Consider the following 144,179-nt stretch of genomic DNA (forward strand, 5'->3'; position numbering starts at 1 on the left):
GCGCCAGGAGGGGGAGTCTCGGTCCCGCTTATCTCCGGCTGTGCTAACTTCAGTCTGCCTGAGCTGGGGGAGGAGAGCGCGCAGCCAGGGCGAGAAAACTTCTCCACCTAGAAAGTTTCACCTTGTCGTGGGCGGGGCAGAGGCGGCAGGAAACGCGACCCCCGCGGGGCCAGGCGCGGCGCGGACGGCAGGAAGGGCGGGGGCCGATTTCCCTCTGGGTGGTGCCAATCCCCACCTCAGCGGTCCTCGGAACCCGCGGACTAGGCGGACGGACAGCGCGCGAGGCAGACGTACACGTGCTGGGGCGGGCAGGCGAGCGCCTCGGTCTGGTCGCCTGGCGGTGCCTCCGGCCCCAACGCGCCCGGGCCGCCACGGGCCGCGCGCGCCGATGCCCGGCTGAGTCACTGGCAGGGCAGCGCGCGTGTGGGAAGGGGCGGAGGGAGCGCGGCCGGCGAGCGGGCGGGCGGGGCGCTGGGCTCGGCCCGGCCGCAGGTGACCCGGAGGCCCTCGCCGCCCGCGGCGCCCGGAGCGCTTTGTGAGCAGATGCAGAGCCGAGTGGAGGGCGCGAGCCAGATGCGGGGCGACAGCTGACTTGCTGCGAGGAGGCGGGGAGGCGCGGAGCGCGCGGGTGGTCCTTGCGCCGCTGACTTCTCCACTGGTTCCTGGGCACCGCAAGGTAAAACTGCAGCCCCTTTCAAATCCCGCACCCCAGCCCTCGCCCCAGCGGTTCTGCTTTCTTTGTTCCCCTAAGAGACCTGACTGCTGTTCCAGGGGGAAAACCACGGAGGTGGGCTAGAGTTTACGGGCTTCGGAAACTGAAGAGACGTGGCCAGGGGAGGACGAAACTAGAATGGGGCTTGTCGTTTTAGGGTGTTGCCTCTGATGGCCACCTGTATGACTTAGGAGGGAGAGGGGCACTGGGACAGTGGGTAATGTATGACTGTTATGGCCCAGCAAGTTTTAAAGCTGGGATCTGACTCAGCCCTTACAAAAAGGATCCGGTCATCCTCGTCCCACCGTGATGCAGCCCGCAAGGTTTGAGCCTAGCTGTTTCCTTGTTCCCAGCCTTGCTTTATCTGTGTTATGCTGGGGTCCTTCCAAGGGGTAGGTGTTTCTGTGAAAGTCTGAATTCATTTCTGGCAATCACGCGGGGCTTGTGATCCATCAATTTTCCATCGTACCTTATCTCTTTCTGGGGCTTGTGGAGGACATCTATCTTATTAGGTGAAATAGATTATAACCAGAGGCTGGGCAATGTGGCCAGTCGTAGTGCTGACCCGATAATTAAAGCACCAGTGAAAGTACTTTCCCTGACTATTGTCAATGCAGAATTTACTCCCAAGTACGGTTTCCCATTCATATCTTTCATGTTTTAAAAGAGCCATTTGCTAATTTGGCAGTTGGAGAGGGCTCCAGTGGCTCACGCATGAATAGTTGCCCAGTGTATTTTACCTTATCACAGTTTTATGTTCAAAGGAGCCCTCGGGCAGAATGAAATATTGTCAACTCTCTTAGGCAAAATAATCAAGATACTTTAATTGCTATGTTAAGATGGTCCATGGATGTGAGAGGATTGTAAAAACTGACGTTGGAGGCAATATAGACTATCTGGACCCTCTCTTGAATTTTAAGAAGACTGTTCACATTCTGTAGCTTTGGGTGGAGGTTTATTCTGTCGCTTCCATCAGCCAGACACATGCACATTGCCATGCAAATAGATTCAGAAAAACATTATATCCCCTTACAGCTAAACTATTATAGCTGACTAATGAATTTTTTCTGCATGAAGATGATCTGAAAATGATGTACATCGTGTTTCTATGTGCTACAAGGACATAAATTGCATTTTTATGTAAATAGTGTAAGTGGTGCTTGGATTATTTACAGGTACATAGCTTTCCTTGCTTGTTTTAAGCTAATTGAGCTTTGTTTTGAACATGTAAACTTCCATAATGGAACATAAGTGAGGTACTTTGGTTCCTATCATTTGCAAGTCTGTGGTGTATTCAATGTTCATTCTTTTTAAACTGCTGAATAACAGAGGGAAAATTTACATCATTCATAAGAAATTTTTGTAGTACGAAAAATGTGTCTGATAGCCTATAAAATGTGCTGGTGTTTTAAAAATTCTATTCAGTTTTCAAACTTAATGGTGCATAAGCTATAGTTATTAACTTAAATATGTTTTGCTTTTAACATGATGGAATTTGTGGCATATAGAAGATGGTCTACCAACTACTGCTTTTTCAAAATTGCTTTGTTCTTGATACATGGCAATAGGGGTTTACATCAGATGTATACTACATGCTTTCAAAATTAGTGGATGGAGTTTATCTTCATGATAAAAATGTAGCAGATTAATCACAGCCAGTCAATATGAAAGCTCATAACTAATATTTTCACTACTTTTAAACCTATAATAGAGAAAAATGACCCTTTGCTAAGCAGGAGAAATACCCATATTTTATAAATTCCTTTTAAGACTATGTAAGTATATGCCTTGCATTAATCTTGAAGTCTTTAAAAAAATTTTGTCTTAATGAAGGCTAAACTAAGAAATACATTTCAAAACTCAATTTCCTTAGCTGTTGTGAAAATAGCGTTTGAAATAGCATTAGTCTAATTATCCTTCTGCAGAACTACATAATAGTCTCAAATACACTTTTTCTCAAATGTGGTCATCTCAAAACAAGGTGAATAACTCAGAGGGGCTAATATCCTCTAACTGGCTCATTTTCTCCAAGTGGCTGCACCAAGGACGTGATGACACCCCCATGGTGAGCACAGTTCCTCACACATTCGGATTACCTCCCATTTCTCTGTCCTCTTCCTACTCAACCTTTTCCTTTGGTTTGGTCAGAGCTGCTTTCAAGGTCTTCTGTGCCCCCATTTCTCCAGCCCAGTTTGCTGGTTTCTTCTTTAGGCATTAGGCTTAGTGATTCTCACCAGAGCCATCTACGCTTTCTTTTCCATGGTCTAAATCCCTAAGATTTCCTTGTTCTGCTGTGTTTATTCATGGGATACTCAATTTCCTCATTGTGCCCTCTTAAGGGGAGAAAATGTATATAGAAACTCAAGTGTCAGGAAGTGAGCCTTCTTTTCCTGGCTGGTATATGCTGAAACTAGTATTTTTGACACCAAGCCCTCAGGGCAGAGTTTCTTCATGGGTTTTGCTCAGTGCAAAATAAATAGTCACTTCTCAGTAATAGATGATAGATACACTGACTAATGTTAGTTCAGAATCACTTTGATGATGTGTTCTCAACTGACACTGAGCTGCTGCCAGATCCACATTTGCCCAAACGAAAATAGCTAGGACCTATAGGTTGAGTATCATATGTGCTAGGTACTACAGCATTTTCTTTAAAAGAAAAAAATGGAATCTGCCCTTGAGAAGTTTACAATCTAGATATACAGACAAACATCACATATAAAATGAACCCAAATTCATAATTATTAAGAGGACATCACACGAGAAACACTTTTGAAATCATCCTATTTGCTATGAAATAATAGAATTTTTTTTAAAAAATCAAAGATTGGAACTTGAAAACCTTAAGATTTTCAGGCTGCTTCTGCATACATCATCTTTCTGATACCAAAACAACCTTACAAGATAGGCAAGTCTGATAATATCTTAACATTCTCAGGTTATAGACAAGGAAACTGAGCTTGAGCCTACTCCATGCTATTTCAATAGCATCGTACCACTTCTCCCCAGCCATCAACTATTGGAAACATTTTCCACGGAGGTATAATTAGGGATGCTTAAGGTAGTGATAAATGATGAATATAACATATCTAGTCCCTGGAGTATTTATCACCTTCTCTTTCTCCAGTTCTTTTTTCTTTTCTCTTTTCTCCAGTTCCTTCTCCAGTTTTTTTTTTTTTCTTTTCTTTTCTTTTTTTGTTTGTAGTGAGACATACCAAGAAAAGGTTTCATTCATATGTGTGGGGCATTCTGCTCCTGTTATCAGATTAAGAGCCGTGAATAATTTTGTAATCTATCCTTCTATCAGAAAGCCCATTCTCAGATATCTTTTCAGCTGTGTTAAACAGTTTAGTATATTCCCCTTGGGATTTGTTTCAATAAAAACATCCAGTAAAATCTGACTACTTTGCTTTTCATGGGACAAAATGAAGAAAGTGCTTTTATAAGCTGTAAAACTTAATTGAGAGAAAAAATCACGTGTGGCATTTGTAGCAGGAGGTGTGAGAACAGTGAAATGAAAAACAGTTTACTTTGTAATCACATACCCAGGTACACATATTTCTCTCTGTGATTGCATAAATGTGTGCAAGTATGTTTATGTAGGTTACTCCCATTGATTTTACTCTCTGTAATAAATTATGTAGCTATAGGGCCCATAGGCAATTATATAATGGGCAATGAAAATGTATATCTCCTAATATAATGAAGGATAGCAATTATGAAACGTGTTTAGAGAATCACAAGTTATCGTGGAAGCGAGGTTCTTGTACTCCAAGAATGTGAATGAAAATTTAGTCATTCATTCAGGATAATTTTTTGACAACCTACCAGGCATAGTTCTAAAATCTGGCATTTCCACAGAGTATAAAACAGACAAAAATCTCTAACCTCATGACACTCTGTTCTATTGAGTTGGCAAACAAAGAAATACATAACTAAAATGTGTTGTATGTCAGGTGATGACAATAGCTTCAAGCATAATAAAATGGAAAAGAGAATAGGGACTGTCAAGGATAAGAGGGAGTGGGATGGTGGTTGAAAAAATCAGTAGTGAGGTCAGGGAAGGCTTGTCTTCAAAGGTGGGCTTTGGGCTAGAGCCTGAAGGAGATGAGGAAGTGAGCCAGGCGCATATCAGGAGCACTTCTCAGGAGTGCTATTCTCATCTTGTTTTTGCTGAAATTGTGGAGTTCACAGCTTGCACAACTGTCCATAGAGTCCCTGGTTTTGGAGAGAGATACCTGAACAGTGCCCCTGTTTTTGTAGGGAAATACCTGGACAGTGCCTGCCCTCATTAGCTACCATGTTAAAGATGAAGATACAGGAGTGGCCCCCATCTCTTGGTTTATGTGACATGGAAGAAGATCCAGATTTTTTTTTGCTATTATTATTTTTTTTTGGCACTCACCTGATCTCATCCCATACTCCATCCTCTATCAGAGATATTGCTCCATTCGGACAACTTTCCTTCTTATTTTCCACACTGTGAGCCTGGCGCAGTGGGATTTGTTGAGAGCGATACCCGTGGCTTTTTTTTCGCTGATCCCTTCCACAGTGTAAATGTAAAGACAGCAAGAGGCAGTTGCTGATGGTGTGCAGCTTCTGTCTGCTATGCACTTCTTTCTTTCCCCTTCACTCTCCTTCCTTTTCCTTTCCAGTATTAAGTCACTGCATTGGATTTTCTTCCTCTTTTCTTCCTTTTCCCTTATTCCCCTATTTATATCTGTATCAAGATTTGTAAACAGGTAATTTAAATGAGGAAAACTAACTGTTTCACTAGGGATTGACAAACTGCTTAGGAAAAGCATAGGGGCAGTCACAGCTGGGCGTGATGAGAGCTGCTGTGAGGCTCAGTGTGTGGCCTGGGCCCATGTGGTGGTATCTTTCAAATTTTCAAGAGAAGCTAGGACTCTCCCAGTGTTAAAATGTTGACTCAGTGTCTTTAAAACACCCTACAGCTTACAGTGGCAGAAAGTCTGCAAGCCAGATTGGGCTCCTGATGGTCCCAATTGCAGCAGCATGCGTGGCCCAAGAGCCCCAGGACTGCTTCTACAAAATATTTTATTTTCTAAAATTCTCAGAAAATTAACTGCAATTCTCTGGAAAATTAACTAAGCAAATTTTTTAAAACCAATATTTTATGTCAGTTCCTATTGGCACGTAGTTATTTTTCTAAACTCATCAGCCCACATACTTTACATCAAACTATGTACATTTCTAAACTAAAGGGTAATCTAGTTATGTCATTCTTAAACTGAAGTAGTCATTTTCTGAAACCTGAATGCATCATGGCTTTATGCATCAATTTCATTTCCAAGTTCTCTGATTCAGTATAAACTCCACCTTTTGGAATATTCTCTCTCTCTCTCTCTCTCTCTCTCTCTCTCTCTCTCTCTCTGTCTCTGGAAATGACTGAACTTCACCCGTTGTTATTAACCTACCATTGAAACTCAAAACATGTACTGCCCTGCTGGTTTCCAGTGCCCTTTAAAAGCAATCAGATCCGTGTTAAAATCTATTTTTCCAAAGGAATAAAAACTCACAGGTTGTGTGCTGACTTATTTCCTTTAATCCTAAAATCTCAGTGAAATGCCGAAGCTAGCAGCCCTCCAGAAGGCCACTGTGTTAGAAAGGAAGATTATGTACTGTATTTCTTCCTACTATTTTAAATGCAAATATAATAATATATCATGAAACAGTGCACATACAGTGCACATATTAAGATCAGTGACCTATTCCTGTTTTGAAATGGTCTCCTACTCCCTGATAGTTGGAATTCTGAGGCAGCACCTAGACTCTCAGGTCCAATTGGAAATTGTATGTTTTTTAAAAAAAGAATGACTTGGGGGAATAACTGTTCGATAAGACTGTGGAATATTTCTAATTTTTAATATTTTATTAAAAATGTAAAGAAAGGCATTCAAAGCTGAGACCTTTGAAATAGTATAGTCTTTGCAAGTTAGAGGAAAAGAGAAGTGGTAAATTTATTAGAGATAGGTTGCCTCCTTTGAGGCCTACTCATGTGGGAAAGGAAAACCCAGCCAAGTTTTAGTTCCATAAGACAATTCAACCTAGCTTTAAAAATAAGTTTTGGCTTTGCTTGGGACCAGAGTGTGTTTAGATCAGCATTTTAGCTATTAAATTTTAAAACTAGGGGTCTTTTAAGGGAAATTTAATCCTTGTGTTTTTGATTCACTAGATCTTAAATCATTACTCACAAACTGTATGTCCCTCTAAGCTCTTTGATGTCCAAGAAATCTTTAAAATTGTGTAAGGGCTTTTTGTTCCAGAAAAAAATAGGAAGTTGGTTTTTGCTAAGCGTCAGTAAACAGCATCCTCAAAAATCTGATTAGGTCTAAAATCCTGCAACCATGACAGTATGGATGTTTGAATGATGCAATGTGAAAATTGTAAGTACTTTTTAAAGTCCTTGTTTACCAGTGATATTCAGTTGTAATCCTTACTAACCCCAAGGAAATTATTTTGACGCATTTTCTCTCTGTTTTATAATACAAATACACAGCCCAAATATTTATGATTTTATTCTGGCACATAGTAGGTAATCAGTAAATATTTTGTAGAGAGCTAAATGAATGACTCTTTCTTCTGCCCAGAAACTTCTAGCTAATGTCAGTTCTTCTATTCAATATTGATATCCATCTGTCATACCTTGGAATGAGATCTATTCTGAGTCAGTGACCTCGTTCGACAAATTTTTAAAATAAGCCGTCTTACTAAATATATGACATTTATTGAAATTCATTTTGCACCATGAAGCAACTGCCTTGAACAGAGTGCTGAAAATAGGAAGGAATTTCTAGACTAATTTGATTAAATATTCAGTTGTTGCCATATGCTTTCTGGAAAAATTGATTTTTCCCCTTTTACTATTCCTATCATCCTTCCTCCCACCTTAACATGCTTACTGATTGAAAGCTATGCACAGAAAAAGGGCAGGTCGCTTGTACGTATAAGCAAGAGCAGCAAGTCCAAACAGGCTTAGAAAGCATAATGCTATAATCACAAGTTGTCATAATATAGGAGAAGGGAGAGAGGAATACTCAGCCATAAGAGTGGTGTTGGGTATTGCTCCAAATTACATGGATGACACATCTTTGAACTCTATTGTGTGGGGGGAAAACACCTTCTTGCTGTAGTTAGATTTCCTGTTTGTGAATGTGTATTTTCTGGTAACTAGACTTCCTATATGAATTCGACATAGCTTTAAGTGTATTTCAAATGACATGATTAAAGAGTGGCTGCTTTGGAGACAGCAGCTCCTTCTCTCATAAAGAAATAAACTATCATGCTAAAACATAGGCATTGAGATCTTTCTTGATACCATATAGTGAGTTTCTAATGACTCATCACATTTTATCCTCAGAAAACCTTTCCTGATGAAAAGCATGTTGTTTTAGTATCATATTTAGGGTGATGGAATTGGCAATTTCTTATATCTTGAGGGGGCAGGGGGGTAAAAGGAAAACTGTGTTAATATGGTCTTAAAATAGAGATTCTCTTAGGTTAACCTGAAGATTTACTAAATACATCATCATTACAGCTTGTTTTGACATGTAATTGTAGATAGCACTGTATCAGCAGTGACTTATTTATACAGCTTTGTTTAGACATGCCTAATTTTTATTTCATTGGTGAAACCAAACCATCAGTAATAAATCATATATCAGTGTTTTTGTACACATTCATATTTATATGACTTTTAAAACTCCAATGTAAAGGTCTCACAACTTGAAAAATGAATGACTACCTGAGTATTTGAACAGCTGGGAAAATGTAGTTCAATTTAAGAAAGATTTTTTGCGACAATTCTTATGCCATATATAGAAAGTAGATAATAAAGAGAAGGGCTGGAGGTTTAGGTGGGATATTGGATCAATGAGGCAAAGGAAGGGGAAAGGTGGGCAGGATATGCTGAAGGGTCATGGGCTTGAGTGTACCGTAAGTCATAAAGAGAGTGTACCATTAAGAATCAGGCTGCCTGAATTCTAAGTAGCAAAGGGGCAGGTCATAATGGGGAATAGGCCAGGCACAGTGGCTCACGCTTGTAATCCCAGCACTTTAGGAGGCCAAGGTGGATGGTTTGCTTGAGCTCAGGAGTTTGAGACCAGCCTGGGCAACATAGCAAAACCCCGCTCTTAAAAAAATACAAAAATTAGCTGGACATGGTGGTGCACACTTGTAGTCCCAGCTACTCAGAAGGCTGAGATAGGAGGATTACCTGAGCCCAGAAGGCCAAGGCTGCAGTAAGCTGAGATCATACCACTGCACTCCAGTCTGGGTGACAAAGAGAGACCCTGTCTGAGAAAAAGTGGGGGAGGGAGGGTGTGGAATACAGTAAAGCTCAAGGGAAAATGGTAGGGCCCAGGGTAAGCAAAGTCTAAATTTCTACCAACTTGTGTTACACATGATTTAATTCTGGGGAAAGATAGACTATCACCTACCCAGTCCTAAATTGGGCCTCTTAGTCTGTCCTCCCCTCAGTTACCAGGAAGAATAGCAGGGATATGTCACAGAAGTAGAAAAAGCTTTTATTCTGAGTGTCAGAGGCATGTGCTAAGCACTCTGTTATCTACTCCCAGGAACTCTAAATGAAATTCCATTTTCTCTGAGGAAATCAAAATATGAAAAGAAAACTCAGGCAAATTTATAAAGGTTTTACACCATTTTCATGACTGAAATGTTCTAGCATATCAGCTCATTATAATCTATAAATTCCTGTTGGGACCAAAAGTTATGGCCCTCAAACCTGTATTTGTAATTCTTTTCCACTGGGATATTGTCTCTGGGGATATATATTAGCTTTCCTTGAGGATATTGCGTTGAGACCATTTCTTTGGTCCTTGGCTATACAAAGTTCATTCTAGCATGGATGTAGAAATTGTATTTTTCTATTCTAAACATGAATTCAGACAATGATATAAAGATTCGAGGAAAGCTTCTATCAAGGCCTGCCTTCACTGCCTGTCTTTTTGCTCCTCTGAGGGTCTTAGGTGAGCCACTGTCATTCTTCAGACAGAATCCATTTGGCTCCAGCCAATGGCTACACTCTCCGAAGTGAGCCTGTGGTCTCACAACTCTCTGGTTAATACAAAGACAGCAAACCAATATGATTACTTAGGACCTAGGCAAACCTTTGGGCTCAAAATATTACCTTAGCTGTTGTTGTTTTTAATGAGCATCAAATAGTATGATATTTTAAGTTCTATTGAATTATGTAAAGAAGTAACAAAAGCAAAGATTGTCGACAAAAAAAAAAAAAAAAAGCTTCCTCCTAACAGAAATGAATATGCATTTTGGACTTTTCAAAAATTCCCTTTCTGTCTTGTCAAAATTAAGATATTTCTAAATTTTATTTCAGTCTCACTAACACATACTTGCATTATTGTTCATTGAAATCTGTACGTCAAGGCCCAGTGATTTTAAACATTCTTTTGGTCTTCAAAGAGCTTACCAAAAAAAATTGTTCTTTAAATCACCAGAAAAGTGCAGATAAAATCCCAGTTTCATTAATGACAATGAAAGGTGACAGCCCTTGAATCTATGTCATAAGTTGATTCATTACTTTCCAAATGTTATTAAAGATATTAGACAAATAACTTAAATTGGTATCCAGGATCAAGGTTCCTTCATAATCCCTAAATGGGTTTTAATTTTCAGAGTTAGATGATCGTTATATGTGATTCATTTCTTTAACATCTTTAGACTGTTGGCTTTATTGAAAAGAGAGGAGAGTATCTGTTTCAATGTGTTTTCTTTTCCCTGAAGTAATTCCTTGCAGAATTCAATAAAACTGGTTTTGAAATAAAAATAATCAAATGCTGGCATTTTCTCTTAATAAGGGCCCATAGACCTGATGAATTATATAAACATGACAAGGAATTTACCACTGAGTTCATAATTATGTAACCATTTAATGCCCAAGACTGCCTACTGACAGTGTAGACATTCAATGAGAATGGGCATTGTGCATTAGGGTAAGGGATGACCTGGAGTGAACTTTCACTCTTGTTTTGTTCTTTCCAATTTTGCCCAATTCATAGCACCTGCTTCTCTTAACCAGAAAGTCTGTTTGCACGTCTCCAGTCCCACTTTTCGCCATGCCCACTGCAGTGATTCCAAACTCTCACCATTTCTTAAGCTCCTGCATCTTTTGGGCTCCCCTTATTCTCAGTATAAGATCTTTCCTTATATTTTAGAGAGTAAACACAAGCCTAAGTGGTTTCCATGTCATCCATTATTACCTCTTTCTGTCTCAAAGGATGAAACAGTCTTTTCTACCTAAGTCTTGACCCTGTTCTTCCCCACACCTTTGAGCACCTCCTTCATGTATCTTACCCACCTTACAACTCTTCCCATCTTTAAAATCTCCCTCACCATTTTTCTTTTTTAAAAAAATTCTATTTTAGGCTCAGTGGTACATGTGAAGATTTGTACCATAGGTAAACTCATGTCACAGGGTTTATTTTGTCACCCAGGTATTAAGTCTAGTACCCAATAGTTATCTTTTCTGCTCTTCTCCATCTTCTGCCCCCTCAAATACACCCCAATGTCTCGTTTCTTTCTTTGTGTTCATAGGTTCTCATCATTTAGCTCCCACTTTGAAGTGAGAACATGCAGTGTTTGGTTTTCTGTTCCTTTGTTAGTTTGCTAAGGATAACAGCCTCCAGCTCCATCCATGTTTCTGCAAAAGACAGAATCTCATTCTTTTTTATGTCTGCATAGTATTCCATGGCTTCATTATTTTTCATTCACCTCTTACTCAACTTACTTATTCTTCTAGAAAGAAATAAAGCACACATGTCAGGCATCCTGATAGGATCTTGAATACACAATTTCCTTAAGTAGTCACTCCTGTTTCCATTTTATCCTTTAAATAAATAATTCTTTAAAATAAATGTCTAACTCAGTTTCTCTACTTTCTTCATTCCCATTCATTCTTAAGTCATTCAACTCAAGCAGTCTGTTCCACACGCCCAAGAAAGTGTCCTCATTCTAATCACCAGTGCCCTCCTCATGGCCATATCTGATGGACACTGGTTTTCATCCCTTTTGACCCCTCTGTAGAATTTGACACTATACATTTTATTTCTCCCTTCTTGAAAGTTCTCCTTTAGCTTACCTCTCCACATTTTCTTTGCCTACAATTTTTCTTTTTACCCTTTAGAACATAAAGTTTAGATTCTAGTCTTCTTTAAGGCTCCGTCTGAATTCCTCCTTTCTACTTACAGAACACATTCACAAGTGATCTCTCAGTGACTTCCAGTACACCGATGGACGAGTGGTTCACAAACCGCTCTCTCTCTCACTTCCTTTTTTTCTCTACACCACCACTTTCATGTTGTCAGCTACTTTAAAGACTCCTCCACTTAGATGACCAGAAGCTGCCTCAGTGTAGCTTCAGGGTTATTAACTCAACTAATTATCTTTACCCTCAAAGTCTCCTCTCCCTATTTTCCTTACCTTGGTTTATGATACCCAGAGAGACATTTTTTTTTAGCCATTCTTGGCTTTTCAGTCTCCTCTACAATCAAAATCCATATTGAATCATTCCCACATAATTTTTGTCACTTTAGTATCTGTGTAATCTAGTCCTTCCTTTCTTTCCATAATGCTTTGTTTCCATGAACTTTGTTCAGGAACATTCTTTCGTATATTAATTGATTCTGTTGTCCATTCATTCAATTAATGCTTACCAAGTGCCATGTAATGACACTATGCTAAGGGCTAAAAGTGGAGCTTACGCTCTGATGGGAGACACAGATAAATAAGTTACCGTATAGCATGATAAAGGCTAGATAAGGGGAAGATCGGTTTGATGTTCGAGCACATGGGAGAGTTCCTAATTCCTTACTAGAGGGTAAGAGAGGCATCAGAGAAGGCTTCCCAGAACTGTTCCCTAAGATGAGGCTTAAAGAGAGACGACAACTTATCCGTGTGAAGTTGAGGGCAAGAATATCCATAAAGAGGGATCCACATGTGCTGAAACCCAGAGTGGCTGAGCACATGGCTTGCTTCAAGAACTGAAGAGGGCAGAGTGGCCAGAGCCTAGATTTCTAATGGGGTGATGGCAAGAAGCAAGACTGGAGAGTAGGGCAGAAACAAATGATATGTGGCTTGTAAGCTCTGTCAAGGGGTTGACCTTTTTTTCAGCAAAGAAGTGACATAGTCAAATTGTCAGTTTAGAAAGATATCTCTGGTATACTAGGGGGAAGATGATCAGGCTGAGAACGGAGAGGGAAGACCAGCGAGGACGCTGTTGTAGTAATCCAGGTATGAAGTGACACTGCCCTGACCATGGGCATGGAAACCAATAAGGAGATGGACATGTTTAAAATACTCGTATGTGGGCATCAAGGGTGATGTCCTGGAAATATGGGACATGTTCAGCACTGAGGTAGGATACAGAGAGGGAGACCAGGTTTTGTGGGAGTAGATGAAGGTACCAGAAGGATATCCAACTGCTCCTTCTTGGTCTCTTGTCCCATCTGTCTTTGTCTTCTGGCCTATTAGCTTTGGTGGCACCAGCACTCAGTCCTCCTCTCTTCATTCTCTACACTCCTCTCTTCAGAGGTCCCATCCACTCTCATGGCTTTTCATGACGTCTACATGCTGACAACTTCTTAATTTAAATCTCTAGCCCAGACCTTTCTCCTTAACCCCGGGACTCAAACATCCAACTGCATGCCTGGCATCTCCACTTAGATGCCTAAAAAATATCTGTCAGGCTGGGCGCAATGGCTCTTGCTTGTAATCCCAGCGCTTTGGGAGGCTGAGGTGGGTGGATCACTTGAGGTCAGGAGTTCAAGACCAGCCTGGCCAACATGGTGAAACCCTGTCTCTACTAAAAATACAAAAATTAGCCGGGTGTGGTGATGCATGCCTGTAATCCCAGCTACTCAAGAGGCTGAGGCAGGAGAATCGCTTGAACTTGGGAGGCGGAGGTTGCAGTGAGCCAAAACCGCATCACTACACTCCAGCCTGGGCAACAGAGTGAGACTCCATGTCAAAAAATAAAAAATAAAAAAACCTCCATCATGGGCAAAACTACATTCCTGGTCTCCTCATATCCTACAAACATGCTTCACCAACCAGAGTCTGCATGTCAGTAACTGGCAAAGTCATTCTCTCTGTTAAAAAAGTCAAAATCCTTGGCATATTATTGACTCCTTTTTTTCTCACATGCCTCAGATCTGACTCCATCAGTAAATCAGGATGGAGTTTGATCTGAGGCATGTGACAAAATAGTTAGCTCTGTCTTCAAAATAGAACCGGAATTCGGCCACATCTCCCCACTCTCCCCTTCCTTCCTGGCCCAGGCCACCAGGTCCCCCTCCTGGAACACCACAGGAGCCTCCCAGCTGGCCTCACCACTCCACTGTTGCCCTGAACTGCCCCTCAGCCTCTAGCAGTCTTCTCTCCCACACGATCGAGGTGATTACATTCCAACATAATCCCCTCCTTGTTCAACACCCTGCAATGACTCCCCATTTCACTCCAATAAAAACCTGAATCTCCCAGGGGCCTGCACGGCCTTAGATGCTCTGCTTCTTCGTCCTGTCTGATCTCAGCTCCCGGTCACCAAAGTCTAGGCTTACCAGCCCCCTCGCTGTGCTTCAGACACACCACACACACTTAGGTCTTCCTTCTTGCCTCTGCCCAGAAATCTCTTTTCCCATCTCAGCTGGGAAAAGCCATCTTCCCAATTTCCAAACTACAAAGCTATCCCTGTACCTCTCCTCCAGGCAGTTCTGATGCCCCAACCTTACTTTTTGTTTTTCCCTGTAACACACATCAACTTCTAAAACACTACATCATCAACTTGTTATGGGTATTAATTGCTGCCCCCAGCTAAAATGTAAGTTCCACAAGAGCAGGGGTGTTGGGTTTTGTTTACTGATGTATCCCAAGCATCTGACGCATAGTAGGATCCCAGTAAATATTGGTCAAATTTGCTCTTAAATAGCTGTTGCATAGACAAAAGTGATATTGGAGAGATGGATTTCGGAATTCTCTGGAGACTCTTCAACAAAACATATCAGACTTTCTGTAATGTGGCCGCAGCCGAACCTTATACCTTCCTCCACTGTCAACCCGGCCCACCTGGCCTCTATACAAATTGCAACTTCCTGGGCAACCCTGCACCTTCTCCCCAGGTGCCTGTGTGCAAGTCCACTCCATCCAGACTGTCTGTCCCCTACCTCAGCTGCGCCTGAGCAGCTCCAACTTATCCTGCAAGACACAGCTCAAGTAGTATCCCTCTGAAATACTCCTTGGCCCCGCTTTCTGTCTGTGTGGTTAGCTCTTCTTCCCCGTGCTGCTCCACTGACATGCTCACACCTTTACACACAGCCTGGGAGTGTTGTGGGTGGAAGGTGGGGATTCCCAGTCAAGGGGCAACACCTGTATGGTTGGAAAAGTTATTTGTTTTCATTTCTTGCCCTCTGTTCTCTCTTCTGTTTCTCTCCTCTCCCATAAACACACATACCGCCTATATACACACAACCTGTCCTGAATTGCTTTTCCTTGAATTGATGAGTTACATAAATGCAATCCTGAGCACAGTTGTTTTCAGGTTGTCCTAATCTTTTTGCTTTATTGATTTTTCAAGGATCCAGAGTGTTTACTGAGTTTCAGAAATTGGATTCTGTACTTATTTTTCTGTACTATCCTAGTTTTACGAGAATCCATTTGCTCAGCATTCTCTATTCGTTTAAAAGTGTTTAAGATTTTTGTAAACTGTTTTGTTTTGTTCTTTATTTTCTGGTGACATATTGACCTCAACATAATGCTATTTATATGCTTTAATTCTTCTTCCAACACTGTTAGAATTGCATTATGTTCACCCAAGGAATCCACATCTGTACAAGATATGACCAGGTTTGGCTATTCCTTCACATTCACAGTATTCTCATGATTTCTAACAATTCTTGTCTACTTTGCCTAAATAAGAAAAGGTCATATACTGACAATTTTGATCGTGAAAAAGAGACCTTAGTTCATTTCAGTGTCAGAGTCTACTTGCAAACATTGATTTCCAGAAAAATTTCTCAGGTGTGAGCAAAATAAGCAAAATAATTTCAGACCTAAGAGAAAAATAGCATTACAAGGAACGCCCACCTCATTCAAAGGCTCTACGTTTTCAGGCAAGAGGGGCCCTGGCCTTTGGCACCCTCACACCTCTCCCCTTTGTCTCTCTGTCTCTGCGTGCTGATTTTTCTTTCTTTATGTGACAGCCACTATGAAAAGAATGGGGTTCACTCACCACCTGCATTCCTCCACAGCCATTTGATATCTGCTTTCGATAACAGCAAAGGAAACTGATCAGTCATATAAATTCAATCCTGAGCACAGTTCCTCGTTTGGAATTGTACCATGCTTAATGCCGAGGACATTTTCAAACAAGGAGGGAGGGAATGTCTGATTCATTCGTGAGTAATGTACCAGCTTCCTCTCCAACTTGTCTCCCTTCAGTGGTTCACATTCTGACTGTTCAGTCGGTTTATCCTTTCCAAACCCTGTAGTTGAATGCAACCGGCAAAGGTTGCTTGGCTTATCATTTTTTTTTTTTTAATATATAGACTTGGAAAGATGTTTCTCAAATGTGATTTGTGGATTTATGTTATTCAGTGTTCCTGGATTAATTGAACAAAAATTGGTAACACTACTACACAGTCTGAATCACAAAATTATGTCCATTCATTTGGCTGAAAAATATGAAAAAAAAAGTACTTGTATAGGTTTTCATGCATTTTAGCACTTTCTTTACATTGGGGAAGTTCAACCTTCACACTTTCAATGGCAATGAAACATTTTTGTTTGACCTAAAATTTATTAATGGGACAAAAGCCCATCTGTCAATTAGGGCTCTGAGAGTTCAACGTAATTTCTGAACAATATTTTTTACATTATGCACAATGGTGAAAACAAATGTCCATTTATTCTTCTTTCCCAGAAGTTGAGTACTTTCAACCATTCTTAAAAGGACAAAGATGTTTGCTGACAGAATATGAATTTATAAAGGATAATCTTGAGGATATAATGGCATTCTATTCTTTTTATCTTTACTCTTGCCATATCAGAGTTGGATAATGGTCTCAATCATATGTTACAACTAGAAAATGCACAATTGGCTTATTCTTTTTTTTTTTTTTCTTGAGATGGAGTCTGGCTCTTTCGTCCAGGCTGGAGTGCAGTGGCGCAACTTCGACTCACTGCAAGCTCCACCTCCCGGGTTCACGCCATTCTCCTGGCTCAGCCTCCCGAGTTGCTGGGACTACAGGCGTCCGCCACCACGTCCGCTAATTTTTTTTTTTTTTGTATTGTTAGTAGAGACGGGGTTTCACCATGTTAGCCAGGATGGTCTCAATCTCCTGACCTCGTGATCCGCCTGTCTCAGCCTCCCAAAGTGCTGGGATTACAGGCGTGAGCCACCGCGCCCGGCCTACAATTGGCTTTTTCTTATGCTAAGAGGCAGCAATTTTCAACTTTTTAAATGATTATAGGACTAAGAGGGGATGCAAAAGCTGATAAGAATCTGAATAAAAGCACTATCTGTCAAAGAAACAACATTTGTGTAATAACCAAGAAACTGTTTAGAGCACCCCCTGGAAACATTAATTATAACACATGCACATCATTCCTGTACGAAGCTTAACTTGTTTATCTCCTATAGCCACCTGTATTCGAATTTTTTAATAAGCTCATTTATTATAAATAAAGCATGTAAATCAACCTGGGAATACCTTTTCTGTTTCAGAAATTTCATGTAAATGACAGGCTGCCACATACAGAACAACTGTAGGGGGGAAAAAGTTTCTTTACTCCCTTTCATATAGTTATACCTTCATGTGACACTTAAAACCACCTGTCAGGAACTTTTAAAGCATGATTTAGCTGTACAGAAGCAAAGCCAAAAATGCTATGCAGTTTTGCAATACATATATGCCACAGAAACCTTAAAAAACATTCTAACCCAAAAGATAAATAGGTTTGGCCCAAATCTTTTTAATCTGAGTTTTGTGGGTAAAAAAGATTATTGTTCCCTTATTTTTCCCCATTTGCTGACAACTAGGATTGTCATATAAAATTCATTTATGGGACATACTTACACTAAACAAATTATCTGAAATTCAAATTTAACTCAGCATCCTATATCTTTACTTGCTAAATCTCAGTTGGGATATGGGCTTACTCTTTTTTTTTTTTTTTTTTTTTACCTGAGGCAGAGTCTGGCTCTGTCATCCAGGCTGGAGTACAGTGGTGTGATCACGGTTCACTGCAGCCTCAACCTCCTTGGCTCAAGTGATCCTCCCACCTCAGCCTCTGCAGTAGCTGGGACTATAGGCACATGCCACCATGCCTGGCTAATTTTTTTATTTTTTGTAGAGTTGGGGTTTGCCCAGGCTGGTCTCAAACTCCTGAACTCAAGCAATCGTCCGGCCTCAGCCTCCAGAAGTGTTGGGATTGCAGGCGTGAGTCACAATGCCCAGCCTGGGCTAACTCTTTTTTAAAGAGTTAAAATACTGGTTCCTATTTGTTTTTACTTCTTTAGTACGGGAGGCCGTTACTGTGGCCTCTGTCTTGGGGGGCAATTTTCGAAGGACTTCAAGAACTTGAACCGAGGTTAGAGGAAAACCACAAGATGGCTAAAGGGTGGGAAAAGAAGAAATAACACTATTTATACTGTGGATGAGAGGACTAAAGTGATGAAGCAGTCACCAGGTATTTGGAGTGGTCTCACCCAAGGGACTGTGCCAACTTCCTCATTTTTTGAGGGCAGGCAGAAACTGGCCGAAACACAAGTTAGGATAATAAGCATAGTAGCTACATTTATTAAATGCTAGGGTGTGCTGCATAACTGAATGCAGTTTCTCACAGTTTATCTCCAACTCTCATGGCCAACCCATGAGATGTATATGATTATCCCCATGTTTTGAATGTAAGAAACTGACACTCAAATCAGAAGGCATGTCAGCGAAAAAGGCCATATTCACATCCCATTTAAGTCTGTCGGACAGTAAAGCCCACACTCTCTCCACTACACTCCACCTTGTCTCCGGAATATTTTGGGGTGTTTAAATGTGATTATGCCAAAGAGCAGTTGAATGGGCTGAAAAACTCTGAAGATTCCTCCTGTCCCTTCTATTCACTGTTAGAAACCATTGTCAAGGTAGTGTCTGGCTACCATAGAAGGGATTTTTGACACAGCCTATTGTTTTATCTTTTTAAAGTCAATGTAGCGCTTTTGATTATCGTAACACTAACTGTAAGTCTTTAGGCATAAGAATCAAACATTCAGTCAAGCATGTTTACAAATTTGCTTTCAGCCCAGTAGATCTATCCACTTTTCCATTTAGGTTACAAATTTAGATTTCAGAGTTTATCCTGTTATCTTCAAATCCACGGACTGTACACTCTTTGAGGGAAGAAACTCTTAGTATCTAGTCAGATACATTGCATGCATTGGGTGCTCCCAAATACTTGATTAATATCTTATAATACAATGTAATATGATTCTTCATAAACAGTGAGTGTTTATAAACACAGTATTTTAAATGTCATCAGGAATCTTCTATTGGAATCTTAACTTTATTTTAATAGGCCTACTTTTAAAGTTAATAAACATAATATAAATGTGGACAGGGTCAAGATTTTTCCTTAGGATTTCACTCTGGCAAGTATTCCTGGAAATTTAGCCATGGCTGTTTTTATGACTGTAATTTCCTTAATATGGGGCTTCAGCCATATTCCATCATCATAAATCCCTTTCTTGCACTTAAAAGCAATGTTAAAATATTTTCCAGTTTCTGTATCTTAACTCTTTACTTAGATCCATTATTTCCATTTTGAGATTATCTTATGTAAATATTGTAGAAGATTTTGGAATTATATAATAAGAAAAAACTAGTATACCACCTCAGAAATCTTAACTAATAGATATGTTCCCAAATGCAAAGTGAAATATTTAAAATAATTATTCAAGTCCCAATTACTTGAATATTTTACATAAAGTTGGTTTTATGCACTTGACTTTGTGGTTAAACTCAAGTTTGTAATATTTTCTACTGGACATTGTTAGTTTAGGACTTTTTCAGGTGCAAGGAATAAAAAGAATCATTACTAAACTTATTTAAAAAAAAAGAAATAAGCAAGAAAAGAAGAAATTTTACTGGCTTCCCTTAGCTTAAGACATGGCTGGATATAGATGCTCAAACAATCACATCAGGAGTCTGCCTCCCTCCGTGTCTGGGCTCTCTGGCCTTTTGGGTCAGTTTCATGCTCAGGCTGGCTTTTTCCACATAGTGGCAAAGATGGGCATCAGACATCCCAAGATAAAATCATCTTTAGTGCTCATGCTCTCAGAAGGAAAGAGGCCCTCTCCCAGCATCCATATTAAATCCCCGAAGAGATTCTGTTTGGCCTTGCTTTGGCCACATACTCAGCCCTGACCAAGCTCCATGGCAAGAGAATAGAGTTCATTGAAAGGCCAGCCTGGTTTGCACACTCATTCTGTGTTGAAAGATGTAGATAGACCATGTGATTGACAGTCCCAGCAGATAGGAGAGGGAGAGTTTTCAAAAGAGTTGCCAGTATAAGAGACAGTGGATTCTGGGAAGGTGAAAAGAGGTATTTATTAAAATACTGTGCCTTTGGAATAAAAATCTTTTCCAAGAAATGCAAACAATTTAAAACAATTCAAATAAGCATCATGCATTTTAAAACAATTAGAAGTACACTCAGAATAACTGAATTGCTTGTTTAGATTTCAGCTAATATTTTCTCCTCTTTGAACCTTAGTTTTGTCATCTGGAAACACAGGATAATGCTTACCTTATAAGATAATCACGATTAGAAGAGATGATGGAACTGACCATATCTGTGTACTATAAGGTGCTATCTACATAGTTACAAATTATGACTGCTAAGAAAATTAATCCCTAAAGAAAGCAAAATTACCTGTGTCAAGGTTTAGAAAGTCTCTCTCTCAAGAAAAAAGTTATTCTATTGCCTCTGTTGGTTTTTTCCTGAGGAATCAGTGTTTGAATACACTATACATTTTTGTAGGCTCTGCAATGTTTTTATGATGAGGACAGTGATAGTGTTGACAGTTGCTCAATGAATACTTAGAGATTTAAATATATTGCTAGATTTCTGGGAAATGAAAAGACCAATGTAAGCTACTTGAATGAGAAAACTAGAGGTGGGCAGATGGTGGACAGATCAAGTCGCTGGTTTTAAAGGCAGGCTGAACTGATATTTGTAGCTGTTAATAACAGAGCCATCTTCTTTAAAGGAAGTACTCCTAAATATCAATAGTTTAGTGGCCAAGGTGCCATTGAGATGATCACTGCCAGGAAATGTTTTGCCAGTGATATTACCTTAACTTTCATCTGAAAAGAAATAAAGAAATGTTTTATAGGTGATTCACTTTCACCTGATATGTGCACATTTTAAGAGAATGAATTAGTCAGTCCGTTTGAATCATCTTTACATGTTCCTTTTAGCAAGGAACTCAAAGTTGGTTAAATGGCTAGCACTATTTCAGAAAGAAAAAATAACAGAAACAATGAAAAGACAGTCTATATTGAAAGCCTGATCCAGACACATCATGGGGGGATAAATGTATCAGGGCAAAAATATACGAAAAGTGAAAGTATTTCTGGAGTATTTCACTACCAATATAAATATTAAAATGCTCACACAGCCAGATCTGGCAAGTTATATAGACGAGGAAGTGAAAGCAATATATGTCAAGTCAATGGCATTGGTGTAAAATGTAGTCATAGGGGAATAATCTCAGAGTTGAAAATTATTAGAAATGGAAAATACTTTGAAGTTCTTTAGTTCCACCCAGGAGTATGCCATTAAATATTTAATAACCATCCCCCTACAGGCTTTAATAAGCCCTGATTTGTAGTGTTTGCCAATTTCTATGGTGTCAATATACCCCCCATGGCTTATTTCAGGCTACCAAGATGAAGTCACTGAAACACAAATTGGGAAGAGATACACATAGTAGGCTGTCATGAGCCAGCACACAGCTGGTTCAGCACTATAATTTTCAAATAAGTTGAGTAACTTGCTTGGGTCATACAAATAATTAGCTGCACTGCCACAACTAAAACTAGATCCTCTCCATTGTTTGACCTCAGAATTGTGAATGCATTATGAGGAAAGCACCATGATTGATTGGTTGGTAAGCCCACGTGACTTTCTGTCCTGGTTAAGTTGTCCTTTAAGGGCCTCTGTAGACATTTCCACATTGAGTTTAAACTATAATCTGTCTATCTCCACTACTGGCCTGAGAGCTCATTGACATTTCAAAAGTGTTTTATCTTTGTATCTTCAGCACTCTGTACAGTATCTGACACTTAGATGCTTGTAAGTGTTTGTTAGGGGCCGTGTACAAACAATAGAGAACATGCATTGACCTACTACGTGCCGTGCAGTGTTCTACATGCATTAACTCATTGAATCCTTAGAATAAGTCTCAAAAGTGAGGTAGGTGCTATAATCCTGCCCATATTTTAATAGAGGCTTAGACCTATTTGCCTAAGGTAACATAGACAGTGAATGGATTCAAACCCTAAAATCTGGCCCAGTGCCTGTGCACTTGGCCTCTCAGCTGTCACTCATTTAACTAGCAGTTATCATCTTAGTGCCCAGCTCAGCACCAAATACGTCTAAAAGGTCTCCCTCCTTTCCTTAGCAAGGACACAAAACATTTCCCAGAAAAGATCCGATCTGACCAACATACACCTTTGTTAATGGGGACGGGCCTTTATTAATGGGAATGATCAAGGAAATGGGGCATTTTCGGTGATTACATTTTCTCATTATCTGAGGTTTGAACAGAAACTTCTATTGTAATTAAAATTTCTATCGTCGACAATGGGCCCTAGTCCCATTGTTTTCTTTAATTTAAAAAGTTAACCTTTTTTTGATGTATTCACTTGAAAAATGGCATCACCATATGGTAACAGATAATGTAAAGAAGGTGTAGGAGACTAAGGTACTAACTCCAACTGTGTTCTGCAATGGTTTTTCTTTAAATAGAAAATATATTCTCCTTCCCCACTGATTTTCCATCTCATCAAATGAAATAACACAAAGCCGATTTCTACATGTGTACATTTTCTTGGATTCTTGTCCACAATACAGTGTGTGATTTATGTGTCAACCTTAAGATAGGAATCTTATTTTAAAAACGTAATTTAATACAATATCTCTTTTTTTTTTTTTTTTTTTTTGACGGAGTCTTGCTCTGTCACCAGGCTGGAGTGCAGTGGCGCAATCTCAACTCACTGCAACCTCAAACTCCCTGGACTGCCTCAGCCTCCCAAGTAGCTGGGATTACAGGCACACGCACCATGCCCAGTTAGTTTTTGTACTTTTAGTAGAGACAGGGTTTCACCATATTGACCAGGATGGTCGTGATCTTCTGACCACATGATCTGCCCACCTGTGCCTCCCAAAGTGCTAGGATTACAGATTATTTTGCAGCCTTCTTCAAAAAACCTAGACGAAAAAACGACATTCACACTTCACACTGCGTTAATGGGCATCAACTAACATGCAAATTGGTTATAATACTTTTCTCCCTTTTGGCAATAATAATTCATTTGTTTCCTTTCTTTCATTATCATTTCTACAGAAAATACAGCAATAAATTATTTATTAGGCTCAATTTTGTTAGATACACTGATACCATATTGATAAGTGCAGTTAACTTTTCACATAATATTTATTTTCCCCATTATGCTCTAGATGGTTTAGATATGTATTTGCCGTTTGGTTTACAGTTTGTATTTGCCCTCTAGTAGAACAATTTGTCCCTAATCCTTTTCTTCTATTCCTTGTTATTCCCTCTACCAGCACCAAAAATTTGCTAGTACATTGCAAAACAATGAGAATTACAGATAAAATAGCAAGCATTTATATGTACTCTTTATTGATCAAAGTGCTTTCAGAGATGAGATCTCTTTTTGATCCTTAAAATGGTCATGTGAGAATATCCGACCCTGGGACTCAGAGGTGGATGATTGCCTGGAGTCACACAGCTAGAGAGGGAAAGGGCTGGAATCAGAGGTCTGATTGTCTGACTTCTGTTCTAGTGCATGCTCCCGCCTCGCTTGGGAAGCTGCTTCGGTATAGTGAAGCACTTAAGAGCATGAATGGGTTCTCTTTAGGCAGACGTGGAATTGAAGCCTGGCTCTAACTGTGTGATTTTAGCAAGTTTGCTTATCTAGAAGAGAAGGATAATAATACTTCCTTCTTCACAGGGTGTTGATGAAGAGTAAATCAAAGGGTTTAGCAGAATGCCTCGCACATGGTAAGCACTCAGTATATGTTCTTGTTATTTTTATTATTACATGGCTTTGCCTTACTGAGGCTTCATCTTTTCCTCTGGTCCAACTACAGTTCTCTAGCTCTGCTTATCCCTTCATAGCCTGTACCCCCAATGACATGATTTTGGCTCACTACAATCTCCGCTTCCCGAGTTCAAGCAATTCTCCTGCCTCAGCCTCCCAAGTAGCTAGGATTACAGGCACCTACCACCACACCCAGCTAATTTTTTTGTAGTAAAGATGGGGTCTCACCGTGTTGGTCAGGCTGGGTTCAAACTCCTGACCTCAAGTGATCTGCCCATCTCAGCCTCCCAAAGTGCTAGGATTACAGGCATGAGCCACTGTGCCCAGCCAGGATTCTTCATTCTTTATCCTCCTTTGAGACTCAGTTCTAGCATCATTTCCAGTGGAGTTGGTCTCCCTTCCTCTGCATTCTGATAACCGTTAACCCACTGCCTCCATCAAGTGACTTGAGCTTCCCAGGGAAAGGCATCATGTCTTTGTAGACATCCAATAAATGTTGGTAGAAGAAAGGGGGGGTCCTGCCAATAATCATATGTCTTTCCCACGATTTAAGAATAAACTCCTTTTCACCCTGTTACTGCTTTCTGCTTGTCTTCCCTTTGACAAACATTCTACTTCTTCGTCACCCATTCCCTCAGTCTAACATCTGACACTGCTATAGAAACTACTGCCTTGAAGATCAACAAAGAGGTTCCATGTGGACCAACGTCCTCCTTCTTGAGACCCTCGCCTGGCTTTTGTGACACAGTGCAGTATTTGCTCTGTTGATGCCTCACTGACCTTAACCTTCCTTGACTCCTCCACAGATTTCTCTACTGTGCCTATCCCCGAAGATTTAGGTCATTTGCCTTCTCTTCTTTCATCTAGTCTGTTCATGAACAGACCCATTCTTGGTTTTAACCATCACCTCTATGCAGATAATGTGCAAAGTTTATTTCTAGTCCAAGTGGAATCTCTGTTACTCAGCCAATCAAGTTCTAAATTGTTATTCCTTCTAGTGCAGCAGTGGCAAATACCTGACACTCATGTGTCTCACTTAAGACAGATATTGTTTCATCCAAGACTGATCATGCCGCTTTCCCAGTTAAGGCAGGCTTCTCAGAATCCTTCTCATTTCCACCTCTGTTCTTTGGCACTAATGCTCTGTCTGCTCAGAGTTTTCATTCTTCACTTGTTCCAGGCACCTGTTTCCTGGTGAATAATGTAAAACCTAGTAGTCATAGGAGAACATGCACTCATTTCCCAGCAGCACATCCGACTCAATGTTGTTAAAACCAATCTACCATTCCCATATATTCAGCCTAACTTCCCAGTGTAGTCTATCCTAGTTTTTTAACTTGTTCTACTTTTCCAAGATAACTACTAATCATCTTTGTTTGTCTTTGCTTTCTGTTTTGCACTGTGTTTGATACATTAGGGTATCAAATCCTACTTACTCAAACATGTCCCTTATTCATTTCTTCTATCCTTGAGGCTACCATATTTGTTCTGGCCCCTGTTACCTCATTGTGGGATATAAAAATAGCCTGTCAACTGGTCTTTCCATTGCCAGGTTCTCTCTGTTCTAGGCCACCCTGACTCCAGATCAATCTTCCTAGAGTAAAACCTTCATTGTATCACTCTCTAGCTCAAAATTCCCTAATGATTATCGATCACCTCTTAAAGTCCCCAATTCTTAGACTATTAGTAGGGTAAAATTATTTTTGATTTGGAGTCAAAAAGTTTTGGATGCAAATTTTGTCTACTACCCTTAACCGTTACGTAACTTCGAATTTGTGGCTTAATTTTTATTCATCATCTATTCAGTATCTATTCGTTTAACACCTTCTGCATCTCAGGCTCTGTACCAGGTACTTGGGATACAATGATGAGCCAAACAAACTTTGTCCTTGCTCTCCTGGACCTCACAACATAGTGAATTTGTCTCTGTTTCTCACGATCATAATAATCCTAAGTACGGGCTGTGATTTTTTTCCCTTGATGCTTGTAGCTTTTGGTTTGTGCTATGCAGGGTACTGTAATGCCATGGACAGTGCCTCAATAATCAGCATATATGGGTTATCACTCAGCCACATTGCAGCTTCACTGAAGGGCAGCGGCTATGTCCCATTTCCCATAGTGCAAGCACAGAGCCCTGCACATACCGGCTGCTCAGCGATTTCTGATGTGGTTTTTGTAGATCTAGGGTTAGTCTTTGGCACAGTCATAATGCCTAGTATGTTTTTTAGAGGCTCCCCCTCTACTATCAGAATTATGCTATTTTTAAAAAGTCATACCTATTTAGTTTATACTCATTCTAAGGCCTCTCCTTTCCAACCTACTACCTTGCCTGTAATTATTATAAGGAGAACTCACAATGTTCATAACTTGTGCACCTTAAGTTTTAAAAACTGAATAACAAGCCCATTCATGTTTCCTCATAGAAATACTGTCTATATGCATACAATGAAATGTTAAAATAATGTACTTTTTACTAAATAGCTTTTTGACTTGGTAATGAACAATATGTTGTTTTTCCCGAGAAGTAGTTCTAGGACTTTAGTTCTGAAGATTATGTTTTATTTTATACATTTTCAGCCTGCTGTTTTTCAGTTCCCAGTGATCCTACATTAAACATTTGTCTGTCTAAAACAATAGGTTAACTGTAGCCAAATTATAATCAAACCATTCCTCTCCACACAAAATCCTATAAACAGCATGTGATCATATTGCTTCTAGAATTTATGATTGTTTTCTTCCAAAAGGAAGCTAAATTTAGCCTAGTAATTCTACATGCTCCCAAGAAAACAATGCCTGCTGTGATTTCTAGAATAAATGAATCCGAACCGCAGTTCCTTTACTTGACTAACAGAGAAACTTTAAATATCAACCTAGTCATTAGCCACAGTTATTAAACCACATTAAACAACCAGCAAGGGGTTAAGAAAGAAAGTTGCTATGTTTTTTCTTTCATTGCTGAATGAGTCTAACTTAGTTACTGTATCAGCCTTAATACAGAACATTGTTTGCATCTCAATGGTTCTCTAAAATTATTCGTTCATGGCTTGAGTTCTAAAATTAAGCTATGTGGAGTCATGTCCAACCGCACAATGCATCTTTATGTGAAACTGGCTAGAGTTTTTGTTTTCCTTCTATGTAAAAGTCCAGTTGGGAAGCTTTATTTCTGGTCATTTAAATGGTATAGGTCTTTCAGTTTTCTCTTCGTTTCTGACAACTGAACTGCTCTCGCCTTGAACCTGTTTTGGCAGATAAACCTCTCACAATGAAGGCCCCCGCTGTGCTTGTACCTGGCATCCTCGTGCTCCTGTTTACCTTGGTGCAGAGGAGCAATGGGGAGTGTAAAGAGGCACTAGCAAAGTCCGAGATGAATGTGAATATGAAGTATCAGCTTCCCAACTTCACCGCGGAAACAGCCATCCAGAATGTCATTCTACATGAGCATCACATTTTCCTCGGTGCCACCAACTACATTTATGTTTTAAATGAGGAAGACCTTCAGAAGGTTGCTGAGTACAAGACCGGGCCTGTGCTGGAACACCCAGATTGTTTCCCGTGTCAGGACTGCAGCAGCAAAGCCAATTTATCAGGAGGCGTTTGGAAAGATAACATCAACATGGCTCTGGTTGTCGACACCTACTATGATGATCAACTCATTAGCTGTGGCAGCGTCAACAGAGGGACCTGCCAGCGACATGTCTTTCCCCATAATCATACTGCTGACATACAGTCGGAGGTTCACTGCATATTCTCCCCACAGATAGAAGAGCCCAACCAGTGCCCTGACTGTGTGGTGAGCGCCCTGGGAGCCAAAGTCCTTTCATCTGTAAAGGACCGGTTCATCAACTTCTTTGTAGGCAATACCATAAATTCTTCTTATTTCCCACATCATCCGTTGCATTCGATATCAGTGAGAAGGCTAAAGGAAACGAAAGATGGTTTTATGTTTTTGACGGACCAGTCCTACATTGATGTTTTACCTGAGTTCAGAGATTCTTACCCCATTAAGTACATCCATGCTTTTGAAAGCAACAATTTTATTTACTTCTTGACGGTCCAAAGGGAAACTCTAAATGCTCAGACTTTTCACACAAGAATAATCAGGTTCTGTTCCTTAAACTCTGGATTGCACTCCTACATGGAAATGCCTCTAGAGTGTATTCTCACAGAAAAGAGAAAAAAGAGATCCACAAAGAAGGAAGTGTTTAATATCCTTCAGGCTGCATATGTCAGCAAGCCCGGGGCCCAGCTTGCTAGACAAATAGGAGCCAGCCTGAATGATGACATTCTCTTTGGGGTGTTCGCACAAAGCAAGCCAGATTCTGCCGAACCAATGGATCGATCTGCAATGTGTGCATTCCCTATCAAATATGTCAACGACTTCTTCAACAAGATCGTCAACAAAAACAATGTGAGATGTCTCCAGCATTTTTATGGACCCAATCATGAGCACTGTTTTAATAGGGTAAGTCACATCAGTCCCCACTTACATACTGTGAGGTGTAAATTAGAAATAAGTATCAGTCTCAAAATGAATATCCAGGACTTCTTTTGTGCTTGGTAAATGGTATTTATCCAAAATAGTTGCAGATTTTTTCCAAGAAAATTTAGAAATTGAATCTTCATTTACACCTAAAATGGTATCTTTAAAATGTAATATGGTAACTAAAAGAGAAAATATTTTTACAATTCAGATTTGTGTGCTCGTGACACTTCAGATTATATTAAAGTTATTTCCCATATAAGATTTTGTAGTTCTGATCAGATTTACGCAGATTTTATCACAACAGCAATTCCCATAAAACATAATTATTGACATTTCTATATAATCTCTGCAACATTTACAAGATGCTCAAGCTAATTTGTACACCTTAAATAATTGTTCCTTATGAGATTATATTCTCTCACTGATACACAAATGATTAATCTGTATTCTTGACATTATTTAAAGGAACTTAACTTTAAAAAATCTCTTCTGGGCTGGGCGCGGTGGCTCACGCCTGTAATCCCAGCACTTTGGGAGGCCGAGATGGGTGGATCACGAGGTCAGGAGATCGAGACCATCCTGGCTAACACGGTGAAACCCCATCTCTACTAAAAAAATACAAAAAACTAGCCGGGCAAGGTGGCGGGCGCCTGTAGTCCCAGCTACTCAGGAGGCTGAGGCGGGAGAATGGCGTGAACCCGGGAGGCGGAGCTTGCAGTGAGCTGAGATCCAGCCACTGCACTCCAGCCTGGGCAAAAGAGCAAGACTCCGTCTCAAAAAAAAAAAAAAAAAAATTCTCTTCTGAAATGCTGGTAAATAAAACATTTTTAAATGAGCTAGTATACTTCTCTAAACAACCTGTAAGAGTAGAGAGGAGATGTTTGCTCCCAAGTCCTTCCTTTAGAGCTTGACTTTAATCATGGACTTACTTCTGGAAAAGACTTGTGTCTACCAAGTTCTAGCTTGGCACTTTACCTGGTTGGTATTTGACATTTATAAACATAAATATTTTGGTTGATGATTATTTATACGTATATGAAATGGTATTTTCATAGAAGCTGTTAGAGATATTCATGGTGCTGTGATTTAAATATAGTAACAGCTACCAGCTATACCTGGAGAATTTATCTTGCTAGTCAGTTGATCACCTGGTCTGAGTGTTTGTTGTGGCTTTGAGTTTCTTCTATGACCATAATCGAATGAACAAATACTATAGCTTTTCTAAAGACAGTTTGACTTTGGCATGGTATGTTTCACTTACTTTAGCAGTTTTCAATATAAGATATAAAGGTTATAATTGCAATCAGGAAGAACATTAAACATGTCCTCAATAGCATAAAGTATTTAACTTGCTGAGGGGTAAGGGCATATTAATTCAGAAACAATTGGTTGACTTTTGCTGAAATGTCTGGGACACTTCTCTAGATGGAAACTGTAGTTAACTTTTTATGATGCTAGGAAAATACTTCCAAGAAAGTCAGTTCATCTTTTGGTGAACTAAAAACAAAACTTCCTTCCTCTCTCTTCCAAAGTCTATGAATATACATAAAATACATGCACATACATTCCAACTAAGACTTATTTCCCCCTGCATACATTTAATATATGTTGCAAAGAAGCAATAGAATTCCTCATGAAGCCCCCCTTTTCTTTACTAGAAACTACAAAAGAATGAAAGGAAACAAAATGATTTTCAGAAACCTGGGATTAGGAAATAAAAATATAATGTTAATAACATTACAGAGAAGATATTTTTCTGCACCCAGTAAGTTCATTCTGAGACACAAGTTTTAAAAGAGTCTATTAGGAATTCCTCCAGGGCTCCTAGAGCACATGAATTTGCTATTTAAATCTTTCTTTGTTAAAAATTAAAAAGAGGGGTAGGGCAAGAAGAAAATTAAAAAGAGAATTCATAAAGGTATATTGATATCTCATTTTTAAAATTTTGTACATTTCAATCCTTAGATGTAAAAATACTTATCAATTCTAGAAATTCTCAAAACATATCTGCATTTTATCCTACCCCTTTGACTTTTTTAGTGTTTCAAGGGACACAAAGAGATGGGATTATCCAATGAAATTCAGGTCAGTTTTATTGCCCAGGAAAAATTCCCAAAATGCACTAGCCACACCTGAAACCATTATCACTCCCATCACAAAAATTCTTGCGGGAAACAAGATGGAACTTGCCAACATAGTCTTCTTACAAAGGAAGCCAACTTTTACACTGGCCAAATTCCATAGACAAATACCTTCAAACCTCCTCTATTTATTTGCCTGTTTATCTTCTCTGGTTACAAAGATCAAACTTCTTCTGAGACTGAGACTACACATATTCTCTCTCTTCGTATAACCCATCCAGACCTCAGATTGTTCCAATAATGAGCATATAATCATTTCCTAGCTTAATGCCAAAATGAAGGCACCTAGAGTCATTCATCACACACACAAAAAACAAAATGATTACAAGATCAAAGCTGTTTAGCAGGATTCTCAAGCAATAAGATGACTCCATTTTGTCTTGGCAGATTTACTTGGCCAGAAATCAGGTGACCCTTTTAATAATTTCTTGGAACTGAGTTTTTACTTTGGCATCAAGTTTGGTGAAAAGACACACATATTGTAGTTTTGTTATTAACATCTCTAATACATTTATAAAGGGACTCTTGCGGACAAGGTTAAGAAAGCTGCAGCTGTAACTTTCCACTTATGCTTCTGCCCAGTCCTCAGTGTTGACACATTGCTGAAAGAGGGATTTCCTGGCACTCCTTGAGCTCTCCTCCATGTGCAAATAGTGTTTCTATCACAAGATCAGATAATGGGAGTTCCAGGGAAGGGCGTTTTACATTTTAGGGGTCCGGCAGGTGTACCAGGCCTGACTTGCTTATTTAGGATCACATATTATGTTGCTTTTCCCGGTCTCACATTTCATGAAATATGTCTATGCAGACTCTTCACATGCATCTTCTCATATTGATGACATCACAAAAGCCCTCTGAGTCATCTGATAATTCCCAGTGCTCATCATCTTCACCCATAAGCTATTTGTGCTTCAGAACTCTTTGTCTCCACATATGATGCTGTTTCTGGAAACTTATCCCAAGCCACAAGTGCCCACTTATAGAATACCAATGTTGTTGACTCTATCAGTTGTTCTATAAGAATATATTCTTGATCCTCACAATGTGTCTGTTTCTTATGTTGCTTTTGAAAGTGTTTCTAAAGAATTTGTTGGCCGGGCGCGGTGGCTCAAGCCTGTAATCCCAGCACTTTGGGAGGCCGAGACGGGCGGATCACAAGGTCAGGAGATCGAGACCATCCTGGGTAACACAGTGAAACCCCGTCTCTACTAAAAATACAAAAACTTAGCCGGGCGAGGTGGCAGGCGCCTGTAGTCCCAGCTACTCGGGAGGCTGAGGCAGGAGAATGGCGTGAACCCGGGAGGCGGAGCTTGCAGTGAGCTGAGATCCGGCCACTGCACTCCAGCCTGGGTGACAGAGCGAGACTCCGTCTCAAAAAAAAAAAAAAAAAAAAAAAGAATTTGTTTACAGTGACTTCCAACATTGAGTACTGTGAGATTATACACCCACAAATAATTACTAAATCTGTTTAAGTATCTTTACCTTCTCCTTTACCCATTCGTCAATCAACCTCTGTAAGCATCCTAAATTAGTATTGATTGAAGTTGTTTTAGGCTAATGCATATTCCCTAAATAGCACATTATTATTCAAAATAAAATAATTGAGAAAATTGTCCCATAATATGAATGGAACCTTTGTAAAGACCCATATGTAGGGAGAAAAAACCTTCATCTCTATTTGAGGATAAGCAGTAGCAAAAATTTCATTAACTTGCTTAAAATTAAGTGGAATTTAATTTTAAGACTGTGGAATCTCTAACAGTCTCTTACCTATAAGGGATTGATTAATGTGACAATTTCAGGAAAAAAACGAGAATCAGTACACATTGGCCCAATCTCCTACAAATGAGAATCGATACAGAATAAGAGAATTTTTTAAATCCCCAAATCAGCAAAGGTTCTGTTCCCTAAGTTATAGAATATTTATTAAAACAAGTGAAATAGTATATTCTGGAAAAAAATTTAATCAAAGTTGAAATTGGAAAAGGGTTCTTGAAATAACGCTCACCTTTCAGAAAATACAGTTAATACACAAGACTGCTTTTCTTGCAGTTCTATTATCAAAGTTTTGCTCTATAGGTAAGCATTTGAAAGACTTGTAGCAAATATTTTCACCAACATCTTGACGACCTTAAAGATCAAAGTTGGATCAAGTGAAGGGGAAAAGCCTTTGGTGCCAGACACACCTGGGTGGAAGTCCTGGTTTACTGCATACCAGCCATGTGACTTCTGCCGCATTACCTAACTTCTTGGAGGCTGAGTCTCATTGGTAACATGCAGATAACAATATGTACCTCACAGGGTTTTGTGAAAATTTGGGATAATATATATGACGTACGTGGCACAATAAGATGACTATAAATTTAGCCCTTTCGGAGACAGCATGGACTAATGGAAAGAGACTGAAGTCAGAGATATGGGTTCAAATCCGAACTCCACCATTTTCTACCTGGATGGCCATGAGAGCATTATTTAAACTCTGAACCCATCATCTTGCATGCAGGACTATTGTGTGGACAGGTATATTAATAATATCTGTAAAAGGTCCCAACTTGGTCCTTGGCACAAAATAAATAGCAGCTATTATTGTAAGGATTACTTGCGTAAAGAAAGGCAAATTCAAATGATTGGATTATTTTCTGGAAGAGGCACTTTCTGGTTCTATTGTTTACAAGGGTCTTTCACTTCCCTCTCTGTTATGAGTTACCTGCCTCCATAATGCTTAATTTGTGTTATGTTGTTCTTAAGATTTAATAGTTCCAAAAAAAAGATGGGGTGAGGAGCAGTGGTAGTTTGAGGGGGCAGAGGATGGGGAGAAAGACAATTGAATCAAAACTTTACTATAGTCAAGTTCGAAGGTATAATTTGTTCTCCTTCCTCTCACTTTCAATCCTAAGTATGCATGACATAAGATATTACTCTTATGTACTTTGTCATATCTTGCATTCAAGAATTTGCAGATAATGCAGTTTTAGAAAAAGTGAACCTCATAGGTTGTTTGTATTGGGCTTCCTTGTTTTTAAACATCATTTATACTCAAATTCAAAGAGTAGCCAACTGCTTCCCAAAATAAAGGAAACTTAAGGTAGTAATTTTCCATCTCCGTTTCACAGAATGCCAAAGTTAAAGAGTCACTACTCAGAGCCATCAAAGGAAGAAAGCGAAGTGATTAGAACAGCTTTAAAGGAGGACAAAAATTAAAACAAGATGCAAACAAGGAATAATAGGAATAGGCAGAAAAATAAACATACAGTGATGTTTCTTTAGTATGATTATAAAGATGATAGATGAGTAAAATTGAGTTACATTTAAGTTGTAATGGAAGAAAATAATTGCAGCCTTCCATCAGGAAACCACAAGGACCGTTATTGATCTGTCATCCTCAGGGCATGTCTCATAATATTTAATAAAATAAACAAAGATTTATAACTTTTATAGGCCATATATCTATAATCTCCCACACCACTTGAACTGTGAATGTGGAGTCAATGTTACAAATAACATCCCTGTAATTATACTGGTTTGGCATGCCTTATTTAAACAATCTAGCACTCTCAAGAGAATGTATTTTGTATTAGGGATGAAAAATGTGAAGTCAGATTATAGAGTTTTTTACTTATTGTGTTCAAAAATGAGAATATGTTATCCAATATGAAAAATGTTGTTAAGGATTCTTCATTCTTAATATTAGACAGTCTTCCAAACCTAAATATTAAATATCTTGGCCATATGTCAAATGTAATAGCTATGAAAGCAAAATCTTGCAAGAAAGAAAATCCTTGAGGTATAAAGATTCCATGTACTTTTTAAAAAACGTAAGTAAAAGGTCATTAATTTTACACTTCATTTATTTTTCTTCTCTAGACACTACTTCATCCTCTCCTAGGCTCAGGCAGTCACTGCTTCCTAACTTCTTTATTTTAATTATCCATGCTACTCATTCCACGAAAAGTGGCATATTGCATTATTTTATTAAAAGAAATTTAAAATTAGTTTCTTTCCAGAATTTTGTAATGCCCCCTAAGATCACTGGGCACACCCTGGGGGTGTTAGAAAATATGTTACAAAATGAACCACTCATTCCTTTTGCTTTTTCCCTTCCTCTTGCTACCACTCTTTAAACCATTACGTGGCTCATTCACAGGCCTTTCTACCCCAGAAAAGATGAAAAAGCAAATGCATGATGTTTTTATAACCTAATAGCAAGGGAACACAATGCTGAAACTGTCACCAAAACTGTGGGTAGGTTTTACCATGGGTTATATTAATTCATGATATGATTGATAATATCTCTCACTTGTGTAGGGAATGAAGCGTTAACTATGCCACATGCATTTTAAATTAATTTGACATTCTTCTTAATGTCCTTTCAAACAGGTGGCATTATAACATATGTCTTATTTAGGTAGTTGATTTCTACACGGAGATTCACCTGATAAAACTGGTGTCGCAAACAGGAAGGGGTTTGTACAAAATGAAATAAATCTTGAAGTTGATTTTTGTAAAGTCCAAATGTTAATTAAAAACTTTGAATTCACAACTCTGATACATGATATTTTCATTGACATAAACATGATTAGAGATTTCTGGAAGCATGTGGGATGCTGCATTGATAAGGATATGAACCTCCTTGAGTAATAATGGATTTTTTACTCTGAATACTGTTTCACATTTTGGGTATTACATCCTTACTTCAGACTTCTGCCTTATCAGTGGCCATCCCACCCTATGTTCTTATCTCCTCAGTCTAATAAGAAAAATGAGGACCTGTCAGAATTTGGATAGAAGACCCTCCAGGAATTTCTGCCACTGCTTATTCATGGGTTGGCACAGATACTGATTCAGTGGGCACACGGAGTTCACAATGATTCAGAGCCCAGATATGTGCCCTAAGTCACATCTCCAGCGTCCAGGGAGGACTGTAAAGTGCTCGTTACCAGGAAAATGAAACCAAGGGCTCAGCTACTCCTGAAGTCATTAAAACTCCTTCCCTTAATTTTTTTTTTTTAAATAGTGTATGTGGTAACCGAATCTAGGATCCTGGATACATTCCAGTCTGCTAATTACATCTTTTTTTCCAACTAAAATGTTCCAGGCAGGTTCATTTGCATGTGAATTACTTGCTGAGCCATGTTGACTTCCTATTCTAAAAGCCTTACTCTGCCTTGGGAAGCAGCTTACTGCACCTCACCCTAGACCTAGGCTAATGTTGGAGCAGACAAAGTGTAGCTACCCATATATACTTCAAAAATATTTTCCAGTCTCCCCACAAGAGGAAAGAAAAATGTCTAGCAATTGTATGCTAATTTAGACTAAAGCTTTGTTTTAACCATTCTTGGTGATCACAAATGGGGAAAAATGATTTATGAACAGTATAACTATAACACAAGCAAAAAAAAATTGTGAATTCAGAGGAAAGTGTGACTTCATTTGTCTTTTTTGGGTAAATCACCAAAATGTTCATCAGTCAGAGGACATTAAAATGGTAGATGATACTTCAAATCGTGCCCCAGGTAAAAGGAGTGAATTAAGGTTAGTTTTGATTTGCAAACCATTCTCTTCTAGGGCTGATTTTATAAAAATTAAGTTTGCTGAATCATCATCTCAAAACATACAGTTATTCATGATTAGCTAGAATTTGTGTCTGTGTATCCAAAAAGTAAATTTGTATGATATTAAATTTTCTAACAATGCTTTAAATTTAAAATGTCCGATTAACACTTGCATCTAGCAACCAGTCTACTAACCAAACTATAGGTGAAGTCATGCTCAGGAAATGGGGAAAATGCACAGATTAAATTGGTCTGTTAGCTCTGAGTGAATCAATAGTGTTTAGTGCTAATGCACTAAGAAGATTACAAGCACTAATGCAGTAGCAGTCAATAGCGAAAACGAATATCTCTAAAAAATATCTTGACAATAAACTGTGCAATATTTTCCATTTATCTTAAGCTAATTACATTACCTGCTTGTTCTTTTATCTTATTAGTTTAAGACAAGTGCTAGAAGCCTAACCATTTTATTTAGTGCATAAAAGGGCCAAAACCTTGTAATCATTGTTTTCAGCAGGAGACAGAGGAAAGGATTAATTCATGTAACCAAGATTCAACCAGAAATTCAACAGATATTTATTTAGTCTCTAAACCTGATAGTATTACAGTGGAGAATGAGCTAGACTGTACCTGTCTTCAACAAGCAGATAGACTAGTGAAGATAACAGTAAACATTCAGTCACACCAATGAACAAATACATCTTGATAATTTATGAAATATGCTGTGAGGGAAATAAACATCTGTGAATGCAAATGAGAGGGAATATCTAAATTTGGTAGTTGAGTCACAAAAGGCTGTCCTGAGGAGGTGAGAGCTAACTTTTACATGAAGATTAAAACTTTAGAAAAGAAAGCAATATGTCTTTAGTACATGTGCAAATATATAAACTAATAGTCATTACTTGTTTCGCAAGCTTTACATCTTAACTACAAGCTGCTACCTTCAATCAGCTTTCTTAAGTGGTTTGCGGTCATGAGTGCATACTATCTTACACTTAGAATAACATCGCAAGAAGTAGTATGATGCTGGAGAGTGTAACTTCTTAAAACATTTCCTGCCTTAAAATAAACAACTGTAAATGTGTTTAAACATTCTTTTGATTTCTAAATGAATTAAGTTACTTTTTATTATGTGGTTCTTCTTCATATGAAGAAAATAATATGTAGATTACTGGAAGCTAAGAATATACTTTAAATCATGCTCACAGTCACTGCCTTTCCTGGCCTGTCACCTTAATCAGCTTCTTTGAAAATCACTATTTCTTACATAAGCCAAGTTGTTTCTTCCTTGTTTCCCTCTTCTTCCTTCTATGGCCAACACTTGGTACCCTATTTGTCAGAAGAACATGTTCTTCTTGGGGGAGGAAGGGATTGCCCTATTACCAATAAGTTTTATGACCAAGAGAAACATAAGAATCTGAGAACACACGAAATAAGCACTTTTGAAACTATCAAAATTACAAACGTTAATAGAACTCAAGGGAATGTGATGCTGAAGTGATCCCAAGTCACATTGTCTTTCTGCCTCTGTGCACTGTACTCTGCACAATTGCATCCATTTTTAGACCATTTCCTTCTCATGAGAATCATGTGCATGGAGGGCCAAAGGAGAGACAAGTGCTCACAAGGATATCATGAGCACCTATGAAAGTACAAATGAGTGCTCTCCAGTCAGTGCCGTCTTTATATTGTTCCGGTTTACAGGCAATGCCTTCGTCTTTACCTACAGAGACATTTTGCCTTTCTCTTTCATGTTAATCCTGTTCATCTATATATATTTAATCATGCAAATATCTAAATAAGTTTGTGTCTTGTAGGGCAGGCACTTTGTCATGCTTCTTTGTACCTAAGCATATGCTTTGCAAATCATAAACAATAGTGTTGATTTTATTTGATATAAAAACTTGGATTCTCAAAAGAAATCTATGTGTTCACACAATAAACAGAGACCATCTGAATTGCTGAAGTGTGACTGAATCATATGCAGTATCGTTTTAGTCATCTCTACAGACCAGGAAGATTTGAAATGCAGGTGTAAAAAGATGTGTGAGGCATCAAAAGAAACATTCACCTTTCTTTGTGTTCATTTTTTATATTTTTGCTTGGCCAAGAAAGAAGGGGTTTTTTCCAAGGGAATAGGAGGCTTCAGGGCTTATTCCTGTGCCTACAAGTCAGAGAGGTCACCGGCTTGCCCCTTCCTGAAGGCTGTAATTACAGGCAGAGGACTATTTATTTTCCCGTAAGGCGACCAGAATCTTGAGTGTAAAAAACTGTTTACAAGAGTACACTGTGTATAGGGGTTACACACAACCTCAGGAAAAATAATAGGAAAGTGAGACTATTTTTCTTCATGTATTCAATAATATGAGAAGGTCCAAGACTCTGGAAATGTTCTAAAGTACAATAATAGAGATGAATATGAGGTCAAATTAGGTGATCCTGGGGCTTAAGGAACTGAATTAAATGAATAAAGAAGAGGAATTTCTAATAGGGCATAATCTAACTGATGATTTGTTAAATGTAAACTTATTTGTGGCTCCAACATCATGGTACACAAGAATGAATAAATGTATTAGTAAGAGTAATTGAGAAGTATTTCTAATGTGAAAAACACCAATTACATTGGGTTTATCTGGAGCCAATGTGGAAAAATATGAGCAATGTTTCTTACTCTCAACTAAACTCACTCTCACTTTCAGAACTGTTATAGGAAAGGTACTGACTCAAGTAGAGTTGGGCATGCAAAACACAAGATCAGTTCTGTTACTGACCCGATATTAAGGATATTAGTCTGTGTTTGAAAAATGATTTGTAATATATAAGTAGCAGTTTAACAAAGTAGGTAAAACTTGTAATTAATTTCAAAAGGTCAAAGCAGAGATTATTGACATGTACAAAGAGGACCCACTTTATATACAAAGAGGCCTGCTTTGAAAAGTAATACTATAGTATGGTAAATTGTGACTAATTCTGAGATTTTCTGTCTAGATTCTTTTTAAAACCAAATGCTTATGAAAAATCATGAGACGTGAGTAGCAATTACATTTTTTAGGCTGAGTAGGTAGCATAATTGCTCCTATTCCATTTCTTTTTAGTAGATTCTGCACAGAAAAACAAGTTGACCTCGGTATTGAAATTTTGGAGTTCACTATTTGTGGCACAGTTACAAATCACAGAAAAAAATGTACACCAGCACTTCACCACACCTAACAAAAGAAAGTTTTCTTATTTAAAAAAACACTCCAAATTATTGTGAAATCTAGGGTAACCATGGTGTTAACTCTATGCTATTTGATGTCTTATAACCCTGGTGATGAGATAACAATCCAATTGAATGCAGATGAACTCATGAAAAAAGAAAGATTATGAAATATTTGGAAAGTAAACACCTAAATTTTTGTAAGTAAATATTAATTAAGTATTTATGTGATCTTTAGATATGAAAGCTTCCCCTGTATGCACTTGGCTCTTGGAACCAGCTGTTAAAACTCCCAGCACCTTAGTTAATACCCTGTACGCTGGTAGTTCAAGAACTAGTTAAGAAACAGTCACTTTTTCTATTTTCACTGCCAATGTATAAATAAAATCTCTGTTCCAGTGGATGGCTGGCCAATTATTTTAATAACGACATTGGCATGGCTTCATTTTACCTTTCTTGCTATCAGCAAAGCTTTCCTTTTGTACTCTGAAGTGTGGGTAAATCACAAATTAAACTGAACTGTTGTTTGTTTAATGCTGTGTTTCCTGCTAACCTTATTCTTGTCTATCAATCTGAACCCAGTTCCCCAGTGGCTCAAAAACCCTCAATTGGGATTAAGTAATAGTTTATACAACCTTGCTCAGTCATTAACCCATGTTGACTTTCTCATTCTTGTGTTCCAGCTTCATTTAAGAGTTTCTTAAGCACTCTATCCAGCTGCTGTTTTGGGGACAACTAACAACATCTATTTAATCAAGAAATTTAATATTTCCAAGGAATCATTTACCCTATCTGAGACTTCTTCATTAGCGTACTCTAATTCAGTCTTGTATTCCTTCTTCAAAATAAAGCCTGGTTTCATTCATAGTAAATATAAAGTTTAAAAATCTTTACTTCTTTTCTTCTCTCTACAAAGCAGAAAGAGAAAATTGTATATTATCTTTCCAGACAGGTTTTTTTTTTTGTTTAGTGTATTGAAAATGATGCCAATAAGATAAAACTAGACCTTAATGGCTCCTCCTCATATCCACCCAATCTATTTGTATCCAAAGCGCTGTTGGAATAAGTAATCTTTGTTAAGAGCAAACCTATTTGTATATCTGATGATAATCTGAGGGATAATAATATGATATTTAAGGAGTTTCTGTCCTTGGCCCTGACTATTTCTTGGTCCTCCTTCACGCCCAGTGATGTGCTGGTAAATGTTAAACTCAGGGGGTAGGGGCAGCAGAAGCCCCTAATTTGTAGCATTTGCCAATTTCTATGGTGTAAATATCCCACTGAGCCAGTTTCAAGGTACCACTGAAACAGCATTAGTCACAGAACAACAATGAGGAAGAGATGTGCACACTTGGCTCTGTGAACTGTTATGAGATGGTTCAAGCACAGCACTGCCACCCTGTCCTACCCGCAACCTGTCATTCTTGTAGTTCCCAGAATCCATCAGCCTCCCTCACAACCCTGCCTTAACACGTGTACCGTGGTCTGCTTCAGATTCCTTTTAACACTCATTTTGTCAGGTTAACACTTTTTCCCTATTCTTTAAAACTTCCACGCCAGCATTTCCTTCCCCAGGACATTTTCCCTAGCCTTCACCTCATCCCCTGCCCCCCATATTCAGGATTTGTTGCCTTTCCTGAGCACACTAGTAGCGCTCTGCTTATTTCTACCGTGTCTCTTACCACACTCCGTGGTAATGTGTCCAACAGTTCCATCATTAGCCCCCTGAGGGGATGAACTATGGCATTTATCTCCCCAGTCCCAGCACCTAAAATAATAGCTTGAACAATATATACATTTATCAGATGAGCAAAGAAGTATGACAGGGTCCTGTATGTAAAATATATTACTATAAATAGAATGCTGATTCATAAAAATAATTATTTAGATAAAACAGTTTTTCGGTCTCTCCCCTAAATCCCTAAACACTAATTTATAGAATTGAGGAGTTTTCAAGAGTTAAATTAGCACTGAAGAAAAACTGGGGAGTTTCACTAACTATTACCTATGCCCCTGCCCTCCCCCCGACACACACCCTGCTCCATTCACCAGTCTGCAATGAAGATTGATCAAAGAACAAAGAAGGAGAAAAATGAAAGGAAAAGGAAAGATCAAGATAGGGAGGGTGAATAGATAGGAATTCCAGAGCTTTGTAATCGAAATTTGGAACTCAGAATTAAAGTCATTAAGAGGAGAAAGAGAGAATACTTTCTCTGCTCTCATAAGGTTTTCTCAAGCCTTTCAACAGCACTCACCCTTTGAGCGGGTGATCTGTAAGAGGGACTTTACGCAATGCTTTAGTGGGAGTGGCTTGAGCAGTGACACCAGTAGAGATAACCCTTGAAGCTTTCATTTGAAATCCACAGATTTTCACTATCGGCCACCAATCTATGATTTCAAGTTGAAAATGGTATACGGGTTAAGGAAAAGAAGTTAAGGGTATAAAGGTCTTTATCAACACCATCCTTCCTGTGGCCACAGTATGGTAATCCCAGTGGCAACCTTCAAAGGCACCAAGTACGTGTTTGGTACAGACAGAAGCTTTCCTGAGCTTGGCCTTGGTGTGGACGCAGTGAGAACTGAGTAAGGGCCTCTGGCAGGGACCTTGTCCACTGGGAAGGGGAGCCCACAGATGGATGTTTCTGATCAACAGGTCCTATCAGGAACAAGGGGAGCAGATAAGTAAAGAATCTCACTCCACGGTGGCAAGAGGGAAAGGAGGGATAAGAGGTCATGACAGTCGGATTAATGGCAGGCTAGAATATTCGTGGGCTTGAACGATATATTGCGGCACAATTGAAGGATTCTTGTTACATCCATCATTCATCTCTCCTGGCCCTCCGTGAAGACATTTACCAACCTGTTTCTATTGAGTGTGACACAGTTAGGCACATAAACAGACCATGGCTCTTATCACCTCCAGGAAGAACTACTTCTGTTTTATTTGTTAGCGCAGGGTAATTGGTGTTGTGTCTTTTGAAAATCTCTTATACTTCTATGAGTAAGTGCACTGAAATTTGGTTTCTGTCAACTAAGTAGAGGAACGCAGAAAACCTCTTTGCACTAAGCATTAAAACCTTCCTAGCTTGGAACAATTTTCTTTATGAATCACTCTGTCACTCCTGGCTATGATTGAAGTGCAGTATGAAGGCTGCTAACCGAAAACACATGGACACAGTCTGCTTCAGATCTGATTCACCTTAGGAAATGATGATAAAGAAGCAAACGTTTTAACACTTAGAATTCCAAAGTCCATATCATTGTAGAATTGATTATTTTGAATTGTGGTGGTACTTCAAGAAAAAAGGATTTATTTATTTCATTTATATTTAAATGCATTTGTACACATATGTATATAAACCCATACACACATATACATAAAATATATTCTGCTTCAAGTATTTCTCTCTCTTTTCTCTTTACTAATCCAGCTTCCATTAAGAACTGGCTCAACTTCGACCTCTACCATGAGCCTTCTCCAGCTGTTTAAGCCCACACGGATCTTATTATTTTCCTAGTCTTAGCGGATTTACTGCCAGTACCATGTTTTCAGAATGTAACTATCAGCTGAGTTCTTATACTTTGCATCAGTTAGCTATTGTATGTGTCAATCTTTTGCCTCCCTATGTAGAGGTTGGACCCAAGGTAGAAGCATTTGCCAGGATTGACAAACAATAGCCTGCTTTTATATACTCAACAAGTGAAAACTTATTCTGTTTGCACTTTTTTCCCTTTTTATACAGTTAAACACTCACATACACGCACACACACGCACGCGCACGCGTGCACACACACACACACAGACACATATAGGCCACAGGGACCCTATGGCCCTCAAAGACTAGCATATTTTCTATCTAGCCCTTTCTCAAAAAACATGTGCCAACCCCTGCATTAGAGAATAATGTAAAATAATAGTGGGCAGATAGCAGATCCACAAATTTTGGAGAGTCATGGATGACCTTACTTATGAACTTAAGTAATTCTCTTCAGTAGGTATGAGTGTTTACATTTTACAGATGACGAAATTGAGGCTCATTGATCTAAACAACTGGATTTTGTCTTCATAGGCATTATGAGGACTCACTAGACCAACAATAGTGATAATAATAACTGTTTAGTTGCACAAGGCAGGGATTTGTGTCTTTTTTATTTGCTGCCATATCCTTCAGCACCTAGAACAGCTTGTCACATGATATGTTATTGTATTCATTTTCCAGAGCTCCCATAACAAATTACCACAAACTGGGTGGCTGAAAACAACAGAAATTTATCGTCACATGGTTCCGGAGGCCAGATGTTGGAAATCAAGGCATCAGCCAGGGCCATGCTCCCTCTGGAGGCTCTAGGGAGGACTCCTTCCTTGCCTCTTGCAATTCTGGTGTCCCAGGCATCTTAGGTTGTGGCAGCTTTACTCCAATCTCTGCCTCCGTCTTTACGTGGCAGTCCACCATGTCTCTCTGTGTCCCCTCTTCTTATAAGGACAACAGTCATTGAACTCAGGGCACACGCTAAATCCAGGATGATTTCATCTCAAGATCCTTAACTAATTATATATCAAACAGCCTATTTCCAAATAAGGTCCCAATCTGACTTTCCAGGTGGACATGAATTTTGGGAAGACATTAATCAGTCTACTGTAGGTCTTCTACATGAAGTGACCATTGAATATGTTTCTGGCACTGGATTCATTTCATTTAAGCCTCAAAACAAATCTGTTATATAGATATGTGTTTTCCCACTTTACAAGTGAAGAACTGAGGTTTAGAGATCTAGGAATCCTAAAGCTGCACAGCCAGGAAGGGCAGGGCCACTCCTGACCCAAGTTCTCCGCTAGCTTAGCATGGTTGTCACAGGACATGCTGAGAAGGTATTTAGGGAGCATTACGCCAAAAAGTTGTAGAAGTGGGCTTAAGGAAGAAGATTCTAAACTCAAAGGAATCAGACTGTAGGAGGCCATGTAGGTGATTTCCTTTAATTCAATAGAAGAGTGTATAAGAATCAGCCAGGCATGTTGGCTCATGCCTGTAATCCCAACACTTTGGGAGGTCGAGGTTGAAGGATTGCTAGAGCCCATGAGTTCAAGACCAGCCTGGGCAACATGGCAAAATCCCATCTATACAAAGAAATACAAAAATTAGCCAGGTGTGGTGGTACATGCCTGTATCCCCAGCTACTCTGGAGGCTGAGGAGGGAGGATCTCTTGAGCCCAGGAGGGAAGAGGTTGCAGCGAGCCAAGATTGTGACACTGCACAGCAGCCTGCGTGACAGCACCACAGCCTTTCAAGCAAGCAAGCAAGCAAGAAAGAAGGAGAGAGAGAGAAAGAGAAGGAAAGAAGGAAGGAAGGAAGCAAGGAAGGAAGGAAGGAAGGAAGGAAGGAAGGAAGGAAGGGAGGGAGGGAGGGAGGGAGGGGAGAAGAGAAAGAAAAAGAAAGAAAGAAAGAAAGAAAGAGAAAAAGAAAAGAAAAAAAGAAAGAAAGAAAGAAAGAAAGAAAGAAAGAAAGAAAGAAAGAAAGAAAGAAAGAAAAAGAGAAAGAAGGAAGGAAGGAAGGAGGGAAGGAAGGAAAGAAAGAAAGAAAAGAATAAAGGAAAGACTCAAAGATGGTTCAGATCTCAAACTTACAGAGAGGGTAGCTATTGATACATTGAGAAATAGGAAGCTGAAAGAGCAAATCAGTTTGGAGAGAAAAGTGATGACTTTGAACATCATCGATGGCATATTCAAACATAGCTTGAAGGCAGTTGCGGAGACAGGGCTGGTCCTCGGAAGAGAAGGCCACAGGGTGTGTAGAGTTAGGTCATCACCACGAGGCTGTGAGGGCAGAGCCACAGTAGCTTCCATCACCTTGTGAATCACCAATGCTCAGCCTGTGGCCGGCTGGACAGATGCCTGCTTATGCTGTGCTCACGGCTGTCTGGCTGCACACACAACCGCAGAGCATGCCCTCTCTGGCTAGGACAGAAAGAAATTGAAGCCTCTTTAACTCTGCCCCCCAGCTTTGCTCCCTTGCTAGGACTTCCAGGCCATGGCTATTGAAGCCATAAGGCAGGATTACTTACTCAAGGGGAGTTAGTGGAAACAGAAGTATTGCGGAAGCCTCTTTCTTTTCAACTGTGCTTGAGCACATCAGACGGAGTCCTCTTCATAGCACAAAACAACTTGCTCAGATTCTTAGGATTTTACCATGGCACCCTAACAGTCTGGCCACGCATTAAGGACCCCAAAGAGAAGGACTTGCTCTGCCAGAGAGCTGACTGTTCTGTATTTTACAGAGAATTCTGGATTCAGTGTCAACGGACATCTGAGTACAGACTGTAAAGAGTTAAAATATGTCTATAAGAAACAGAGCCAGACCCTGAAATTGAAAGCTCTGTGCCTCCCTGCGTGCAGTCAGTTCCACGCTGTCCTCTCTCCCAGTTCTACTTCATAAAAAAACACATGAGTGAAATTTAGGGAAATAAGAATTCCTGAAATTAAAGCAATTAAGTTTTCAGTCAACCGTATGAAAAGCTCTAGACAAAGAGGGACTTTCTATTTCGAAATATGTATTTCCCAGAAAACCATTACTATATCTAGCTAGAATTTGTACAAAGAATGATTATGAATAAAGTATATATTCAAATGCTTCTGTTAATTTAGTCATGGTCAAAGAGGAGAGAAAGGTGATATAAAGGAACTGGCAAAGATTTTATAAGATAGTACATTTTTTGAAATTTTGTCTGCAAGACTGATTTAAATTATCTATAGATGAGCTAAATCTGTCCTATAGATCAATTAAATGAATCACTATTTTAAATATATCACATTCTTAATCACACTGAATTAAATATAATTGCATATTCACTGCATACATCATAATGTTAATTAGGGGAAACATTTTGAATCAAATATATTGAGATATATAGCACTTCAATTTTCTTCTTATAAAAAAAGCTGTATGACTGAGTCAGGTAAAAAAAAAAATCCGGCAAATATTCATAGAAAGGTAAAGAAAGACTAGATTAATTGACATGTCACATCAAGGCTTACAAATTGTAGAGGAATTCCTATTCTTTAACTATATGACAGTATATAAGACTTTGAGTTAAGGAAGCAAGTTTGCAACAAGTTTAAAAAAACATAAAACAGGAGGCCAGGCGTGGTGGCTCACGCCTATAATCGCAGCACTTTGGGAGGCCGGGACAGGTGGATCACAAGGTCGGGAGTTCAAGACCAACCTGGCCAAGATGGCGAAACCCTGTCTCTACTAAAAATACAAAAAAGTTATCTGGGTGTGGTGGTGGGCACCTGTAATCTCAGCTACTCAGGAGGCTGAGGCAGAGAATTGCTTGAACCCGGGAGGCAGAGGTTGCAGTGAGCTGAGATTGCTCCACTGCACTCCAGCCTGGGCAACAGAGCAAGACTCCATCTCAAAATAAGTAAATAAATAAAAATAAAACACGTTGTTTACTGTTGTTTCTCAGAGACGTATAATTATTTTAGAAGTGAATAAGCCTTAAAATGCTCAATGCTTTTTAAAACTTTCCTATAAAATCCAGAATGTATCTAAATTTTTGGGCAACCTGTAGTGATTGGAGGACCGTGATTGTTTACTCATTTGGTCACCTAAACATCCCAAGCAATGATGTGTTCTGACAGCAGACTGATAACAGGTTTTTTTCACTCCTTGGAGTAAAAAAAAAAAAAATCAGCAAGCGAAGCTTTTGGAAGCCACCCCATAGAGCTGGAAGAGCTCAACCCCTCCCTTTACAGGCAGAAAATGTGCTAGATTGGAGGTGAAGACCCTGGAGCCAGATAGCCTAGGCTTAGTCCTAGCCCTGCATTGAAGGGAATGTGAACACTCAGTGCCTCCGTTTCCTTCTAGGCTTCTTGTTCTTAGATTCCATGAATTAATATTTGTAAAATGCTTAGAACTGTGTCTAACACACTGTAAACACTAGGAACAAATGCTAAGGTCATGCTACTCATCAATGCCTCTGTGGGTTAGAACCAGCCCTGGCCCATGGACATGCTCATTCTTCTTTTAGACCAGGCTCTTTGGCATCCCAACTCAGAAATACCATAGGAGCCTATCATAGGAAGTATGATGTAGTGTAAGGAATATAGGATTCAAAATCAACAACTAGGATTCAAACTCTGATATTTATTGACTCAACTCTCTGAATCTTAGTTTCTTCATCTGTAAAATTATGATGATCATAACAAACCCAAGTCACAGACTTGTTCAGAGGAGCAAATGAGATAATGTACTTTGAAAACCATAATCTACTCTGCAAATGTTATGTAACATTATAATTGTGAGCTCAGCAAAGCCATGAGAATGTTTCAAAACTGCTTAGGACATCAAGAAGTTGGGTTGGGGAAAATTCTTAATAGGGTCTCTCCACATCCTCATTTTCCATTTATTCATTGTTTTAAAATTGATTTTTCTTATGATATAATTTTTATATATATGTACAGTCATGCATTGCTTACATTCTGAGAAATGCGTGAATAGGCAATTTTGTCATTGTGCGAACATCATAGAGTGTGCTTATACAACGAACATCATAGAGTGTGCTTATACAACCCTAGGTGATATAGCCTACTACACACCTAGACTGTATGGTGTGGCCTTTTGCTCCTAGGTCACAAACCTGTGCAGCATGTTACTCTGCTGAATACTGTAGGCAATTGTAACACAATGCTAAGTATTTGTGTATCTAAATATATCTAAAGATATACGTATGTCTTTATAAATATACAAATATATCTTTAAATATACTAGTATATATTTATAGATATAAATGTATAAATGTATCTATAGATGTACTAGTATACATATTTATAGACTAGAAAAGGCACATTACAAATATGATATTATTAGCAGGGTGTGGTAGCTCATGCCTGTAATCCCAGCACTTTGGGAGGCTAAGGTGGGAGAATTACTTGAGCCCTGGAGTTTGAGGTCACAGTGAACTATGATCACATCACTGTGCTCCAGCGTAGGCGATGGAGGGAGACCCTGTCTCTCAAAAAAAACTTAAACAAAAAAATAGAGTCTTACGGGACCACCATAATATATTCAGTCTATCATTGATTGAAATGTCATTATGCAACACATAACTATATATATGCACACACACTATATGTACATACACATGCATATACATGTGTTGTGTGTGAATATAATATAATATAATATAATATAATATAATATAATATAATACAAATACTCATATCTCTACCACCAGGCTCAAAAAGGAAATATTACCTGTGAAGTCCCCTGAATATGCCATCCTAGCAATATTCCTCCCCCTCCTGGAAAAGTGGGTAAATAACAATTGTAAGTCGTGTGTTTGTCTTTCCTTTGCCTGTAGTTGCGCTACACATGTGTGTGCCCAGAGAATATTCTTTATTGGATGCATGGGGTTTCCTTCTTGTCTCAGAGATCTCAAGCTTTATAGTATCTTCCTGCAGCTTTATAGTGTCCACCTTATTCTTTGTCACTATTTCCCTTTCCCAGCCAATAAAGCACATGTACCTCTCTCATTCAAATGAACTCATAAAGAGAGATTTTAGGAAAGAGCTGGTTCACCTCAGGTTCACCTGAGCAAGGAATGGGTGTCGGTGACTGTGGAAAGTGGAGCACCGCTGCCAAAACAGTGCAAGGACCCAGTAAATGGGAGGGTCTTGACTCGGGATAGCCACTCTGACATTCATTGGAAGTCCTAGATGGTCGCCTTGCCTTACACCTTAATGGAGAAAAGGCTAAAAAGATACATCAAGGCAGATTTGAAAGCTATACTAAGGAGCTTGGACTTTTCCTGCAGGCTTTTGGGAAGCAACTGAAGCTTTGAAGAAGGAAATGACAGCCTGAGACTGCTTCAAGGCAGAAGAGATAGGAGACCAGAAGGCCAGTGAGGAAGTACCTAGGCTGGGCCAGGAGTGCAGGTGTGGCTGGAAGGGCTGCCCAGAAGCAGCACTGTGGACGGAGCTGAGCAGGACTTAGTGACTGGTTAGATATAGAAAATGCCAGAGAAAGAGGAGGTGGTGATGACTGAAATTTCAGAGTTACCTAAATGCAAGCACGGTATGTTCATAACCAAAATAGGTAACAAGGAGAGCTAGGTTTGAGAGCCAAGCTGATTAGTACAGAATGCTAGTGGTTATCTCTGGTGTTATCCAGAAAATAAAGATTAATTTCAGCCTGAAAATCAGGGACTTAAATGAGATGATCTCGAAAGCCCTTTCCATTTTTGTAATTGTGCAATCCTCAGAACATTCCCCAGAATAGTAGGCAGAAGCAAAAGAAATTCAGGAGTTTGAACATCAGAGAGAGCTGTTTTCTGATGCCTGCTCCAATGGGAACTGGGCACTGTGACTGAGCCTTCGGCTTTCTGAGTCTCCTCCTCCTTGAAACTAAGTGTGATAAAGCCTCACAGGGCTGCTGTGGGTCTTATTGTACATGAAAATGCCCACCTCAGTGCCTGGCACATTCTGGGTGCAGGAAAAAGTTTGATTTCCTCCCTCCCTTCCTTCCTTCCTTCCTTTTTCCTCCCTTTGTTACCATGGGAGAGAGTCAGGCTGGTTCCCTCCTGGTGCTGGTGTGAAACCTGCTTTTTAGACTCTTCTGCAGTTCCCCAAAGCAGCTATTGTCCCAAAGAACTGCTTTCTGCCAGCGATGCTCAGTTTTACCCTAAGACATGAGAACACCTGGCTTTGAGGGAAGCACAGGTAGCAAGGAGACCCCGGCAGCAAATGTGTAGTTGTTCTTCCAGCTAGGCCCCAGTCCCACCCTAAATGCCACATCCAGGCACTGTGTGTACAGTGCTGAGATGAAGCAACCCCATCTTTTCCACACAAATGAGCAGCAAACATATTTGCTGATTATCTTTAAGGGACATAGTGAATCAGACTGAGATTTACTCATATTTGCACAAGGCTTTATATCTGAGATACTGAAAGCTTAATCCAAGCCTTCCCTGTTAGTTGAAGTCCTACTGTTAGAGCTCAAAGGCAGGGTGCAGCTCTGTAAGCCAGTCCCTGATGCCTTGATACCAATCATTGAGTTTATCAGGATTCTCCACAGGAAGAGACAAGGAGCACCTCTCCTGCAGGGAATGCTGGAGTGTTACTTTTTCCTAGAAGCTAGTGCCTCAACACCTGTTCTACAGATCTCAGCTATGGAGAAAATGAAAAAGAAAAAGGTTGGAGTCCCCTGGCTTATGAAATTTGAATGCCTCTTGAACCTATTGTGTTTATTTTTTAGCACTAAATAAGACAAGATCAAGAAGTTCTGCAGATCCTATTCCAACATTGTGCAACGTCTCTATATTTACAAATTTTATTTGGTGGGTAGGGCAATAGAGACATAATTTAATCCTATTAGTTGTTGAGGAGATACTATTTAGAGAGCCCACTAATTCCTGTCCTGAAGGAGAAGACTTGAAGTGTGCAATATAAATATTACATTAACCCTAATACAGAGTTCTACATTTGTGTCTTACATGTGTGCAAACAGGTGCACAGAGGCTAAAGTTCTGGTTGTATTGCTCTCCCTCCATTTACAAAAGATCAGTGAGTTCCTGCAAGCTTGCAGATTCTCTGAGGAGACCCTTAGTGGTCATCTCCTCTTCATTCTTCTGCTGGCCCCATTCAGCAAGACCAACCACAAAGCAAACTGAATAGGCAAATGGGCTTTGTCTCTGGTGACTTTGCAGATGCACTAATTTTTCAGCAGCTGTCATTAAATGCCTACTGTGTGCTAGGCATAATACAGGGCCTTCGGACTAAAAGATGATAAGACAATTCCTGTGCTCTTGTTGATAGAAGGTGGCTAGTTTATGGTCAAAGACTCTCATTCACACCCACCAAATTGTTTTTATATCCCAGTGGATCCATTATATCTCTGGCAGTGCCACACACCAGATCAAGTTTGAGGCTTTGAAGTTCCCAGGATGTCACCTAGACTTAGAGATGAAGAAACACTAACAAAAGAAGAAACAAGACAACCACAAAAATCTGACCTTGAAGAGCTACCACCTCTATAATGGAATAGTTCAAATGGCTTAGATTTAAAATTGGTCTTTGCTCCTTTAAGGAGATTCCCTGAGCTCCGGCTATCTCTGCAAAATGGATGACTGATCACCAATAGAAACTTAATTATCAATTAATCGGTTGCTATCAAATTGCTGGTACATCTCAGTTATCTGCTACTCCTCAGAGTAATCCATAGTACTTTAGTGAAGAAATGCTTCCAATTAAACAGGGAAATAGCACTTACTAATATATCAAAGCAAATGTCTAGACCTAAAACATTTTTATTAATTACAAGAGTCAGTGGGTTTAGCATCTCTAAGATTCTATTTGCTAATTTATTGCCACTGAAAGTGAAGAAACAGTTGTTGATATATAAAATAGAGCATTTTAGGTGGTTTTTAATCATAAAAAGTCAGTAGATGTAAAAACTCTGCATTGCATGTGGCAGACATTTGACCTTAAGGAATAAGGTCACTATACAGAAACTTTGTTTGTTCTTAAACAGTAAAATGATTTGAAACATACTTTGATCATTTTGTGATTATTATCATATAGAACAATAATAGAGAATTTCTTACTTCCTAATGATTTTCCTGGACGTATAGTTACATACAAAGATGTAATGAAATTTACTCTCCTTTTCTTCCAAGGTATACATCATTTTCCTTAATACCTTTTCCTGTTCCCATCATCTACCCCAGATTTGCCAATTCCCAGCTATCTCCTCAGGACAGTCAAGAGCCAAATACTCCCATTTGTCCCTTATAAACTCTTTTAACTTCCCTAATTTCTGAAAAAAAAAAAAAGCTTTAATAATATAGTTTTATATCTCTATACTCATCCCCCATCTACTTATAATTAATTAACTTGTTCATTCATTCAGTTAGTATTTACTAAATATCTACTATGCATGATATTTAATCAACTACTAGCAATACCATGGTGAACGAGTAGGGTCCCTGCTCGCAGAGAGCTGCTTGGGAGAGGTTTCACATTATCTTGTAAATCACACAAGCAAATGTTAAGTTGCAGCTTGTAACTATGTTACAGCTATGCTATGGTGCCCAGGTAGACGGTATTATGAGACGCTATACTAGAAGCATTTGACCTAGATAGTGGGGTCAGGGCAGGCCTCCTGAAGAAATGGTGATAAGCTAAGATCTGAAGGAGATGTAGGAGTTAATAAGGTGAATGGAAGTGGAAGGAGCATTTCAAGCAGGGAAATAGCATCTGCAGAGGTCCTTAATGGAAGAACACGTGACATATTTGGAGAGCTGAAAGAAGGCCTGCTCACTGGAGCACTAAGAACACAGATCTGGAGAAGTTGGGCAGGGGCCAGATGATGGGAAGGGAGCCATACAGGCCATGTTAAAAATGTTGTTCTTTGTCCTAAGAGCAATGGGGAAGCATGAATGTTTTAAATAGAGAGGGAGATGGTCAGATTTGTGTTTGAAAAAGAAAATCCTGCTGCAGTGTGAAGAACAGATCATCCTGGCAAGGGTAACAGTGGATGTGGTTTGTCTAGTTAGGAAGCCACTGTAGTAGTCCAGGAAGGAGTGGAGTGGCTAGGATGAAAACTGGGAGGAGGGGCACAATGGAGGTGACTGGATGGGTCTAGCAGGCATTTAAAAATGAAATTGTTGGGAATTGGTGATGGACTATATATGGGGACAGAGGGAGAGGGAGGAATTGGGGATGACACTTAGATTTCTGACTTGTGCACCTGGAGGAATGGTAGAGCCATTCACTGAGGTGTGTAGTATCCTAAGATCAGGCAAGGGGAAGATTGTGGTTTCTATAATGGGCGATGGGCGTGTTGTTGAATCTGAGGTCTCCAAGACATGTGAATGGAGATACTGAAGTGATGTTATCTACAAGTGCTGGGCTCTTTGTTTGTTTTGTTTTTATTGCATGGGAGGTCTTCCAGAAAATCTGCTAGACAAATTATAAAAGAAATATAACACTCATGCTGGGAACTGTTGTGAGAGATTTATGTAAACTAGCTTGTTTAATAGTTACACAAGCTCTGTAAGGTAAGTACTATTTTTTTAGTTCTCTCTGCTTTATATTCCAGTTGAAATTCATCTCATCAGACTTGCCTGCTAGAAGCATTACCTTTGCATCAAGGGCTCAGACATTTAAAAGTTTTGTTTCTCTTATAATAGCAGTAGCTAAGTTCCATCTTTAGGCATGCACATCTTGAACCATGGTGTGAATTGTGATAGTAAGGTTTTAGAGTCTATAGTGTCTTGTGAAATTGGAGCCATTGGGTCACTAGAAATATTTATGCCTATCTGTGGCTGTTGGTCTATTTGCATGATTATCCTTGCCATTCTCCTCCAAGCTCTGAAAAGACACACTGAAAGGTTTCTTTCCAGCTTGTTCACGTCTGGACTCACATTAACTCTATGACCATATTTTATTCCAGACACTTCTGAGAAATTCATCAGGCTGTGAAGCGCGCCGTGATGAATATCGAGCAGAGTTTACCACAGCTTTGCAGCGCGTTGACTTATTCATGGGTCAATTCAGCGAAGTCCTCTTAACATCTATATCCACCTTCGTGAAAGGAGACCTCACCATCGCTAATCTTGGGACATCAGAGGGTCGCTTCATGCAGGTAAGTGCTTTCTGAGAGTAGCTGTGCCTGTTCTATCTGGTATTATGCAATTAATTTGCTTTTGTTTTTGTAGTAAGGTATTTGCAAATACTGTAAAGTCCAAATCATAGTAGAAACTGGAACACAGACTGAAAGCCAAACAGTGAAGCCTGGTCCACTTTCTGTTAAATGTGTTGTCTCTTTTTGTTAAGTTCTTGAAGCTTTCAGTTTGAATCTGGTTGCTTTAATTTTCTCATCCGGCATGCTGTGGGGTGTTGTTTTTTTTTTTTCCCCATTCATAATTTCTGTCACATGATTGGAAAATAAAATGAAACAATTAAAGCACTTCTGGGCAATTTTTTTTTTATTTCAAGGGAAGCTACAGATCAAAGGAGAGCTATTGTGTGAACCACGCATCTCCATGAGAAGAAACATTCACATCATTGAGAAATATTGGCAGGAGTTAGGAAGGGACAACATTATCATCAAAATTCCATTGTAACTCAAGATCTCCTGATTCTGTAAAATGATAGGGTTGGACGCAAATAAGTTCAACTACAAAAAAAATCCAGATTTTATTAAGAAATGGTTTTAATGGATAGCAACAGTGTTTCCATACAACAAAAGTTTCCATTTCAACTTACTGTGTTTCCTAGATACAAGAACCATAGCACTTTGCAGAAACTAAAATACTCTCTTGTTGGATTAGTTTTTACTGTTTTGCAGTTATTGGTGCTTTCAACATGAGTTGTTAGTAGATTCTTGATGAGGGAAGAATGACAATAGCATCTATGGAAATCTTGAACTTCTATGAATACTAGAAATATCTTTTAAAGGGAGATGCTCATTTCATAATTGTCTGATGTAATTAATACCCCCATCAGACAATAACCTCCAGTAAATCAACAGAGAATGATAAGCTTTTCCTATAACTTGCCTATCTATACATCCTATGTGTGTATTCTTCTACAAAACATTTTTTTAATTACCACTCTCTTTATAGCAGCCTGGATATTGATCATTGTCATATTTTAACACGTGTAAGCTATGTTTTTCTTGTACTAATGGCATGGTGGAATTTTTTCAAGGTCAAAAACCACGTAAATAGAACCTTCCTAGCCCAAAACTAATCAGACAGGTCCTGTTATCTAACTATTCAAATAGTAATCTCCCTTCTGTTGCTTCACAGTGAACTACACCTTTTCTCCCCCTCTTTCTTCTGTCCATTCCACTGTGCTTATTTACCCAACTCATCTATCTTGACCATTTAATTCTATCCTTAACTTCTCAAACCTGAAGGAGGGATGCCCCGCCCCTCCCACAGAGACATGGGCTCTCATGTATTTGAAATATGGTCACATCTATTATGTGTAAAATGTGTAGTATTGTTCTGTGTTTATACATGTTTTTAATTTACATCAATGGCATTCTATAAAATTGCAAAACTGCAAAGACAGACTGGAGAAGCTGGCATCTATTGATTTCCTAATGTGTTCGTTATGTTGATTTGCCCCCTTTTATCTTTATTACTGCTTTTTTTTTTTTTCAAAATCGTCCATTACCTCGCCAATCCGGTTTTGTATGAATAAGCTTTTTATGATTACTTTAGCTCTGATGTTTTTTTAACATCAAAAGTTCCCTGGCCTATTTCCACATTCTAAAGTTGTGATAAAATTCCTTATTTAAATATGTTGCTTTATTAACTGAGTGAATTCTGCTGCGTGACAGAGTCCATCGCCCAAAGGATGTGTCACGCGTCAGTCTCGTTATAGAAACGCTGTAGCAAATGTTTTATTCTTGTCTGCCAGCCTTTGTATAAAATAAACTATATTTTGCCCATTAGCTATGCACCCAAAACGAAAGGTAAAAATAAATGCTTATTTTATAAAAAGTACTGGTATCACTGATTTTTTAAAAGTGGCTTTTAATTTATCAAATAAGTATCAAGAACTACCTAACTTTGCTTTACTAGACAAATGAATGAAGCAAAGGAAACAGTGACACAGAACCTACCTTTAAGAAATTAAATTTTAGTAGGAAAGATAAACATATTTACCTGATAATAATAGTACATATGAACAAAGGGCTATTCGAAACCACAGAGGATCTGTTTCTCTGACGCTTGCCTAACAGAATTTCATTCCATTATATTTTATAAAGAAACCTAAAGCATTTGAAGGATCAAACAATCAACATCACTGAAGTCCAGATATTTACAGTAACTAATAGTGGGGGAGGAGTCAGGAGTGGAGCACGGATATGGCGACCTCCCACTTTAATCTGTCAGAGCAGTGACTTCCTACAAAGTTCTGTAAATGTTTTGACTGCGCCACAGTGCTAAATCTATGGCTAGGTCTAAGTTTCCACAGCTCGTGTTTTAGTAAATACGATGAAGTTTCTGTTACAAAATAGAATGGACATTTTTTTTTTTCCCAAAGACAGCTGCCCTGCACAAAAAGGAACAGAAAAATGATTTTACTTCCTTCCTACCCTGAAGCCTAATGGCAAAGTTGCTTTGCAGATTTTTTTCTCCCAAGAGTTTGCAGCTGTTTCTGTCTTTCCTATTGTGCTTATGTTCAGCTCTGGCTGGGAACACAAGCTACAGCCCCAGCTGTTGGGTGCAAAGTGAATCAGGTATTTCACAGTGGTTATTTGATTAGAAAGAATTATATTGTTTAGCTAACAATATTTTGTGTATGGCAAAGAAGACATTTTTGACATGTTCCTAACGTTTAATGATATGTAACTTATCTTGTACAGGTGCAGCTATATCTGAAAATACTGATGCATCCATATATTTAAGTCTCAATATCTGTAGAGCCATGTCAATGTAGATGAAGATTTAAAAACAATTTTTATTTGCATGATCACTCTCTTGGGATGCTCTGAAGTAAAATAGTAGGGTAAGCAATGTTTGAGATAGTGTAAGTGAACAATGAGAACATGCCTTCTTACAAACTGGGGAAGGAGATGTAGAACAGAGCCAGACTTGGGAACATTAACACAGTGTACGCAGCTACGTGGGAGAGAGAAGAGGGATTCTCATGAAGATCACAGGACTAATCACAGGGATTGTCCACGTCTCCCTTCTGAGCGCCTCGTCTAATCTACGTCCAAAACAATGCTTCCTTGATTTTTTTTTAACAGCACTTGTATAAGGCCTTTAATCTCTAAATGCAAAGCATTGCTATTAAAATATTTGTGCATGACTGTCAGGCCAGGGAGAGTGAGTGGATCAGGGATGCAAGGGGGAGGTGGGGGGCCCTTTCAAGACTTGTTTCAAGTTCAGCTCCACAAATATTCACTGGGCAACTACTGTGTGCACTACACTGTGCTTGCTCCCAGTGGCCACCGCCTGGGCACTCTCACTGCTGCTACTGAGCTCCGTGGTTCCATCCTAGCTCTTCCCACATGCCGCTTTCCCCTCTCCCAGTTACTAAATGCTGTTACTGCCCACTCATCACTCCTGTTCTCTTCTGCCTCTTAACTGGACCAGTTGGATCTTAAGTAAGAAATCCAAGGAGATAGAGATCACCTAAAAAGATGTCCCATGTTCAAGATCATTACTTATGACCACTATTTAAAGGACTGTGTTAGTAATCAGTGAACCTAAAAATAATTACTCACTTCCAATAAGAAGAATTCGTTTATCTATTGACCTCCTGTCTTCAGATTCCTTCAGTTCCCGTGCCCCCATGATGGCATGTCAGTGCTTTCTTTGAGAAGCCTGTAGTATGCATCACGTTTGGAATTACTGCCATTTTAGAGTATGTAGACGCAGATCCCCAATTCGTCAATGTTGTGAACATCTGGCAGAGACACAACTGAAGGAAGCTTCAACTTGAACAATGATTCTCTTTAGGGATTTCTAACTTACCCATCTCTTTTATAAAATGATCAGATAAAAATATTATCTGCCTCTGCCTTTTTTTATGTGTACATCATTAACTTAGTTTTAACCCTAAAGAATGTTAGCTTTGGCTTTATTATTATTATTATTATTATTATTATTTTTCACAGAGTCTCGCTCTGTTGCCCAGGCTGGAGTACAGTGGTGCAATCTTGGCTCACTGCAACCTCCACCTCCAGGATTCAAGCAATTCTTGTGCCTTGGCCTCCTGAGTAACTGGGATTACAAGCATGCACCACCATGCCCAGCTAATTTTTGTACTTTCAGTAGAGATGGATTTTTCACCATGTTGGCCAGGGTGGTCTAGAAATCCTGGCCTCAAGTGATCTGCCCACCTTGGCCTCCCAAAGTGCTGGGATTACAGCTATGAGTCACTGTGCCCAGAAGATTTGGTATATTTCTTTAGAGGAAAATACACTCAAGAGTTCTGAAATTTCTTTTGTGTAAGAAAGAACTTTTTAGAAATAATAATTTCAGTTATGTCCATAACTAAAAATCAAGTCCAGTTTATGTTTAGTCTCCCAAAATGAATTGACACATGCCTTGAAAGACATACCTTGTACATTGTTACATGCATAGAAATTTAAAATATCGTAAATATTTGAAATCAGAGGACAAGGCTAAGCTTCTGTTTTGGCTTTTGATAGCAAGGAGTAACTGAGATTTCTTGCACTGGTGCTTTTGGAAAGAGCACAGAGACATTTTAAGACATGAAATATATATGATGTATCAGTAGTTTCTTGAACTTTTATTACTTTTTAATTTCAGAAACAGGTGTACCTTGTGTATAAATTGGCAAATTCTACAATCAACATATTTGAAATACTGATTTGAAAGAATTGGTTATTTTAAAATTTAAACAAATTTCCTAACTTACTCGGTTTTTAGATATTCAAAATATTTTTTTACAAATGCTTCAATCTGGTATTGACTCATTTTGACTCATCTCAGAAAGTTGAAGCACACACATCAGTATTGTAACAGAGAGAAAATTGTTTTGCCTTTTGGATGTATCTGGCCTTTAAAATGTCAAGTTGGTATAGAAGGACTTGTACCCATTTACCAAAAAGAACAAAGGAAAGAACAGAGTAAACTTCATTTAATTCACTGTTTGCTACCTGGCACTTTGTCTTACCACTTTCTGAGCTATCAGTACCAATCAGCAATTTCTACTTCTTATTTTTTATTTTTTTCTTTTTCAGAAAACTAGATATTTACCATAATTGAAACAGATAACTCTACTCTTCATATTCTGATTTCTTTTTAAATAAACACCAGTTTCTATCACATACTGAAGAAAATAGGAAACCTGAAACAGGAAAGCAGAAAGAGGCATCAGAAATACCTTGAAAACGCAGATTAAACTCTTTTAGGTTAATCTAGATTCTGAAATATTTAAAAACCTCGTGGCTTCATTAAGGCTTAAATAAGCTTCTTATTTCAGTCTTTTTGTATATTAAGGCAACAGATATGCCTTGAGGACCAGAGTCTGTATTCTGTATTGGGAACTCCAGGGTAAATAGATGTACTCTCTGAATTCATAGGTCACATCCTGCTATAACCTGATCCATTTATGATTAGTGTCATCTTCACTCCATTTTTTCATTGAGTTTCAATTTCCAATAATTGGCCAGTCATGGTGACTCATGCCTGTAATCCCAACACTTCGGGAGGCAGAGGCCGGAGGATTGCTTGAGGCCAGGAGTTCCAGACCAGCCTGGGCAACATAGTGAGACCCATCTCTACAAGACATAAAAAACTTAGGCGTGTGTGGTGGTGCATGCCTGTAGTCCTAGCCATTTGAGAAGCTGAGGCAGGAGGATCGCCTGAGCCCAGGAATTCGAGATTACAGTAAGCTATGATCATATCACTACATTCCAGCCTGAATGACAGAGCAAGACCCTGTCACTTAAAAAAAAAAAAAGAAAATCCAATAATTTGCAACATCTTTCATTAAGAATGAAGCTTTCCTTATTCCTCAACAGAAATCCTATATTGTTCTTAAGTTCTAAATTAGAGTCAATCTAGATGATATCAAAGCTCCCGTTCAGTTTTATTGGCCTTAAAATAGAAATGCATATTTTTTGTTTGTGTAAAAGGAAACTTCAATTTTCAAAAGATTGTGTGTAGGCTTCTTGGCCACATTTTAATCTATATTTCTGTAAGACTGAATCATTTCCAATCAGATTTACTGTGTTTTGGGAGGGGAGTTTTTTGATTTGTTATAGGGATGGGGTTTCCCTATGTTGCTCAGGCTGGTCTTGAACTCCTGGGCTCAAGCGATCCTGCTGCCTCAGCCTCCCAAAGTGCTGGGATTACCAGTGTGAGCCACCACACCTGGCCCTACTATTATTTGATCCCAGGATAACTATGCGAAGAAAGGCTGTGTTGCATGTTTTCTAACATGCTTTCCATCCAGTTCAGATGCATTGAAGGCCACTGAGAGTGTCACGTGTGGAAGCCATACCAGTAGAGTTGGATGTCGTTGCCTCAATGAAAGTAGTACAATGCCAACAAGCATTCCAGTGGTTACTCAGATCTCTCCAAGAATATTAAAAGATATGAAATGTTCTTAGTCCAAAGCAACTCTGATTAAACCCTATGTCTTGTTCTACCCTCAACTTCCAGGGGTCTCTCCCTTTCCTTCAAGAGGTCCACTCTCACACACGCTGTTCCAGCCCCACCATGCGCCACCTCCAACACGTCTGCTCTGCACCCACCCATAGGATATGCCACCAACCTTTCACTGCCTCTGCCAAGCACAGGTGCCTAGGGAGTGCCTCGTCTCCTGCTCTGACTGCTTTTCCTAAGGAGAAGCCACTTTTGTTCCTTCCATCCTTCCCCTGCCTCCAGCCCCTCCAGGACCCTGCTTCACAGAAGACCAGTCTGACCATGAGGGACTGTTCTTCAGAACACTGACTGGTGTATCAAGCAGGGGATACCCAAGTATTTTCTCAGGCAGGAGGAATGGGAGGAAGGCTGTGAACCCTCTTACTTAATTTAAGAAAACATTTGGCAGAGAACTATAAACCAAAACCACAATGAAGTACCACTTCACACCCAGTAGAATGGCTAGAATCAAGAAAATAAAAAATAACAAGTGTAAGTGAGGATGTCAAGAAATTGGAGCCTTCATACACTGCTGGTGGAGATGTAGAATGGAACAGCCACTATAGAAAATGGCTTGATACTGCCTTAAAGGGTCAAATAGAGTTGCCATAAGACCCAGCAATTCCACTTCTGGGTACCCAAGAGATGTGAAAATATATGTTCACACAAAAAGTTACCAATATTCATAGCAGCATTACTTTTTAGCATAGCGGCCAAAAAGTGGAAAACCCCAAAAGTCCATCAAGTGATGAATACATAAATAAAAGGTGGCATATCCATATAATGAAATATTATTTTGGTGATAAAAAGGAGCGTGAAGAACCTGGAAAACATTATATTAAGGCCAGGCACGGTGGCTCACACCTGTAATCCCAGCACTTTGGAAAGCTAAAGTGAGCAGATCACTTGAGGTCAGGAGTTCAAGACTAGCCTGGGCAACATGGGGATACCCCTTCTCTACTAAAAATACAAAAATTAGCTGGGCATGGTGGCCCACGCTTGTAATCCTAGCTACTCGGGAGGTTGAGGCAGGAGAATTGCTTAAACCCAGGAGGCGGAGGTTGTAGTGAACTGAGATCGCGCCACCGCACTCCAGCCTGCGCAACAGAATGAAACTCCGTCTCAAAAAAAAAAAAAAAAATAAAAAAAAAAAAGAAAGAAAGAAAAAGAAAACTTTGTGCTAAGTGAAAGATGCCAGGCACAAAAAGACCACATATTATAGGATTCCATTTGTATGAAATATCTAGAATAGGAAAATCTATAGAGATAGGAAGTAGATTAGTGGTAGTCAAGGGCTAAGAGGATATGGGGAGACTGGGAATGACGGCTAAGGGATGTGGGTCTTCTTTTTGAGATAATGAAAGCATTCTACAACCCTGTCTCAAAAAATTAAAAAATTTAAAACTGTTCAATTGTCCACTTTAAAAACAATGGGGGAAGTACACAGAAACCTCATACAAACATCTTATGTTAAATTGTATTCATCAGTCTTAAAACTTAATTCTATTAATAAAATGGTTTAATTAAAGATAAAACTGTATATGGGAGGTAAGGAGATAGGGCCTTTACATATTGGTGGATATCTCACACAAATTTACTTTGTTCAGGTTTACAAATTTGGGGGCCTAGCCACAACAGTTTTATTTGTACATGTATTTCTTCCCCATGTGCTACCTACAAGAGGCTATGTGAGATCAAAACCACAACCATCCAGTAAATTCAGATTCTGCCCTGCCCCAAATGTGTTAGTCCTGTATTTTCAAGGCCATAATAAAGAAAAAATATTTTGTGACCTGAATACTAAAGATTAGTTGTTGAACAGTAGGAACTCAAAAGATAATTGTTGGTCTTCTATTTTGTGCTAATTCTTCTACGATTGCCAGGTTATTTATCGTAAGAATTACACCTACATGCCCAATTTAGTTCTGTCCCTAGAAATATCTCCTTGACAACCAAAAGGAACTCCTAATTTCTGGTACGCATTGCTTCAAGGGTATTTTGAGAGTTAAAGTGGTTAATCGATTATTTAGAATCCTAGCAATAAGAGAAAGAAAAGAATTAAGGGTAGAAAAACATTTACAGCAGTAGGTATCCCTGCAGAGAACGGGCTAATGATCAACTAAAAGGCATTTGCATCTGCGGTACAACCTCTGTGCAAAATTCCAAATGGCATTCTCATTTCCAAGTCACCTCACTTTTCCATGTGCCTTCCTGTCTTCTCATCTTCATCCCATTTTCTATAGCAAGTGACATTCATGCTAACTCATGATCAAAAGTAGAGCTTGGTGAAGTATACTAGTAGCATTTTCTCTATGCCATCAAAAACTATTTAGACGCAGAGACTTTCTCCTTAGGCACACTTAACTTGTGCAGCAAAAATTACTGAAACACGGAGTAACTGGCAAGGCAAATAGATTGTGAAATTTGTTTTAGTACTTTTACTCACGAGTGGCTCTTGGGAGCTCAGAGTTGAAGCTTTTTCGATGGTATTTACTCTGGTGCTCCAAGGGCCTAGCAGTTGAGTGTTTAAGAGGTCAAGCACATGGATCTGGCCTCAGATAAAGCTCTGTGGAAATCTGACTCTTGTACTTTCTAGCTGAAATTCTATGTTGTATTTTTCTTTAAAGAAAATAATAGTACCTACCTTATAGGATTATTGTGAGGAGTAAACAAAATCTCCTTTTAAAGCACTTAGCACGATGTGTGACTCAGTTACCTGTTATGAAAGTACCATACATTTGGTGCTCTTCAGACAAAGCTCTTCCAGAGGATACACATATCAATCAATCCAAGTCCAGAGATGCAAAGAGCTTCCGAAAAGAAAGAGAAAGGTTAATTCTTTCTGGGAAAGGACTATCTGGATGGGGTTCAGATATTTCATAAAGTCACAGATGATGACCTAGTAATTAAGAAGGGATTGCTTATTATAGATTCGGGAAATGGTATTAAAGAGAGCAAGAAGGTAGGAGAAAAAAAAGAGCTCTAGGAGGTGATTGTTTTGTAGCTGGTCTAAGTAGAATGGAGGAAACCAAGGAGACAGACACAAAATGCAGATGTCCATTGCAAGGTTCATAGTAACGAATAATCTTCAGTGAAGTGCAAAGCACAGAATGAGATGGAAAACAAAGTCAGGGTATTAAGACAGACTGGTGTTCTGTGTTGCTTTTGACCTGTGTGTGAGAAAAGGAGTTTTCTTGCTTTTGTGTTTTTGTTTTTGTTTTGTGTTTTGTGTTTTGTTTTACCTTTGCAGTTTGAAGTGATTGGCAACAGCCAAAGAAATATGGGGGGTACTGGGAGGGAGGATAGGAAAAATGAGATGTGGTAAGCACCAGAAGGGAGTTAATATTGCAAAATTGGGTAGCCAAAATCTGGATGATTTGAAATAGAAGCTTAAGTCTGACATCTGATATTCTGCTTGTAACCAGCACCCAAAGGGAGGTGGGACTGGTAATTGAATTTCTGTTCACTTTGCCTGCAAAGGTCACCAATACCTATTGGGCCCTAAATTTAGGAAATAACAATAGTTTCCAACGTTTCCCATCCTGACCAAGTGACCCTTGATCCATCACTTAACTTCTGTGCAAATATAACCACCCTTTTTAATGGAGACGTTTGTAAAGCATTGAGTGTTTAGGGTAGAACAAACATTAGAGCACAAATGTCATGATGTTTAACTTTTACGGCTGTATGTACCGCTTGGTTAGTTTCTCTATCAACAATCTACTCTCTGAGAACAAATTAGGTACTTTGAGAATCTTCCCAAATTGCTTCAGGCTACTTGGCTCCTTTATGGTGCTGAAGAAAAGATTCACAATTGTTCCCCAGGACATTTATATGTTGTATGTGTTTGTTAGAGTACAAAGCAGTTAATTATTCCTGTAATTTTCATTCCCATTATATGAATGAGAAAGCTGAGGTAGAGGTAGTGACTATGTGATCGTAATCGCACAGATGCCCATGTTTGTCCTGTGATTTCATACCTCCTGCGAGTAAATGCGCATTCAGTGCAATGTAGAAGACTATTAGAGATGTTAGGCAATTTCACAATTGCCTAATTCATGTCTAGGGCTGTGCTGAGCCTCCTCCACCTTCATGTATATGCAACCCAGTGGCCTACTTAAGAGTGAAAGTTTCTCTGAGAACTCCAACACCTTCCTAAAAATCTAAGTGTTCATCTAAGATAATCATTCGGATTTTATCCCAATTGTTGTCAATCATACTCTCTGAACTTTATTATTACTGGGTTCTAGGAACAGGACAGATGGAAATTAGATAGCTGGGAAACATCCCAAATTTTAAATACCTGAGAGCAAAAATGACATCAATCATCAAACCTCATTTCCCAGGCATTGTTAAAACCATCAGACCTTATTTTAAAGCCAGACCAAGAAGCAGAGTTTTATAATCCAAGTAATAATATATCGTGGGACAGTGGTTTATAAAAAATACAGCACATCATTTCAAAGTAGCTGGGGGCCTGTTTTGACCTGAAAAGATCTATAAATATGGCTTAAGAGTAGCACAGCTGGAACTAGCTCCAGTATTCCAGTCTCCACGTCCACTACTCTTAACCATTACGTCAAGGGAAACTGCCTGGCGGGGAGGATTAAGAGGATAGATTTAAAAAATAATCCAGAATCTTTGTAGCATGTGTGGTGTCTTCTTTCTGGAGAGAGTTTTTGTTCCTCCATTTCCCAGTACAATTGCAGGGATTTGTCTGTATGTGTTGCCAATTGATTGAAAGATCTCCTTCCCTTGAAACCATTAAAAGACCATAGGCAAAGTCTGTCTTGGGGGTTCAGATAATTTGGCTTCAAGACAAGAGATTAGAAGATGACATATTGATTTACAGTGAGAGGAACTGTTGGGTCTTCAGTTCAAACACCCACAAGCCCTGCTGCTAATCTGTTATTACCATTATCATCCACATTTTCCACTTATATTTAAACTGAGCTTGTTGGAATAAGGATGTTATAACTTTTTTGCTTTTTAGGTTGTGGTTTCTCGATCAGGACCATCAACCCCTCATGTGAATTTTCTCCTGGACTCTCACCCGGTGTCTCCAGAAGTGATTGTGGAGCATCCATTAAACCAGAATGGCTACACACTGGTTGTCACGGGGAAGAAGGTAAGCTGTTCTCACAGGGAATTTCCGTAGATGTGGTTTTTCCCAAATGGATGTTTACAACTGGTGTCATTTGGCCCTTTATAATGTCTCCCTTCATCTTAAATTTACCCCTCCTCCATTAGGTTCTTTAGTGAGTATTCCAGAGATTTTCTGAAATCGAGTTAATTTGTTATTCAAGGAAGACTAGACCTAAGGGAGGTCTTTTTCAGAACTTCTCCTTTTGTCCTATATTTCTCAACAAGAAAAACAAACACACAGAATGAGAATTACAGTCCTAATGGCAGAACTCTAGTGCAGGCAGATAAATCCTGGAAATGTACATTGGAATCCAACTCCAACCAATAATCCCTTTTCTCCTAGAGAAGAATGTGCATCTTGATGCCGGAATGATACGCAACTTACTTAGAATTTTCCAGAGGTTCAGGAGTGTTTTCCCACCACTTAAATTATACTGTCATGTTATTTTAAAATCATCTCAGACAGGGCACAATGTCCCTACTATGTAGAACCTCTAATGCTGCATGACAGTGCTATGCTCACTGGACAATAATGTTACTTTTTCACATACCTGCTAACAATAGAGGAAAGGAAGGAATCAGGTTTTTAAAATTGTAATCACTGTTATGACATGATTTGCACACATAGGTGCTAAGTCTAGTAAATTCTATCAAATGATATTTACATGTACCTTTTGTGTACTTGCTTTATAATTAATGAACAAACTAGATACCCGTCTGGAAGCTCTTTCCACCCCTTCTCTTCACAGATCACCAAGATCCCATTGAATGGCTTGGGCTGCAGACATTTCCAGTCCTGCAGTCAGTGCCTCTCTGCCCCACCCTTTGTGCAGTGTGGCTGGTGCCACGACAAATGTGTGCGATCGGAGGAGTGCCCCAGTGGGACATGGACTCAACAGATCTGTCTGCCTGCAATCTACAAGGTAGGAATCTCTAACAGCTGGCATACATGTTTTTTGTTTGTTTTTTGATACAAATCCCACTAAGGAAAAAAAATTAAAAACTCAATTTACTTATTTAGCTGTGAGTCATCCAAAGCACCATCTCCCTCATGGCTTTATCCCTGGGGTGGGGGGGGGGCAGTGTTTGGGCATCCCCCCGAGTCCTGCACCTGAAGTACTTGCTTCACATTGTCTAGGTTCTCTCCCTGGGCAGCTGCTCACCTTTAGTGCCGTGTGGATAAAAGAGTGATGGCGAATAAGCAACAGTGCTCCCCATTTTCTCACAGTGGGGCCTGTTCCCTCCTGACACACCCACTTTCTGATTCCTCGCCACTTCCTTTATCTGTCAAGTGCCCAGACATGAGCCTCTATCACAGAAACAGATCTGCTCATGGCATATCCGGGAACCCTGAGCTGAACCCTGCAAACTGGTGATCCCTGCCATGTTGGGGCAGGCAGGACAGTTTTCTTCCTGTCTGGTGCATAGATGGTGGCCTAGTCTGTTCACAGATGAGACTAAAGATTATTTCCCAGGGTGACGTGGGAGGCAAATGGAGGTTCAACACCCACGGGTGGCTGTGAGTCTTCCTTCAGTGTTCCCAGAAAAAAAGCAAAGGCTCAACTGATGACTATACTAACGTCTATACTTCTGTAAGCCATGTCACTCTTTAATTCATTCCGAAAATATTTATTGAGTGCGTGCCATTTAGCCGGCTGCCCTCTTGTCCCTGGGGAGATATAGTCCAGAACAAGACAAGCACATCTCTTGCTGATAGAGAACTCAGTTTCTGGCAATGGACATCAGCTCTAACATCGCAGCCATGCTAACTCCGTTGCCTTAGTTGCTTAAGCATATATTTGGCACTGTGAAAATCTCCACGCCATTAAAAAAAAAATTCTTGGTCCAAAACATCTTGCTTAAAAACACTTCCCTGGTGAGAACCCAGCATGTATTTTTCTCTGCCTGCTTGTGGAAAAGTTGGACTTTAGTAAATAGTTCTTAGGAAACATTCGAGTTAAAGGTCTCGGTCACCTGGTTCATGCCCAAGTAAACAAAATGTGCAAGTCCGAACAAGAACCACCCCCGAGTGCATGGCTGTTTTCATTTAGTTACAGTTTGGAGCAAGACTTGTAGTGGGTGACTGGGTTTGAAACCAAGTTATTTTCTGTTAGGTGTGACACGGTTATTAAGACTTAGCTTGATCGACCAGAGAATAAACTAAATACAGTAAGAAAACAAATGTAAATCTATACTGTAGTATTTATGCACTTTTTTGTTGTTCAGTATACTTTTGGAACCATGTGCAGTTTTATACTTTTATAAACACACAACCTCAGCAATTTGAGACACTAGGAATCTGAACTCTGCTATTCCATGAAATAGATATGGAAAATATATGTGTGTGCCCATGCAATTAAATCACAAGAATTTCATTTCAAAAATAACCAAGCTGGTATTTTAAGTAAAGAAAATGGTTTGATAACCTGTACAAATGAAACCTTTCGTTTAACTAATGTGCTTCCTTTCACTAAGCATAAAAGCTATACTAAACTGCTTAAAAATAAAGTAAATATTTCAGAATTTTCTGGAACCAGAGAATCTCTTGCAATATTTAAATCTCCCTCCTCTCTCACCCTTCCTAACTCCAGCATTCTATAGTTGATGATTCTCAAAGGTTGCATGCTTCCATGCACACGTCAGTGAGGCTTAAGCTGCAGTTGGGAAGGTAGGGCAGCTGAGTCCATAAATCCCTCTAGGTTCATAGTTGTTAGGAAGATTTCATGCTGCACTAGACCGTGACAGTTAGCCTTCTTCCTGCAAGAAATAAGACAGATTCGAGGTGGCTGTCAAGATGGCCAAGTAGGAACAGCTTTGGTCTGCAGCTCCCAGCAAGATCAACGCAGAAGGTGCGTGATTTCTGCATTTCCAACAGAGGTTCCCGGCTCATCTCATTGGGACTGGTTAGACAGTGGATGCAGCCCACGGAGGTTGAGCTGAAGCAGGGTGGGATGTTGCCTCACCTGGGAAGGGCAAGGGATCAGGGGACTCCCTCCCTTACCCAGGGGAAGCCTTGAGGGACGGTGCTGTGAGGAACGACGCATTCCGGCCCAGATACTACACTTTTCCTGTGGTTTTGGCAAACCACAGATCAGGAGATTCCCTCATGTGCCTACTCCACCAGGGCCCTGGGTTTCAAGCACAAAACTGGGCGGCCATTTGGGCAGACACCAAGCTAGCTGCAGGAGTTTTTTTTTTCATACCCCAGTGGCACCTGGAATGCCAGCAAGACAGAACCATTCAATCCCCTGGAAAGGGGGCTGAAGCCAGGGAGCCAAGTGGTCTAGCTCAGAGGATCCCACCCCCACAGAGCCCAGCAAGCTAAGATGCACTGGCTTGAAATTCTCACTGCCAGCACAGCAGTCTGAAGTTGACCTGGGAGCTTGGTGGGGGGAGGGGCATCTGCCATTACTGAGGCTTGAGTAGGCGATTTTCCCCTCACAGTGTAAAGGGTGCAGCTTCAGCAGACTTAAATGTTCCTGCCTGCCAACTCTGAAGACAGCAGCAAATCTCCCAGCACAGCACTCTAGCTCTGCTAAGGGACAGATTGCCTCCTCAAGTGGGTCCCTGACCCCTGTGCCTCCTGACTGGGAGACACCTCCCAGCAGGGGTCGACAGACACCTGACACAGGAGAGCTCTGGCTGGCATCTGGTGGGCACCCCTCTGGGATGAAGCTCTCAGAGGAAGGAGTAGGCAGCAATCTTTGCTGTTCTACAGCCTCTGCTGGTGATACCCCAGCAAACAGGGTCTGGAGTGGACCTCCAGCAAACTCCAGAAAACCTGTAGTAGTGGGGGCTGACTGTCAGAAGAAAAACTGACAAACAGAAAGGAATAGCATCAACATAAACAAAAAGAACATCCACACAAAAACCCTATTCAAAGGTCACCAATATCAAAGACCAAAGGTAGATAAATCCGTGAAGATGAGGAAAAACCAGCGCAAAAAGGCTGAAAATTCCAAAATCCAGACCACCTCTTCTCCTCCAAAGGATCACAACTCCTTGCCAACGAGGAAACAAAATTGGGAGGAGAATGAGTTTGGCAAATTGACAGCAACAGGCTTCAGAAGGTGGGTAATAAACTCCTGCAAGCTAAAGGAGCATGTTCTAACCCAATACAAGGAAGCTAAGAACCTTGAAAAAAAAGTTAGAGGAATTGCTAACTAGAATAACCAGTTTAGAGAAGAACATAAATGACCTGATGGAGCTGAAAAACACAGCATGAGAACTTCATGAAGCATACACAAGTATCAATAGCCAAATAAATCAAGTAAAAGAAAGGATATCAGAGATTGAATATCAACTTAATGAAATAAAGTGTGAAGACAAGATTAGAGAAAAAAAGAATGAAAAGGAATGAACAAAACCTCCAAGAAATATGGGACTATGTGAAAAGACCAAACCTACATTTGATTGGTGTACCTCAAAGTAAAGGGGAGAATGGAACCAACTTGGAAGACACTCTTCAGAATACCATCCAGGAGAACTTCCCCAACCTAGCAAGACAGGCCAACATTCAAATTCAGGAAATACAGAGAACATCACAAAGATACTCCTTGAGAAGAGCAACCCCAAGACACATAATCGTCAGATTCACCAAGGTTGAAATGATGGTAAAAATGTTAAGGACAGCCAGAGATAAAGTCAGGTTACTCACAAAGGGAAGCCCATCAGACTAACATTGGATCTCTCTGCAGAAACCCTACAAGCCAGAAGAGAGTGGGGGCCAATATTCAGCATAAGAAAATAATTTCCTACCCAGAATTTCATATCCAACCAAACTAAACTTCGAAAATGAAGGAGAAATAAAATCCTTTACAGACAAGCAAATGCTGAGAGATTTTGTCACCATCAGGCCTACCTTACAAAAGCTCCTGAAGGAAGCACTAAATATGAAAAGGAAAAACTGGTACCCGCCACTGCAGAAACATACCAAATTGTATAGACCATTGACACTATGAAGAAACTGCATCAGCTAATGGGCAAAATAACCAGCTAGGATCAAATTCACACATAACACTATTAACCTTAAATGTAAACAGGCTAAATGCCCCAATTAAAAGACACAGACTGGCAAATTGTATAGTCAAGACCCATTGGTGTGCTATATTCAAGAGACCCATCTCACGTGCAAAGGCACACATAGGCTCAAAATAAAGGGATGGAGGAAGAGTTGCCAAGTAAATGGAAAGCAAAAAAGCAGCGATTGCAATCCTAGTCTCTGAAAAAACAGACTTTAAACCAACAAAGATCAAAAAAGACAAAGAAGGTCATTACATAATGGTAAAGGAATCAACACAACCAGAAGAGCTAACTCTCCTAAATGCATATGCACCCAATACAGGAGCACCCAGATTCATAAAGCAAGTCCTCAAAGACTTAGATTCCCACACAATAACAGTGAGAGACTTTAACCCCCCACTGTCAATATTAGACACATCAATGAGACAGAAAATTAACAAGGGTATTCAGGACTTGAACTCAGCTCTGGACCAAGCGGACCTAATAGACATCTACAGAACTCTCCATTCCAAATCAAAAGAATATACATTCTTCTCAGCACCACATTGCACTTATTCTAAAATTGACCACATAATCGGAAGTAAAACACTCCTCAGCAAATGCAAACAAACAGTCTCTCACACCACACTACAATCAAATTAGGACTCAAGATTAAGAAATTCACTCAAAATCACACAACTACATGGAAACTGAACAACCTGCTCCTGAATGACTACTGGGTAAATAACTGGTACATTTGTTATTTTTCAAGGTAAATAACAAAATTAAGGCAGAAATAAATAAATTCTTTGAAACCAATGAGAACAAAGACAAAGATACAACATATCAGAATCTCTGGGACACAGCTAAAACAGTATTTCGAGGGAAATTTGTAGCACTAAATGCCCACAGGAGAAAGTGGGAAAGATCTAAAATCAACACCCTAACATCACAATTAAAAGAACTGGAGAAGCAAGACCAAACAAATTCAAAAGCTAGCAGAAGACAAGAAATAACTAAGATCAGAGCAGAACTGAAGGACTTAAAGGCATGAAAAACCCCAGGAGCTGGTTTTCTGAAAAGCTCAACAAAATTGATAGACTGCTAGCCAGAATCATCAAGAAGAAAAGAGAGAAGAATCAAATAAACACAATACAAAATGATAAAGGGGATATCACCACTGATCCCACAGAAATACAAATTACCATCAGAGAATACTATAAACATCTCCATGCCAATAACTAGAAAATCTAGAAGAGATGGATAAATTCCTGGACACATACAACCTCCCAAGACTAAACTAGGAAGAAGTCAAATCCCTGAATAGACTAATAACAAGTTCTGAAATTGAGGCAGTAATTAATAACCTACCAACGAAAAAAAAGCCCAGGACCAGATGGATTCACAGCCAAATTCTACCAGAGGTACAAAGAGGAGCTGGTACCATTCCTTCTGAAACTATTCTAAACAATAGAAAAAAAAAAGGACTCCTCCCTAACTCATTTTATGAGGCCAGCATCATCCTAATACCAAAACCAGGCAGAGACACAGCACAAAAAAAGAAAATTTCGGACTAATATCCCTGATGAACATCGATGAGAACATCCTTAATAAAATACTGGCAAACCAAATCCAGCAGCACACCAAAAAGCTTATGTACCACAATCAAGTCAGCTTCATCCCTGGGATGCAAGGTTGGTTCAACATAGGCAAATCAATAAACATAATCCATCACATAAACAGAACCAATGACAAAAACCACATGATTGTCTCAACAGATGCAGAAAAAGCCTTTGATAAAATTCAACACCCCAATATCTCAATAAACTAGATATTGATGGAACGTATCTCAAAATAATAAGAGCTATTTATGACAAACCCACAGCCAATATCATATTGAATTGGCAAAAGCTGGAAGCATTACATTTGAAAACCGGCACAAGACAAGGATACCCTCTCTCACCCCTCCTATTCAACATAACATTGGAAGTTCTGGCCAGGGCAATCAGGCAGGGGAAATAAATGAAGGGTATTCAGATAGGAAAAGAGGAAGTCAAATTATCTCTGTTTGCAGATGACATGATTGTATATTTGGAAAACCCCATCGTCTCAGCCCAAAATCTCCTTAAGCTGATAAGCAACTTCAGCAAATTCTCAGGATACAAAATCAATGTGCAAAAATCACAAGTATTCCTATACACCAACAACCGACAAACAGAGAGCCAAATCATGAGTGAACTCCCATCCACAATTGCTACAAAGAGAATAGAATACCTAGGAATACAACTTACAAGGGATGTAAAGGACCTCTTCAAGAACTACAAACCACTGCCCAGGGAAATAAGAGAGGACACAAGCAAATGGAAAAACATTCCATGCTTGTAGATAGAAAGACTCCATATCATGAAAATGTCCATATTGCCCAAAGTAATTTATAGATTCAATGCTATCCCCATAAAGCTATCATTGACTTTCTTCACAGAATTCGAAAAAACTACTTTAAATTCCATATGTAACCAAAAAAGAGCCCTCATAGCCAAGACAATCCTAAGCAAAAAGAACAAAGCTAGAGGCATCACACTACCTGACTTCAAACTATACTACAAGGTTATGGTAACCAAAACAGTGTGGTACTGGTACTAAAACAGATATATAGACCAATGGAACAGAACAGAGGCCTCAGAAATAACACCACACATCTACAACCATCTATCTTTGACAAACTGGATGAAAACAAGAAATGGAGAAAGGATTCCCTATTTAATAAATGATGTTGGGAAGACTGGCTAGCCATATGCAGAAAACTGAAACTGGACCCCTTCCTTACACCTTATACAAAAATTAACTCAAGATAGATTAAAGACTTAAACGTAGGGCCTAAAAACCATAAAAACCCTGGAAGAATACCTAGGCAATACTGTTCAGGACATAGGCATGGGCAAAGACTTCATGACTAAAACAGCAAAAGCAGTGGCAACAAAAGCCAAAACTGACAAATGGAATCTAATTAAAGAGCTTCTGCACAGCAAAAGAAACTATCATCAGAGTGAATAGGCAACCTACGGAATGGGAGAAAATTGTTGCAATCTATTCATCTGACAAAGGACTAACATCCAAAATCTACAAGGAACTTAAACAAATTTACAAAAAAAAAAAAAATCAAAGAGTGTGCCAAGGATATAAACAGACACTTCTCAAAAGAAGACATTTGGGCAGCCAAAAACATGTGAAAAAAAGATCATCATCACTGGTCATTAGAGAAATGCAAATCAAAACCACAGTGAGATCCCATCTCCCACCAGTTAGAATGGCAATCATTAAAAAGTCAGGAAACAACAGATGCTGGAAAGGATGTGGAGAAATAGGAACACTTTTACACTGTTGGTGGGAGTGTAAATTAGTTCAACCATTGTGGAAAACAGTGTGGCGATTCCTCAAGGATCTAGAATCAGAAATACCATTTGACCCAGCAATCCCATTACTAGGTATATACCCAAAGGATTATAAATCATTCTTCTATAAAGATACATGAACACATATGTTTATTGCAGCACTACTCACAATAGCAGACTTGGAACCAACCCAAATGCCCATGAATGATAGACTGGATAAAGAAAACATGGCACATATATGCCATGGAATATTATGCAGCCATAAAAAAGGATGAGTTCACGTCCTTTGCAGGGACATGGATGAAGCTGGAAACCATCATTCCCAGCAAGCTAACACAGGAACAGAAAACCAAACACTGCATGTTCTCACTCACAAGTGGGAGTTGAGCCATGAGAGCACATGGACACAGGGAGGGGAACATCACACATAGGGGCCTGTCAGGTGGTGGGGATCTAGGGGAGGGATAGCATTAGGAGAAATACCTAATGTAGGTGACAGATAATCTTAAGTGTCTTCAACTTTGCAGGCACAAAATCCAGCTAATGTATAGAGTTTCACTTTCTAATACATGCAAGTTAACCTGCTTTTCAAGGTATATGATGTTCAGCGGCTAAAATTCTTTGCAGTTCTAGATATGAGAGATTTCAGGATTGAAAGCTCATTATTTTGCTTCAAATATGGTATCTGATCTCATACTGAAAGAGCAATGAGAAATGCTTCAGAAAAGGGAGAGCACTTTTTAATGTATTCTGAATGTATTAGGATGAAGTTATCATATCTTGTAGGGTTGAAAATTCAACCCCAGTGAGACAATAGAACTATTAATTGATCAGAATACTCAGAAAAGCAGTATTATATGGGGGTAGGAGGGGAGGCAGGCAGTATACTGCCACCAGTAAATATATTTGTGACCTCTACTAAAGAGGAAAGGAAACCCCGTTTGGAGTTTTTTTGTTCTGTTTGGTTTTTGTTTTTTAGTTTTCTCATGTTTTATCCTAATGGGTTTTGAAAACATGATCATTTAAAATACTGTTGGAATGGACCCATCAGTGATGTGATCTTTCACCTGTGAAAAGACAAGGGCTACTTTTGTGGCTGTATCTCCCCTATCCAGACAGGTAGGAGACCCAGCCTCTGTGGCTTTATGCCGGACGCTCATTTCCTGCCCACAGAGTTTCTCTGCCCTTCAGGATAACTCAGAGTTTGCCAGCCATTGTTGGGTCTATCCAAGGGTGTGTAGTTCACAACTGCTTCCTTCCTTTTTCCCTAGAAGGGTAAAGGTTACCCCATAAGCTAAGGGGAAAATGCCCAGCCCAGAGAGAAAAGCTAAGTAGAGCCAGCCTTTTGGATCCTGACTGAGGGGCTAGCAGAGGGCTTATAGTATCTCTTCTATTGCCAGTGCCCCAGTTGCACAGCTCTCTGCATCTTTTCTCCAATCATCATCCAATCCCTTTGCCTTTTATAGAAAGTGGTGATGATACGTGTAGAGTGACAGACTTCGGTTTTTACATAGAAAGATGGGATGTAGGCAGTGGAATCAGGCCGACATCAGCCTGGGGCAGCTGTTTTCAGTGGGGAAGCCTCCTCATTAGAAGAGCCCGCAGCAGCTGTGTGACTGCCTCAGGCTGAAGAGACACCTGGGAGGGTTGGATGTCTTGTTCTCTCCTACTGGATTTCTACCATAAGAATAATAAACAGATTTATTTTTCTAGTAGTTCTCATTTGGCTAGACATGGATGAGGTGAATTTTCAGGAAAGGCGCAACTGTGTAATGGATTTTTATGGGTAAAATGGCTATCATAAAAGCTTTAAGCTAAAACTTTAAAGGGATTTGATAACAAGGGTAAGTTAAGACTCTGGTTTGCAATTATTTACTTAGGAAGGATGGAAATGTTTGCAAGTCTGAATTTGGCTAAAAGCCCTTCTTAATTGTAAAAGAATCACTGTTAGATGTTCACAAATGGAGCTTTAGCAAATACCTTTACTGGTTCTTGAGTTGCCTCTATCTTAGTTTTCCCACCATTGTACTTTACAGCACAATTTACAATATGTCCCCACCCCCAAAAGAGCATTTCCTTTCTCAATTGTCACAAAGCTGCTGAGAAGAAGCTTATTTTTAACTTGGAAATGTGTTTTGTTTTAATAGTTTTAGGCTGAGAGCAATTATCTTACACACTTCATAGGTGCCTAATGCTGTCTTAAATCATGACTGACCAAGTTTTATCAATAAATCCATTGATAACACACCAAATATGAGTCTGCAATAATAAAATGAGCCTGTTATTTACTTAACATCAACCATCGGGGGAAAAATTTAATACTAAAAATGAGATGTAAAACAATGCCAATGAAGATAATTAGGAAAAATTCTTACAATACTGATTATGGGCCTTCTCTGGTTCTGTTTTTATCTATTTCTAAAAGAAACAACATATGTATTAAATATTATATAATTTTTAAAAGGCTGAGTGTGTCAACTAACCAGCCTGGTATACATCAAATAGTGACCATATTTAAAGAACAAGGAAAAATCTTCAGTCATTAATAAATGTGAACTAATAGGTATAAAGAAGTAGATTCACGTATTCGTTTGTTGGTGCCTGGCACGTAGGAGGTGCTTTATTAATAAATAATGAATGAAACCTGGGCAGCATCACAAGACCCCGTCTCTACAGGAAATTGAAAAATTAGCTGGGTGAGGTGGCACACACCTGTATTCCTGTCTACTAGAGAGGCTGAGGCGGGAGGATTGCTTGAGACCAAGAGTTTGAGGCTGCAGTGAGCTAGGACTATGCCACTGCACTCCAGACTGGGCAAGCGTGAGACCCCCATCTCTAAAAATAAATAAGTAAATAATGAATCAGTGAATGAATGAATGAATGAATGGCAGATATATATTTAAAAAACCATCTATGTGTTTCATACTATGCTAGCTGCTGAATGCAACTGGGCAAACATTGGATACCAAATGAAGTATTTTTACTGTGCAACTTTTGTCTCTGGCTGGGGAATACCATAGCAACAAGAATGTAGTGCACACAGCCAGCGCACAGAGCAAGGCATACAATGGCTGGACTTTGGCTTATAGGGCACGTGAAGGAGTTTGATCAGAGCTCGGTCTGAAGGCTGATGAAGAGTTACAATCAGAGTTATGAGCAAGTAAAAGTCTGGGCCCAATGTGTTTCTACTCTTGTGCAAAAGAGCACTAGAAGATGAATTCACTTCAGAATGGCCCAAAAAGGGCCAGGTCCAATGGCTCATGCTTGTAATCCTAGCACTTTGGGAGGCCAAGGCAGGAGGATCACTTGAGCCCAGGAGTTTGAGACCAGCCTGGGCAACATAGTGAGACCCTGTCTCTAGAAAAAAAAATTAGCCAAGCATAGTGGCCCACACCTGTGATCCCAGCTACTCAGGAGGCTAACGTGGGAGGATTGCTTGAGTTCAGGAGGTTGAGGCTGCAGTGAGGCATGATCACACCACTGCACTCCAGCTTCAACAACAGAGCCAGACTCTATCTCAAAAAAAAGAAAGAAAGAACGGAAAGAAAAGAAGGAAGGAAGGAAGGAAGGAAGGAAGGAAGGAAGGAAGGAAGGAAGGAAGGAAGGAAGGAAGGAAGGAAGGAAGGAAGGAAAGAAGGAAGGAAAAAAGAAAAGAGAAGAAAAGAGAAGAAAAGAGAAAAGAAAACAAAACAGAGGGACTCGAAAAGGCTCTTTATTCCTACCAAGCTGCATCTGCTCTTTGCCCCATCTCTGGATCTCCTGAAAACAACTTGTTTCATTAGCATGTCATGTAGTTTTAATGTTTGTTCCAGATGCTCCGAAATTTGTGACCCTTTTTCCTTTAGTGAAAATTAAATTTTTACTAAATTGTGGGAAAATGAAAGAATTTCAGACTATTTAAGGATACACATTTTGTTTGTTCGTTTTCTACATATATGAGAAATTGTAATATATTGGATTTTTTTAAGTTCTATGTTGTCCTTGTAGGTTTTCCCAACTAGTGCACCCCTTGAAGGAGGGACAAGGCTGACCATATGTGGCTGGGACTTTGGATTTCGGAGGAATAATAAATTTGATTTAAAGAAAACTAGAGTTCTCCTTGGAAATGAGAGCTGCACCTTGACTTTAAGTGAGAGCACGATGAATACGTAAGGATCTCAAAACGCTTTGCTGGGGTGTGCTTGGAAAATAGGTTTTGTTTTTGAATGAATGTTTGTTTTAAAATTGCTCAAAAAGCTCATCTATTGAATTGAAAAGGGTCTTGGCCTGTCACATGCCTGTGGGTCTGTTCTGTTTTGTTCTTGCAATCCCATTTACTCATTGGATTTGAAGAGAGAGAAAGGTGACAAGGCCTAGGTGAAGACAAGAGGCCAGAATTAGGAGTTTCTCAACCATTTATGTGACAAGTCTTCAGGTGTTTTCTGCGTAGATTTGCGAGAGTAGCACTAGTTAGGATCACTCCATCCTTGGTGTCTTCAAATGTTGAGTCTCCAAAGGCTTTTTCTACAGAAATCAGTAAACAGCTCAGCATGGATCCTCTCTTTTAAATTCACTTTCTAAACCTCAGAAATGTAGTGAGGCAGCTGAATCACATGTTTGAGACTTTTTTAGAGGAGTTAAAATTTACATTCAGCTTATATTTACTGGCACTGCAATATATGGGCTGTATCTCACTGAACCATCCCCATGGGCCTGGGAGGGAGCTGTATGATTCCTGTAATACAAAGGAGGTACCTGAAGTTCAGAGAGGTGAAGTGTGGCTTCGCAGAGGTAATCCAGAGAGTAAGAGCTGAACAAGCCTTCGGACTCAGCTCTGATCAGCTTCTGATGCAAGATCCGTGCTTGTTCTACTGTATTCTACATGTACCCTTCTACACGCTTTGAATTCCATAATCATCAGAGAATCCAGAAATTATTCATTATCACATGATAACAACACCCAAACATTTGAAGTTTTATGGTTGAACCCATTCTATCAGATGGTTATTTTTTATCTAATTGAATTCATTTCAGGGTTACACAAAGGTCCGAATATATCCATTTTACTGAGACCAAAACACTAATGAAGGTAATATTTGTTAGCTGAATGGCAAAACAAATTTTTTCTAGAAATCTCCCTTGTAAAATCTCCAAAACTCTTAATCGTTGCATTATAAATCAGGACCTGTAAAAGTAAAACAGAATTCATTCTCTTCTTTAAAAAGTTATTTAATAAATCAAATTGTATTTAAATTTTTTCAGAACAATATGATTATTCATTCAGAAATAATTCTATGGAATGCCATCACAATTTCATTATCATTTAAGTAATTTAAATTAGCATGTACAAGTATAACCACAGAAATGTACCTGTTGACATACTTTAATGAAGAGATTGGCCTATTCGTAGTTAGCCCATTGTTTCATATGCTGCTGAGATACTATCTATCTGAAGTAGACCAAACATTATCCCCAAATATTAATATTATCCAAACTTAGATTATTATGCGCTATTCAATTGGTGAGATCTGCATGGATAAGGTCTAATATTTCCTGTTTGTCTGTATAAGTACTATAGTACAGTTAATATAAAGTTTAGTATAGGCAGGGTGCAGTGGCTCATGCCTGTGATCCCAGCACTTTGGCAGGCCAAGGCAGGAGGATCACCTGAGCCCAGGAATTCAAGACCAGCCTGGGCAACATAGTGAGACTCCATCTCTACCAAAAAAAAAGAACTCTTTTTTAGTTAACCAGATGCCATGGCATGCACCTCTAGTTCCAACTCCTGAGTCCAGAGGATCCCTTGAGCCCAGGAGTTCAAGGCTGCAGTGAGCTATGACCATGCCACTGCCCTCCAGCCTGTGTGACAGAGCAAGATCCTGTCTCTTTTTAAATAAAAATAAAAATAAAGTTTATCATAGTATAGAAATGGAATTGTACAATTTTTGGCCTTAATGCTTATCTTGAAACTCTGTTTGCTATTCAAAGCAGTCAGCTCACTATTTAGAGTTAATGTCACTTCCTATAAAACAACCTAACCAGAAAATGCCTTGGATTTGTCATGTATTAAACTTTGGGTTTGTTTCCAGATTGAAATGCACAGTTGGTCCTGCCATGAATAAACATTTCAATATGTCCATAATTATTTCAAATGGCCACGGGACAACACAATACAGTACATTTTCCTATGTGGTAAGGAAGATTCTATCATATCATGTTTGATTTTTACTTCATCTATTTAGAATTATAAGCTGAACAAGTTACTTTGTTTTGTTTTTATCTCCCCTCCAGGATCCTATAATAACAAGTATTTCGCCAAAATATGGCCCTATGGCTGGTGGCACTTTACTTACTTTAACTGGAAATTACCTAAACAGTGGGAATTCTAGACACATTTCAATTGGTGGAAAAACATGTACTTTAAAAAGGTGTTGTAAATTTATTTTTTGTTGCATCTATCAATTTGAATTAATATCTGTACCTTAAAAATTAAGCAGATTGGTTTTGTGTGTGTGTGTGGAGAAAAAAAATCAAGATGTTTATTTGTTTACTCTCCTACTGACAAAACTTCCTCCTTCCAAAATTCATCTATTCCTTTTGCTGATTTTTCTTCCTTTCTCTTGTTTTTCTTAGCAATCCTGCTTTTCAGTTTTGTCTTCCCATCCACCCTCTTTATTGTTATAGCTTAGGATCTTAGCTACACTATGAACTGTGAGAGTCTGGTCATTGACAATAATTTAAAATACACATTTTCATCAAGATTTGTAATTAGACTAAGTCACTCTGGGGAGGGAAGAAATGGGGAAGACTGGGTTTGGAAGGCAATTATGTTTCTGCTTCTTAGAGTTGGAAGAGCTCAGTTTAACCAAGTACCAAAAGTACTTTAAAGGGTTTTTTTTTTTAAATCCCAAATGTTTTCCAGTCAAGGATAGCTTCTCTACAACAAACTTTAAGTTTGGGATCCAGTCAGATTAAACAGCCTACACTAGAAAAGGCTTCCACTCAGGAAATTCCCACTTAGAAGCCATTGAGTTATATCCTTTTGATTCATGGATATGATTCTAAAATATGTGTATCTCTAATAGCTAAGATTCATTTTCTTAACTTTTTTTGTTCAGTGTGTCAAACAGTATTCTCGAATGTTATACCCCAGCCCAAACCATTTCAACTGAGTTTGCTGTTAAATTGAAAATTGACTTAGCCAACCGAGAGACAAGCATCTTCAGTTACCGGGAAGACCCCATTGTCTATGAAATTCATCCAACCAAATCTTTTATTAGGTAAGTAGCAGCTTCCGATGGGTATAAGAAAATAATGAATACTAGGATGATTTTGCTGTAGGATAGTCAAGAGGAATTGCAGTTTTACCTCTGGCTTTGATGCTGTTGTGTTTCTTTTGAAAGCTGCCTTTCCAATTCAGGAGACAAAACTACTTTCGGGTTCTGAGTACAATTTGACTCATCAATGCTAGTTCATGTCAAGAAGTATTTTATCCTGTTCTGTTACATTTAAACAGATTATAGCACAATAGTTTACTGTGGCGTTATAGTATACATGCACTTACATTATGTACATATCAATTCTATACTAACCTTAGTGCCAAGAAATGGAATCACCTTTTTTCTTCCATCCTCTAGAGTATTTTTTTGTCCTGCCTGCTTTACACACAGCTTTTCTTTATGCCAGACTCTCTTTGAATTGGTATCTCATTGGACCCAGTTCAGTCTGCCTTGTTTCCGTTAACTCTATCAGTCTAGCAACAACAATTAGGTTTGGTTTTCTTTGTATTTTTTTCAGAGAAGTGAAATATTTATTTTGTGTAATTCGGTGAATAAAATACAAATGCGTTTCTTAAGCTTATGAAATATGAATTTTAAAAACTATTTTCAAGTTAAATAAGTTGTTTCCAAGGAATAGTTACCCTTGAACTTCCATTTGATGTTGACTGTGCCTCTGACTTGTAATCAATGCAGGTGATTAAATTGAATCCCTGTCTTACAGTACTTGGTGGAAAGAACCTCTCAATATTGTCAATTTTCTATTTTGCTTTGCCAGTGGTGGGAGCACAATAACAGGTGTTGGGAAAAACCTGCATTCAGTTAGTGTCCCGAGGATGGTCATAAATGTGCATGAAGCAGGAAGGAACTTTACAGTGGTAAGTCCTTTGAGCAATGGGTCTACTCAGAGCTCCGCATCTCTGCCTCTAACCACATGGCTTTCATGGTACCTGGGACATTTCAGTTTCACCTTTAAGGTTTGCTAGTTAATTTCCTTGCAATGTAGCCAAGTAGTAGTTTTTATTTAACAACTGAAATTATCTAGAGTCTTGGGCTAACCATGTGGAAAAAATACATACCCATACAAACATGCATATATAATGTTTAGACAAGAATGAAGATTACCAATTTGAGACAGCATTTTTTTTATGTTTGTTGGTTGGTTGGTTGGTTTTGAGGGTTTTTTTGAGACAGTATCTCACCCTGTCATCCAGGCTGGAGTGCAATGGCATGATCTCGGCTCACTGTAACTTCCCCCTCCCAGGTTCAAGTGATTCTCCACCTCAGTCTCCCAAGTAGCTAGGACTACAGGCACGAGCCATCATTCCTGGCTAATTTTTGTATTTTTTGGTAGAGACGAGGTTTCACCATGTTGGCCAGGCTGGCCTCGAACTCCTGACCTCAAATGATCTGCCCACCTTGGCCTCCCAAACTGCTGGGATTACAGGCGTGAGCCACTGCGCCTGGCCTGAGGCAGTGTTTTTACAGACAGTCAGTACAAATGGAAATCACAGCATTTCCCTAGTCCCTTTTTAATGCGTCATAGAACATGGACCCTTTTGCTCTAATAAAATCCTTGGAAAAAGTCGCTGATGTTGCAGCAATATTCTCGCCTTCCTAAGCAGCAGACATATGCTTTTTTACTGCCCCCTGTTCTTCTTACCATCCTTCTTGTCCCTTTGTTAGCACGTTATCAAGTAACAAGAAAAGAGCATTCAAATATTTATGTTATGTCCTAAAGTGTGAATGTTGTTTGCTGTTTCTCCACCTATCCTTATTTTATATAGGTCACATTAAAGTGGTAGTTTTAGTTTAGACCTCAGAAAGGTTGCCGTTATTTCCAAAGATTCCATACATTTTGTTGATGTTTTTCTTTAATATAAAATACCATAATCTAGTTGGACTTGTGCACTCAACTCAGAATGAAAGTTCTGAGTGCTCTTGCTCAACAAGGTCTTGATTGGTCGGGTGATAGATTGAATTACAGCACTTCCTTTTAGATTCCCCATCCAATATTTCTTGAAGACTAAAGCCACAATGTTCTTTAATTACAAAAACCAATTTGGGGCTAAAAATGTCAAGCCAAATCACCAAATAATAAGGTCATTTCAAATAAGATTTTTCTTGGCCTTCTCAATCAGCCACATTGCATCACCTCTAAAGAGTATTATTAGATTTTTATCATATTCCTGAGAAATTGTGCTCTAGGGAGTCACCACATGAAGCAAAGGATTTTGAAACCAATCCCAACACATGGCCACAAACAAAGTTAGAGTACCACTGCTATTAATTTAAAGGACATCAGTTCTCCACAACTAAGCATAACAATTTTTCATTAACCAAATAAGAATAACAGTAACCCTCTTTGGTGTTGGTATGAGACCTTTTAAAGTAGAAATCTGAGAAATTATTAGTTTATCGAATTAATGCTGAGCGTACATTATTAAGATAATGACTGAATTTCCTTTCTTCTCCCTCACTAGCATTAAGGTGACACGCAGAATGCCTCTTAGCTTCAGTCATTCATTTGTAATCAAATATTTATTAAAAACTTTTTAGGTGTCACACATAAGAGTTGCATATCCCAAGGATGATTCAAACAATGGCAGACAATAAACATCTTATTTGTTTATTTTTCTGGAAATATAAACTTCTGTTGTTTTAGCCACAAACATGTTAGTACAGTAGAAGTATGCATTAGAATCGGACAAGAGTGAAAAATGCAGTGGATCTATTTTACTATTTGCTATTTGTTTTACTGTCGTTTGTGAAAACTACTTTATAAAGAGATATGTATTCCTTCCATGTTCCCTGCCACTTATAGGATTTAAAGCTGACCATGATGAATTGAACCCATTTATTATTTAACAAATAAAAACTCTTGGTCAGGTCTGATTTAGATATATAGGTCCAGCCACAATAACTTTAAGTCCAATAAACTCTAATCCTTTCAAAACAAAAACAATCATCTTCATAAAAAAATGTATATTAATTTGTTAACGTGTGCATTACGCCCCAGAAGCCTGCAGTTTATTGTGTAGTTCTCAGATTCCTTGTTATGTAAACAATTATTGTGATGGCAGTAAAATTGTTCATGTCCATTAGGAATAAATAGCTTTTAGCATTATAATATTAATTTTATATAAAACTCAATAATAAAATTTTATCCATATTATGTCTCTAAAAGTTTTATCTGCTGCTGATAAACATTTTTAATGTAAGATCTTTTTTTAATTATTTTTTAAAGAGAATAGCAAATAACAAATTCTGTTTGTCCTTTTTATGTATATCCTGAGTCCTTTTTGTATTGTGGGCATAAGTGATTGTTTTATCCCCAACTATACTTGTCAAAGAAAAGGAAATCTAAGGGATGTTGTTGCTTGTTTGTCTTTTCCTTGGGGGAAAAACGCAACTGTTAACCTTAGATGTACCACTGTGTGTTGCTGGTTTAGTCTAAGTACAATCAAGAGGAAGCTACATTTTCCAAAATTCCATAAATCAGAATTCCAAAGAGGAAGATTTGAAATGAGACATGAAAGGGCATGAAATAATAATAGCAGAGGCTTTGTAAAATAGAGAGCATAGGAAAAGGTTTCAATATAAAATATGTCATGGACAAAAAAATAGCATGGGAGCGAAGACATTGAATTTTGGAGTTAATGGCCTAGGATTTATATTCGCTATTCCGCCACTCCAAGCTGTGTGACCTGGTCTAATGACATAAGTTTGCAAAGCTCAGTTTCTTAATTTGTAAACTGTGCATAATCATAATACCCACTGATAGGATTATCATGAGAATTAAATGAGACCAACCTTGTAAAGCATTTTGCACAAAACCTATCATTCAATAATTAATAGCTTAAAACACACTAATAAGATTACCTAACTACATAGTTAATTATCATGTTCACCATATGGTGCTTGGCACTTTACAAAGCACTTTACCATGTGGTATCCTACGTGGTAAATAGCATTTTCATCTTAATTCCTAAATGAGGAAACTGAGTTATTTAGTGTGGGCCCTGCCTCTGTTCCCATAGCTTGGGTTAAAGCTAGGAGAGGAGCCAAAGCCTTCTAACCCCACAAAGCCCAGCTCCCAGTCTGCCTGCCTGCCTCACACAACAAGGGGCAATTCCTCCAGGTGACTGTCCTGTCTTCTTAAGGAAAATAAAATGATGGGATGAGGGCCAGCTTCAGATTCATCAGCATGGTTTATGCTGGGCAGGTGGAGGTCTGTGTTTCTCTGAAGGCTGGGTTGTTTGGATAATTTTGCATGTATCGTGTTTCCAGAAATGTGTAGTCTAACATTAAGAAGCTAAATACAGATTTTTTTCAAAAACTCTATATTTTCAATTGATTGGAGTGGTGAATTATAAAGTTGCTGTGGATGTTGCCAAGCCGTATTCTGTTTACAGTGGATAATTGTGTCTTTCTCTAGGCATGTCAGCATCGCTCTAATTCAGAGATAATCTGCTGTACCACTCCTTCCCTGCAACAGCTGAATCTGCAACTCCCTCTGAAAACCAAAGCCTTTTTCATGTTAGATGGGATCCTTTCCAAATACTTTGATCTCATTTATGTACATAATCCTGTGTTTAAGCCTTTTGAAAAGCCAGTAATGATCTCAATGGGCAATGAAAATGTACTGGAAATTAAGGTAAGAAATGCTTTAAACACTGTCTTAAATCATCAGCTCAAACTTAATTGACTTCATAGCTATGTGAATACAATTGTTGTACTTGGCCGTTGTATCTTATGCAACACCAGCAAATATATAAGCTCTGAAAAACAAATCTTTTTGGCATAAAACTAAAAGATAAGAATAACCGTGGACTGCATTTTAATGAACCATTTAAAAACCCTTTCTTGTGTATGTATTAAAACGTAGCAAATGTGGGACACAAATCCATTAAAGAGGATCCCTGTGCTGCATTATCTTGCTGATGTTATACGTTTCCCCGGACATTTTACCTAAATGTGCTCATTATAAGATAAAACATAAGAGCTGTGAAAGTAAATGCATCAATTGTATCTCTGTACTTCCTTGTTATACTTGGAATTTTGTATCTGGGTGTGGTCATCTCTAAGCTAATTTGTAAATGGAACTAGATATCTGCCACCTTAGGAACATATTAGCTTCTAAATATAATTTAATAGAGAATAACAGGTCATCTTTTCTAAAGCAAGCCTGTTGCAAACAAAGAACACTAAGACCCAGAAAGGTTAAGTGATTGACAAGTGACAAAAGAGTGGCAGAATAATAAAGACTAGAGTGCAGCTTTTTTATGTCCCTTCAGTTATTTCTACTTCAAATAATAACACAGGCAAAATGCTCAAGACTTGAATTATTCATAGCTGCAGTCACTAGAAACAGCAAAATATTTATCCTTCAACATGTTGTTAAAACGTTTAGAAATTTTTTTTTCTTGAAAGATGATCTGAATGCAAATATGAACAAACATAAAGCAATAGGATAGTCTTTATTTGGGTGCAATATAGGCTTTCATGGGACATATCCATCTAAGTAATAATATATTTCCATCAAAATTTTTCTGACTTTTTCAACAAAAATTTAACTACAGCCCAACTTATGCATATGTTCACGCTCATACAAGTTTACTAACCTCATTATTGTGTTTTGTACGATAATTAAGCAAGCCCAGCATGAAATTGAATGGAAGCCCGCTTCAATGAACAGTGTGTTTACAACAGCAAAGTCCTTTCATCTGCTTCTTTAATTAGTTTTAGAAAGGGAGAAATAAGCTTTTATCACTTCTTTTTTTTTTTCAATAAAACTAATCTAGTGTGACCTTTTGCTTTCAACAATTACTGTTTTTGCCATTTGAAAGATTCCAATTGGTTTTTCTTGATGATAACAAAGGTTTATGTGCAAATAGTTTTACACCCAGAGAAACTCTATTTTTCTGTTTCTGTATCTATGATGAAGGGATTAGAGATAAACGGTTCTTTACCTACCCTTCCAAGCACAGTCTTTATGGAAGAGAAAACTTCTTTTTCCATAAATTAAATACCCATTATTCAACATCCTACAAAATTGTTGGACCAAGAAAAACATAATTTGGCATCATCCTCGGCCTGTCAATGGTATTCCCAGCATGGTGAAAGGGTCTTCTAGAGACAGGCACAAAACACTTTATTTTCTTGCCTATATATAGAATAACTCTTTCTCTAACAAGTGTATAGCACCTGCCACGTGACAGAATAGTAATCTAGTGGGAGCAGCGGCAGTTCAGGGAGATTATTTTAGTATCATGAGTCAACATTTTTTCATACTTCACTTATGTATGAGAGGAAAGCAAAGGCATAAGAGAATATTTGTTGTGTCAGCAATCTAACTCCTTATCAATACGTTAAGTTGATCACATTAAAACTTCTACCTCTCGGCCAGGCACGGTGGCTCATGCCTGTAATCCCAGCATTTTGGGAGGCCGAAGCGGGTGGATCACTTGAGGCCAGGAGCTCGAGACCAGCCTGGCCAACATGGCGAAACCCCATCTCCACTAAAAATACAAAAATTGGCTGGGCGTGGTGGTGGGTGCCTGTAATCCCAGCTACTCAGGAGGCTGAGGGAGGAAGATGACCTGAGTCCTGAAGGCAGAGGTTGCAGTAAGCTGAGATGGCACCACTGCACTCCAGCCTGGGAGACAGAGCTAGACCCCATCTCAAAAAAAAAAAAGAAAGAAAAGAAAAGAATAAAGAAAACGTGTACTTCATCAATGAAAGTGCTCTGGAGAGAATCATGTGTTTAGAATGAGATATGTTCTTTATTGCCAGGAAGAGTTCATGCTCCTCATGCAGCCATGCATGCAAGAGTTCCTAGGCTGAAAAGAGATTGTGATCGTTTCCTGCCCTAGTTATGAGAGTTCCTCAATTCGTAATAAGCCCAGTGACTACACCATGGGCAAAAGGGTGAGCCAAGTTTGGATGAGAGAACACAATAGGGGTCAAGCATAAGTCACCCCTCAGAATGAATCCCAAGCCCCATGGATGGAGAAGGTAGTTTATGGCCAAGGCTTCAAGTCCCCCAAGACCAGTTGTAGACAGTGGTCATCAAAAGTAGGCATCTCTTTGTGGGTATCCATGACTCCCCAAGAACCTCTATCAACAACAGCTCATGTTTGTATGGAATTTTACAGTTGACACTGTACTTTGGCATGTTTTATTTCATTTGAGTCTCATGTGGACCCATGCAGTTGGGAGGTCAGTGATGATGACCCCCATTTGTAGATAGGTAAACAAAGGTTTAGGAAGATTAGCTGATTAGTCTTGGGTCACCCAGGGAGCAAACAGCAGAACTGGGGCCCACACTCAGGCTTCTTTGTTCCAAATTTGGTCTTCTGTCACTGCATGCACTAAATTACAGTATTTCTTATATTAACTCTCATTTAATGTATACTAAAATACCATCATAGAGATGCTTTTCTATCGTGTGCTATTTATATATCTATGCAATTATTTAAGGGGAATAGCTCTTAACATTTTATAAATATCTAAAAATTGATTCTGTTTAAAGAAACTCTATATTTCTCCCTAAGTATCTTATTTCTGACTTTTTATGCATGAGCATATCTTATGAAAAGTAGAGCAGTATTCTGTTTCATGCTGGAACAAGGACTGACTGACATTGCCTTGGGGGTTTATCTTATTCTGCAGCATATAGGAATCTATGGGAATAAAGATGCTTCAAAAGTTCAATCTGGAGAAGTCAGGTCAAACAAGAGAAAGGAGCACAGGAAGATGAGCCAGGGCAGGGAGCAGGGACTTGGTCTATGACATTGTCATCACAAGAACAAATGCTGAGAGCTCAGGTGGAGGTGAAGCATCAGTGTGTGGACATTGGAAGGATCAAGAAGGAAGCATGGTTCTGAATCATCCCAATCCACCTGCTGCCCAGAGCCAGCCAGAGGTTGTCCTTCTCCCTTTGAATAATTTATCTGCAACTCTCCCCCTCAATCTCAGTCAAAACCACCATGAACTCAGTTCTGAGTCCAGACAGGATAAAAGTGAAGGATTCGTTTCTCAGAGGTTATTTGGCCCAGTGTCAAGACCTATTCTTATTAATGGTGCTCATAGCTTACTCTCAAACTAGTATTTCTTTGTGCTGCCCAGGTTAATGGGCATTCTGATGTGTGTATATATATATATACACACACACACACACATATATAAAAATATATATATATATTTTCCAGGGTAGTTTCATAGCACCTAATAGTAAAGATAGTAAAAAATCTATTCCTGTGGTTTCGTAGTTCCTAGTAGTAAAGGTCCCCAACTAGCCAGCAAAGCCACCAGTTTAATTTTGGTTTGCCCACCTTTTCCCAAATGGCCAGGGAAGTTTTCCCCAAAATGCCTATTAACATGTGGTGGAACTGAGTTCTGAAGTTGTCTGTGAAGGTTCATTGCTTGGTTCCTAAGTTGAGGGACTTGTGTCCTCTATGTGAAGTGTAAATCTCACCCCCTCACCACCACCTCACTAATTTCCTACTGCTGATCTCCCTGGACTTTGGACCCCCGCCTGGCTGGGTCCTGCTGCCAAACTGTACTGACTTGCCCAGACCCAGCCTGTGGCCACCTGGATGTATGAAAACTTGAAGGACGCTTCCTCTCATAATGTTATTTTTCAGATCCTACCCACTTCCACTCCCATCTGCTCGGTTCTGTAGCCATCTCAGACATGAGTCCCCAGGCCTGAATCCTGGATAGAAACATGTCACGCCAGGCCAGAGTTGGCGAGGAAAGAGACTTGGTACATCCTGATATAGCACATTGGGCGTAATTAGTTTTTATTTTTGAAATGGATCCATTTTGACATTGCAGTGAGAGGAAGAAATCCTTACTCGTCTTTATATTCTCAGTGACTAGAACTGTGTCTAACACACAGTAGATGGTAAGTAGATTTTGTGTCAAACGGAATTTGATTTGCTTCATGATCTAGCCCCTTTCTGGATAATAGTTTTCCATATGTAAAGCAGATAATAGTTCTTCATATGTAAAGCAATAATACCTACTTCAGGGGGAGTATATTTTCAGGATAGTATGAGATGGTTATAACTAAATTGCTCTCTGTCTGTTGGAGATTAAAGATCAGAAAGCTCTCTCTTTTGTTGCTTTATTTTTAAACCCACTTATTATGATTTTAGTGACTGAAATCACCCTGAAGCAGTTGAATGACTTTTATTTAATAATAGTTAATATTCAACAATAAATATTAATGTAATTAATAGCAAAAGTTCTAAATAGAAGTTTTTTAACATCTCAATAAAGCTACGTTTATTTTCTTTTAAATGACAAAATTTAGCCCATACCTTTTGAAATTGTTTCTTTATTTGGGCCCCATTGTTATATAGAAGTGAGCTACAAGTATCACTTTTGTACTATCTGGGATTTTACACCTCTAAAACAATTATATATATAACTGATAGTAGTTGCTTATACAAGTCACTACTTACCATGTATCCTTTGGTATCTACATGTAACATAAGATGTAGATATGTGATATGTGATGTGGATGTGTCATCTGTTTTTGTTTTAGAGAAGCCTCTATGCAACAACCAAGGAGATCCTAAGCCTGAAACAATAAGCATTGGAAACGCAAATGTTGTACATTCGTCCCTTCCCCCAACCTTAGTTACTATCTAAGCAAGCAAGACACATTTTAGACATTTTCTCATAAATCAAACCCTACAGCTCTTTAATCTCTTTTCTTTGTCTTTCCCTGAATTCCCTACATCATGTGGATAAGGGCTTTATCCCCCTTCAGACCTAACCAACAAGTTGTCGTTTGAAGCCCTGAAGTCATCTCTTAGATTGATGTGCTTCTGTGTGTGTCGGCCTGTGTGGCTGACCTACACATACTGCTTTTAGAAGTATCATAAGGATAGGGTTTGTCTATATCCATTTTATCTGAAACTCCAACATCAGGTTATAAAGAAGTATTTTCTTGCCACTTCTTTTCCTAGAGTAATAACTGCCTGACCAATGAATCTGTTGAGATCCATATGAGACCATGTATGTGAATGGAGTTTGCCAAGTATTAAAGATTATATAAAACAAAGTAGCAGCATTGTAGCTATTACGGGCTGGTCTTTATCCATAAGAAAAATAGTAATAGGTTTTGATATATGTCACCTCAAAATAATAGCTTGCTCAATAAATAACTGTACCCATTAGGTCTTGATATGAGAAATTATACCTAGGTTTGCACTTCTTTTGCAAGGCTACTTATTGGTTTCTCAAACAAAATGTTGATGTTTTTAAAATGCCTGATAGCAACTTCAGTTAACTAAATATGTCACATTAACTAACTTTAGAAAATTTTTTGTGGAACTATGTAATTGTTCAAAGTAATAGAATTGTGCTCTCAAATTATAATGGTCATACAGCATTTCACATAAATTTCTTTAAAAGTGAATTCATTTATGCATAGGACTCAAGTGTGCAAGAAGGATGAAAGTAAACTACCCAACTCAAAGAAAGAAAGAACATATTAATATTAGCATAACATAATACAGTGTTAATACATTAACAACGATTTAACATCAGATTTCAGGAGATGAGACCCAGGCATCAGTATTTTTTAAAGTTCTCACTGTGATTCCAAAAGCAAAGTCAAGGCTGAGAATCTCTGCATTAGGCAGCGTTAGGTAGTGCAACAACAGAATCTCTAAATTGCGTCTTTTTTGCCAAACATTGATACCCCCCGAAGACAATAGTGAGGTGATGATAGGTAAGACATCATTCTGCGTTTAAGGATGTGAAGCAAGAACCTCTTTCCTTTTCTCTAAGGTCCAATTTGATGCAAAAGCTATATAATTCCTAACTAATACGTGCCCTGAAATTGTCTCGCTCCCCTTTAGCCATCCCAATTGCCATGAAAATCAGTATCATAGAATCATGTGCCTTGGCAAACAACATGGCCTGTGTTTGCAGTATATTTATATTCTTTTGCCATTGTTAGCATTCCTGCAGAACTGTGAAGTGTTAACAACCTTTTTTTTTTTCTTCCAGGGAAATGATATTGACCCTGAAGCAGTTAAAGGTGAAGTGTTAAAAGTTGGAAATAAGAGCTGTGAGAATATACACTTACATTCTGAAGCCGTTTTATGCACGGTCCCCAATGACCTGCTGAAATTGAACAGCGAGCTAAATATAGAGGTGGGATTCCTGCATTCCTCTCATGATGTAAATAAGGAAGCCAGTGTAATTATGTCATTCTCAGGCTTAAAATAAATCATTAAAGCTCATTTATGTGTGGGTTTTGGCTCATCAACTCAGCCTCCATTCCTGTTGTTATTTTAGAAATAGTGAGTTTTTTGTCACATTGTCTCCTTCCCCAAGATTGGGAGGTAGATCTCAAAAGTTCTTTCAACCCACACTGCTTCTCCATCATGCCACACTCTTCCCAAAATTTGCTGTAATTTTCAGAAGAAATAAGGATGCCTCCAAGAGTGTCCTTCTACTGCCTCCCACCACCCCAGGAGGCCAGAGCCGGTGTTCCACTGCCAATCACAGTGATCACTAATGCATAGAGTCCCATAAATAAAGGAAGGTGCATGCATCAAACAAAGTAAAATAAGGATTAAACTACTTTACAGTAACTTTTTTCATGTAGACAGCTGAATCAAACAACCTAGAACCAAAGCAAGTTATCTTTTCTTATTCTTTTTTTTAACAAATTTATTGTGATGTAATTCACATACCATGCAATTCACCCATTGAAAGGGTATAGTTCAATGGGTTTTGGTGTATATTATATTGTCAATTTATTTGAATTGTGGTAAAATATATGTAACATAATGTTTGCCATTTTAACCATTTTTAAATGTACAATTCAGTTGCATTAATTTCATTCATAGTGTTGAATAACCATCAGCATTACCTAATTCCAGAACTTTTTCATCACCCCAAACAGATCCTCTATAACCAATAAGCAGCAACTCCACATACCTTTCTCTCCTCCCGCTCCTGATAACTTCTATCTACTCTCTAGCTCTAGAATTTGCCTATTCTAGATATTTCATGTGAGTGGAATCATACAATATTTGTCTTTTTGTGTGTGGCCTATTTTACTTAACATAATGTTTTCAAGGTTCATCCACATTGTAGCATATGTCGGTACTTCATTCCTTTTTGTGGATGAATAATATTCCATTGTATGTATCCCACATTTATCCAAGAGTAAGTGATTTTTAAAGGGTTCCTGAAGTCTTCTGAAAAGTTATGAAATGGAAAAACACACAAAAATTAGAAAATCAAAGTCTGAATCATGAGATCAGAGTTGGAATTTCAGAAGGACCATAAATCCTAAAAATCATAAAATGTTACAGCCAGAAGGGACTTCAAAGATTTCTGCTGTGTATCAAAACTGAAGTAAAAGTATTCTGAGACTTTATTGTTCCATCATAACAGTACAATTATTTACCTCTTATGGGAAGTCTTCTCTGCCCTCCACCCCACCGTCCAGGACAGAATTAATGTCCCATTGTCTCTGTTGATTACTATTTAGTCATACTTCTATGGCACATACCACACTGTACTGTAATCATTTATTTATATGTCTGTCTCCCCTTCTACACTTCAGTCCCGTTTTTTGTAGATCTTTTTATCCCTAATACCTAGTTACAAATCCAAACAGCTAAGTACCATATAAGTACTTCAGGGATCAGTGTCCCCTAATTATTTGAACACTGGAGCAAAATTGAGGAATCTCTTACTATCCTGAAAGCAGTTATGCCATTTGTAGAATGGCAATAACCAGGTGGTATTTGGGGCCCAAAGAGGTTGTGCTGCAACCTGTATAGTATAAATATCTATCATGGCTAAATGCTGACTTTTCTTTGTTTGTCATTTTTAGTGGAAGCAAGCAATTTCTTCAACCGTCCTTGGAAAAGTAATAGTTCAACCAGATCAGAATTTCACCGGATTGATTGCTGGTGTTGTCTCAATATCAATAGCACTCTTACTACTACTTGGGCTTTTCCTGTGGCTGAAAAAGAGAAAGCAAATTAAAGGTGCATTTTTGTTACGGTTCGTTTTTAGAAGTTACCTTAAGAACACAGTCATTACAGTTTAAGATTGTCATACATTCGTGTGTGCTGTCTTATACGTAGTCCATAAAACCCATGAGTTCTGGGCACTCGGTCAAAGTCTCCTGGGACCCATGATAGCCGTCTTTAACAAGCTCTTTCTTTCTCTCTGTTTTAAGATCTGGGCAGTGAATTAGTTCGCTATGATGCAAGAGTACACACTCCTCATTTGGATAGGCTTGTAAGTGCCCGAAGTGTAAGCCCAACAACAGAAATGGTTTCAAATGAATCTGTAGACTACCGAGCTACTTTTCCAGAAGGTATATTTCAGTTTCTTGTTCTGAGAAATACCTATACATACACCTCAGTGGGTTGTGACTTTGTTGTTTATTTTTGGTTTTGCATTTATATTTTTATAAAAACCTTAAGGAAGTATTTACCTCTGACAAATAAGTATTTGACACAGCATTAAATGGCTCTTATTTTTAAATGAACCCAGGTTCATTTAAAAATGTATATTATATTTATATTACATCATTAAAATCATATTTTAATCATATTTTAACATAAAATCATATTATATTATGATTTTACATTATGATTTTAGAGTCCATAAGCTCTCATCTCACAAAAAGGTTAATTTTGAAATCATTTGAGCAAAAGTAATTTGTTTATGATCTAAGTGCAATGGTAAGAAATTGTGAAGCTCTCTTTTACAATCCAGGAAGAGTTAAGTTACAAAATATAGTTATTTAAATGTAAGCTGGAACTGCTGCATTTTTTACCTGTTGAAGCCCAGACATTGAAACTATACTGTTAGTAATTCTTTGAAGTGTTCTCAATGAACTGTTAGCACACAACCTTTTTCCCACAGTATTCTAGGACTTGAATGTATTTTGAGACTTAGCCAAGGAAAACCTTCAATTACACTATGACAAAAAGGAGGGGTCAATATCATCAGCTTTGTAAAACACTATGCCTAGTAATGTTCAGGTTAACCAGAGCTTTTCACGTTGTTTTATTTAAATCTCCTGGTAAAAGCAAAATGTCTGTATTGTATCAGCTCCATTATCTTTAGAAGTTACAGGATGTGAGTCAAGTACAAGCATTTCCTTGGTTGAATATTTACCATTGGACAAATAAAATGAGTCATAGATCATTGAGGACACTGGAAAAGTTAGAAGTTGCTCATCCAAACAAGTTCAAGAGCAATGAAGCACTTAACATTTTAACATTTTCAACACTTACCACCTCTTGTGTTTTGAAGTTTATGTTACTTCTATGGAGATACACATAGTAAACATTGTCTTTGCCCTGATTCCATTCACCTTTAAAAATCCATTCCTTTAACCATTGTGGAAAAATCAAACCTAGTTTATTGTTTTGAAATTTAGATCTATTTAGTATTTTATACCCACATTTAGTATTTTATGTGCACATTTCATAGTTCTAATCTGAAATCATTAAAATTTACAAATTTTCTTTGAAAAAAAAAACTTACCTAATCTTCTTTGAACCTCCTTACTCAACAAAGCTCTGTCATCATTGCTAAGAAGGTTGAGTTTCACACTCTTTTCTCCACTGAGCCTGCTCCTTGGAGACATGAAAACAGGTAAAAGAGGGTCATCTAGAGAGAATGAGAAAATAGGTGCACAGCCAAAACCTAATGAAGAGGCAACTGCAGATCTTTCCTCTCTACATCTGGTGGGGACAGCATTCTCATCAGTCTTTTTCATGGAGACCTAGAGTTCTATGTGGTGTGACACCAGGGTTGCACAATGATGGTTTCAATTGGTTTCTGCACATGTTTGAATTTAGCTGAAGAGTCACGTTGTCATGCCAAAGGACTTTTATCCATGTCTCACCAAGGATTTCCCTCAATGTCTGCACCCTTAAGCATTTAGAGCTCTGATCTCCAGATGCAAAGTCTTGGGAAGTGAGGATGAAAGAACTGAGTTTAGAGAGGCTGATTGGCATTTCCAGTCCCCTGGGGAAGGTTTGGAGACCCTGACTCCTTGGAATTAAAGGAACAAGTACTCAGCTAGGCTCCTTCCTTCCTCACCCACCCAACATTTCAGGTACTTCCCAGATCTTCCACATCCCCTTTAAAGGTTGCACCTGTCTTGTTTTTGGCTAGTGTCTACTATAACTGGTGCCCAAATCATTGATGCCCAAAGCTTTTCTGGAACCACTTTTGACCAAGTTCGTTTATTATTAATCAAACTGTCCACTGTAGAAAATACTAAAAATGCTTAAGTGGGATTAGGAATAGTCAAGGTACTAACAGCACTCTTTTTGTGCCCTTCTCTCAGATTCTGATTCTCCTGCTTATGTGCAAACAAACGATATATTTTGGTGCCAATAGGGAACCCCCACATAACCCTCTCCCTGTGTTACATACTAATACATTTCAATACTATTCCTAGTTTATCTTTATGTCAGTTGCTGTGGCTATGATGCCCCCTCCTTGATATGTGTGAATTCCCAGTGGAAAGAGAAAGGAAAAGTGGAAAGGATGACTTCTTGGCCCTATTTGGCATTAAGAAATTGACTATCAGCACAATTTCTTCCCCTGAAATGAAAAACGTTTCTCCTTGCAAAAGGGAACTTTGCCTGAGGTTCTTACAGAGCTTTGGTTATAAAGATCAACTTACAAAGAATGCTTTCCCCTTTCGTAATGCCCTTAACTAAACAATAAGGATGGTCCACTAACCGAGACCTAACATGCCTTCTCTAAACAACAGTAACACTAAATCCAGTGCCATCACTGCACAGTGGAGAATTTACTACTAATGTGAAAAGGTTTCAGTTCTGGGAATATAACCAGTATTTACTTCTAATCATATGTGTATTTTTCCCTTGGCCAAGAATCCATAGGTTTTGCACAATTGTAATTAATTCCATTAATAAATAGTAGTCTCTCAAAAAGGCATCTTTTTCATTTTCTTACATTTGAGCTGGATTTTTGTGAGATCAGGCAATTGCTCAACTACCTTTGTTGCTTCCATTCTTAAGGACATGGTATATTCAAAAATAAACCATAAGCATGGCTTTTTCCTATTGATAAAAAGAGAAATGTCTAAGGAAATGAGGGTAAAAAGCTTTCAAAGTTAATACTTAGTCTACTTAAATGAAAATCTGTAAACATTTTATGAAATGCTTGTATATATAACTCAGTATCTTTCCCCAACTTATTATCATCTTTATCAAACTAATTCCACTATAAAAGCTCTTCCTGTTTCAATCCCCATTAAATGAGGTTTTACTGTTGTTCTTTAATAATTTTCCTTTATCTTACAGATCAGTTTCCTAATTCATCTCAGAACGGTTCATGCCGACAAGTGCAGTATCCTCTGACAGACATGTCCCCCATCCTGACTAGTGGGGACTCTGATATATCCAGTCCATTACTGCAAAACACTGTCCACATTGACCTCAGCGCTCTAAATCCAGAGCTGGTCCAGGCAGTGCAGCATGTAGTGATTGGGCCCAGTAGCCTGATTGTGCATTTCAATGAAGTCATAGGAAGAGGTAAGTATTTCCACTCAGCTTTTTGTTAAATACGATTTTCCAGTAAGCATTTTATCTTTGGCCTTTGCAGATTAGGAACTTAGACAATGGTGAAAGCAACTGACAGAGCAGTGATAACAAGTGTACTTGATTTCTGTTCTGTAGCAATGCAGCCCTGTAAATCATATCTGTGGGGATTTGCCCCTGTGCATGGAAGCAATTGCATAATCTCCCAAACATATTAGAACTAAATCACAGTTCATCCTCATCCTGTGCGTACTAGCAACTATAGTTTCTTCGAAGGTGCCATTTACTTTCTTCTAAAATTCAGGGCCAAGTGCAGTGGCTCACACCTGTAATCCCAGCACTTTGGGAGGCCGAGGCAGGCAGATCACCTGAGGTCAGGAGTTCAAAACTGTCCTGGCCAACATGGCGAAACCCCGTCTCTACTAAAAAATACAAAAATTAGCCAGCCATGGTGGTGGATGCCTTTAAGCCCAACTACTAGGGAGGCTGAGGCAAGGAGAATTGCTTGAACCTGGGAGGCGGAAGTTGCAGTGAGCCAAGATTGTGCCACAGCACTCCAGCCAGGGCGACAGAATGAGACTCTGTCTCAAAAAAATAAAGAAATATAACTAACTAACTAAATAAATATCACTCCTTTCATTTTGAGTATTTTTATTCAATCTCTCGCCAGTCTTTCTTTACCCTGAGAACAGTGACAAACTCTACGAAGCCTGGTTTATAGCAGTTTGTACACTGCTGGACGGCATCAGAAGACAGAGAATTTATAGCATTCCCCTGATCTAAAGCAACATATATCATCTCTACAATGCACTCCAATTTCTTTATACAAAGATAAATGAATATTTGTAATAAGCTAGCCAGAGCAGCAATAACAGCTAGCATAAACAGTATTTGTGGAAATATTTAGCAGGAAAAGAAACCAATCAAAAACCGGGAAATGAACTTCACTCTTCTTGTTGTTTTTTTTTTTTTTCTAAAAAGCTTTTACCCTTAATACTAAATGGCCTCTGATCCCTTTTATTCTATATGTGCTGCAAGAGGTTGTACAGGCATCTGCCAGTGTGATACAAGAGAAGCTGACAGCGTGATTTGCCTTATATGAACACAAGGTCTTCTCACTTTCCTGTTGTAGCATCCACACATTCTTCTGTCAAACACCCCAGGACGTAATCCTTCCCGTGCGCCTTCTTCCCCAAGAGTGGCTTCACTGTTAACAAACATCTTTCCGTTTCTCTTCAGAACAATATATAGTTCTGTCATAGGCCTGTAAATCCCAGTAATTGCACCAATTTTAGAGTGTATGGACTCACTAATTGTGTTCTAATTCTACACATTGGAAAACTCGAATTTTTTATCACGAAAGGTACTAAAATGGCAATTTTTTTGAAGTTATAATCACTAACAGCTCTATAAATATTAGCTATTATGTATTTATATGTTTTTCTCCAGGAGAATAGGAGCACTCAAAAGCATAGGTTTTATTTTATTCTTCTTTGCATTACTAGAGGGTAGCCTAATGCCTGACACTCACACACTAGGCACTGATGGTGTCTTGGCCAGCTGGATGAATTAATTAGAGAATGACTTACACAGCTATTAGACATTTGGCACCTCTGGGGAAAATTACTGCCACTCGATAAAAGGCTACCATTGGGAAAATTATGTGGTCAAAGCCAGAGAGAACTGGATGAAGTGAGTCAGGGTGAATTGGCTTCATTTGGGCAACTGCCTTTCGGTTTCTGCCAACCTGGATTACGTATTAACCAGTGACTAATGGGGAAATCCTTATTCTATAATACTAATCTTATTTTTAATGGTAACGTTTTTATTTCATTTCAGTTTATTAGAATATAGGGAGCTTATTTTATGTGTTCTTTTAGTTCTTATTTACGTGTTTATCTTAGTTCTTCATGTGGGTTAACTTTATTTTCATATTTTAAAATACTATGTCATCCTTAAAAATACATTTATTTGATGAGGCAGATGTTACTCACCTTTTCAGTGGTTCCACTATGGTTGAATATTTTATTAGATTAGCCTTTAATATGAGTCATATCACCTACAACTTATTCATGAATTAAATCATCACATTGCTTATACCCTTCGGTGAAAGGTGTCACATCTACATATATATTTACAAACACACCTACACACCTACAGTGGTATTGTTAAAAGTATTTTTTAAACATACTCTTTTGCTGTATAGAAAGAAGAAGGAATAAAACGAAGCTTATGAAAGGCTTGATATATAATGATTTCATAATTAGATGTGATGCAGTACTAACCAAGTTCTTTCTTTTGCACAGGGCATTTTGGTTGTGTATATCATGGGACTTTGTTGGACAATGATGGCAAGAAAATTCACTGTGCTGTGAAATCCTTGAACAGTAAGTGGCATTTTATTTAACCATGGAGTATACTTTTGTGGTTTGCAACCTAATAACTAGCTTATAATAAAATGTTGATTTACACTTTCCCCTTGTGGAAAAATCAGCTACCACTGAAATTATGGGACCTAATCCTGAAAATTTGTTTTGTTCTAGACTTTTATTGAACTATTTCCTCTGAAATGATCCCTCAGAGCCCTCATTAGTAAGGGGGTAAGAGAAATGAGGTTCTTGGATGAACTGAGTATCATTTAACTATAACTATGTTTGGCTTATAATATTTGTTTTGCAAGTGACATTTATGGAAACTATTGGAAGCATGTTGGCACATACAGTAGTAATGACTCATTTTACCCGGAGGCATTACTATAATTATTTTTTAACCACAACTTCCATTAAAAAGATAAAAAATGAAATAAGACAAACAGGAGAAAACGACGCTGGCCAAAAATTGAAAAATTGTAAGTATGGTAATACCTCATTTATCCACATTTTTGGAGAATGAGGCATTCCACATACATGAACTTCCTAAATAAATGAAACTTACCCCTTTTTAGTGCTGGAACATTACTTAAAATTTTAGCTGTTATTGAGAAAATCTTTTTAAGATGAAATGCATGCTCTGTTTAAGGGAATGCTTCCAAATACAAACTAAGTCTTTATTGGTGACCCCAAACCATAATTACAGCCATAAATTACTATATTACACAAACAGTGTACTCCACATACATAGTGTCCCTGGCTCTGCCTGTGTTGACAGATCTCACATGCTTGCATTTTCTACTCCCATTTCTCATCTTCTGCTTGCAAATTGCAGCAGCCTGAAAAATGGTAACCAACTTTACTACAAACTTTACATGGGACTTAATGAGCTTTAAGTGCACAAATGAAAGGTTTTCCTGCAAGATACTTTACTGCCACAACTATTTCAGTCTTTTTAAAATATAAATCGACATGCTAAATAGTGTTCTACATGGTTAATTTTGTTGGAAGTCTGACCATGAGGGAAATAAAGGTACAGTCTTTATGAAACCTAAGTACAAACTTTGCACTAAGTTTATAGGAGACAGTCTGGTGGCTGACTGGACACTATCTTGCAAAAGTGGGTGTAGGTGACTGGAAGGCATAGTGCAGAGTGGCATCATTCACTCAGATGTGTTATAAAATGAACACTCTGCAGTCAAACCCTCAGGACAAGATGCTAACTGTATGGCTTTCCATTTCATTGCTCTTCCTATCTAAATCTGACAAAGTATTCACTGTTCCATAATGAAGTTAATGTCTCCACCACTGGATTTCTTAGGAATCACTGACATAGGAGAAGTTTCCCAGTTTCTGACCGAGGGAATCATCATGAAAGATTTTAGTCATCCCAATGTCCTCTCGCTCCTGGGAATCTGCCTGCGAAGTGAAGGGTCTCCGCTGGTGGTCCTACCCTACATGAAACATGGAGATCTTCGAAATTTCATTCGAAATGAGACTCATGTAAGTTGACTGCCAAGCTTACTGACTGGCAGACTAGCTGTAAGCCAGCCATCCCTTCAAAATAGGCCTGCTCTGAGTCTTTAAAAAGCTAGTAGCCAAAGATGCACATTTAAAATGTTAGCATCATTCAAATGTACCTCAAAGTCTTCTATCCTGATGGGAAATAGTGACACCCGGAAGGGTTTCCTGGACCGGTGATTCTCACTTGCTCTGCAAGCAACCTTGTTCTACCTTCCCCCTGATAGGGACATTTAGTCATCTTTGCATGTCTACTGTGTGCCAGAAACTGTGCACAGCACAGGAGAAGTGGAAGCTGAGCAAGCTTCAGCCCATATGGAATGTTAACTCTAGAAGGCATTGAAAAACTAACTCCAGGTGCGTCCCTTGCTGTTCCTCGCCCTTGCCATCCACTCTCATACCTCAGGACCTTTGCACTTGTGCTCCCTCGGCCTGGAACACTCTCCCCGCAAATAGCCACATATCTCACTTCCTCATCTTCTTCAGCTCTTGGCCGTAATGTCATCTTCAACATAAGCCTCCCTAATCTGTTTAAAAATTGCAACTGACCACCCATCCTCATGGCTACAGACTCCTCTTCCCTGCTGTATTTTCCCCCATCACACTTACCGTCATCTGATACACAAGGCCTGAGCTGTTCAATACTATGGCCATGAACCACATGTAAAACGAGGCTAGTTTGAACTGAAGTGTGATGCATGGTGTAGAATACATCCCAGATTCTGAATACTTAGTATAAAAAAAAAGGTGAAATATCTCACTAGTAGTTGTTTATATTGATTACATGCTGAAATATTTGGGATTTTGGGGGTTGAAATATATATTGTGAAAATTAATTTCACCTGTTTCTTTTTATTTTTGAGTATGGCTACTAGAAAATTTTAAATTACGTGTGTGACTTGCTTTATATTTCTATTGAATAGCACTGTTAGTAGATAATAAACAAATAAACAATAGCTATATAGATGTACATATAAGCATATATATGTACACACAACCTCATCCCATTAGAATGGAAGCTCATGAGGGTAGGATTTTTGTGTATTTTGTTCACCGCTATGGCTCCAACACCTAAAACAGTGTTTAGCACATAGACTGTCAGTAAATAGTTATTGAATGAATCAGCTAAGGGTTACAAAACAAGGTTCTTAGGTTCTTGCAAGTGGTAGATTCTTTTCATGACATTTATGCCAGGACTTAAAAGTCGCCAGGCCAGGACAAGGGAGGGTGGGAAGAAGAATCTCAAGAACTGAATTCATAGATGGCCTCAGGCTCTGTCTTTGTTCCTGCTCTCCAAGTCTCTGTGGGAGATAATGAAGTTGATCAAAAGCAACTTTATAAATATGGGGTCAAATTATCAGAGAAAATAAGCTCTAGGAGAGTAATGAGATACTACTCAGCCAAAAGAATAAAACATTCCCTGGTAGTGAACTTTTGCAGATAAGGCGAATTGACCTTACAAAGCACACAGCTGCCCTGACAGACTGCACTTTCCCGCTTCAACTTTTGTTATTACCCTGATGGATTAATGTGGCTGGGTACTGCTACCCTAGGATTAAAGCATGATAGAGATTTCTTGTTATCCGGAACAGAATAGTGCCATGGCCTTTTTTAATCCAAGGAGTTGATACTGAGAACAACCACAAACCCAGATGTGTCTTTTTTTTTTTTTTTTTTTGCATATAAAGTATTTATTTGTCAAGTATTTTCTTCCTACACTTTAATTCTTTTTAAAGAAAAATCAATTTCTTTATTATAATTGACACAAAACTGTACATGTTTATGACATACATAGTAATATTTCAATGCGTATAATGTGTAGCCAGATGTGTCTTAAAGAGAAACCTAAAACCAGAAACTGGCCTTTCTCTATGCTGTGTGCATTGAGGGGAGCTACAGCCCTTTTGCAGGGTTCCCACTGACTACATCTTGCACTGACAAACTCCTCAGTGACTGTTGAAGGAGAATACCCCGTTCCTGACTGCCAGCCAGTGACATCACCAGACTTGACAGCTGAGTGGTTTGGGTTGATTTCTTTCTGAGCCTCCTCTATTCACAGCGTGTTTCTGATGTTCTGACATCTTGGGCCTTACTGACCCTGGAGGAACTGTCCCTCCCAGGGCTAGCTAATTCCTACAAATAGTAAACAACTTGCCTTCAAAGCATACCTGCCTTGTGCAAACCAACCAATCCAGAGCCCTTACCTAACCTCCTCCTTTATCAGACTCTTACGCTTTGGGCCACTATCCACCTGCCCTAATCACCCCAGGGCCCAGTTCCAGACAACTAGAACTGTCTTCGGAGCCTGCTGAAATACTCCAGATTGGCCAGCTCCAAACCTGCTTACCCTGCCTTACCAGTTTCTTCCCAGGGAAACCACAATGAAGGCTCTTGCTCATGTTTCTGCCCTCACTCTCCCTGCCTCCAGACCCCAGGGCTTCCCCCATGTGACCCTGCATGACAGGGTGTTCCCCCTCCTCTTACAAACTGTGAGTAGTAAACTATCTTTTCAATGGCATTGGTCTCCTGTTCTGTTGGCCTCATCATACCTGGAAAATAATGAAACCACATTTTAAAACATCTCCATTTTCCCATCTGGAAAATGGAGCCTATAACACCTGCCTGACAGAAGTGCAGAAGTAGCTGTAATTTATGAAAACAACTAGCCTGGTGTTTTGCATACAATAAATACTTAACAAATGGTTGATCTGTCAATGGGGCACACTTTTCATTGTTGTTGTTTTGTTTTTTGGTTTTGGAGACAAGGTCTCTGTCGCCCAGGCTGGAGTGCAGTGGCACAGTCATAGTGCACTGCAGTATCCAACTCCTGGGCTCAAGTGATCCTCCCTCCTCAGGCTCCTAAGCAGCTGGGACTACACGTGCACACCACCACACAAAGCTAATTTTTTTGTGGACGGTGGATGGGAGTAAAGACAGGATCTCACTGTGTAGCCAAGGCTGATCTCAAAATCCTGGCCTCAAGCCATCCTCTTGCCTTGGCCTCTGAAAGTTTTGGAATTACAGGCTTGAGCCACCAAGCCCAAACTAATTTCTGAGACAAAATAATTTTTTATAAATAAACATTTCAGAATTCTAAGATCAAAATTAGAACAGTAGATGCTTCGTTTATGCTTTTCTAACTCTCTTTGATTGCAGAATCCAACTGTAAAAGATCTTATTGGCTTTGGTCTTCAAGTAGCCAAAGGCATGAAATATCTTGCAAGCAAAAAGTTTGTCCACAGAGACTTGGCTGCAAGAAACTGTATGTAAGTATTAGAATCTCTGTGCCCACAGTCCAAATTAAGTGACAAGGAGGAATCTGTTTCCCACTGTTCAATGCTACTTAGGCTGTTTTCTCTTCTCATGCAAAAGTCCTTTATTTCTGTTACAATTTTAAATCGATGTGTAAGCCCTGGGGATGTGGGTGGGACTTTCAGACTTTATCCAACAGAGAATTTAAAAGGATTCTCCATAGGGGGTCTTAAACAGCTGTTGTGTACTTTTGCTTTTCTCAGTCCTTCCCTCCAGTAGCTCTCAATGTTGTGGTTTCACACTGCATTAGTGTTGGGGAGGGAGAACTTGATCTTCAACATTTGACAGTGAAAAGGAGAGGGCTGGGAACACAAATACCAACATATTGCAACTTCCCAAGAGTGGATTTGAAGCCAGCCTGCAGAAGCCCTACCAAAAATGGTATTTGGGAATGAATAATACAAAGAACTTTATTTGTGTCTGGCTGCCTGGCTATATAATACAACAGTCAACAGTTTGTAATTGAGTTCATGTTTTCCCTTGCATAGCACTGATTCATGACTTATGGTATGTGTGAATGAAAGAGCTGTGCTATTAATTTCCTACCTTGGTTTTGGTCAATGTAACAACATAAAAGCCAGCTTAAACAGAGGATGCATAACTCCAGATAGCGGAAATTGATTTTTGTTGAACTTTGCTGTTTTTCTTAGATGCTTCACTGTGTATCCTAGTTCTCTGTTACCTCAGTGGTGGGATATATGAGTTTTGTGTGCTAACCTAGCTCATTTAAGAATGAAAAAGTAAAGTATCAGTCCCCTGTCATGCTCTCCCATAAAATTGAGTATCGCTAATAAGTTGACAAGTGAAGACTGGTGATTGCTTGGGTAGTCAATTGGCGTACTCCCTTTAGCAACCAAAGTAAACCCAGAGGGGAGACAAACTTACTACTGCAGATCTACATTAAAGCAAAAAGGACTTTCTCACGCCATACAATTCATGATCTCTTTCCTCAGCCTGTTGAACTGGCAATGTCAATGTCAAGCATTTTTATTCAAGAATTCTGTTGTAATTTAGTGTTAGTCAATAGAGGCTAGATGAAGTATTTCCTTCAGAAGTTACGGATTTCAAATACTGAAGCCGCTTGTTTAATCTGTAGATATTCAGCATCATTGTAAATTATTCTGTTTCAACCACGGGTAATAATTTTTGTCCTTTCTGTAGGCTGGATGAAAAATTCACAGTCAAGGTTGCTGATTTTGGTCTTGCCAGAGACATGTATGATAAAGAATACTATAGTGTGCACAACAAAACAGGTGCAAAGCTGCCAGTGAAGTGGATGGCTTTGGAAAGTCTGCAAACTCAAAAGTTTACCACCAAGTCAGATGTGGTAATGTATTGGTTTCTCTGACTTTCTCCTCTTTTACTTTCATATCCAACTTTTTTTGAAATTTTATCACTACTTAATTTAAAAAAATATTCAACACCACCAATTCCAGTTTTCTTCATATGTAAAAATGAACTTGTCTGATATGTACACATTGTATATTTTCATAAATTCACTCATTTATTCAAAATATTTGTTGAGTGGGGCAACGTATTGGCTCATTAGGAAGCCCAGAGCTGAACCAGGCATGAACCCTTTCGGCCAAGAACTTTGGCTCTGAAGGGAAGAGATGAGATGGTCAACAATGACTGTGACACAGGTGGCCTGGAATGAGCCCTGATTCTCATAGCCCCAGGCGAGCAAGAATTCCACATCAAGAAGTCTGGAAGCTGTAACTGAGGCAGTCTAGCAGTGAGGGCATGATCCCTGGGCCTAGCTAGTAAAGTGACTTTCCTTATCTACAAAGGCCATCCTTCTTGCACAGAACCAGCCCTCAAAAGGCATGCACCTGAGTGCTGAGGCTGTGAGAAATACTCACCTGGGCAGCCAGATTCACCACATTCCCCTTTCACCCTAAGGAGAAGTGGCATTTGAATTGGGTTAAAGGATAGCAGGTTTGGAATTGGGCAGCCGGGCAATGGAAATTCCAATCCACGTGTGGCAGAAGAGCAGGAAAGTATAAGCACCTGTAAAGTTCTAAGAAAACAATACTTAGTTGATTATTTGGCAAGAACAGAAAACACAGAGGGAAGTTATGAGAATAAACTGAGAAAAATATACTAGGTCATAGAGTTCCTTGAAAACCGAACTAGAGAGTATGGAATTTATTCTCCGGTAATGTGGAAACAAAACTGTAGTCAGACTAGACTGCAATCTTTCATCATTGTATTAGTCTGTTCTCGCACTGCTATAAAGAAATACTGAGCCTGGGTAACTTATAAAAAGAGATTTAATTGGCTCACAGTTTTGCAGACTCTACAGGAAGCATGGCTGGGGAGGCCTCAGGGAGCTTTTACTTATAGCAGAAGGCAAACTAGGAGCAGGCATTTTACACGGCAGGAGCAGGACCAACAAGGCTGGGGGAGGTGCCACGCACTTTTAAACAACCAGATCTCCTGAGAACTCTATCACAAGAACAGCAGCAAAGGAAGAAATCTGCCCCCATGATCCAGTCACCTCCAACCACATCCCTGCCTCAGCATCGGGGATTACAATTTAACATGAGAGTTTGGTGGGAACACAGAGTCAAACCATATCATTCCGCCCTGGTTCCTCCCAAATTTCACGTCCTTCTCACATTTCAAAACACATTCATTCCTTCCCAACAGTCCCCCAAAGTCTTCATTCATTCCAGCATCAGCTAAAAAGTCCAAGTCTAAAGTCTCATCTGAGACAAGGCAAGTCCCTTCTGCCTATGAGCCTGTAAAATCAAAAACAAGTTAGTTGCTTCCAAGATACAATGAGGGTACAGGCAGTGGGCGAATGCTCCCATTCCAAATGGGAGAAATTGGCCAAAATATGCAAGTCTGAAACCCAGCAAGGCAGTTATTAAATCTTAAAGCTCCAAAATAATTTTTTTGACTCTATGTCTCATATCCAGGGCACACCAATGCAAGGGATGGGCTCCCAAGGCCTTGGGCAGCTCTGCCCCTGTGGCTCTGCAGGGCTCAGCCCCATGGCTGCTTTCATCGGCTGGCATTGAGTGCCTGCAGCTTTTCCAGGCACATGGTGCAAGTTGTTGGTAGATCTGCCATTCTGGGGAATGGAAGATGGTGGCCCTCTTCTCACAGTCCCACCTGGCAATATCCCAGCACTGAGAGGAAGTCTCAGGGAACTTTTTACCCATGGCAGAAGGCAAAGCGGGAGCAGGCATCTTACATGGCAGGAGCAGGACCAAGATGGGGACAAGGTCTCACCAAGGGGAGAGGTGCCACACACTTTTAAATAACCAGATCTCCTTAGAACTTTATCGTGAGAACAGCACTAAAGGGAGAAATCTACCTCCATGATGCAGTCACCTCCCACCAGGCCTCAGCTCCCACACTGGGGATTAAAATTCAACATGAGATTTGAATGGGGACACAAATCCAAACCATACCAATCATTCTCTAAGACGACTTGAAAGGAAAAGAATGAGAGCCAGCTCTCTAGTATCTCTTCTTAAAAGGGCACGAATCCCAGCATGAAGGCCCACCCTCATGACCTTATCTAAACTGAATTACCTCTAAACGACCCCATCGTTAAACATTGTCACACTGTGGCTTAGAACTTCAACATATGAATTTCCGGGGAACACAATTCAGTCCATAGCAGGGGTCAAGGCTGGGAATATGCTTTTGAGAGTCCAAAAGCAATTATTCAATAGAACCTACGTATACAAAGTGAAAGAGAAAAGCAGTGAGGTAAGGGACCCAGGAGCAGAGACCACCGTGAAAGTCAGAGGAAGAGAAATTTTCAAGGAGAAATTGGATGCTCAACAGAGCCAACTGCTACTCAGTACACCAGAAGGGTCTTGGAAGCTGAGTAACTTGAGTGCTTTGGCAGTCTAGAGCGTGCTGAGGAGCCCAGGTGTTGAACGGACTGGAGAGTACACTTATTCTATTCACATGTTGTAAGTCGGAGGACTGTGATGTCTGGAGGTAGAGAAACATTTGATGTTTCAGTCCTTGAGGATAGCAACTAAAAAAGAAAAATGTGCAAACAAGGTAGTCAGAAAATAATGTTCACGGGGGACATGCACTTGAAGAGAAAGGGTTGGTAGCTTTTGAGAGATGGTGGGATAGAGATCTGAGTGTGACATGGGAAGCAAGAAGTCATCTCATCCACCTCTCTGTGAATCAGCAAGAGGGACAGGTGTGGCCCCTATTGGCAAGAGTTTCAAAGAAATTGTGGCTTCAAGTGAAAGCTGAGTTTCAGTTCCTGTGAGGAGGTAGGGGAACTATTAGAGAATAAGTTGAGGTGACTGGGGGTTTGTTTTCCATAAGTAAGTAGGTCACAGGTCATGATGGAGGACCAGGACTTCAGCATGCATGAGACTGATAAGGGAAAGTGATAGTGCAGGGTAGAGCTTAATGCCTGGTATTTTGATCCTGAAAGATTCTGAAAGAGATGAAAGAAGTGGATGCTAGAGAGGGAGACTGGGGACATGTTAGTGACAGTGGCAGGTAAAGGCAAAAGATAGGGAGAATTAACCCATCCTCCAAGAACATGCTGTTCATTCAGACTTGAGTGTTAGTCTGCCATTAAGAGCCCGAGCCAACCCTTACAACTCAGTAAGACTGTCTTAATCTGTTTTGTGCTGCTATAACACAACACCACAAATTGGGTGATTTATAATGAACAGAAATGTATTTGGCTCACAGTTCTGGAGGCCAGGAAGTCTAAGATCAAGGGGGGCACATCTACTGAGGGTCTTCTTGCTGTGTCATAACATGGTGGAAGGCATCACACGGGTGTGAGAGAGTGCAAGAGAGAGCAAGAGGTGACCAGACTCTCTATTACAACAAACCCCCTTCCACAATAATGAAGTAACTCCCAAGATAATGACATTAATCCACTCATGAGAGTAGAGCCTCATGACCTAATTCCCTCTTAAAGGTCCCTCCTCTGAACACTGTTGCATTGGGAGGGGATTAAGTGTCCAACACATGAACTTTGGGAGACACATTCAAACCATAGCAAAGGCAAAATTACTCAATTTTTTTAAGTAAGCAAAAGATTTGAATAGACATTTTACCAAAGAGATGTATGAATAGCTAGCTCATGAACACATGAAATGAAACATATGCCTACATAAAGATTTGTACATGAATGATCACAGTAGTTCTCTTCATAATAGCCAAAAGCCAGAAGCAATCTTAATGTCCATCAACTGGTGAATGGATAAACAAAATGTGTTGTGTCCATACAGTGGACTAAACCATTCATCAACATAAAGGAATTACTGATGCCTACTACAGTATGATAAACCTCAGAAACATTGTTAAGTGAAAAAAGGCAGATAAAAAAATTACAGCACAGACCCATTTCAATCTTCTGGGTTCCTAAATTACATGTTGAATGGTTCCATTTATATGAAATTTCTAGAAAGAGGCAGAACTATAGAGTCAGAAAACAAATCAGTGGTTGCTTGGGGCCAAGAGAAGGAGTGAAGATAAACCACAAATGGGCATGAGAGAATTTTCTGGTATGTTGAGATGACCTAAAACTGGACTGTGATGATATGATAGCTGCACATCTATATAAATTTACTAAACATCATTTAATCACTTTAATTTACTAAACATCACCAATCACTTAAAATTGGTGAATTTTGTGATCTATAAATTATACCTCAAAAAAGCTGATTTATATAAAAGAGCTTGATGAAATTTTGGATGTTTACGGCAAGTGTTGGGATTCTAAGCTTCTTGACAGCCACATACACACAACAATACCGCCACCTCCCCAACAAACACACACAGACAGCAAGAGGCCAAGGCTTCCCCCATAGCCACAGTCACTCAGATACTTGACTGGAAATTTACGTAGGTTTCTGTAGATAGGATGGTGCTATTTCTCTCTCGCTGTCATTGAAAGACACTATGTTGTGCTACATAAAGGCTGAAGCTAAATAATCTGTACGTAATGCTGCTTTGGGAAATGGTTACTGACTGCGTGGATAAATTTGCACAGTGTTTTACTTCCAGGACAGCAGAATCTTGAATGTTGACATGGAACATTTCCAAAAACATGTAATGAGCTGTGTGTATGTTGAAACCTATGACCAAAAACTTGCCTGCTTGTAGATTGGGTTTTCTTTCTAGAAAATGCCAAAATGGAGTTTGGCTAAAGTCTGAATTCTCTTTAAGTCCATTCAAACAAAATCGGAGTGTCACTACACTTGAAATCACTCACACCCTCCTCTGATCCCTTTTGCAATGGGTGTTGCAATTGTATTACACATTGTTTCACACTTAATACAAGTTCTTCCATTAAACTGTGTATTGACTTCCTTGTTCTCAGCTCTTATCTGCCTCATCTTTCTGAAGCATTTAACATTATCGTAATGCTCATTTTTCTTGAAATTTCCTCTTCCTTTGGTTTCTGGGACACCGAGCCTTCTGGTGTTCCTCCTGCTTCTAGGTTGTTTTCTTTATCCTCAATGGCTTCTCTTCCTTCTCTCTTCCTTCTCTCAGATGTAGCTGTCTCCCTGGACATCCTCCACCAACAATTGGAACCAGTCCCATCAATAACCACCTTTGATTCTCTCTACCTGGATGTCATCATCAATGTCACAAATTTACCACGTTCAAAATCAAATTCTTTCCTGCCAAACCCTCAATTTCTCACCTCCTGGCTTCGATTAATGGCATCACCATTGTGTAATCTACCCACTCATCATTCTTTTTAGTGTTCAGTTCTTCAAGTTTTGACAAATGCATGCAGTTGTGTAACCACCACTCCAACTATCAGGACATAGAACGGTTTCATCATCCCAGAAAATTTCCTTATGCTCCTTTGTAGTCAACCTCTACCCTATTCCCAGGACCTGGAAATCAGAAAATCAGATTTATTTTGTCTCTAGAGTTTTACTTTTTCTAAAATGTCATATAAATGGAATCATGCAGTCAGTAGTCTTATGAGTCTGTCTCCTTTTACTTCGCATATTACATTTGAAAGCCATCCATGTTGTTGTATCAGTAGTAGCAATGTATCAGTAATTCATTCCTTTTTTATTGTGGCAAAAAAATATATAAAATTTACCATCTGAACCATTTTTATTTTATTTTAAGTTCCAGGGTACATGTGCAAGATGTGCAGATCTGTTACATAGGTAAACGTGTGCCATGGTGGTTTGCTGCACCTGTCAACCCATCCCCTAGGTATTAAGCTCGGCATGCATTAGTGCTGGGATTACGGACGTGAACCACCTTGTCCTGCCCTGCCTAACCCACTTTGAACATTTAAAAACCTCCACAGCACAGACCCATTTCAATCTTCTGGGTTCCTAATCTCTTCCCCTACTCCAACATGTCAAGCAACACGAACTACTATACTTATGGTTTAATAAGAACACATATGCAGCCAGGCATGGTGGCTCATGCCTGTAATCCTAGCACTTTGGGAGGCAGAGGAGGGTGGATCACCTGAGGTCAGGAGTTCGAGACCAGCCTGGCCAATATGGCAAAACCCCTTCTCTACTAAAAATACAAAAATTAGCCGGGCATGGTGGTGGGCTCCTATAATCCCAGCTACTCAGGAGGCTGAGGCAGGAGAGTCGCTTGAACCCGGGAGGAAGAGGTTGCAGTGCACCAAGATTGCACCACTTCACTCCAGCCTGGGCAAAAGAGCAAAACTCCATCTCAAAAAAAAAAAAAAAGAAAAAGAAAGAAAGAACACATGTGTACTCTTACAACTGGCCCCACCCCCTCCCTCCAAAACTGTCTCTCTGCCCTCGTATTACCTGCACCTGTAAAATAAAGTCTCCCTGTTCCTCAAGACCCACCTTACTGTCACTATTTTCCTGCAGCCTTTCTCAGTACCCTACTATTATCTCTTTGACTTTTGGCAACCTTTGTACCTCTTTGATGTTACTGCTCTATGTTACAGCCATTATCTTATTGTCCTGTGTGACAGTTACCTGCACAATTCTGTTAACCCTGTTCATTCAGCCCTGGGACCTATCTAGTAACGTGAACAGTACCCTACTCGTCTGTGATCAAGGGTCAATTGATACTTGTTAAATTGATTTTAAATATTAGTGCATATTCTGGGACTTGAAAGTTAACACGATGATGTTGTCAGAAGTGATTACTAAGATTTTCAGGCTTTGAAAACTTCTGTTTTGCAAAGCTGAATTAGACAGCAAAGTCCCGTAGCTCCCTTCTGGCAAGGGGTTTGAGTTTTCTGTTGAGATCAAGGCAGTCAGCAGCCTTCAAGGGTTCTTGCACTTGGGCAAAGAGGTCATTAGTGGAAATTCGTATCAGCAATTACAGCATCTACCTCATTTCTTTCTTTCAGTTGCAGTGTTCAAAGGCAGGCTTTATTCTCCTTCGTGCTGGGTACTACAAGCTACACTTGCCTCTCAGTTTTATGTTTTCCTACTCCAGCTGTCTGGTGTGGATTTTCCTTCTGCTCCAAGCTTCCTTCATTTCTTCCTCCTTATGCTTCCTACTCTTAGAGTGGCCTGGAAGTGTTGCTGGGCAAGAACTGTCCCCCAGGTGCTCTCCACAGGGGCAGCCTCAGGCCATGCTGACTCTCCTAGTGTCATTCTTGCGTGGGCACATGTCCGGGGGAGATAATATGTATGACCTGGTGTATCCTGAGCACAGTGTTTTAAATCAAGAAATTGCATGTTTAGTGAAGTTCAGTAGACCAAACAAGACCTAAGGGTCAGGAACTCTTAAATGTTTATCCCATTGTGGATTCAGATGTATTGGGGAATTTTAGCAAGTCATTTAACCTCTCCGTGTCCCTGTGATCTTCCTATATAGTACTGATATGGCTATTTTATAAGAATCTAGTACTTTAACATTTTCATGTGACAGTTTTATTGAAATTAATTTTCAATAGAGAGACTTGTTGCCTGCAGTTTTATCATTTCTGATTTTTAATATGGATTTTTACTTATGCAGATTTAGATCTTCCCTTTTAATATTAACCTTTCAATGTGGTTACATTTCTTAAAGAGTACTTATGTTCATTTTGAAACCACACAAATTTAAATTTTGGGAGGCTTTCTTCTTCTTTTACAAGTAATGTACAATTGTAGCGAAGCTATCAGAAAAGAAAAGGATAGAAACATGTTAGTGCTTTGAAACTGCAGGACAGAATTTGGAAGAGGTATTCTGCTAACTACAGATGGAATCTTCATCATCATGTGGACTTCAGATATTCTTTTTGAAAACTCTAAACCTTACCTGTTTAAACAAGTCATGAAATGTATAACTTAATAATTGCCTTTAAGAAAATTGTTGCCCAAAACAGAAACCATATTGAGTATGTAAAGCCAAGTTTAGTTACCAAGACCTCCTGATTTCCTTTCGTATTTCTATGGTCACATCTCTCACCTGGACTGTCCTGTTTCTTGTTTTACTAGTGGTCCTTTGGTGTGCTCCTCTGGGAGCTCATGACAAGAGGAGCCCCACCCTATCCTGACGTGAACACCTTTGATATAACTGTTTACTTGTTGCAAGGGAGAAGGCTCCTACAACCCGAATACTGCCCAGACCCCTTGTAAGTAGTCTTTCTGTACCTCTTACATTCTTTACTTTTACAGAAATGCCTGCCTTCAAAGGGTCTCTTACTGCATTTCTTTCTTTTTGAAACAGATATGAAGTAATGCTAAAATGCTGGCACCCTAAAGCAGAAATGCGCCCATCCTTTTCTGAACTGGTGTCCCGGATATCAGCGATCTTCTCTACTTTCATTGGGGAGCACTACGTCCATGTAAACGCTACTTATGTGAACGTAAAATGTGTCGCTCCATATCCTTCTCTGTTGTCATCAGAAGATAACGCTGATGACGAGGTGGACACATGACCAGCCTCCTTCTGGGAGACATCATAGCGCTAGTAATATGTCAAAGCAACAGTCCACACTTTGTCCAATGGTTTTTTCACTGCCTGACCTTTAAAAGGCCATCGATATTCTTTGCTCTTGCCAAAATTGCACTATTATAGGACTTGCATTGTTATTTAAATTACTGGATTCTAAGGAATTTCTTATCTGACAGAGCATCAGAACCAGAGGCTTGGTCCCACAGGCCACCGACCAACGGCCCGCAGCCGTGACAACACTCCTGTCATATTGGAGTCCCAAAACTTGAATTCTGGGTTGAATTCTTTAAAAATCAGGTGCCACTTGACTTCATACAGGAATCTGAAGCAGTGAATTTTGAGGGCTTCTCGATCACAGAAAACTCAGAAGAGATAGCAATGTTCAGAACAGGCGTGGCAGCCCCAGAACAGGCCACTCATTTAGAATTCTACTGTTTCAAAAAACTTTTGTGTGTTGTATGGTCAATAACATTTTTCATTACTGATGGTGTCATTCACCCATTAGATAAACATTCCCTTTTAAATTTTTGTTTGTTTGGTTTTCGAGACAAGGTCTCGCTCTGTTGCCGGGGCTGGAGTGCAGTGGCATGATCATAGCACACTGCAACCTCCACCTCCCAGACTCAAGCCTCCCAAATAGCTGGGACTACAGGCACACACCACCATCCCCGGCTAATATTTGTATTTTTTGTAGAGACGGGATTTTGCCATGTTGCCAAGGCTGGTTTCAAACTCCTGGACTCAAGAAATCCACCCACCTCAGCCTCCCAAAGTGCTAGGATTACAGGCATGAGCCACTGCACCCAGCCCTTTTAAATTTTTGTATAGACATTCCTTTGGTTGGAAGAATATTTATAGGCAATACAGTCAAAGTTTCAAAATAGCATCACACAAAATGTGCTTATAAATGAACAGGATGTATTGTACATAGATGACATTGAGAAGATTTGTATGAAATAATTTAGTCATCATGAAATATTTAGTTGTCATATAAAAACCCACTGTTCGAGAATGATGCTACTCTGATCTAATGAATGTGAACATGTAGATGTTTTGTGTGTATTTTTTTAAATGACGACTCAAAATAAGACAAGTAATTTGTTGATAAATATTTTTAAAGGTAAGTCAGCATGTTTGTAAAGCAGGATACATCTTACTAAAAGGTTCATTGGTTCCAATCACAGCTCATAGGTAGAGCAAAGAAAGGGTGGATGGATTGAAAAGATTAGCCTCTGTCTCGGTGTCAGCTTCCCACCTCACAAGCAATTGGAAACAAAACTTTTGGGGAGTTTTATTTTGCATTAGCGTGTGTTTTGTGTTAAGCAAAACATACTTTAGAAACAAACAAATGAAAAAGGCAATTGAAAATCCCAGCTATTTCACCTGGATGGAATAGCCACCCTGAGCAGGACTTTGTGATGTTTCATTCTGTGGAATTTTGTGCTTACTACTGTATAGTGCATGTGGTGTAGGTTACTCTAACTGTTTTTGTCAATGTAAACATTTAAAGTGTTATATTTTTATAAAAATGTTTATTTTTAATGACATGAGAAAAATTTTGTTAGGCCACAAAAACACTGCACTGTGAATATTTGAGAAAAGGTATGTCAGACTGGGATTAATGACAGCATGATTTTTAATGACTGTAAATTGTGATAAGGAAATGTACTGATTGCCAATACACCCCACCCTCATTACATCACCAGGACTTGAAGCCAAGGGTTAACCCAACAAGCTACAAAGAGGGTGTGTCACACTGAAACTCAATGGTTGAGTTTGGCTGTTGTTGCAGGAAAGTGATTATAACTAAAAGCTCTCTGATAACGCGGAGACTTACCAGAAGACACAAGGAATCGTACTGAAGAGCTATTACAATCCAAATATTGCCATTTCATAAATGTAACAAGTAATACTAATTCACAGAGTATTGTCAATGGTGGATGACAAAAGAAAATCTGCTCTGTGGAAAGAAAGAACTATCTCTACCAGGGTCAAGAGAATGAACACATCAAGAACAGAAAGAACTCGGGAAAACATCCCATCAACAGGACTACCCACTTGTATATACATTCTTGAGAACACTGCAATGTGAAAATCATGTTTGCTATTTATAAACTTGTCCTTAGATTAATGTGTCTGGACAGATTGTGGGAGTAAGTGATTCTTCTAAGAATTAGATACTTATCACTGCCTATACCTGCAGCTGAACTGAATGGTACTTTGTATGTTAATAGTTGTTGTTCTGATAAATCATGCAATTAAAATAAAGTGATGCAACATCTTGTATACTGATAGTTGGTTATTGCCAATCATGCTTGATTACCTACATTTGCATAATGATAGAGGAAGCCTAAGATTGATTTCACCTGGCTGCATGGAGCTCATCCATATAGGAGAGCCTTAGTCAAGTGAATGCTGAAGAAGCAGTAAAACAACACGCATCCCCGAATCTCAGGAAGTCTCTGTCTTTCCAAGGGTTTGGTCTAAGTTGCTGATTACCTGCATTTTTCTGACGATCTTTCAACTGCTAGAGCACCTGGTTCCTGTTTTATCATGGTGCTCTTCTCCAGCAAGGTGTGTCCTTAGACTAGAAGACACAAAAATGGAGCAGCAGCCCCACCGTTGGTACACAGATACCTAGGTGCGGGTTGGAGAGAGAGGCCTTCTTGCCCCATCAAAACTACTCTTTGTCTATACAAGTGCCCACCCTTTTACCCCCAGTTACCAAAGAAATTACCTTCAGGTCATCTCCAAGTATATTCTTGTAATGGTAAGGGAATTCAAAGGTGATAGTTTCAGCCATCTAAGAATTGTGTGACACTTTGGGGTAATCTAATTTTTTAAAAACCCAATTTAAAAGAATGCCTACAAAATACAGTGGAGACTGATTCTTTACTGGGAGATAATTCAATCCCCGCTCACGGCCAAACTCTCTCCTACTCAAAAGATGCATTTCCACAGGAAGTTCATTCCAACTCTCTCCCATAAGGACAAGAACCTGTCACCTTTACATCTCTAGAATCCAGCACTTAGTAAATTCTCAAATAATTGCTGAACCGAAACAGTATTTTCTTATTCCCCATCACTTTATTTATTTATTTATTTATTTATGAGACAGGGTCCCACTCTGCCCCACTCCCCCCCACTCCCCCGCCTGGAGTGCAGTGGCATGATCTTGGCTCACTGCAACCTCCACCTCCTGGGTTCAAGCCATTCTCCTGCCTCAGCCTCCTGAGTAGCTGGAATTACAGGCACACGCCATCACGCCCAGCTGATTTTTGTATTTTTTGTAGAGACAGGGTTTCGCCATGTTGTCCAGGCTGGTCTCAAACTCCTGGACTCAAGTGATCCACCTGCTTCAGCCCCCCAAAGTGCTAGGATTACAGGCGTGAACCACCGTACCCAGCCTACTTTAAACTACCATGGATAGAGTTATTGCCTATGTGGCTCCCATGATGTTTGGAGAACACTGATATGGAGAAGCCAGACTTTTCTAGGGAAAGAGAAATAGAAAGATAGACCTTTATAAAGTCTGGCTTGGTGCTATGCATTTTTAATTATCACAGGGTTTTCGCTTCACCATATAAGCATCAATTATATTTTTGCTCTCTGACCTACACAGTGGATTCCGTCTTTAAAGAAATAGGGAGAAGGGATATATAACATGTAGAAATACATCAAATGCTTGAATGCTGACATCTGGCATTGTTAATCTACCTGATTTAGTTCAGGAAATGAGTTAGCATTATATAAAAGAAATTGCTTAGTATTTTATTTAACTCAACGAATATTCATCAAGCACCTATGTATGTCAGACACTGCTAGGTAATGGGGATATAAAAATAAACAGTCCCTCTCACCCCAAAGAATTTGATGAAACAGACAGACAAAATTACATAATTAATGAATATTAAAATTATTCACTTCTTAGATTTGTAAGTTGTCTTGAAGAGGCATCACAGTTTAAACATATACAAAGTGCAGGCTCCTGGGCAACAGACCAAGCCCTGACTCAGGTTGGGCAATATATTGCACTTCTCTAAACCTGTGTTCTCATCTGTCAAATACGTTAATCATGGTTACCCCCACAAAGTTGTTTGAGAACTTTAAAAAAAGTGTATAAAGGCACCTGGCACACCATAGTTGCTCAATTATCATAATATCATTATTATCTTAAGTCTTAGACAATAAAAGCCCATGTATAGGTAGCCTTAGTTGGCTAAAGCGAAATGAGGCTAGGAGGGGCATTACAGATGTTTAAATCCAAATTCTTACCCCATTCTTTTTGTCTTTGTTTGTTTTAGTTTGTTGTTGTTGTTGTTTTGTTTTGTTTTGTTGCTTTTTTTGTTTTTTTGGTTTTTTTTGTTTTTTTGTTTTTTTGTTTTTTTTTTGAGACAGAGTCTCCCTCTGTTGCCCTGGCTGGAGTGCAGTGGCATGATCTTTGCTCACTGCAACCTCCACCTACTGGGTTCAAGTGATTCTCCTGCCTCAGCCTCCTGAGTAGCTGGGATTAGAGGTGTCCGTCACCACGTGAGCTAATTTTTGTATTTTTAGTAGAAACGGGGTTTCACCATGTTGGCCAGGCTGGTCTTGAACTCCTGACCTCAGGTGATCTGCCCGCCTCAGCCTCCCAAAGTTCTGGGATTTTAGGCATGAGCCACCATGCCCAGCCAACTTCTTACCCCATTCTTCACCTCACACCTGCTTTATATACAGTAGAAACAGCTATGATTCTGCCTCATCCTGAGCGTTGATACGACAGTGAGGGTGAGAGAGGAGAAAGGTGACAAGACAGTGGCACTGGCAAGGAAACTCCCTCACTTCTTTCTCTGCACTCCCCACTATCATTCTAATCACTTCTCCTATGACAGGTTCCTTTGTTCTGTTTTAGCCTTTAGACCTGGAATACACAACAGACATGGAAGAGAACATTCTGTCTAAATGACAGGCATGTTGCATGAAGGTGCAAGAATAAGACCATAGTCTTCAGTATTGGTGTCTAGAAATTATTATGGTTCCTTATTTTTGCTCAAATGTTAATAGATGGTTAATGATCATTCAGGTTGAAGAAAACGTAAACTAAGTAGAGTGTTGTTTTAGTTATGTGCTATGTGTTCGGAAGACAAGGAATACATGACTAGACACACATAGCAAATTACACAGGCACATATGACTCACTGTTGTAGCACTTCAGACAGTTTCAAGACACAGAGAGGTATGCAGACGTTATGCCCCAAAGGAAGAAATGCTTATTGCTGTTTTTCTTTTTCATATTTGAGGGGTTCTTTCAGGACTATCTCAATTCCTTATCTATCAAAGAATTGGAAAGAACTTCAGTCATAAACCAATGAAATATTTCAGTTGGTGAATTGAAGGTAATAAAATGGATGGTTGCCCAAACTGTCCTTTGCTGTAAATTATTCCAGAGATCTAGATTACGTCAGCCAAAGATATTGATCACAATGCTGAGAGGTTTATAACTACTATTGACTTACTATGTGACCCCGGGGCAGAAATCTAGGAAAATTGCAAAAGCATATCTACTGTAATGAAAAGCCCATCATTAATAGGACTTACTATCTTGTCATCCAACTAGTACTATGTTGGCTTCAAGGCAAATATTTAACAAACATTTGAAACCGAAAACACTTCTGTCTTCTCCCTTTTATCTTCCATTGATGTTCCCGAGCTATTCTGATGAATGCATTTTTGTTCTTATCAATAAAACATGTAGGTTAAAATAAGCAAACATATTTATAATTATTAGTGTATATAAATTAGCATCCAAATATTCAAATAGCTCCTACTCCTTTATTATTACTCTCATTATTTTAATAAAGAGTTAGCTCCTCATATAGACCAGTTTAGAACAGGGCTCAAGTCCAATTCTCCTGGGTAGTTAAACCCTAACTGTTCAAGCATTCTGAAAACTAGTTACTCTTTTTTTTTTTTTTTTTTTTTTTTTTTTTTTGAGGTGGAATCTCTCTCTGTCATCCAGGCTGGAGTGCAGTGGTGCGATCTCAGCTCACTGCAACCTCCACCTCCTGGGTTCAAGTGATTCTCCTGCCTCAACCTCCCAAGTAGCGGGAATTAACAGGCATGCATCACCACACCCAGCTAATTTTTGTATTTTCAATACAGATGAGGTTTATCCGTGTTGGCCAGGCCGACCTCCAGTTCCTGGCCTCAAGTGATCCGCTCACCTCAGCCTTCCAAAGTGCTGGGATTACAGGTGTGAGCCACCACACCCGGTGGAAAACTAGGTACTCTTAGAGAAGCAATTCTGAGATGAAAATGGCCATATTTAGGATGCATAAACAGAAATCTCTGATTTAAATTAACTACTAATTTAACGTTATTTTCGAAGCACTGGGCCCAGATTACAATGAGAATTAATTCTTATTCCTTTCTTGAAAAGAAGCCCTTTGTCTTTGTGCATTCAATTTTTCACTGTCACATGAGTACATTCTTTTCACCACATGAGTTCCAGGCTGGCAGAAACATCCACTAATCCTTAGACCTCTTGGCTGGAACGACAAAAATGCATAAAATCTTACCAGGCCAAAAGAGATCAACTTTAAAAATCTTTGGCATCCAAACATGTCAGAACTGTTTTTCGCTGGTTCTCCAAACCATTTGTATTTTTCATTTATGGTCCAGGGGATCTGTAATGTCAGTTCCTACTTTTATTGGGCAGCCTGGAATTTTAAGCACCATATTTCATTTACCTTTCTTGGATGTTTATAATTTTCACCGCTGTTTTTACGAGTTTTCTTCTCTATGTCTCTAAGCCTAAGTGTGGAGATGTGGCAATAGACAGCCCGCTCTTTGCTAATCAAAGCTCTCACTTTGACGTTGGCCACTTTGTTCTTGTGACATCTGCTCCTTCCATTATAGACAAACTGGGGCTTTCCTTCTGCAGAACTGTGACTAAACAACCACCATATTCATCAGTGGCAACAATTCTTGTAAACAAGAAACGCTGAATTCAGAGGCTTTGTGAAATCCTGCCCCCAAGAGGCCGCATGTCTAAAGTCAGTCAGGTGGTCCTCAGAAATGATTTTAGAAGTCTCAGTAAAGAAAAATTACAGAGACACTCAGATATCCTAGTGTGATACTGTTGCAAAACTTTTTCTAATTTTTTGTTAAGCTGTGAGAAAGGGCCTATGGAAACACCGGGATGAAGAAGCAGCAAATCACCGTCCCAAAAGCACTAAAAAACAGATTTCAGAAAGGAAATATGTAGCGTTAAAACAACATAGATGCATTTTTGAAAACAAATTTAATGAGAAAAATAGTAAAGACAACAATAATGATCTAATCCCAAGACATGTCACGGGAATTAATGACTGCCTAAAAGCAAATGATCTAAGGTAATGCTCTCAGGAATTAGTCTTGCTTAATGAACTGCTATTGGTTTAGTAAACGAATGCTTACAGTGACAGAAAGTAAAAAATCAGGGCTGCCATTATGGAGACTGGTTGATTCAAAGGGGGGTGAGGGGAGAAGCTAATGCAAAAAAAAAAAAATGCATCATTTGCTGCTCTTACTCAATTTTTTAAATTCATTTGTCGTTCACAAATTATAGATCCTTTATTATTTTCTTCTTTCATATATCTGTATGTATGTACTTTTACTTTTGTACTTTTGTGTTTTTACTCTAAGGATATGTTTACTCATGCATTGTTTTACTGACAGAGAAGTAATCTGGTAATACAAATTCAACTCCCTCTAGTGCAGGCATATCAAAGATCTAACATTGTTTGCCTCGAATCGTTTTATTTTAAATACTGTGATCTGAAGAAAATGTGGATCCTTGGCCAGGCACAGTGGCTCACACTGTTATCCCAGCACTTTTGGGAGCACGAGGCGGGTGGATCACCTGAGGTCAGGAGTCTGGCCAACATGGTGAAACCCCATCTCCTACTAAAATACAAAAATTGGCTGGGCCTGGTGGCGGGTGCCTGTAATCTCAGCTAGTCGGGAGTCTGAGGCATGAGAATCGCTTGAACCCAGGAGACGGAGGATGCAGTGAGCCGAGATCACACTGCTGCACTCCAGCCTGGGCGACAGAGTGAGACTCTGTTTCAAAAAAAAAAAAAAGTGGATCTTCCACGTGGGCTTTAGAATATTGCTTCAAAATTATACTTCACTTAGAACTTATTACTCAACATCTTATTTCAAGATTATTCTAACAACTGACTTCTTGATTCTACCTCTCCGTATTGCCTCTGCCTTATAATCCCAAAAGAGCTACCAAAATTATATATCTGATCACTTCACTTTACTGCTTAAAAACCTATGCCCATTCCTAGATGTTCCCTGAGCAGATCCTTTGTTGTTTCGTTTTGTTTATTTTTATCATAAAATGTATTTTTGAGGAAAAAATTTTAAACTGGACAAAAAGCTATAAAGTGAACAGGAAATATCCTCCGACCACTTTCTCTCCCGCTTCATCCTCACTCCCCACGAGTAGCCAATATTAACGCACTTTTCCAGAAATGTTCCACTCTGCATCAGTGGAACTAAACTAAACCAGACACTCTACTACATCCTTCAATAGCCTTTGTCTTATTGACTGGACTATGACTCAGCACACCCTTCCCCAGTCAAGAAGATTGTTCTTCTACCTCTGTGACTTTGAACTCCCAACAGAAATTTCCCCCTTTGGGGTATGAGCCATATAAACAAGGCTAGACCAAGCTCTGGGAACTGCCCCCTCCCCCACTGATGTATAATTTGATATTACTTCAAACCAGTATTCTTTACATTTGTTTTGCTCAACTTTTATTTAAATGGAGAGATTAAAATGATTTTCTCTTAATAAAAGAAATTAAAGAAACAGATTCACTTGTTTCTATTTGCCAAAGCAGAATAAATATATTTTTAATCAACAAAATAGTACGCTTTTCTAAAATTCTAGTTCTGTTTTTCAATGGAAATTTGCAGTGAAAGTTTCCAGATGCTTGGAAGTTATAAAAAGTTTTAAACTTAGGTAATAAAAATAAATCGCCCATTTATGATAAGCAGCACTCTGTGAAAGATTATTTCAGAATCTCAGCTGACTGACAACTTTTAGGAGACTGAACTGTACTTAAGTGTGGCAAACATGCATCATAGGGATGGGTTGTTTACTGTAGCAAGTTACTTGCCTTCGGTCCAACTGTCCTTTTGGCAGAAGCACACCAATCTAATTTTGCCTGTTACATAAAGAGCCACATGTGGAAACCTGAGTCGCCTGACATCATATTACTGACTTAATCCAGTCATAATTCAGCGCCCAGAGACCGCCTGGCAGGCCCACCCACCCCCCACTCTCACTCTGGATATATTCATGATAGCACAGAGGTTAGCTGACACACTTGGGCATCAGACACGCTGGGTCAGACTCATTTCCACCACTTACCAGTAGTGTGATTTTGGACCAATTGCTTAACCCTCCTAAGCCTCAGTTTCTGAATCCATAAAGTAGAAATACTAACAGTGGCTTCCTCTTAAGATTGTGCAAAGATTGAATGAAACAATGTGTGCAAAGCTCTCAAAGAGTGGCAGTCATTGCTGGAGACGTTGATTTTACTTTTGTTATTTTTATTCAAGACTCTAGAATAAAATTACCTCCAAAGATGTCCAAAGTTTGGCACAGTTCAGAAAAGTCTAAAGGTAAAAATCATGAAAACAGACATAGATTTTCTTCTTTCTTTTTGGTAGTATCAACCTAATAGAAACTGGACCAGGTTCCTAATTCAGTCTGACTTTACTGCCTGTGTGACCTTCCACATCACTTAATCTTTTTAAGTTGTGCTTTTCTTGTCTATAAAAAATTAAGATTATACCTCACAGCATTGAACGTAAATATTAAATGGTATAAGATTTTATACAAGTACAAGGTGTTATTATGGTTCATCAGAATTTTTTTTTTTTTTTTTTTTTTTTACTTTAAAAATCTTCGTAGAACTCATTTGATTCACAAAATTCCCTCTAACCAACCCCAGCACTTCATTTGCTCCCACATAATTGCTGGAGTTGTTTACACAAATCCGTCCTCAGAATCAAAGAGCTCAAGGCTGGAGAAGGCAGTGAATCTGGCCCTGGGCCTCTGCTTGAACATTCTGGGTGCTGGTCGCTAGCTGACCCTTAAACAACTCCATGTCCTCTTTGGAGTTCAAAGTTTGGGGGTAAAATCACTACCCCCTCTCAAAGATAAACACAAATGGAGCTCCACAGTGGTGTCCGGTGCTAACATGAGACATGTTGAGCGTGAATCTCATCAGAACAGTGTTTTTCCAACATAATAAACTGCTCTTTGTTCAAATCAGAAACTGATTTCAGTCAATTTTCCCAAATCGGCCCTGCCAGGTTTCCTTGATTTAATTGTATATTTTTTGTCTGCTGACAATGGAAAGCAGAAGAAAATAGTCTCGCTAAGGAAATGAAATACTACCAAGAAAAACAGGCATTCTCACACTGTATGAGGGTTTTTTTTTTCTTCACATTCAATTTTTATAAGAAAAAAGGTCTCTACCCTTTGAAACAACAGCATTATTGCAGTGACTATTAGGTCATATCTACATGGCCCAAAAGAAAATGTTGGAAAGAAAATTAACTAGTTCATAAGGGTATGGGCAACATTATTTTTAAAAGGAAATGGTTCTTCATACATAGAAAGAATAATAAATGGGAGCAAAAAAAAAATGTATGTTAGGCAGTTATTTAAATAATTCCAATTTTAAAATGTGTACTTAACCAAAGTATCCATGGAGTTCAGGTAAAATCATTTAGAGGGAACACAAATTAACCAAATCATTACTGAAATTCTTTACTTTTTTAGCTAAAATTGCTCATTCTTGCTTTAATACCAGAGAAGACCTGAGTCCTGGTTGACTGTTAATGAGGAGTTGTATCAAAAGAACAAAGGTTTGAAGCCAGTTAGGGCCAGGTTCCTATCTCAGCTCTGCCATCTAGTCGTCATTTGCCCAACAGCAAATTCGATTTTTCATTTATTTGATTTAAAAATATTACTGAGACCCTTCTACATGATAGGTGTTATTGTAAAGAAGGAAGATACAGCAGGCAATATACTTGCCAAGACTGTTGCTTCCAAGGGGCATTTATTCCAAAGCAGGGAGAAAGAAAGAGAGACAAAAGGCAGGGGGAGGGAGGAAGGAAGGGAGAAAAGGGGAAAGGAAGAAAAGAGAAAAGAGAGAAAGATGACAGATAAACAACAAAACTCTCAACATTTGGTGGTATGAAGCCATGGAACCAGAATGAGACTATCTAAGGATCGATACCAGAGAGGGCCAAGGATGCAGCCTTAGGGCACTACAGTGTTTAGAGGTCAGGGAGGTGAGATTGAAGAGGCGTTACTTATCTCATCCTAAAATGCTAGCTTATCACCTACAAAGATTTTTTTTTTGAGATAGGATCTTGCTATGTGGCCCAGGCTGGAGTGCAATGGCTTGATCTCAGCTCACTGCAGCCTCCACCTCCCAGGTTCAAGTGATTCTCCTGCCTCAGCCTCCTGAGTAGCTGGGATTATAGGTGTGTACCACCATTTCTGGCTTTTTTTTTTGGACTGAATCTCGCTCTATCGCCCAGGCTGAAGTGCAGTGGTGCAGTCTCAGCTCACTGCAACCTCTGCCTCTCAGGGTCAAGCAATTCTCATGCCTCAGCCTCCCGAGTAGCTGGGATTACAGGTGTGCGCCACCATGCCTGGCTAATTTTTGTATTTTTAGTAGAGATGGTGTGTGATCTGCCCACCTCAGCCTCCCAAAGTGCTGAGATTACAGGCATGAGCCACCGCGCCTGGCCAATTTTTTTTAAATTATGTACATTTTGCTACTAGCCTATTAAAGATACCCAACAAATGTTAATTTCTTCCTTTTGTTTAAATCCTCTCCCTCCTCACCAACTCCCACCCTGCAAATATAATTAATCTCTGGCTCTAAAAAAAAAAAAAAAAAAAAAAAAAAAAGACAACTGAACGCCTGCATAGCAAAGGAATAAAAAACTAACACTTCCTTTAGTTCCATTTATCTAGGCCCCACTGACTGTAATAGTGAGGAAAGATCATACCATAGCAAATCATTATAGATCACAACTAGTAATCCCAAATGACAGGTCTCCTCTGTTCTTCTGAATTTCATTTCATTGAAATTGTTCCAGAGTTTGCATCTTAAATTACACAGATTATATCCACTACTGTCTACTATTTTGAAAGGGGAAAATTGTGCATTCCTCCTTTACCTGTTCCCTTTAAACATCTTAACTCCTGCTTGCACTTGTATGAAAGCATTTATCTTATCATAATTAGACAAAGTTCCTAAAAACAAAAAAAAGCAATGACCCACAATTAACCTACAGCATGTATATCAGAATTAGGTTCAGAAAATCCCAAAACAACTGTAGCTTACAGGAGATGAGCTTTTTCTCTTAGACAAAACAGGTTGAAGGATGGGCAGCTGGGGGCTGGTGTAGAAGCTGCACGATGTTGGCAGGGACCCAGGCTCCCATCCTTCTACTCCACTATCCCCAGGCATGCCTTCTATCCTCAAGGTCACCTTGTGGTCCAGATGGCTTCCTGCCCTTCAGGAAGGAGGAGGGAAAGCCTGAGTCAATACACTTTAAAACCTTCCTTATAATAGAAGGGATTGAGGAAGGTTATGTGGAAGATGCTTCTGAGTTGGGCCCAGATGGATAGGTAGGAAAAGGACATCCTCCATAAAGTGGATCATGTCAGCAATGAAGTCAGAAAAGCACAAGTATGGCTAAGGAATAAGAAAGATTCATCTGAATATAATAATATTTGGGAAAAATAGTAACGTGTCTATTGATGATGAGCCTTGGTGTGCAATTTATTATAAGTCTCCCCACCTATAACAGAATGACTCTCTTATTTTCTCATGATCTGGGGAAGTAGGTTTGGATATTCAAGGCTGGAGTTGAGTAATAGGAAAATATAATCAGAATAAAAAAGATGAGTTTTTTGTTCTTTTGGGCTTCCAGCCTCTCAGCTTTGGCCATGCCAATGCACCCCTTTCTGGGATCGAGTCCACCCAGAACCCTTTGTGCCATGGACATGTTGCAACGCTGTTCACTGGGTTACCTCTCTTGGAAGAACACAAGCACACAGGCTGGTGCACAATAAGCACTGCAGAAATACTGTGGATGAAGAATCTAGAAACTGGGGTGCATGCTCCAGGAGTGTAGAGAGAGCCCAAATCAAGACGTACCTTTAATATCACTCTAAGGTGTTAGGAAATGGGGAATGAGGAGAGGCTTTCAAAACAGGGGGGCAACAAAATCAGAACTATTATTAGAAATAATAACTCCAACAGCATTAATTGTTAGAGGAAATATATTAAAAGATGAGTTAGGAGACTATTTCAATCACACAGCAGGATCTAGATAACTAAAACAGAAACAACAATCATATTGAAGAAGATTGGCAAGAGGTCAGCATCCCATGATCACGTTGCACTGTTGCTTTATAGGATTGTGTTTGATGGCACTATTGTTTACAACCCTCAACTTTCTTCCCTGCTTTATCATTAGTGTTACTTTAGAATAATGAAGCCTGTTGCATCCATTAACTCCACTAACATTTGATCTCCCCATAGGTTGAGGTTAAAAATTAATTACTCTTCCAACATATTGATTACATGACTATAAATATAAAAACAGAACTACAGAGCAACTACAGGGACCCTTTGTTTAAATAGCATGTTTGCTCTTTTTAAAGGAGGTAATTAATGGCAAAGGACTTTGGAACTGGAGGAACATGCTAGAAAAGCAACCCTTGAGTGCCATCTAGTGTTGACAATACATTTAAATGTAGTGTGTCAGAGAAGGGTCTGGTTTCTTACACTGTAGGTGACTTAATTGTTGAAAGCAGGCAATGTTTGAACAGTAAAAACCAAACTCACACAGACTTTGTTGCTTGCCACCCGGATATTAACATGAATCTTCATTTTTGAACTACAGTGGGAGGAAGGCTTCATTTCAGCTTCTAGGTCAAAGTGCATTCACAGAATTGTAGGGCACTGAATTTAGCTCATACAACTCTTTCTTTTTTCATTCCAGGAAAAGGTTAGCCCTAAGGTAAAGCTAGCATGTAACTCCTCCTTTTCCTCCCTTTTACCAGTTAGTTTCAGATCATTTCACCTAATTAAAAATGAACTCATAATATTTCATGAATTAAAGAATGCAGAACATGGAAGAGGTTAAGAACTGGTGTTGAAATCTCCTGCCATGGAAATTCATTGTTACTGAGGCGGCTCATATATCAGAGCACTGCCTTCTGCGAACATTAAAATTCACTTTGTTTCGTGTCCCTAATACCGCCCAGCCCTTGGGAAGCACGAAGCTGACATTGTATTAGGCAATTCATGCTGACCTAGTAACTCAAAGCAATCATCACTGGTAACTTAAAGTGACTATACTCCAAAAGAAATAGAGCCTAAGGTCACAGTTATAAATCTTACCACAGGAAGGCCAAAGATTATAATCTTTATGCCAAGCGCTGCAGATTCCTTTCTGCTGAGGAGAGTCATATTTCAAAGACTTTACTAATCTGAAACCTATAGGTGGTTGTGACAATAGCAGATATGGCTTACATGACATCAACCCCACATTTTAAAGAACACTGGGTAAATCAGTAAAAAAGGGGCAATTACATGTATTATATCTGCAGCCAAGACTGCATACTTTTACCTTCACACTATACTGAAATGCAATGTCATAATTGTTTATGAACTAAAAAGCCTAACATATAATAAAAGCATAGTTAACTAAGGAGGTGTGTGATCCTGTACCAGTGTATATTTGCATAACTTGCAAGAAGTCTCTGAGTTTGCTATGATGATGTGTAAACAGCCGGTATTTGTTCAGTTGGAACTTTGTGCTGTTGAGACCAAAGTCAAAGGTTTGATCTTTAATCAGGACAGACAGCTTCACCACTGGGTGCCTGAAAGCACTTCATCATTATGCTTCCTCAAGATCGAGGGGCTTTAGGAGAGTGAACATGTAAGTTGCCCACTGCTAAAGAAAAACCTTTTTAAATGTTTTTATTTGACTTTTTTTTACATAAGGAATGTATGCCTTCTATGTGCAAAATAAGATGTGATTTTTTTTATAGTTAACATTCTAGCAGACTCTAACAATCTCCTCCCGCACCCCTCTGTTCCCGTAGATTCTCTCACCTCCGTATTTACATGCCACTCATTTTTACAGAAAGATATACACATACGTTGATTTTAGAGTTTTAAATAAAAATAGGATCATGCTGTATATATAATTTGCAACAGTTTATTTTGACTTTGCAGCATATCACAGGTATTCCTCCAGTTTCTAATTCGGCTTTCTCATTGCTACCTGACCATCTGTAGAATGGATGTTAGAATCTACTCAGGCTGTTTCCAATTTTCTTTATTTCGTTTACTGTTACAAACAATGCTACAAAAAAAAATCTTTTACATATAATCTAATATATTGGCCTTTTACTCCAGGATACAGTCCCAAAAGTGGGGTCACTAAGTCAAACACTGTTTGTATTTTATTGGATATTAGGCAAGTTATTTTCCCCAAGGACTGTACCTTTTCACACTCCCAACGATATTTGAAAATACCTATTTCCCTATTTTGTACCAGCATGGGACATCAGCATTCTTTTTCATTACTGCCGACTAAGTAAACAATGGTTTCTTACTGGTGTCATAATTTGCTTTTTCATGATGAACAGTGAAGTTGACTTCTTGTGTTTGTGTTTTATAGCCATCTGCATTTCTTTATATTGCCTTTCCACAGCCTTTGCCCCATTTTATCCTTTCCTCAATTTTTTATTCAATTGTTTGTCTTTCAGCAGGTGGCAAAATTTTCTTATATAATAGATATATTAACCCTTTGGCTGGGCGCAGTGGCTCACACTTGTAATCCCAGCACTTTGGGAGGCTGAGGAAGGTAGATCACTTGAGGTCAGGAGATTGAGACCAGCCTGGCCAACATGGTGAAACCCTGTAACTACTAAAAACACAAAAGTTAGCTGGGCGTGGTGGTATACACCTGTAATCCCAGCTACTCGAGAGGCTGAGGCAGGAGAATTGCTTGAATCCAAGAGGTGGAGGTTGCAGTGAGCCGAGATCATGCCACTGCACTCCAGCCTGGGCAGCAGAGTGAGACTCTGTCTCAAAAAAAAAAGAAAAAAAAGAAAGAAAAAGAAAAAAGAAAGATTAACCATTTTTCTTTATTACAAATTATTTTCCCAGACAATCATTTGTCCTTTGACTATGTTTATGTCTTTTGTCATACAAAAATTTCAAATTTTCATGTAATCCAATATATCTGTCTTTTCTGGCATTATGTCCTCCACCCTTAAAAGGTCTTAGAGAGTCTTCCTGGACCCAATATTGTAGAAAAACAATTTCAAGTACATACCTTAAAGATGGTGGACTTTTAACTCCAAGGATCTCAAACAAACCCCCACAGAAGTCTGGCAGGTCATGGAAAGTTATGATACCCAACCAATAAGAAAGATAGGGTATACTGGGGGCTGTGATAAAATGCAGGATGTACACCCCATCTAAAGGAGACAGTCAGTACTGTCAACCTAAATTAACAAAAGGATCAGGGTCTAATTTAAGGAGAGTTTATTCAAGCATAAAGTTTGAGGATGGCCCACACGGAAACACAAACTCCAAAGGAATGGAATCAGTGCTTCAAAATGGGAAGTCAAGGTTTCACTTATTCATACAGAAATAGAGAGCTTTTAGCAAGATTACGACATTTTTCATACAAGGTTGGTGCATAGTTATAGCAATTTAATATGTTATAGGCAGCATTTCTTTTGGGAAGGATACATTTAACATTTTTTACAGAGAGTATAAGTGTCATGAGATTTTTGTCACGTGTTCTAAGCAAAGCAGGACAATAAAGGAAAAGTTAATCCGTAATAAGGACCATTAACTAAGAAAGAGGAAGTTTTTGTCCCTGACATCACTTAATTCTCTCCAGTCACTGTACAGAACAAGGAAAATAAAATAGCAAGTTAATCTATAATCTGAGAAACAGAAGTTGTAACTATATGTGATTCAGATCATGGTCACATCTCTTTCAAGACTTAAATTGTTTGGGGGATTCCAGCAGCTTTTTTTTTTTTTTTTAGATGGAGTTTCACTCTTGTTGCCCAGACTGGAGTGCAGTGGTGGGAGCTGGGCTTACTGCACCTCCCAGGTTCAAGCTATTCTGCCTCAGCCTTCCAAGTAGCTGGGATTGCCCACCACCACACCCAGCTAATTTTTTGCAGTTTTAGTAGAGATGGGATTTCACCATATTGGCCAGGCTGGTTTTGAACTCCTCATCTCAGGTGATCTGCCTGCCTTGGCCTCCCAAAGTACTGGAATTACAGGAATGAGCCACTGCACTCAGCCTCCAGCAGCTTCTAAGTTATATTTATTCTCACAGTTCTAAACTCCAGTCAAGATTGGCCCTTTAGTAATTCAGGCTAAATGTTACCACATGTTCTTTTTTTCTCTCTGAGAAAAGCCAGCTACCAGATTTTTATATAAAATTTCCCAACTTTATAATATATGTTAGCCCTTTTTATTATTTATTTATTTGGAACAGGGTCTCACTCTGTCACCCAGGGGGCTGGAATGCAGTGGCACGATCATGGCTCACTGCAGCCTTGACTTCCTGGACTCAAGTGACCCTCTCACCTCAGCCTCCTGAGTAACTAGAACCACAGATGGATGCATGCCACCACACTCAGCTCATTTTTTAAATGTTTTTGTAGAGGTGGAGTTTCATTATATTGCCCAAGCTGGTCTCAAACTCCTGGGCTCAAGGGATCCTCCTGCCGTGACCTCCCAAAGTGCTAGGTTCACAGGTATGAGCCACCGTGCCTGGCCTTAAACCATTTTTTTCCCCCGAGACTGAGTCTTGCGCTGTCGCCCAGGCTGGAGTGCAGTGGCATCGATCTTGGCTCACTGCAACCTCCACCTCTTGGGTTCGAGCAAGTCTCCTGCCTCAGCCTCCCAAGTAGCTGGGATTACAAGCACATGCCACCACACTCAGCTAATTTTTGTATTTTTAATAGATGGGGTTTCGCCATGTTGGCCAGGCTGGTCTCAAACTCCTGACCACATGATCTGCCCGCCTTGGCCTCCCAAAGTGCTGGGATTACAGGCTTGAGCCACCATGCTCAGTCAACCCACTTTTTTAAAAAATAAAATTGCTCAGGCCGTATCAAATGTGTCTGTGAGCCCCCGATATAAAGCTTAGTTCCTCATGGCACTTGCACTATGAGAGAAAAAGAAAAAAGCCAAGGATTTACTATGCATTGGGCATTGAAACTCATATACATCATTTTTTTTAATCCTCCAAATAGCTTACCACTTAGGTGTTAGTATGATCATTTTGCAGATAAAAAAACTGAAATTAAGGATGGATTAAAAATTTACCCACATTATTCAGCTAGTAACAGAGCCAAGATTTCAGCCCAGTTTTCCAGCTCTAAAGAGTAGCTCTTCAACCTTATCATGCTACAACTCTCACCAAATTCCAAAGTAGAAGGTCATCTTTATTTTCCCACTTTTTAGAAAGTGAACTGTAAAGATCTTAAAGGACATCTCCAGCATTGTTTCAAATGTAGAACTCTGCAGGGCACAGTGGCTCACGCCTGTAATCCCAGCACTTTGGGAGACTGAGGTGGGGGGATCACTTGAGGTCAGAAATTCCAGACCAGCCTGGCCAATATGGTAAAACTCTATCTCTACTAAAAATACAAAAATTAGCTGGGCATGGTGGCAGGCGCCTGGGATCCCAGCTACTTGGGAGACTGAGGCAGGAGAATCGCCTGTACCCAGGAGGTGGAGGTTGCAGTGAGCCAAGATCGAGCCAGTGTACTCCAGCCTGGGCGACAGAGCAAGACTGTCTCAAAACAAAAAAATAAAAAATAAACAGAAATATAAAACTAGATGAGAGTTTCCACATGTCAGAGGTGAAGATTACTACCCAATTCAGTATTAACCTCAGAATTAAAATTGTCACTGGACATCAGGGAAGACTTTTCCAGTGTGAAGTATGGGAATAGCATGGAGTTCTCTTGGGATAAGGAGGTGGCAGTGGCTGAAAACTCAAAATTAACCAGCACCAACCTCAAGACCTGCCCTTGGTACTGAGGATCTGCACTTCAGCTTCGTGATCCCATAGGAGAGCCTTAGAAAGATGTGTGGCCAGATAAGCTACAGAGATTGCAGACAACCAGAAAGGAGAATAGAGTGGTGATCAAAGAGGTTCCTTTGAAAAAGGAATGTCATTTCTTTCCTTCTAAGAAACTGAAAACCCATTGCGAAGATTAAGATTTTGCCAAACGTGGGAATTTGAAGAGAGCAGTATCTGCTCCATTAGAACTTTTGTTTGAATGAAGTAACCTGTTAACAAGGACAGATAATATTGATTTGTTTTATGTGAATTTGCCTAGGGAGGTAACCACGGTCATAATAATTTATAAGTTCCTGGGTTCTGAGGACCATGGCTTCTGTTCTTGGTATTACTCCCATTGGTTTTCTTTTTTTTTTTAGTATATTGATTAAATTAATCCAGGTCTTGGAATAACATATTCTGCACAGAAATCAAAGAGACAGAAAAGGTGATAAATAATTGATGCAGCCTCTGATACGTTAAACATGTGACGTTGAAAGAAAAGTTTTCTCCTTGACACACAGTAAGTCTGAGCATGTGTCATAACAAAAAGACCTTGCCACATTCTTAAGGTTGGGAAGAAAACTATGAAAAAGAACAATTATGTTGATATCATGATCTTCAGCATACTCTCTGCCGAAATTACATCATATGTAGTGACTTCGTAAGATGTAGAAACATTAAATTTTTATCTTTGTTCTGCAATTCAGGTACGAGTTAAGTAAAAATCTAAACAAGACATTCTTGGGCCTAAGATGCTCCCCAAAAGAGCATTTCAAAAGAAATTTGTTTCCACTTGATTTTATAAGTATATGACAAACTTGAATGATATAAAGTTAGAGCAAAGACCTGGTCCAAGGCCTGACTTAGTCACTTTTTAATAGTTAGCATTAACTGAGAGATTATTATGTGCCAAACATTACATAAAATGCTTTACATTGATTAACAAATATAATCTTTATCCCATCTGATGAGCTACATAGTATTATTATCCTCATTTTGATTTAAAAAAAAAAAAAAACTAGGCCACAGAGGATTATAGAATTCACCCAAGATTGTATTACTACCAGAAACCAAACACAGGTAGTGTTCCTCTAGGAATTCATGCTTTTAATCAATGTCCTATAAGTGGATAACCTTAAGCCCTTTCCTTCCTAAGGCTCAGATAACTTGTCTCAAACATGAGGATAATAAAACCGATTCTACCTATTTCCCTTGGTTATTTTGAGGAACAAGTGAGATCATTACATGTAAAGGTCTCAATAGGCTGGGCACAATGGCTCATGCCTGTAATCCCAGCACTTTGGGAAGCCAAGGCAGGAGGATCACTTGATGCCAGGAGTTCAAGACCAGCCTGGGCAACATAGTGAGACCTCATCTCTCCAAAAATTAAAATTAAAAAATTAGCTGGGCATGGTGGCACATGCCTATAGTCCCAGCTACTCAGGAGGCTGAGGCACGAGGATTGCTTGGGCACAGGAGTTCAAGGCTATAATGAGCTATGATCATGCCCCTGGGCAACAGAGTGAGACCATGTCCCTGAAAAAAAAAAGTCTCAGGAAGTTATAAATCATTACAATCTTTAGCTTATTTCCTAGTTTCAGAAATGAGCAAGCTGAACCCTAAGTAAAATTCTTAAGTAGATGTCCCTTTTCAAAAGAAAGGTTTCTGTGCTTAGGCAAATCACACAGCATTGACCTTATAACATTAGTATACTTTGAAATTGGTTATAGTATCCTTTCTATAGAAAATATAAGAGTGCTATGTGGAAAGCAGAGTTGAACTAGAGTCAGAGGGCCCAACACTCGGTTCAGCCCTTATCAGCTCATATTCACTTACTCTTAAAATGTCCCATCTGTAAAACATGATTCCCCATCTCACAGGTTATTAAAGTTATATACCTGCATGTGCTTTGTAAACTACTGAAGAAGAAGCTGTTCTTTGTATTACTGCCATGTCAAAGAAGAATAACGTGCAACTTACCCAGGAGAAGAAGGAAAGGATGTCATTGGCAGGGAGTCAGCCCCAGGGGCCAGTGTCCCAAAGACTGTGGAGAGACTGACTTTGCTGACTTTAGGTGGGTTATTTTGGGGGAAAGCGTTGTTGTTTTAGTCACAGTTAGCTGGGGCTATTTCCTTGACTTCGGCCCCCACCTTCCACATGGAAATTATGTTTTCATTCATCCTTTCATTCATGTACCAAAATATTTGGTGTGCATCTATCATGTGCCTGGTATTGTGTTAATTATGTTAAACACTGGGGACACAAGAGTAATGAAAATAGAGTCCCTATCCTCATAGAATTTACATTCTAGAGAGGGAGACATGTAACAGACAAAACATGAAGCTAAATTATAACAGCATGGGATAAGTGCTAGAAGGAAATTAACATCAACAGACGAGATGCTGGTGTGGGAAAGACCCACTTCAGGTGGGCAGTAGCAAAAGTGGGAATGCTGAATGTGGAAAAGGACAGACAGATTTGAGCCATCTTTTAAAGGAAGAATAGACATACTTCTTGATGGATCTGATGTAGAGGATGAGGAAAGAAAGGATTAGGAGATGACTACTAGGTTTCTGCATTAAGCAATTAAAGGACAAGGACCCTGTCACCATTCACTCATATGTGGACAATTGGAAGAGATGGGTATGGAAGTCAATAATACCATTTGGAATATGTCACTTTTCAAATGCCTGTAAGACATGCAAATGTCAAATTGAATGTATGAGCCCAGAACCCAAAGGAAAGTTCTGGATTGAGAAAAAGGTGGGATGTCATGAGCTTATAGACAGTATTTAAAAATCATGTTAACATTCTGTTTAGGCCAGGCATGGTGGTTCACACCTGTAATCCCAGCACTTTGGGAGGCTGAGGTGTGTGGATCACCTGAGGTCAGGAGTTCAAGGCCAGCCTGACCAACATGGAGAAACCCTGTCTCTACTAAAAATACAAAATTAGCCGGGCATGGTGGCGCATGCCTGTAATCCCAGCTACTCAGGAGGCTGAGGCAGGAGAATCACTTGAACCTGGGAGGCGGAGGTTGCGGTGAGCTGAGATCGTGCCATTCACTCCAGCCTGGGCAGAAGAGCGAAACTCCATCTCAGAAAAAAAAAAAAAAAATCTGTTTAATAAGTCTGAAAAACCTTCAAGGACAGGTTTTCTTTGATCCCTAATAGTGAAATTTCAGGAAGGCAATAATTCAAAAAATATATCTCCACCCAGAAATTGAGAGGGAATTCTTAGGTCCCTGCAAATCATCCCAATGGAGTAGCCCACTGCTCCAGTGAGAAAATGGTGTAACAGAATGAGATAGGACTTAAACTAAGGACCTGGGCTTGAATTCCAGCTCTGCCATTGCTAATGATGTGGCCTTATGAGAGTTTCTTTACCAGTTTGATCCTCTTTTTAATTATCTATACAATGGAAATTTAAAAATACCTTGGGGTTGTTGTGAACAATGTAAATAACATCTGCAAAAATGTCTAGCACAGGGTAGAATCAGTAAGCAGTAGCAATATTAAATTTCTCTCTTTTTTTGCACTAAAATGTCTTGAAAGACACAACCTCTACTCGCAGGCCTCCTTCTCTCCTGGATTCAACCCAGTCATGTTTCCTGTCTCTCATTCCACTGGATCTGCTCTTGTCAAAGTCACCAGTGGTGCTCATTCTGCTTTCAATTGTATACTCCTTCTCAACAGCATTTAACCCAATTGATCACTTCTTCTTCCTTGATTAACGTTCTTCTCAGCTTCAGTGACACCATACCATCCTGATTTTCCATATGTGTCACAGAAAGATCCTTCTCAGTCTCCTTTGCTTAACTGTTTTCCCAAGCAGAAATGCTAAATGTTGGAGAACTTAGGCTCAGTCCTAGAACCTCATGTTTTCCATCCTCTCTCCCTCCATAGGTAACATTATCCAGTCCTATAGTTTAAATAACATCTATCAAATCCCAAATTTACATCTCCCCCTCAACTCTAAATTCATATGTTTAATTGTCTCTTTGGCATCATCATGTGACAAGCACCTCCAGTTTAACAAATAAAAATAGAACTCTTGACCACCAACAGCCCTTCCTCAAGTCTTCCACCATCCAGCAAATGGCATCATTATCCATCCAATGGTGCTCTGTCGACATCCTACCTATAAATATGTACTATTAGCTCCATTCCTAAAATAGAGCCACAATCTGTCTCAACTCTGCTTCCAAACCCCAAGATCAGGCCACCATCGTTTCTCATGCTTTCAGGCTTCCACTTCAATCCATTCTTCCATACGAGACATTGTGACCTTTTGAAAACATAAATCAGGCCATGTAACTTTCCCATCTAAAATCCTTCCATGGCTTTCTGTTGCACTTAGAATGAAATCCAAGTTGTTTACCACAGTTTGTTAAGGCTTACATGGTTGGGCCTCAGCTTCCTCTCCAAGCCGTCTCCTTTCACCACCCCCTCTAGCACACTACCCTCCCACTTCACCAGTCTTCTTTCTGCTAAGCTTCTTTCTGCTTCAGGATCTTACCCTAATTGTTTCCTCTGCCTGGAACTCTCTGCTCCAGATCTTTCCATCAGCTGGCCCCTTCTCATAATTCTCAGAGAGGCCTTCCCTCCATCCAGTCTCAAATAGCTTCCACTCTCTCAGTGATGCCCTATCCTGTAACCCTGTGTTATTTTCTTCTTCTTATGTGTAATTACTTGAAATCACTTTGTTGATCTATGTGTTTACATCTGCGTTACCTGTCTCTCCTCCACTAGAATATATGCTCCAGGAGAGCAGGAACTGATTTCTCACTCATCTCTGTATAGTGCCTAGACAGAGCCTGACACATAATAGACATTCAAAAATGTTTATCAAATGGGTGAATGAACGAATTCACAGGAGTTGTCATTGCCCTGCTATGTAGAAATCTGTGGCACAGGTGGTATGGAATACCACCCTTTACTTGGTTACATTTTTGCCACCTGGCCAGCTCCTTCTGCTTTAACCAACTGTGTTTTCTTCTCTTTATCTGCTTCCACCCACATTTTATTTATTTATTTATTTTAACTTCTATTTTAGGTTCACTGGCATATGTGCAGGTTTGTTATATGGTAAGTTACATGTCACAAGGGAGGCTGAGGCAGGAGAATGGTGGGAACCCAGGAAGTGGAGCTTGCAGTGAGCCAATATCACGCCACTGCATTCCAGCCTGGGCAACAGAGCAAGATTCCATCTCAAAAATATATATATATATACACCCTGATTAGAGTTAGGATTCAACCTCAAGAATCTCTGGGCCCCAGATGATTCTCAGTTCTCCAAAGAAATGCAACCTTTGTTTTGTGCTTACTTACTTCAGTAACAAAGTGAGGACTCCTGAGTTGATGGTCTGCAAAAGCATTGAAGATTAAGAGCAATAGGCAGAGCTCCTAGCTTGGGGTGGGCTTCACTTATAGAGCCTTCCATGAGATCTGACCAAATAAAACCATTCTACATTTTCATTTTTAATGAAAGTCTGAGAAAACCAAGAACTCTTCCTAAAATGTCAGAACTAGGAGGAAAATCCACAGTACCTTTTATAAAATGGAAGTTCATGTAAATGATTGTACTTGATAACAATATTAGAATCCATCCTGCTTCTGCCAAAGAGAACTTTGCCTACTGTAACAAGTTTGGCTGGTCTGCTTTTTAATTTCTCCATTTCCTGCTTCCTACATTGCCACTTGTTTCTATCTCAAAGGTGATCAGTCTTCAGTGGCCTGTTCTATGTACCTACCATTTTGACCTTGCAATATCTCCCATTGATTTCATGCTGTTCTTTCTGGAATCTGTTGGCTGTGGGGGTCTATTCTGCTATGGTATAGTATGTACAGGCAGTTCTGTGTTTGTCTTATTTCTTGCTTTGTCACAAGAAAAGTATTTCATTACTGTGGTTTTTTGTTGTTGTTGTTTTTTCTTTGAGACAGGGTTTCGCTCTTGTCGCCCAGGCTGGAGTATAATGGCACAGCCTCGGCTCACTGCAACCTCCACCTCCTGAGTTCAAGCGATTCTCCTGCCTCAGCCTCCAAAGTAGCTGGGATTACAGGAGCCTGCCACCACACCCAGCTAATTTTTGTATTTTTTTAGTAGAGATGGGCTTTCATCATGTTGGCCAGGCCAGTCTCGAACTCCTGACCTCAGGTGATCTGCCACCTCCGCCTCCCAAAGTGCTGGGATTACAGGCGTGAGCCACCAAGCCCAGCCTACTGTGGGTTTTTATAGGTCATTAACTCATGCATTTGAGACTGGGGCAAGAAATAAATAAGATAGTCCTTTTGGAAATACACAGTAATTGGGCAAATTCCTAAAGAAAGAAAGATGCTTGATGTTATTTTGGTAAGTCCTGAAAATACCCACCAAACAAGATGATCCTGGAGCGTTTTCCAGTCCTAGAAAAGTAAGAAAATCCTAAAATAAAGATACATGTATACATTGTGTAAAGATACACAATGATGGGAACATAAAACCTAACTGAAAGAGTTCCCAGTAGCCAAAGCTGGTACAATTTGAGCAACAATATAAAGAAATATCATAGGCCGGGGGCAGTGGCTCAGCACTTTGGAAGGCTGAGGCGAGTGAATCACGAGATCAGGAGTTCAAGAATAGCCTGGCCAAGATGGTGAAACCCTGTCTCTACTAAAAACACAAAAATTAGCCAAGCATGGTGGCAGGCACCTGTAATCCCAGCTACTTGGGAGGCTGAGGCAGGAGAATCACTTGAACCTGGAGGACAGAGGTTGCAGTGAGCCAAGGTCATGCCACTGCACTCCAGCCTGGGCAACGGAGCGAGACTCTGTCACAAAAAAAAAAAAAAAAGAAAGAAAGAAAAGAAATATCATATTATAACCTAAAGTATAAAATAAAATTCATAAACCAGTAGTTATATAAATAAATGATTGAATAAATAAATGGAGGAGAAGGGAAAAGTCTCCCATGCAGAATTCCAAATAATTTACATAGCCTCTGCTCCTCAAAAAGTCAAGCATAATCCCCCATTCCCTAAGTAGGATCTGAGCATAGTGACTTCCTTCCAAAGAGTACAGTTATGGAAAGGGGGAGAGAATGAGAACTTTACAGTAGAGAAACCTGGCAGACACTACCTCAGCCAGGTGATCAAAGTCAGCATCAACAATGCTAAGTCATGTTGGTCGTAGGCAACCTTAATACGATACGGTGAAAACAGCACTTGACCTCTGTGGTCTTCCTCCTGAAAACACACAACCCCAATCTAATCATGGGGAAAATGTCAGATAAATCCCAAATGAGGGACAGTCTACAAAATGTCTAACCAGTGCTCCTCGAAACTATTAAAGGCATCAAGAACAAGGAAAGTCTGAAAAACTGTTATAGCCAAGGGGACCTAAGGAGATGTGAGGGCTAACTATAATGCAGTGTCCTAGATGAGATCTTAGAACAGAAAAAGAACATGATGGCATGGCACGGTAGCTCACGCCTGCACTCCTAGCAATGAGACTTGGGGTAATCAGATAAGAGAAATTTTATATAAATGAAACTATGCCAACATGTTACTTTCTCCAGTTTACATTTATTTTCCAACAAATATTTCACAAATGACCCCGAGCGATGTAATGGTCAGGACAGGTCAGCAGGAGAAAAAATATAGGTAGATACATTCTGTTTTTAAAAATAAGCTTTTAATTTTAGAACAGTTTTAGATATACAGAAAAATGTGGCCAGGTGTGATGACTCACGCTTGTAATCCCAGCACTTTGGGAGGCCAAGGAAGGCGGATCACTTGAGCCCAGCAGTTCAAGACCAGCCTGGGCATCATAGCAAGATCCCCATCTCTACAAATAATTTTTAAAATTAGCCAGCATGGTGGCGCATACCTGTGGTCCCAGCTGCTCAGGTGACTGAGGTAGGAGGATCAACTGAGCCTAGGAGGTCGTGGCTGCAGTGAGCCATGATTGTGCTACCACACTCTAGCCTGAGTAATGCAGTGAGATCCTGTTTCAAAAAGAAAAAAAAAATTACCTAAAAACTGAAGAAATCTGAATAAACTAGAGGCTTCAGTTAATAATAGTATATCAATTTTGGTTTAACAATTGTGACAAATGTAGCTTACTGATGTTATAGGTTAATAATATGGGAAACTAGGTGTGGCATATGGAGGAACACTGTGTACTATCTTCACATTCTTCTACACTTTTTTTTTTTTTTGAGACAGAGTGTCACTCTGTTGCCCAGGTTGGAGTGCAGTGGCTCGATCTCAGCTCACTGCAACCTCTGCCTCCCAGGTTCAAGCAATTCTCCTGCCTCTGCCTCTTGAGTAACTGGAATTACAGGGGCACGCCACCACACCCAGCTAATTTTTAAAATTATTTATAGAGATGGGGATCTTGCTCTGATACCCAGGCTGGTCTCAAACCCCGGGGCTCAAGTAATCTGCCCTCCTTGGCTTCTCAAAGTGCTGGAATTACAGGCGTGAGCCATCGCACCCAGCCACATTTTTTTGTGTATCTAAAACTGTTCTAAAATTAAAAGTTTATTTTTAAAAACTAAATGTATCTACCTGTATTTTCCCCTGCTGACCTGTCCTGACCATTGTATCACTCAGGGTCATTTGTGAAATATTTATTGGAAGATAAATGTAAACTGGAGAAAGTAACGTGTTGGCATAGTTTCATTTTCATAAAATTTCTCTTATCTGATTATCCCAAGTCTCAATTTGTGATCTGTAGATTCTTCAGAAGGCCCTAAGTAATGGTAAGGGCTCCCCAATTTGTATGCCTGTGTTTCTCACCCAGTTGCATATGCCCCTTGAGTCAGTGGCCACACACCAGCAAATGAGTGAAGTCACATGACAATTTTACCGGAAGATTGGTTCGGCACACGAGGAGAAGGAGTAAGTGGTTAGGTTTAAAAATACATCATAAAATACAAATTTCAAAGTAAAATACACTTTCAGGGTCCTGGTTACACTTCTTTTGCCATTGAAAATACTCCAGCATAAGAGTTTGAGAAGCACTGCCATGAACAACACAAGTATTGTTTATAGATTGAACACCTGATACATGATATATAACGTGAATACAGATACACATTCATACATATTACTGTTTTTCAAGGGAACATGGATGCTGCTGTGATTAATGAAACACACTCACATATATCAGAAGAGGACGGCTCAGTGGAGGCTCAGCTACCGTCTCAACCAAAGTCCTTGCCCTGCATCCCCTCGCTCCACCCTCAGCACCTTGCCTGGGGTCTCCTGTTTCTGACCTCCAGCTCCTCCGGCACCTGAGTTCCTCTCTAGCTGGGCGCGAATTAGCCCTTCTCTACCTGTCAGCAACTGTTGCCCAGCGTCTGCCTGTTGGCCACACTTCCTGCTCCTGCAGCTCAGAATGAACGATTTCAGTGGCACTGTCCCTTAAAACTCCTCCCAGCCTAGCTCTGGTGTCAGAATGCTTCTGTTTTTAGTGTCTGCTGCCTTTCTTATTTTTTTCCCCACAAACTGAAAAGCTGAATCAGTGCTCGATTTTCCCAGCTTTAACAAGGATTTACTTTGAAAAGTTGTCCAGCATTTTTAGACTACTTCCTTTGACAGAAACTCAGACTTATCAAAACATGTATACCCTGCTATGACTGCTTTCCTCTCATGGTTGGGCCCATAGAATATATAGACAGAAGGGAGGCAGAGAAGATGAGAGACTGCTTTAATTTCCTGGGACTGCCATAACAAAGTACCACAAACAGGCCAGGCAGGGTGGCTCATGCCTGTAATCCCAGCACTTTGGGAGGCCAAGGTGGGTGGATCACCTGAGGTCAGGAGTTCGAGACCAGCCTGACCAACATGGTGAAACCCCATCTCTACTAAAAATTAAAAAAAAGAGCCGGGTGTGGTGGCAGGTGCCTGTAATCCCAGCTACTCAGGAGGCTGAG

General features: G+C 39.4%; 1 protein-coding gene and 1 pseudogene across 3 annotated transcripts; one reads left to right on the top strand and one right to left on the bottom strand.

The window, feature by feature from the left end:
* The first annotated feature begins 254 nt into the window (after positions 1-254).
* Positions 255-117,356, top strand: MET (MET proto-oncogene, receptor tyrosine kinase). 3 transcript variants are annotated; one of them, XM_015134737.3, is made up of 22 exons: positions 255-676; positions 24,013-24,062; positions 27,351-28,564; positions 53,928-54,119; positions 65,612-65,746; positions 66,513-66,686; positions 78,144-78,304; positions 80,225-80,327; positions 80,427-80,563; positions 81,254-81,415; positions 82,191-82,290; positions 85,851-86,069; positions 92,444-92,590; positions 94,290-94,446; positions 94,641-94,781; positions 97,762-97,992; positions 100,305-100,385; positions 101,689-101,870; positions 105,045-105,154; positions 106,362-106,527; positions 114,605-114,741; positions 114,837-117,350. In XM_015134737.3, the coding sequence occupies exons 2-22, from the start codon at positions 24,020-24,022 to the stop codon at positions 115,045-115,047; spliced, it is 4,203 nt and encodes a 1,400-aa protein (XP_014990223.3). In that variant the 5' UTR covers positions 255-676; positions 24,013-24,019; the 3' UTR covers positions 115,048-117,350.
* On the bottom strand, positions 53,415-53,465 carry LOC114677219 (U7 small nuclear RNA; annotated as a pseudogene).
* Positions 117,357-144,179: the final 26,823 nt, after the last annotated feature.

The sequence above is a fragment of the Macaca mulatta genome, chromosome 3 (genome assembly GCF_049350105.2).
Source record: "Macaca mulatta isolate MMU2019108-1 chromosome 3, T2T-MMU8v2.0, whole genome shotgun sequence".
Classification (NCBI taxonomy): domain Eukaryota; kingdom Metazoa; phylum Chordata; class Mammalia; order Primates; family Cercopithecidae; genus Macaca; species Macaca mulatta.

What these genes read in the sequence shown, in the direction of transcription:
- MET (XM_015134737.3), top strand. Translation starts at nt 24,020, where the DNA reads ATGAAGAGTAAATCAAAGGGTTTAGCAGAATGCCTCGCACATG. An exon ending in CCGAGCTACTTTTCCAGAAG is followed by an intron (nt 94,782 to 97,761) that starts GTATATTTCAGT and finishes TTTATCTTACAG; the next exon opens with ATCAGTTTCCTAATTCATCT. An exon ending in TCATTCGAAATGAGACTCAT is followed by an intron (nt 101,871 to 105,044) that starts GTAAGTTGACTG and finishes CTTTGATTGCAG; the next exon opens with AATCCAACTGTAAAAGATCT.